This window comes from Vitis vinifera, chromosome 15 (genome assembly GCF_030704535.1).
Source record: "Vitis vinifera cultivar Pinot Noir 40024 chromosome 15, ASM3070453v1".
Classification (NCBI taxonomy): domain Eukaryota; kingdom Viridiplantae; phylum Streptophyta; class Magnoliopsida; order Vitales; family Vitaceae; genus Vitis; species Vitis vinifera.
Window position 1 is genome coordinate 22,371,258 of NC_081819.1, and position 139,876 is coordinate 22,511,133.

General features: G+C 32.2%; 14 protein-coding genes and 1 long non-coding RNA gene across 20 annotated transcripts; 6 read left to right on the top strand and 9 right to left on the bottom strand.

Annotated features, from left to right (window-relative positions):
* The first annotated feature begins 8,228 nt into the window (after window positions 1–8,228).
* LOC100256823 (uncharacterized) lies at window positions 8,229–9,690 on the top strand. The gene is made up of 3 exons (XM_002275859.4): window positions 8,229–8,717; window positions 8,878–9,006; window positions 9,210–9,690. The coding sequence occupies exons 1-3, from the start codon at window positions 8,400–8,402 to the stop codon at window positions 9,387–9,389; spliced, it is 627 nt and encodes a 208-aa protein (XP_002275895.1). The 5' UTR covers window positions 8,229–8,399; the 3' UTR covers window positions 9,390–9,690.
* Window positions 9,691–10,038: 348 nt separating this feature from the next.
* Window positions 10,039–13,607, bottom strand: LOC100260183 (uncharacterized). Its single transcript, XM_002275765.5, has 9 exons — window positions 13,320–13,607; window positions 13,059–13,139; window positions 12,550–12,639; window positions 11,610–11,776; window positions 11,147–11,216; window positions 10,880–10,959; window positions 10,702–10,764; window positions 10,466–10,542; window positions 10,039–10,360 (listed from the first exon to the last, which is right to left on the bottom strand). Exons 1-9 carry the CDS (start codon window positions 13,395–13,397, stop codon window positions 10,260–10,262), a joined length of 807 nt encoding a protein of 268 aa, XP_002275801.1. The 5' UTR covers window positions 13,398–13,607; the 3' UTR covers window positions 10,039–10,259.
* Window positions 13,608–15,212: 1,605 nt separating this feature from the next.
* LOC109124095 (uncharacterized) lies at window positions 15,213–18,826 on the bottom strand. Its single transcript, XR_002032016.2, has 2 exons — window positions 17,956–18,826; window positions 15,213–16,210 (listed from the first exon to the last, which is right to left on the bottom strand). It is a non-coding gene; the product is annotated as an uncharacterized LOC109124095 (long non-coding RNA).
* Window positions 18,827–32,963: 14,137 nt separating this feature from the next.
* Window positions 32,964–38,540, top strand: LOC100244782 (ATG8-interacting protein 1). Its single transcript, XM_002275096.5, has 3 exons — window positions 32,964–33,192; window positions 34,394–35,263; window positions 38,237–38,540. The coding sequence occupies exons 2-3, from the start codon at window positions 34,412–34,414 to the stop codon at window positions 38,342–38,344; spliced, it is 960 nt and encodes a 319-aa protein (XP_002275132.2). The 5' UTR covers window positions 32,964–33,192; window positions 34,394–34,411; the 3' UTR covers window positions 38,345–38,540.
* Window positions 38,541–38,862: 322 nt separating this feature from the next.
* On the top strand, window positions 38,863–42,832 carry LOC100249915 (cytochrome P450 86A8). Its single transcript, XM_002275079.4, has one exon. The coding sequence runs from the start codon at window positions 40,956–40,958 to the stop codon at window positions 42,630–42,632; it is 1,677 nt and encodes a 558-aa protein (XP_002275115.1). The 5' UTR covers window positions 38,863–40,955; the 3' UTR covers window positions 42,633–42,832.
* Window positions 42,833–43,236: 404 nt separating this feature from the next.
* Window positions 43,237–50,104, bottom strand: LOC100255061 (ascorbate transporter, chloroplastic). The gene is made up of 11 exons (XM_002275054.4): window positions 49,495–50,104; window positions 47,987–48,600; window positions 47,609–47,716; window positions 47,181–47,336; window positions 46,383–46,598; window positions 45,698–45,907; window positions 44,940–45,077; window positions 44,378–44,479; window positions 44,065–44,130; window positions 43,813–43,897; window positions 43,237–43,728 (listed from the first exon to the last, which is right to left on the bottom strand). Exons 1-11 carry the CDS (start codon window positions 49,547–49,549, stop codon window positions 43,631–43,633), a joined length of 1,848 nt encoding a protein of 615 aa, XP_002275090.1. The 5' UTR covers window positions 49,550–50,104; the 3' UTR covers window positions 43,237–43,630.
* A 1,505-nt stretch (window positions 50,105–51,609) lies between these two features.
* On the bottom strand, window positions 51,610–54,398 carry LOC100243093 (probable glycerol-3-phosphate acyltransferase 8). Its single transcript, XM_002275312.5, has 2 exons — window positions 53,677–54,398; window positions 51,610–52,692 (listed from the first exon to the last, which is right to left on the bottom strand). Exons 1-2 carry the CDS (start codon window positions 54,301–54,303, stop codon window positions 51,814–51,816), a joined length of 1,506 nt encoding a protein of 501 aa, XP_002275348.1. The 5' UTR covers window positions 54,304–54,398; the 3' UTR covers window positions 51,610–51,813.
* A 5,286-nt stretch (window positions 54,399–59,684) lies between these two features.
* Window positions 59,685–63,160, bottom strand: LOC100265390 (aquaporin PIP1-2). The gene is made up of 4 exons (XM_002275267.5): window positions 62,752–63,160; window positions 61,917–62,212; window positions 60,083–60,223; window positions 59,685–59,979 (listed from the first exon to the last, which is right to left on the bottom strand). Exons 1-4 carry the CDS (start codon window positions 63,077–63,079, stop codon window positions 59,884–59,886), a joined length of 861 nt encoding a protein of 286 aa, XP_002275303.1. The 5' UTR covers window positions 63,080–63,160; the 3' UTR covers window positions 59,685–59,883.
* A 3,200-nt stretch (window positions 63,161–66,360) lies between these two features.
* On the bottom strand, window positions 66,361–74,035 carry PIP1;2 (aquaporin PIP1;2). 2 transcript variants are annotated; one of them, NM_001281020.1, is made up of 4 exons: window positions 73,524–73,892; window positions 72,659–72,954; window positions 66,741–66,881; window positions 66,392–66,646 (listed from the first exon to the last, which is right to left on the bottom strand). In NM_001281020.1, the coding sequence occupies exons 1-4, from the start codon at window positions 73,849–73,851 to the stop codon at window positions 66,551–66,553; spliced, it is 861 nt and encodes a 286-aa protein (NP_001267949.1). In that variant the 5' UTR covers window positions 73,852–73,892; the 3' UTR covers window positions 66,392–66,550. The 2 variants fall into 2 exon arrangements, with proteins under 2 accessions (XP_059598920.1, NP_001267949.1); XM_059742937.1 differs by having other exon boundaries at window positions 66,361–66,881; window positions 73,524–74,035.
* A 3,641-nt stretch (window positions 74,036–77,676) lies between these two features.
* LOC100253344 (probable inactive dual specificity protein phosphatase-like At4g18593) lies at window positions 77,677–81,390 on the bottom strand. Of its 2 annotated transcripts, none has more exons than XM_002274987.4 (4): window positions 81,141–81,390; window positions 80,885–81,003; window positions 78,186–78,452; window positions 77,677–78,089 (listed from the first exon to the last, which is right to left on the bottom strand). In XM_002274987.4, the coding sequence occupies exons 3-4, from the start codon at window positions 78,442–78,444 to the stop codon at window positions 77,935–77,937; spliced, it is 414 nt and encodes a 137-aa protein (XP_002275023.1). In that variant the 5' UTR covers window positions 78,445–78,452; window positions 80,885–81,003; window positions 81,141–81,390; the 3' UTR covers window positions 77,677–77,934. The 2 variants fall into 2 exon arrangements, with proteins under 2 accessions (XP_002275023.1, XP_019081001.1); XM_019225456.2 differs by having other exon boundaries at window positions 81,115–81,198.
* A 2,442-nt stretch (window positions 81,391–83,832) lies between these two features.
* On the top strand, window positions 83,833–85,783 carry LOC100260157 (plant-specific TFIIB-related protein PTF2). Its single transcript, XM_002275019.4, has one exon. The coding sequence runs from the start codon at window positions 83,994–83,996 to the stop codon at window positions 85,599–85,601; it is 1,608 nt and encodes a 535-aa protein (XP_002275055.1). The 5' UTR covers window positions 83,833–83,993; the 3' UTR covers window positions 85,602–85,783.
* A 5,857-nt stretch (window positions 85,784–91,640) lies between these two features.
* LOC100265362 (SKP1-like protein 21) lies at window positions 91,641–99,637 on the top strand. Of its 3 annotated transcripts, XM_019225625.2 has the most exons (11): window positions 91,643–91,801; window positions 93,657–93,727; window positions 93,922–94,238; window positions 94,948–95,172; window positions 95,278–95,469; window positions 95,548–95,658; window positions 95,933–96,011; window positions 96,407–96,513; window positions 96,629–96,810; window positions 97,570–97,687; window positions 99,331–99,637. In XM_019225625.2, the coding sequence occupies exons 3-11, from the start codon at window positions 94,203–94,205 to the stop codon at window positions 99,334–99,336; spliced, it is 1,056 nt and encodes a 351-aa protein (XP_019081170.1). In that variant the 5' UTR covers window positions 91,643–91,801; window positions 93,657–93,727; window positions 93,922–94,202; the 3' UTR covers window positions 99,337–99,637. The 3 variants fall into 3 exon arrangements, with proteins under 3 accessions (XP_010661799.1, XP_019081170.1, XP_010661797.1); XM_010663497.3 differs by lacking the exon at window positions 93,657–93,727 and having other exon boundaries at window positions 91,641–91,801; window positions 96,686–96,810; XM_010663495.3 differs by lacking the exon at window positions 93,657–93,727.
* A 229-nt stretch (window positions 99,638–99,866) lies between these two features.
* Window positions 99,867–108,810, bottom strand: LOC100258476 (signal peptide peptidase-like 4). The gene is made up of 14 exons (XM_002274690.4): window positions 108,452–108,810; window positions 107,307–107,465; window positions 107,038–107,149; window positions 106,217–106,336; window positions 105,894–106,045; window positions 105,577–105,759; window positions 105,002–105,036; window positions 104,104–104,266; window positions 102,839–102,892; window positions 102,109–102,201; window positions 101,850–101,992; window positions 101,202–101,272; window positions 100,897–100,980; window positions 99,867–100,209 (listed from the first exon to the last, which is right to left on the bottom strand). The coding sequence occupies exons 1-14, from the start codon at window positions 108,584–108,586 to the stop codon at window positions 100,109–100,111; spliced, it is 1,605 nt and encodes a 534-aa protein (XP_002274726.1). The 5' UTR covers window positions 108,587–108,810; the 3' UTR covers window positions 99,867–100,108.
* Window positions 108,811–113,342: 4,532 nt separating this feature from the next.
* LOC100243070 (U-box domain-containing protein 33) lies at window positions 113,343–120,896 on the bottom strand. 2 transcript variants are annotated; one of them, XM_010663494.3, is made up of 9 exons: window positions 120,749–120,896; window positions 120,150–120,398; window positions 118,745–118,866; window positions 118,215–118,441; window positions 117,497–117,926; window positions 117,172–117,297; window positions 116,121–116,642; window positions 113,945–114,712; window positions 113,343–113,733 (listed from the first exon to the last, which is right to left on the bottom strand). In XM_010663494.3, the coding sequence occupies exons 2-9, from the start codon at window positions 120,334–120,336 to the stop codon at window positions 113,551–113,553; spliced, it is 2,565 nt and encodes an 854-aa protein (XP_010661796.1). In that variant the 5' UTR covers window positions 120,337–120,398; window positions 120,749–120,896; the 3' UTR covers window positions 113,343–113,550. The 2 variants fall into 2 exon arrangements, with proteins under 2 accessions (XP_010661796.1, XP_002274993.2); XM_002274957.4 differs by having other exon boundaries at window positions 120,150–120,813.
* A 7,269-nt stretch (window positions 120,897–128,165) lies between these two features.
* LOC100253319 (putative recombination initiation defects 3) lies at window positions 128,166–133,393 on the top strand. Its single transcript, XM_002274889.4, has 11 exons — window positions 128,166–128,420; window positions 128,866–129,013; window positions 129,577–129,730; window positions 129,905–130,039; window positions 130,545–130,597; window positions 130,702–130,896; window positions 131,111–131,176; window positions 131,280–131,329; window positions 131,742–131,895; window positions 132,230–132,311; window positions 133,120–133,393. The coding sequence occupies exons 1-11, from the start codon at window positions 128,356–128,358 to the stop codon at window positions 133,218–133,220; spliced, it is 1,203 nt and encodes a 400-aa protein (XP_002274925.2). The 5' UTR covers window positions 128,166–128,355; the 3' UTR covers window positions 133,221–133,393.
* Window positions 133,394–139,876: the final 6,483 nt, after the last annotated feature.

The following is a 139,876-nucleotide window of genomic DNA, read 5'->3' on the forward strand; positions in this document are numbered from 1 at the left end:
TTATTCAAAATGCACTTCCCGCAAATTCTACCGGGTTACTATACTCTACATGCAAGGTATGTATAAAATCATTTTATATTTTTATGCAAAAAAAAAAAATTACATTTTTAAAGTAAAAAAATCATGATTTTATATAAAAAGCTACTTATGACAAGAATTCCAAAAAATCTTTATAATTTTATATTAGCTTCCATTAATCCGTGGATATTTGCAGATGCTTACAGATTTTCTTATAAGTTTTGTTTATAGGGCTACCATACTTAGGCGGGTGCATAGAGTCGCGCACGCAAGTTGCACACGACAATTATTTCCTAAATACATGTATTTGATTAAATTTTAAATTTATTACAAAGCTTATAAGAAATTTTCGAGACATCTACACATATCTATGGTTGGTGGCTTTGTGGTAATTTTTAATTTTTTTTCTTTTGCTATATATTGGGGTTCTGTAACACCATTTTTATGTCTAAAGGCTAAGGATAAAAATTTGGAGATTTGAAATCATTTAAAAACCAAAATTGAAGGAATTATTAACAAAATGGAGTTTAGGAAAATTATTTTAAAAATCATAGGAAAATTATTTTGTTCATATAATTTACTTTCATTCATGGCTTTGTTGCTTACTTTTTATGTAGAATTTAAAAATTATTAATATTTTGTTAGCAGCTAAATATAATTAAAAATTATAACATGAATCAAACATAACAGAGTCAAACTAAGTCCAAACAATATGAAACAGAGTATGGGCTTATTATTTTCTTTCAATCTAAAACTCTCAATGAGTGACACACATATAGAATTATATGAACAAAACATGAATCAAACATAACAGAGTCAAACTAAGTCCAAACAATATCAGAGTATGGGCTTATTATTTTCTTTCAAACTAAAACTATCATCATTGGAGACATGAAAAAAGCTTATTATTTATATTCTATCTTGAAGCAGCGCCGGTCCTCAAGAATAGCAATGCTATGTAAGACATCGCAAGGCAATGCTATGCAAGACATTGCAAGTGCAGGGAAATTCCACAATTTGCATTCTTTAAATGTTTGGTTGTCAACTCCTCTAACATTATATAGGGTGCAGGTTCTGAATCTGCCCGTGATGATTCACCCATCTCAGTGTTGACCGATCTAAGAATCTGGTGAGTCCTATATAAAAGAAATTTTATGTTAAAAATATAAAAACAATTTTTTTTATATAAAATTAAAAAGAGATTTTATACCTACTTTGCCAATAAAATGTAGTAACCCTTTTGAATAATAGGGTGTTCGGGAACTGCATCCTGAATAGGTTTTAGCATATTGATTAAAAAAATGAGAAAAAAAAATTTAGAAAAAAGGAAAAATATTATCTTACCACTCTATAGCCACATTCTTCTTGACATTGGTCACATGAAACAATAGTCGATGTCACCTTAATATTGTCATTTGGAATCACACCACGATGCACTACGTATCCGTGTACGTTCAAACTGCCATTTAATTGTGATTTTACGTTTGAGACAAAAAAAAAATCTAATTAAGAGCAAGTAGATTATTATTACGCTGAGTTCACGATCCGACAATTTAATAGTGATTTTATGTTGAGACAAAAAAAAATCCCTAAAGTCGGTGCATAAGGGCCTTGTGAGGAGGTATGAAGGTCCCTTCCCCATACTTGGGAAGGTCGGCAAGGTGTCCTATAGAGTTGAGCTGCCCCCGACGTTGAAGATTCATCCTGTCTTCCATGCAAGCTACTTGAAGCCCTATCACGGAGACAAGGATGATCCAAGCCGAGGGTTGTCTAAGAGCATACAAGTATGATTTCAACGGTTGATGGCAGTATTAAGATGGAATTGACCATCGAATGTCAAATTCATTGCGACTTGAGAGTTGTAAGATAATCATTTTCCATTTTTTTCTGCAATTTTCTTTTTTCATTTTTTTTAATCAATATTCTAAACCCTATCTATACCTTATTCAAAATGCACTTCCCGCAAATTCTACCGGGTTACTATACTCTACATGCAAGGTATGTATAAAATCATTTTATATTTTTATGCAAAAAAAAAAAAAAAATTACATTTTTAAAGTAAAAAAATCATGATTTTATATAAAAAGCTACTTATGACAAGAATTCCAAAAAATCTTTATAATTTTATATTAGCTTCCATTAATCCGTGGATATTTGCAGATGCTTACAGATTTTCTTATAAGTTTTGTTTATAGGGCTACCATACTTAGGCGGGTGCATAGAGTCGCGCACGCAAGTTGCACACGACAACTATTTCCTAAATACATTTTTTCGATTAAATTTTAAATTTATTACAAAGCTTATAAGAAAGTTTCGAATAAGATATAAGCTTATATGAAATGGACAAAGGTTCTCAGGACCGGAGGGATCGAGGCTACTTATGACAAGAATTCCAAAAAATCTTTATAATTTTATATTAGCTTCTATTAATTCGTAGATATTTGCAGATGCCTATAGATTTTCTTATAAGCTTTGAAATAAATTTAGAATTTAATTGAATAATTGTACTTAGGAAATACTCACATTGTTTATAGGGCTACTGCACTTGGGCGGGTGCACAGAGTCGCGCACGCAAGTTGCACACGACAATTATTTCCTAAATACATGTATTTGATTAAATTTTAAATTTATTACAAAGCTTATAAGAAATTTTCGAGACATCTACACATATCTATGGTTGGTGGCTTTGTGGTAATTTTTAATTTTTTTTCTTTTGCTATATATCGGGGTTCTGTAACACCATTTTTATGTCTAAAGGCTAAGGATAAAAATTTGGAGATTTGAAATCATTTAAAAACCAAAATTGAAGGAATTATTAACAAAATGGAGTTTAGGAAAATTATTTTAAAAATCATAGGAAAATTATTTTGTTCATATAATTTACTTTCATTCATGGCTTTGTTGCTTACTTTTTATGTAGAATTTAAAAATTATTAATATTTTGTTAGCAGCTAAATATAATTAAAAATTATAACATGAATCAAACATAACAGAGTCAAACTAAGTCCAAACAATATGAAACAGAGTATGGGCTTATTATTTTCTTTCAATCTAAAACTCTCAATGAGTGACACACATATAGAATTATATGAACAAAACATGAATCAAACATAACAGAGTCAAACTAAGTCCAAACAATATCAGAGTATGGGCTTATTATTTTCTTTCAAACTAAAACTATCATCATTGGAGACATGAAAAAAGCTTATTATTTATATTCTATCTTGAAGCAGCGCCGGTCCTCAAGAATAGCAATGCTATGTAAGACATCGCAAGGCAATGCTATGCAAGACATTGCAAGTGCAGGGAAATTCCACAATTTGCATTCTTTAAATGTTTGGTTGTCAACTCCTCTAGCATTATATAGGGTACAAGTTCGAACGTGTACCGTTTAGAAGAAGTAGAGCATACAGGTACGATTTCAACTGTTGATGGCACTATTCAAATGGAATTGACCATCGTTCAATGTGTCGAATGTCAAATTCATTGCGGGTTGAGAGTTGTAAGATAATCATTTTCCATTTGTTCTCCAATTTTCTTTTTTCATTTTTTTAATCAATATTCTAAACCCTATCTATACCTTATTCAAAATGCACTTCCCACACATTCTACCGGGTTACTGTACTCTACATGTAAGGTATGTATAAAATCATTTAATATTTTTATCGAAAAAAAATGTTTTTACATTTTTAAAGTAAAAAAATCATGATTTTATATAAAAAACTACTTATGACAAGAATTCAAAAAAATCTTTATAATTTTATATTAGCTTCCTTTAATCCGTGGATATTTGCAGATGCCTACAAATTTTCTTATAAGCTTTATTTATAGGGTTACTATACTTGGGCGGGTACATAGAGTTGCGCACGCAAATTGTACACGACAATTATTTCCAAAATACATTTATTCGATTAAATTTTAAATTTAATACAAAGCTTATAAGAAAGTTTCGACAACTATTGCAATTCAAACGTGTATCGTTTAGAAGAAGTAGAGCATACAAGTACGATTTCAACGGTTGATGGGAGTATTAAGATGGAATTGACCATCGAATGTCAAATTCATTGCGACTTGAGAGTTGTAAGATAATCATTTTCCATTTTTTTTAATCAATATTCTAAACCCTATCTATACCTTATTCAAAATGCACTTCCCGCAAATTCTACCGGGTTACTATACTCTACATGCAAGGTATGTATAAAATCATTTTATACTTTTATGCAAAAAAAAAAAAAAATTGCATTTTTAAAGTAAAAAAATCATGATTTTATATAAAAAGCTACTTATGACAAGAATTCCAAAAAATCTTTATAATTTTATATTAGCTTCCATTAATCCGTGGATATTTGCAGATGCTTACAGATTTTCTTATAAGTTTTGTTTATAGGGCTACTATACTTAGGCGGGTGAATAGAGTCGCGCACGCAAGTTGCACACGACAACTATTTCCTTAATACATTTTTTCGATTAAATTTTAAATTTATTACAAAGCTTATAAGAATGTTTCGAATAAGGTATAAGCTTATATGAAATGGACAAAGGTTCTTAGGACCGGAGCGATCGAGGCTACTTATGACAAGAATTCCAAAAAATCTTTATAATTTTATATTAGCTTCTATTAATTCGTAGATAGTTGCAGATGCCTATAGATTTTCTTATAAGCTTTGAAACAAATTTAGAATTTAATTGAATAATTGTACTTAGGAAATACTCACATTGTTTATAGGGCTACTACACTTGGGCGGGTGCATAGAGTAGCGCACGCAAGTTGCACACAACAATTATTTCCTAAAAACATTTATTCGATTAAATTTTAAATTTATTACAAAGCTTATAAGAAATTTTCGAGACATTTACACATATCTATGGTTGGTGGCTTTGTGGTAATTTTTAATTTTTTTTCTTTTGCTATATATCGGGGTTCTGTAACACCATTTTTATGTCTAAAGGCTAAGGATAAAAATTTGGAGATTTGAAATCATTTAAAAACCAAAATTGAAGGAATTATTAACAAAATGGAGTTGAAGAAAATTATTTTAAAAATCATAGGAAAATTATTTTGTTCATATAATTTACTTTCATTCATGGCTTTGTTGCTTACTTTTTATGTAGAATTTAAAAATTATTAATATTTTGTTAGCAACTAAATATAATTAAAAATTATAACATGAATCAAACATAACAGAGTTAAACTAAGTCCAAACAATATGAAACAGAGTATGGACTTATTATTTTCTTTCAAACTAAAACTCTCAATGAGTGACACACATACAGAATTATATGAACAAAACATGAATCAAACATAATAGAGTCAAACTAAGTCCAAACAATATCATAGTATGGGCTTATTATTTTCTTTGAAACTAAAACTATCAACATTGGAGACATGAAAAAAGCTTATTATTTATATTCTATCTTGAAGTAGCGTCGGTCCTCAAGAATAGCAATGCTATGCAAGACATCGCAAGTGCAGGGAAATTCCACAATTTGCATTCTTTAAATGTTTGGTTTTCAACTCCTCTAGCATTATATAGGGTGCAGGTTCTGAATCTGCCCGTGATGATTCACCCATCTCAGTGTTCACCGATCTCAGAATCTGGTGAGTCCTATATAAAATTTTTTCAGGAAACAACGATAGAGAGCGTCAATTTTCTTCTCTGTCGTGGACATGGCCCAAACACTCTTACCTTTCCTTTTGGTATTATTATATTTGTTGAAAATGTTCCAAAAGTACTCCTATCATTCTTTAAATTGAATATCCAATCGTTTTTTAATTTTTTTTTATATTTGTATATTTTTTTTCAAATAACCTTCATCCTGATCCTAACTTGTTTATTCAACTTAAATATGTTGCTTTGATATTTTCTTAATCATATTTAATAATTTACCATGAATGTTTTGTTTTGCTGATATATTAGATTTATATACCAAAAAAAATATTTTTATAATATAGGAAAAAAGTTCTTATAATATAGGAGAAATTTTTTTTCATGGTATTTTGGTAAAAATAAACAAATTTAATACCATTCAAATATTAAATAAAATAAATAATTTAATTTTTAACCATCTGGTATATCTGTCGTGGAAACTTTTATTGATCAAAGGAAGCTTTACAAGTACTTTGGAACTCACTTGCTTGGTTAGGTAGTGATTCGGGTGGTGTCTTGGCTAAATGGGAGCCTTGCTTATTTATAGGCACCTTAGGAAGTTTTTGGAACCTTTTAACTTAAGAATAATCTAAAACATTCTTCAAAATTCTATGTATAAGAATATATAAGAGATCCCTAAAATTTTCTAGAAAGCCTTAGACTTCTCTCATACTTTCTACCATAGTGTAGAGATGTGTAGACATCTCTAGAACCTTTCACACTCTTCCTACCAATGGCTCCAAGAGTTTTCATAAGCTTCATACCCTCTATATAACCCCATGAGGAGGGTCATTTGAAACATCTTTGGGCTATTAATGAAAAAGTCTACATGTTCCGTTAAAACACTTACTTTTCCATTAATTGAGCGGCTTAAACTAAATATGCAATTCAGTGTTGAAAAATTACAAATAGGTCTCATATGTAAGATTCAAGTAACTTCAAACAACATTACAGTTTAAGACAATAATATTAAATAATATTCCCATTCACACGTTTTTCATATCAAATTGCATATGAAGTGAGATAGATATCCATAATCGAACCAAACTTAATGTGAAGGTTTGAAATCTTGTGAAATACTTACTCTAGCAAAATCCTTGGCACGTAGTGCCATTTCAAGTCCACATAGTTGTGCTCTTCGATATCCTCCGTCGTGGTTTCGTCCGTATCGTCCATCTACTTATCCTTGTTGTTCTTATTCTGCTCGTTCTCGTTCTTCATTTCGTCCGTATCCTCCATTGTTTCGTTAGTATCCTCCCTATGCTCTGACTCGGTATCAATATTCTCTTTTCTCTGATCATCATCCTTCGTCATTTCCTTCGTGTCATCCCATTGCTTTGTCGTTTTCTTGTTTTCCAGCTCCGTCGTTTTCTTGTTTTTTCGTGCTGCCATGTTACTCGATATCCTTAGGCTCTGACTCTATATTTCAATCCGAATCGAAGTTCATACTTCACTTTTTTATAGTTCCGTGCCTCAAGGTAATGAGGCAATGCGCCGTAATGAGAAAATATGAACTGGAAAAACTAACTCTTAACTTATTGAAGATTCGTTCCCAAAACCAAACAATATATTGGGTTGCATCTTTGGAATTATTTTTAAATTATTATCACTTGTCAAATTAATATAAGTGTCAAAGTCATCATTAATTAGTCAAATTAATATAAGTGTCAAAGTCATCATTAATTATAATAAAATTACAATATTATGGGAGGTACTCATTATTTTTCAGAATAGATAGCATTGCTTGTAAAATATAGAATTTTTAAAAACTTTTAAAAAGTAATCCAATAAACATATAATCAAATAGTAATTTCATTAAAAAGTCTAAAATTGCCCTTTAATTTTTTCTACTTGGATTAACCCATTTGTTTTTTATTTATTTATTTTATTTTTAAGATAAGTCAAAAGATATTTGACTAATCAATATGCCACATTATTTTTCTTTTTTCTTCATTTTACCTAAAAAATAATCAAACTTTTTTTTTAAATTTAATTTTTTTCACTCTTTCATCTTTTCATAGTTATTGATTTTAATCTAAAAACACTTTAAACATATAATAATAATAATAATAATAATAATAATAATAATAATAATATATGATAAATAATTAATAAGAAAAAATTAATGTACAAAGATGTTTAGAATATAAAATTTTATATATCATATTAAATAAAATATTTATTTATTTGATAAATCTTATTATAGATTAAATAAAATTACATTTATCATTTTCTATTTTTTTAAAAAATTTTAAATTTTCATGTGAAAATCAAAATCAATTATCATGATTTTTTTTTTAATTTTTACTTACAATTGTTAATTGAATATAGTTTTAACTTTTTTTTTTGGTTAAAATATTTAATATTTTATTTAAAAAAGATAAAAACTTAGTTGTGGTTATAACATTTTTCTATATTAAAATTTTAAAATTTTTATTCATATAAATAAAATAAATTTTTTTTCATAAAATTGTTATATTAAACCTAAAGAATTAAAAATAGAGACAGGTTTAATCTCGATAATGAATTTAATGCCAATTTCTTATGATTTCAAACTGTTCACCTTTTCCGGCTGGCGCTCTCACCATGAACTTCAAAATCCACAATGCGCTCACATTACACTTGCCTCTTCTCTAACATGTTCCACTGGTGCGCAGTTTAGAACCTTGTGCACACTGCAAAAGCTATATAAAATTCCACTACTACCCCTCCCTCTGCATTTTCCACGTTACAATGGCGAACCACGCCAACTATTCGTCTTCTCTCCTTCGCCTTCTTCTCCTAACCCTAATCGTCGCTGGAATCGAACTCGCCGCCGGCGGAAAGCGCTCGGTACAGATCCCCGATGAGCTCGACGACGTGGTCGACGACGAGGAGGACGAGGCTTGGAAGGAATGGGGCAAAAGATCTGCTCCACCCACAAAATTCGACCCTCCCCCAACCGATTTTTCGGGGATGGACTTGTCCGAGATCCAGGCCGAAATGTTAAAGCGGCATTCCGGGCCGGCCTTCGGGTTCGTTAAGCTTCGATTGGGAGTTCGTCGGTCTCCGGTAATTGAACCTTGTTCTTGGTTCTTGAATTTTAGGGTTTGATAGGTCTGGATCCTTGAATTTCAGTCTTTTGTCTATGATGGTTCCTCGATAAGGTTTCTATGCGGCAAAAGATCATCTCGGTTGTTGACATTATAACAGGATCTTGCTTTATTTTCAGGATATGGTAGCTGAGATTGCTATGAAATGGACAAAGGTTCTCAGGACCGGAGCGATCGAGGCTAATTTCATGGGCGTAGATATAAGCACAGTCATGTTCACTATGGAAAAAGGCCAAGACATAACAGAGGTAAGCTTCAGTCATCTCTAAGTGAGAACCTCAAGATCTAATCCAATCAATCTTTCGCTATCAATGCATTGCGATCAATCGTGTTCTTTGATATAAGGATTAGATTTAGTTCTGCATACAGTTGTCTTGGTTTACAATGATGATCTGTTTGTTTTAGAATTCTTAGTTCTTAATATCAGTGTTTAATCCATTTTGGCTTTCAGTTGAAAGAGTTCATATTGAATGAACCAGAAGCTTATGAGGTGAAGATAGGGGATCAAGTTTTTCGAAGACCTGGAGACCCTCCTCTAGAGGAAGTTGTTGAGATGCTCCACAAAGAGAAAAACAAGGAGAAAAGTGACAGTCCTAGGAAGGAAAATGGGCACCCGAAAGAGGAGTTATAGTTGACTGGAAATCCTACTTAGATACCCCTATGGAGCATTGTTTTTACTCTATTCCCTTTTGTCTGATCCATGGTCTAGATGCTTCAAATTTAGTAAAACAAGGAAGAAATTATAGTGTCCGAGAGAATTGAAACCTGAAAGAAGGGTTGTAGTTGACCAGAAATTGCCCTTAGATAACACGATTGAGCATTGTTTTGACTTTGCAGTATTTAAATTGTATACCCTTTGGTAGAATCCATTGTTGATATCTTTGCATTAATAGACTTATCATTTGGAAGATTGTTCTTCCACCTTTGTCTGATTCCTCTTTTGCAAATCCATGATCTAATTTTTCCAACTTGAACTCCTGCCTTAGCATGCAAAGCTTGCTTACTTCATATAGCATATCAATGTATGAACAGTTATGTATAAGGCCATAGGCTATAACCATGTGCAGTTGTGCATAATGTGTGTATGTATAGTACATACAGTAGATGATATTTCCTTCTGGTGATGGGTTTTTTGGGGGGTTTTAGGGTTTATACATCAGATTTCCTTTTGCAACAGCTCAAAGTTTTCAGGTGTTTTCTGTTTCGATTGTTAGAGACTTCACATGGACCATGACGATGTTACCAGGAATTAAGCATGCAAAACATTAAGATATAGGATATCACATGCAACTCCAGTGATCCTGGCACCCTTTATTCTGAGACCAAAGAAATCTTTTCAACAGTTCCTTTCCCTTATGAATGGGAAGGAAAAAGAAAAAATGTTGGGTTTAATCAGTCTAATTCAGACTACACCATAAGGAATAATGTAGATCAAGTGTCATTTGCATTCGTAAATGGAATTGGTACCCAATAAATGAATAGGGATCTAGTGGAGAAATGACTATTTCAACTTCTTACTAAAGTCAGAGAGCTCAAGAAGTTGGATCCTGCTAATGCCAGCTGCTTCCTCTCTTTCTTTCTGGGTGTTGTATCCCCATTTCCCTGCCCCAACAAGGCACCCCATTGAACGAAAAGAGACAAGGAAGTTGAGGAAGATAACATACATGTAATTTTAACAAAGGAAGAAGCAAAGTGAGGAAAAATTACCAAGATACAAATTCCACCCATCTAATTCAGGCTCTTTGATGACATTCTTGAGGGTTGCAAGTCTATCTTCAACAAAACTGGACAAAATTGGGTAAGCTAATATTAGTTTTCAATTTAACTTCACATTAGGATCACTGATGGGCAGGAAGATTACGAAAATGAAAAAACAGTCTGATTAAGGAGGCATTAAGATGATGATTCTGTTGCTGATATGCTAAGCACCAAAAAAATCTTACTGTAGTGTCAGGCCCTGATGTTCTGATTGCTTCTGAAGCTGCTTGAGCACTTCGACCTTAGGACTGTAGGAATTTTCAAAATAAGAAAACGAAAAATTAAACAACAGTAGATTGTTGAAGTACCAGATGCAATGGTTAGTGCTATTTCTCAACATCAACAGGTAGAAAACATACGAACCCTGTTCCCAGACCATAGATTCTTTCAGATGGTATTGTCACTCCTGCAAGCTCTCGTAGTAATGCTTCTGCAAATCGGCCCTGAAATGGAGAGGAGGAAAGGGGGGAGAGAGAGTAGATGACAAAGAAAAACAGTAAGAGATCTAAGAAGAAGAGAAATTGCACCTTTAGCAAATAAAGAATTTACTTATAGGAGATTTGATTTCAAAATCCCAATTAGAATGCTGTATTCAGTGTCTAGTTATATATACTTTGACAATAAACACACCTGTTTTGTGGTAACGATGTAGACCTTTGAGCTTGCAAACTTCAAAGCATCAGCAACACCTGGGTAAAATCTGCAATAGAAGCAACTTTTTGATCAATTGTTAAACCATCAAAACCGAATTAAGCAAAAGAAACCAAATTTTTACTCGAGCAATAACCCATTTACAGTATTACAATATTTGGAGGAGCTTCAATGATCTCCTTCAAATGTGCAAAGAATTTTGACTACATTTTGACTTGCTTTTCAGCAGACTGAGTCTTATTACATGTAGGAAACAAATATGGTGTCTATGAAATTGCTAATAGCCAAGCAAAGGAATGCAGGGATATCTCTAAACTGGAAATATACTAGCCCATATAAGAGAAACCACAGCAAATCCTATATTATGTACCCTATTCACTGGCTTTTCAGTAATATACATTATCTTTGCATGTTTGATCCCACCTTATCAAAGGAATTTTACCTATTTGCATCAATCCAAGTGGCCAAGTCATCCTCCATCCATTCATCCCTGACCTTTCCAAAAAGATCTACCAAAGGTTCCCTTTTCTCGTCCCATTCTTCCATTATGACAGGTTTGAGCTTTGACCAGTTCTCCAATATCCCCTCGATTGTAAGCCCCTCTACAACCTAGGACGTTAAGCCATGACTATCAGATGAAAACCAAACAATGGATAATGCTTGCAAACTGTCTAACTTAGAAAACATGTTGAATGAAAAACATTTTTTGTGAGAATTTATTCTAAAAGTATGTTATTTTTTTAGAAAAAAATTGAGATGATTTTCAGTTAGAAGTGGTAAAATTTGATACAATTCATCAATATGATTTGAACTCTAATTCACTTTTCATGGATTTGTGTTGAATATAATTTTGGGTTTGGTCAAATTTAATTCGATTTACATAACTTGTTTTTGGTTCAATTTGTATAGTAAGAATTTGACCCAAATTAATTCATTTTAAATTTAGTTTTAAATAAATAGGTGAATTGAATAGTAAGTATGTTTGATTAAGAAATTAATCATATAAATTTATAAAAGATTTAGCTCAACATGTTTACTAAATAGGAGGATCTTAAATATAGTAAAATGCCTGAACTCTATTAATATGAAGTGTCACCTTTATTTTCAGTTGTCTTTTATAAAGTATTTTGAGTAGCAATTGAAATTACAGAAAATATTTTAGAAATTCTTACATTTCATACAAGTGTATCGCAGAAGTTAAGAACACTTTCTCCTTTTCAAACAAAATTTTAGTTCTGAAAATAATTAAAAGATTGTTTTTAAAAAAGACCCAAACAAAGCCTAAGATTTCCACTACAGTGTCACTCGAATTGACAACAAAATAACCCATATTTTGCATCCAACTGATAATAAAAGCCAGAGTTGCATGGATATCCACTCACCGAGGACTTCCTGATGGATGGCAGTCTCATCTCCAGCAGCAACCTCACAAGCAGTAGATTTTCATACCCAGTTTCTACCACCGGTCGTATCTGCCATTTTTATAAATTCAAATATAAAATTTGCCTTTTTCTTTATGAATGAACTAAATTTAACTATGTATTCATATTTTCAATAATTTTTTTTATATATTTTAATAGTTTTTCGTGATACTTTTAATAACACTGAAAACAAATTTGAAAAAAATTGTTCTTGATAAAAAATTTATCAAACACATGTTTTTGAAAAGCTTAAAATTGTTTTTAAGAAAATTTGCTCAAATTCCAGAAGATGTATGAAACCGGGAAAGAAATTTTCCAATAAACGGCTCCAGATTCCCAAATTTTTCCAACTTCAATTCTTTATTTTCAATATCACATCCAGCCATCATTCACATAAAAAGGCTTTAGAAAAAACGATAAAGAATAGTATTCGATGACTTGAAGAACAGGGAGGAAGAAGAATAGCTTACTATGAACATCTGATCAACAATCCAATCCTCCAACTTCGAATCCACACCGTCGAACAAACCAGGCCATCTCACCTTAGCAGCCTACAAAGGAGAACAACATCAAAAACGTAATTTACTTCGTTAAGCCCTAAAACCTCTGTTTGGTTGCCAAGAAAATGAAGTAAACAGCTTCGGCAATTTTGCACAATGGCTAATTTTATCTTGCTTTTACTTTATTTTCTCGGAACCAAACATGGTGACGAAAACGGAGAAGAGCGAAACCTTGACAGCGGAGAGAGAGCTCTCTCCACAGCTATCGCAGAGAATTCCATCGAAATCCAACGCGTAAAGATCGCCCATTTCCTCTGAGATTACTCGCCGCCCAATTGCGATCTTCTCCTCTTAGTCCACCCGCCCCAAGAGACGACAATGGGTTGTCCCAGTGGAACTCTGCCACGTGTTGTCGTACTCACATTTTTTGACGGCATGGATCTATGATCGTTGGGTGACTATAGGCCACGAGTGAACGGACGGTTGAGATACGTGGGGTTTAGGAATGGTATTTCAGTAATTTTGTATAATATCAGCATTTCTCTTTAAAGAAATAAAGAGAGAAAAAAAAAACAAGATTTTATTAGAATTAGAAACAGATTTTTTTTAAAAAAAGTTTATTTATTGAATTCCTTCCCATATAATTTTTTTCCCGCCTGTATGATAATTTAAAATAAGAAATCTCTCAAATTAATTTTAAACTTTCTTTTTATTGAATATAAATTAATTGACATTATATTTAATATCTAATGTCCAGATAATAAAAGTCTGCAGTCTTATATTAAAATCAATATTAAATTAATAAATGATTAATTAAGTTGAATTTTTCTTTCATGTTAATAATTACTAAGGTGTATATTTATAAAAATAAAAATAAAAGTCTGATCATTTAAAATTCACACGAAATATTATCATAGAATTATATTGAGCTCAAGTTCATTTCAATTGGAGGGTTTGATTTAGGTCAGTTTTCAATTAATCGGAGGATCAAATTTTGCTTTTTCTTTTTTTATCTAATTGAAATTGATTGTAATAGATATAATAATTACACTAAGAGTCCATTACTTATGAAAGGAATCATTTAAACTATGGTTCCAAAAAATTTAAGAAAAAATATAAAATCAATAAATTATTTTTATATTTTGCTTCAAATTCATTTCATTTAATTTAATTTGTTTTTAATATAATGATTAAATATTTTTAAAATATATAAGTTTTTAATTAATTTTAAATATATTTAACTTTGATATTTTTCATAGATAAGAAAGTGAGAAAATTATTTGTAGTTCTTTTTTTCTTTTATCACTGTTTTTCCCAAGAATCAAATACAACTGATTTTTAATTTAGTATTAACTTGATTTAGAGTGTTTTTCATAATAATTCTACAAGACGTTTATAGTATTTTTAATACTTAAAAAATAAAAAAATTTAAATATTAAAAAGATTAAAAATGCTCATTGAAATCACTAACAAACGAACTCTTAATTTAATTTGATTAGGTTCATTTAGTGGGCTAAAAATACCTAATTTTTTTTGGAAAATGAAACCAAAAAAATTATTATCATATTATAGGACTAAATAAATACATATCATACAACTCAAAATATCATAATCAAATTTAAGATATTTTCACAATAGTTATGATTATTATTAGGTTGAAAACAGTTTTTTTATTCAGAGTATTTTGAGCAATTAGCATTTTAAGAATTTTTATATCAAACGTAAAATAATTAATAAATGATTGATCAAGTTGAATTTTTCTTTCATGTTAATAATTACTAAGGTGTATATTTATAAAAAATTTTTAAAAAAAGTCTGATCATTTAAAATTCACAATAATTTCATGAAAAATAAACTAATAATTATTTCTCATATTTGGCTTCTCAATAATTCTTAAAAAACTTTTCCAAACAAATTCTTATTATCCTCTTAGCTTAAATTAATAAATAAATAAAAAATTCATTCCAAAACCAATCAAATGTTTTAATTATTTATTTTTTTAACTCCATAAAATCAAATTGATAATTTGGATTTTTAATCAAATCAATATAAGAAATTTCAAAAACCCTAAACACCATTTCCATTTATTGAAAAAACTTTTTGTCAATAAATTATGATTAAAACAAACAAACAAACCATTTCCATTCATGATAATCAGAGCAAAAACTAATCTCTACTCTCTCTGACTGAAGCCATGCAAAAGTACTGCAGACAAAAACTACCCAATTGAAACTGTAATTAGTAACAATTAAGCCAATCAGTTAGCTTCAGTTTAATAATAGCTAAACCACCTTACCTATAACACACTGTGTCTCATTCTGTTAGAACAATCGTTTCTTCTTTTCACTTTTCATAATTTCTTTCCTTCCTGATTCTCTTATTCCTTAACATGGTATCAGAGCCTGCTCTACCCTAAGCCATGGAAACTTCATCGATAACCTCCATGGAGAACACTGCAAGAACCACTAGTCTCCTTCTAGTTTCTTTTTCTCATCCAATCTCGTCCAAATTGGACAACAAAAACTTTCTGATATGGCGAAAGCGAATACTAACAATTTTAAGAGGTCGTAAACTTCAAAATTTTCTTTCTGAATCAATAGTTCTACCCTCAAAATTCATGTCTCCAAGTGATGAATGAACATCATTGTCTCATCAATCCTAAGTTTCAAGATTGGGAGCAACAGGACCAACTCATCATGTCATGGATTCTTGCATCCATATCAGATGCCCTTCTAACACGTATGATTAATTGTGATACTTCAGCTCAGGTATGGAAGACTCTTGAACAATATTTTTCCACTCAAGTACGAGCTAAAATAACCCAGTTCAAGACTCAGTTTCACAACACAAAGAAATGTGATCTGTCTATAAGCGATTACCTTTTCAAGATTAGAAATATTATTGATCACTTGGCTTTAGTTGGCCATAATCTTTTTGATAAAGATCATATAAATGCAGTGTTTGAAGGATTACTTCAAGAATATGAAACATTCATCATCTCAATAAGCTCAAGAATCGACCCATATGCAGTTGAAGAAATTGAAGCACTTCTTCTTGCCGAAGAAACTCGCATTGAGAAAAACATCAAGATTCATGAATTCTCTGCTCCCAATTTAGCCTACCTGGTCATATTCAATGGACCCTCAAATTTCAACCAAAGACTTGACAATAGAATTTATAGCATGAACTCATCTGCATTCTCTGGAAATGGAATATCCCACGACTGTGGGAACTCATCTCAACGAGAGAGAGGAAGATCGGGTAGAGGTTCTTGAAGAAGCAACAATAAACCTCAATGTCAGCTCTATGGTAGAATGAGACATGTAGTCATGCAATGCTATTACAGATTTGATTAGTCATTTTTTGGTCTCTCACAACTTTAAGGAAACCGTGCATAAAGAAACATAGCCCACCTTTCACAACAACTCTCTGAACACATCTACCTAGGATTTCCGTCGACAACACCAGGATTTCTATCTTAACACCAGAAGTCTCACATGACACTAATTGGCACCCATATTATGGAGCAACAAACCATCTCACACCTAATATCAACAATCTTATGATCAAATCACAATTCCCTACATCAGAATAGGTGTTCGTGGGAAATGGTAAGGGTCTCCCTATACACCATATTGGACATACTTCCATTCCCATCACTAGTTATTCCATCCAAATTCTTTACCCTAAAACAACTTCTACATGTTCTAGAAATTATTAAAAACCTTCTTAGTGTTTCAAAGTTTGCTAATGATGATCATGTATTTTTTGAATTCCATCTCAATTCCTACTTTGTCAAAGATCTTGCAACCAAAACAATTCTTTTACAAGGACAACTTAAAGGAGGACTATATGTGTTTGATAACACACAACTCAATATCAGTCATCAGTGAAAGCCATCCTCCAGTTCTCAAAGCTCAAAGATTTCCTTTCTCTCATGTTTCACAACAACATCTATCTCTCCAAAGACTTCAACAGCAGCAGCTACACTTGAAAATGCTCACTCATCATTCAGTCTATGGCATGATAGATTGGGGCATCTTTCTGCAAAAATTTGTCTCTTATACTCAACAAATGTAATCTTTCACATCTCAATAAAAAGTCATCCATTATTTGCTCTGCTTGCTACATGGGAAAAATTCACAAGCTCCCGTTCCATCATTCCACAACCTCTTATATGACACCCTTGGAGCTGATCCATTCATACCTTTGGGAACCTGCCTCAATACCTTTGTCAAATGGATACAAATATTATATTCATTTTATTGACGCCTACTCTCGGTTTACCTGGATATATATGGTCAAACAAAAATCCGAAGCACTTCAAGTTTTCCTCAATTTCAAGGCACAAATGGAACTTCAACTCAGTCACAAGATTAAAGTTGTGCAAACTGACTGGGAAGGAGAATATCAGGCGTTCACACATTATTTACTCTCCAATGGAATAATTCATAGGACCTCATACCTCTACACGCATGAACAGAACAGTATTGCTGAGAGTAAACATCAACACATTGTTGAACATGGCCTCACTTTGTTAGCTCAAACATCTCTTTCCCTCAAATATTGGGATGAAGCCTTTCGTACCTGCGTATTTCTAAACAATAGATTGTCCACCTCAGTTTTGAAGAACAAATCTCCACTTGAAGTATTGTTTCATACAACACCTTCCTACTCACAACTCAAAGTATTCGGCTATGCTTGCTACCCTTTTTTCCAGTAAATCAACCAGTTGTGTCAAAATTAACTTCAATTCTTTATGTTCAATATCACATCCAGCCATCATTCACATAAAAAAAAAAAAAAAAAACCTTTAGAAAAAACGATAAAAGAATAGTTTTCGTTGAATTAAAGAAGAAGAGCTTACTATGAACATCTAATCAAAAATCCAATCCTCCAACTTCGAATCCACACCGTCGAACAAACCAGGCCATCTCACCTTAGCAGCCTACGAAGGAGAACAACATCAAAACGTAATTTACTCCGTTAAGCCCTAAAACCTCTGTTTGGTTGCCAAGAAAATGAAGGAAACAGCTTGGCAATTTTGCATAATGACTAATTTTATCTTCGTGGTTTTTCCTTTATTTTCTTGGGAACCAAACATGTGACGAAAACGGAGAAGAGCGAAACCTTGACAGCGGAGAGAGCTCTCTCCACAGCTACTCGCCACCCAATCGCGATCTCCTCTTCTTAGTTCACCCGCCGAAGAGACGACAACGGGTTTTCCGTCACCGCCAGTGGTACTGTGCCACGTGTTATCCTACTCACAAATCTCCAACATACTCTCAGCTCAGGCTATCTTCCTTTCCCAAGTTTCCTACCACCACTATCTTGTCTCCCAAGTCTCTCTAAAACCTCTCCCTCACCCTCTGTAACAACTCCAGAAAAGAAAAATATCTCCCCTCCCACACCTCTCTGCCTTGCCCCTCCAAGCCAGCCCAAAAAAAAACGCTCACCTGATGTCTTTCTCTCCAAGCCACCCCCCAAAATATCTGTGTCACCAGCCAGCCCCCAAATCCCCCCTCACTCTTAACGGCCTCACTGCAAAAAAACTCTCCTCTGCTGAATATTCCCTCATACGTGTCTCTTCCCCATTGCATCCACTAACCATTATTGTGACTCCCTGATGGCTAACCACAAGGCGACACGTGAGTCCTGGAGAGCCCTCCACCTGGTAGAAAAGCCTACAGAAATGTGATAAAAATGAGCCCAAAAATGGGTCTACACAAAGTTTGCTTTATTTTATTTTATATCTAATAATTATACTTTTAAAACGAACCCAACAAACCCTTTAAACTAGGTTTGATTAAAAAAAAAAAACAAAAGAAAAAAAGAGAAAATACAAAAAAAAAATATATATATATATATATATAAAATAAATTTAAAATCAATAAATTATTTTTATATTATACTTGTAACTCATTTCACTTAATTTAATTTATTGATATAATAATTAAATATTTTAAAAATATTTAAGTTTTTAATTAATTTTAAACATACAAAATAAAAAAAATCATTATCTTTAATTTTTTTTCTTCTATCACTATTTTTTCGTAAACCAAATATAATCTTAGTGTTTGTGTAAATAAACTAAAATAAAAAAAAGTTTCAACGATGTTGGTAATGTATTGAGTGACTAAATAAATGGTTTTTAATTTAGTACTAACTAGATCTAATTTAGTTTGTGAAGGTTCCTTTAGTTGACTACATATACCCATGTTTTCTGGATGAAATAAATATAAATCATACAACCCAAAATATCATGAATTTAAGATATTTCCACAATAGTTATGATTATTATGAGGATAAAAACAAAGACCCTAGATTTATCTTAAAATTATTATGGAAACGGTTTTCTTTTATTTTTTTAGAGTATTTTGACCAATTAGCATTTTAACAATTTTTATAACAAATCGTACAATAATTTGATGAAAAATAAATCAATAACAATTTTTTATATTTGGCTTCTCAATAATTCTTAAAAACCTTTGTTAAACAAACTCTTATAGTCTCGTTAGCTTATATTGATAAAAAAAAAAAAAAAACAAAGGTTTAATAGGATAAGCGATGGAATGGTTTAAGAAATTTTTTTTAGATTTGTTATTTTTTTTCCTTCAAAATCAAATTAGTAATTTTGATTTTTAATTAAATTAATGTAAGAAATTTAAAAAACCATAAACACCATATGCTGCTCTTCCAATCTGCAGCTTCATAATTATTGAAAAAAAAATTGTCAATAAATTGTGATTGAAAAAAAAAAAAACCATTTCCATTCACGAGAATCAGAGTAAAAAACTAAAAACTAATCTCTACTCTCTGTGACTGACAACATGCAAAAGTACTGCAGACAAAAACTACCAACTGAAACTGTATTCCCACACTTTGGACCCTACAAATTCCTCATGCCAAAACACGATTTATCTAGTGAAAAAGAACCGACCATGAACAGAAAAAAACGATGAGTTTGAATCTAAAATTGTACCCTTCATTGCTGTTTAACACCGAACTTAGTCTTCTGAGGCATATTGAATGACATGTTCTTGGCTTCTGTGTATTCTTTTTCTTGTTATGGCAGGAGGTTCGAACTGCGCAACAACAAAATCTGTACTGTAAAAATTGTCCCAAATCCGGAAATACGATTCAGGTTTTCGTACTTACAGTTGCAGGATGTACTGCCCTGCACGGATGACGGGGTGGTGTGCTTGAGCTCCGATATGAACTAATGGTTTTGAATCGATGATGATGAAAGACTCTGTAGAAATCTGTAAAATGGTATTGGCTTCAATGCCAAAAACCGGGTGGCTATTCTCATTTATATACAATTACAGAAGAAGTTTTGAAATACACAATAACAGAAATTTAAAAATAGTCAAGGGTTATCTCTTGGGTTATCTCTTAAAGTGGATAAGTGTTTATCTGGTGGATAAGATAAGTGAGAAGCCAAGGAAATCTCGGTGGTTTGAATGTTGTGGTTATCATCCCCCCTCAAGCTAATGGGGAGAGAAACCACCATTAGCTTGTCACGAAGCAGACAAAAACGAGCTAAACTTAGTCCCTTTGTAAAGATATCAGCAGGCTGATCATAAGAACCAATGAACTGAAGGGAAATATCTCGATTAGCAACTTTCTCGCGGATGAAGTGAAAATCAACTTCAATATGTTTGGTGCGGGCATGAAACACAGGATTAGAAGCAAGAGCAAGAGCGCCACTGTTATCACACCAAATAGTAGGAGCTGTGGGCAAAGAAATATGAAGTTCTTTGAGGAGCATACGAATCCAATACAGCTCAGCAGTAGTAATAGCTAATGTCCTATATTCGGCTTCAGTGCTAGAACGAGCTACCACATATTGTTTCTTGGCAGTCCATGAGATTAAGCAAGAGCCAAAGAAAACGCCATACCCAATAGTTGATCTTTGATCATCGGGATTACCAGCCCAATCTGAATCACAAAAGGCTTGAAGAGTTTGCTCGCCCTTAGTGTACCATAATCCCAGATCAATGGTGCCTTTTAAGTAACGTAAGACACATTTTGCTGCTGTCCAATGAACAGAATTAGGACAGTGCATATGTTGACATAGTTGGTTGACAGAAAATGCTATATCAGGTCTAGTCAAGGTGCAATATTGAAGAGCTCCCACAGTTTGTCGATATTCTGTAATTTGAGAAGCTGTGAGTGGCTCACCAACATGAGTGGATAATTTAAGGCCTGTGGTACAAGGAGAGGAAGCAGGTTTGGCCCCAGCCATCTTGGTACGATGAAGAAGATCCCCGATGTACTTGGATTGTCGAAGATGTAGGCCAGAAGAGTCACGACTTGCTTGGATGCCGAGAAAATAGCCTAAAGGACCAAGGTCTTTCATCTTGAACTCGGTCTGTAGCTTTTGGATTAGAGACTGAATGAGAGAAGGATATGTACCTGTAACAAGGATATCATCTATGTAGATGAGGATAAATAGATGAATATGGCCCTTATGATAGACAAATAAGGAGGCATCCACTGGTGAGGATAGGAAACCGAATTCAAGTAGAGTTTGAGATAGACGCATAAACCAAGCACGAGGTGCTTGTTTGAGGCCATAAAGTGACTTGTTCAGTTTGCAAACATAATCTGGAAAATCTGAATTAACAAACCCCTTAGGTTGCTCCATATATACATCCTTTAGCAAGATCCCATGAAGAAAAGCGTTAGATACATCAAGCTGTCTGATTTCCCAATCAAATTGAATAGAAAGTGTAAGAAGAACCCGTACAGTAGAAGGCTTAATTACTGGACTAAAAGTCTCAGTAAAGTCAATACCTTCTTCTTGAGCAAATCCCAAAGCCACTAATCTTGCTTTGAATCTGTCAACCTCACCTGTGGATGTTTGTTTAACTTTATACACCCACTTATTTCCCACCACATTATGATCAACAGGTCTAGGACATAGCTTCCATGTCTCATTAGCCAATAAAGCATCATATTCCTCTCTCATAGCAACACACCAGTCAAGTAATAAAGCAGCTTGTCGGTAAGAGGTTGGTGCAAGGGGAGTCACAGTACTGGATAATGCTTGGAGAGGATATTGGGTGGAATAGAGTTTAAAATCTGAAAATGTGCGAGGTTTGAGGTTTCCTGTTTGGGAGCGAGTTGTCATGGGGTGATGAGAGTGATTGGAAGAAGAGGAAAATTCAGGTATAGAAAGGGTAGGAGCTGGACCAGGTATGGGAGAAGGTAGAGTGGAGATATGAGGAGAAGTGGGGATAGGTAAAGATTCTAGAGGAGAATCAGGTGAATCTGAAATGATTGGAGAGGAATGCTGTAAATTAGAAGTAGATAAAGAAAATGAAGGAGAAGGTAAAGGCGTACCTTGAGAGGAGACCACTGGAAGAAGTTCAGAAGACTGCAATCCATCCTTAGCAAGAAATGTATTCTCATTAAACACAACATGTCATGAGATTAGAACTTTTTGAGTGACAGGATCCAAGCATCTATATCCATTTTGATGGGAACTATAACCTAGAAATATGCAACGTTTGGATCTGAACATTAATTTGTGAGTTGCATATGGTCGCAACAATGGAAAACAGGCACAACCAAAGGTGCGCAAGGAGGTATAATCAGGATGTTTGCCAAATAATTTAAGATTTGGTGTTTGGTTATCAAGAGTAGATGTTGGCAGTCTATTGATGAGAAAAATGGATGTTAAAAAGGCATCAACCCAGAATTTAGTGGGCAAAAGTGACTGAGCTAATAGAGACAGTCCCATTTCCACCACATGACGGTGTTTACGCTCAGCAACCCCATTTTGTTGGGGTGTATGAGGACAAGTGCGGCGATGTTGGATTCCATTAGAGGAAAGAAACAATTGAAATTGGTTGGACATGTATTCTCCACCTCCATCCGATTGTAATTGCTTAATTTTGCAAGAAAATTGGTTTTCAACTAGTGTTTTGAATTTAACAAAGCAAGCATATACATCAGATTTATTTTGGAGAGGATAAAGCCATGAGAATCGTGAAAAATCATCAATGAATATAACATAATACTTACATCCACTGAGAGATTTGGTAGAACAAGACCATACATCAGTATGAATTAATTGCAAAGGAAAGGAAGAAACACAAGTAGAAGGTTTGAAAGGAAGTTGCTTACCTTTGCCAAGTTGGCAAGGTTCACAAAAATGCATTTTATTCACTAATCCTTCAACAGGTAAGGAGTGTTTATTTAATAACTGAGACACAATGGGAAGAGATGCATGTCCTAATCTAGAATGCCAAACTGAAACTGGTGCTTTAATTCCTACAACGACTGACAAAGCATGTGATTTATTGATAGACATTGACCGCAACTGGATTGGATAGAGACCCCCTTCACTCCTGCCTTCCAGTAGTGTCGCCCCCGTTTGTATGTCCTTGACAAAATAATGAGTACCAGTTAGAATAAAGAGGCAATTATTATCAAGACGGAATTGATTTATGGAAAGCAAATTGGCAGAAGCTTGAGGACAATGGAGGACACGTTTGAGGTTTAATTTAGCTTCAGGAGTATGAAAAATAGTAGTACCAGTATGTGCAATACTTAAACCTTGGCCATTACCAACAGCTACATTTTCTTGTCCTGTGTATGGTTGTTGCAGAGTAAGATGCTCCAGATTGGCAGTAATGTGCTGATTAGCTCCACTATCAGCAAACCATGTCTCTTCCTCTTGCTCAGCATTGCTATGTGCCACCATAGCAGCTAACTAGGTTGGTGGATGACGACCCTGATATGCATAATCCATTCTATGAAAGCAATCTAATGCCTTATGACTTAGCTTTCCACAGATTTGACAAGGTGCCTTAGGAGTGGAAAATGAGTGCTGCTTCTGATTTGGCTGAGGTGAGGAAGGTAAACCAGAGGGTTGTGGTGAATATCGAGGACGAGGATTTTGTGAAAATGAAGGACGTGAATATGGTTTACTTGGGTTTTTGGGTTTGCGATTGTACTGCTGTTGGTTAGATTTGGGAATGAAGAAAGCAAAATTATTTGTCTCAGGTGGTATAGCAATATTCTGGTTTTCCAATAACAGTTCATATGACAAGAGCTCGGCTTGAAAGTCTTCAAAAGAAACATTCTTGTCTCTAGTGGCAAAGGACAGAGAGGTTATAAAGGGATTAAAGGATGGGTTGAGTCCACTCACAATATAAGACATTAAGTCATCATCCTTAAGTGGCTTACCAACTGCAGCTAATTCATCAGACACCAACTTTGCTTTTTCAAGAAAATCAGTGCACTTCATTGACCCTTGATGAAGAGTCTACAACTTTCGCTTTAGGTGGTGTACACGGGTTCTGGATTGAGAGGCAAACTTGTTTGCTAGAGAACTCCACACCTCTCGAGCAGATGTGATGCCATAAACAGAAGCTAGCACCTTGTCAGACAAAGTGGCATTGATCCAACTTAACACACACTGATCTTTCTTATTCCAGAGAATATATGCTGGATTAAGAGAACCATCAAGAGATTTTGATGGACACGGCTCAAAACCATCCACGAAGCCCATCAAGTCATGACTTTTCAGTACTAGCACAATCTGAGATGACCATATAAGGTAGTTTGTGTCACTCAGCTTGATTGACACCAGATGACCAATGTTTGGAGGAGCAAAGATAACATTGGAGGAAGCGGAAGAAGAGAAGGCCATAGTTGAGAAGGAAAGGATCGATTGAAATTAGGCGTATGCCAATTGCTCTGATACCATGAAAGACTCTGTAGAAATCTGTAAAATGGTATTGGCTTCAATGCCAAAAACCGGGTGGCTATTCTCATTTATATACAATTACAGAAGAAGTTTTGAAATACACAATAACAGAAATTTAAAAATAGTCAAGGGTTATCTCTTGGGTTATCTCTTAAAGTGGATAAGTGTTTATCTGGTGGATAAGATAAGTGAGAAGCCAAGGAAATCTCGATGGTTTGAATGTTGTGGTTATCAGAGTTGTATATAGAGAGAATTGAGAAGAAGGGGATGACAGTTTATATATATATATATATATATATATATATGAAATTCTAACAATGAGCCAGCCTAGTGGTTGGTTTTTGCAGCCAGCGCAGTAGATGTTGGCCAAGTCTACAATGGCCACCTTAGTCACAGCTTCAAGGGTTCTGGAAAATCGAATTTCACCTTCTCCAATAATGTACAAGTTAAAGCTGCATATGTAGAATATGGGCAATTCTTTAGGTGAAAGATACGCCTACAATTTTTCTCAACCAAAAATGCTCAATTCATGAAAATTATTGTAGGCTATGCTCGATTCTAGGAGATATTAAGAAAAAAAAATCTAAGTAAAATGATTTTAATTTTAATATAAAAGAAATTGTGAGAAAAAAAAAATCAAATAATCATTAAAATGAGTAAAATGAATTTTAAGTAACATTTCTTCTTTATTTTTTTATTTTTCTAGAACTAAACATAGTCCTAAATTAAGTCTATATATTTTTACATTCTTTATTTTATATATATATATATATATATATATATATATATATATATATATATATATATATATATATATATATATATATATATATATATATATATATATATATATAAGAGAAAAGAAAAAGAGAAATAAAGTTGGAAAAAATTTTCTTTTAATGCTTTCCTGTGAAAAAAATTGAAAGAAAAAATAAAAAATAAAATAAAATAAAAAAAATAGAAATCACAATCAGAATTTTTCATTTCCTAAACCAAACAGTTTAAATCTAGCCATCATTTGTTTTTCATTTTGTCTTTTTTTTTTTTTTTCATTTTTTATATTTTTGTTCAAACTTTTGGAGCCAACAAAAATTCTTAAATAACTTGCATAAAGCCAAAACAATTTCAAAAAGAGACAGGATAGTAACTCACGCGCCGTGAATCTCTAACCTTTAATTTCCTTATGTTATATAGAAGCAAACCAACACTCTGATTTCTCATTTTTCTTTACCTCGTTTTCTCGATTCTCTCTAACTTTCGTCGGTCCAGGTACTTTTCCGATCTATTTCTCTCTTTTCTTCTTTTCTTTCCAGTCCATGTCTCATTGTGATTTCTTATTTTGCATTTTCTTGTTTGCATTTTTTGCACTCTTACTTTTCATTACCTCGCTTTCTCGATTCTCTCTGACTTTCAGTTTCATGTCTCATTGTGTTCGTCGGTCCAGCAGGTACTTTTCCGATCTCTTTCTCTCTTTTCCGATCTCTTTCTCTCTTTTCTTCTTTTCTTTTCAGTCCATGTCTCATTGCAATTTCTTATTTGCATTTCTTTCACTTTCTTGGTAACCAAACAACAGTCATTTTTCACTGTTTGTTTGCATTGGGATCTGAGGTGTCCCGATCTCTCTTTTCTTTTTTTCTTTAAAATATTAATAAGTTACTTTCGTCTAAATCCATATCCTTGTTTTTTTTTTTTATGATCAGAAGTCGTATTTGTTGATGTCTTGTGTCCCAGTGATCCACGTGGCTGTCAAGTGGACGCACGCTTTTATCCAAGATTGAGTTCTGGTTCAGTCTTCCCTGCAAAAGATGTCCGGACAGGAGGTCCGGACACACCCTCCGATGGTTTTGTTAGCCATGTGTCACGGACTTAGTCGTTCACTAAGCTCGTGCGGCACTTAGACAAGCCAAGACGCTTGATCTTGCTAAGTCAGCCTTGCTCCCCAATGCTTAGCTTGCTAGGCTAAGACATTTGCGACTCAAAAGCTTAAGAAGCTTGGTAGGCAACTCTTGAAAGAATGGAAGCTTTCACTAACTCAAGGAAACCTTTACAAGTGCTTGGATGCTCACTTGCTTGGTGTCTTGGCTAAATGAGGTCCTCACCTATTTATAGGTACCAATGGAATTCTCTGGAACCTTGGAGGGTTCCTTACAATTCAAGACTATTCTAGAATGTCCTACATCATTCTAGGTACAAGCCTATATACAAGTATATACAAGAGACTTCTAGAATTCTCTAGAAAGCCCTTAACTCCTCTCATGTCTTCCACCATAATGTAGAATTGTGTGGATTCCTCCAAACTTCTCTAGAACCTTTCACACTCTTCCCACTTTAGGAGTCTCCAAAAGTTTCCTGACTCTAAAGAAAATAATTTTTTTTATTGGATTTTATTTTATTTTATTTTATTTGGAAACAAAATGATAAAGATCCCTTAAAAAAATTCATTTCTAAACTAAATGTCTAAAAATATTTTTTTTTTCAATATAAGTTAAGCAAAATTATAAAATAAAAAAAAAATTAAAAGGCTAAATTTTATTTAAGCTAAAATGATTAAAAACGGAAAATCACAATTTTTTTAATAGAGGAGGCGACCAAATACCAAAACCTAACCCTATGGCAAAAGATAGGGTAAAATAATGGTATATATACATTTGTCATAACTTCTTATCTAGTGATATAAATGGTGACAAATATAAAAATAATGTTATTACAATCACATTTGAAATTCAGAAAAGAATTTTTAAGAATACTAGGATGAATTATTTGTTTTTAAAAGAATAATATTAAAAGCAACTTGCTTTTTTACTAAATGAAAAAACACCAAAATTGACTCTTCTCAATACTAAAATTAATTTGTTGGTTTTGTTTTACTTCTTAATATTTAATAAAAATAAAATATTTTAAAAAATAACTTAATATTTAACACTATTAAACAATGTTTTGTATTAAATTTTATTTAGAATGAAAAAAAAGGCATTACTTTAATGGGTGTTTGATAAATCAACTTAATAATTTAAAATGACTTAATAACTTAATTTAACTCATAAAATAAATAAAATATGTTTGGTTAAATAACTTAATAGTATAACTTAAAATTTAAATAAAAAAACTTTAAGTAATAAATAAAAATAATTAAATTATTTTTAAGTTCATATTTTCATTTTAATTTTTTCATGCATATTTGTCATAATCACCTTCATGATGTCTTTTATTATTTCACAACCTTCGTTATTAGTCGATTTTTTTTACTACTCCATGACCTTCATGGTTACTCGAGATCCTTTATCAATTTTATAATTTATAAGGATAAATATATCAATTTGATAATTTAGATTTATCTAACAACCTTAATACTTAATTTGATGATTTAGATTTATCTAACAACATTAATACTTAAAATAAAATTTAAGTAATTTTCACAATCTGCATATTACCATTCTTCTATTTTCATGTATGAACGAGGATAAAACTCCAGCTATACTCCAATCTATTTCTATATATATATATATATATATATATATATATATATATATATATATATATATATATATATATATATATAATTCTCTATGTTCGAAAGTACTATCATGTATAATTATTATTTTTTTATTTTTTTAAATAAGAATTTTTTATGTAAAAGTAAAACATTTTATACCAAAAATATATATTTATACTTAAAAAAAAATTAAAATTTAAGATAGTAAAAATCTTTTAAAACAAATTTTAAAATTACTACTTTTTCGATGTAAATTTTTAAAAATTTTGTATCCTATATAAAAACTATTACTAAAATTATTACTATTTTTAATTTAAAAGCAAAAAATAAAAAATCTTTCTAAACTAACACTTAGGAAGTGTTTGATAAAATTTACTGTTTATTATTCAATTATTTAAATTAACTTTAAGTTAAATTATATTTAAATTACTTAAAATTTATTATTTAATTTTTATTCTAAATATTAAAGTTGTTTAATAAAATTAACTTAAAATTTATTTTAAATCATTAAATTAAAATATTTATCCTCATAAATTATAACAAGAGTAAAGGAGGTTGAGTAATAATGAATATCATTAAAGAGATTGTGGAGATAAATAGGACAAATATATATAAAAAAAGTAAAATAAAGATATGGACTTAATAATAAATTAATTATTTTTTATTTAATATTTAAATTTATTTTTAATTTTAAATAATACTATTATATTATTTTACCAAATATAATTAATTTACTTAATGATTTAAATTAAGTTATTAAGTTAATTTACCAAACACTCCAAAATTCAACTTATTTTTTTATCAATAATGTTATATATTTATCTAATTAATTACCAACATGTTATATTATGAGAAATTATAGGAAAAATCTGAAAATATAATAAATTTTATCTTATACCTAATTCTTAAAATGTCTATATAATAAATTTTCTCCGTAAATGCTGAAATAAATGAAAATAGAATATCAATTTTCAAAAATTGAAAAAAAAAAAAACAAAATTTAGTGAGTAATTGTTTCTATATAAAAACCCAACTCTCCCGCCCACTCTCTCACATTTTCTCTTTCATTCTCTGGCTTTCTAGGGAAAGTTGAAGAGGCTTCCCTCTCAGTTTCTCCTTCGTTCTTTCACTTCGATTGTTGGTCTTCTTCTTCATCAATCCTACATCTTTTTCATTTTTGTTCTTAAATCCAATATCTTTATTTACCTTTTTCTTTTGTGTGTTTGACTGTATAGGGACGTGAAGTACGAAACGTCTGAATTACAATCAGGTACCTTCTCGCTTTCTTTCATTTGATTTTTCCAAAGCTTGGTTTACGACATTTTCTCGACATCCAAACAACCCTATCTATGTATATTATATTTCTTTCTTAATCAGGAGAAGTTAATTGCTCTGAAAATGGCCAACATGCCCAACTTGGTTTTGGAGTGTCACTTCTGCTCAACACGCTTTCAATCTCTCACACAGAATCTTGGAAATGTATTTTCTTTCTTTCCTTCTTTCTTACTTACTTTCTTTTCTTCTTTCTTTTTTTCTTTCTTTCACTCTGGTCTTCATTTTTGTTTGCAGATCTTTAATCTACCTCAACCTTACGAGAATGCTTGGCTCTTCGATAGAGCGTAAGATTTTCATTCCTTTCTTCTTCTTATGGATTCTCGAGAATAATTATTATTATTTAAAAAAAAATCATGATTTAATTGATACAATTTTATGGAGAAATTATCATATTCATGCAATGTAAATTGCAGTTCCAATGTGTACTGGGAAGAAGGAGTGGAAAATCCATTTACGACATTGATTTCAGTTGCTGGTCAGGAGGGGAGCACCCAGATGACACTGACCAATGTTTCCTGTTCTGGATGTGGAACTCCATGTGGCTTGAAAATTGTGACCATTACCATCCCTTTCTCTCTCTCTTCTTTTCTTTCTTCCCACATCATTTTTACTAAAAAAAAAATTTTAATTTTGAATTATGTATAACATGATAATTGTTTTCAAAAATAGTTTCCAAAAATAGTTCTTTGTTTTTAAAAACAAAAAACAAGTATTTTCAGTTTTCTTATTATTATTTAAAAATAATAATTACATAAATAAATTAAAAATAAAATACTACATATATATTTTTAAAATTTATTTAAAAATATAAAACAATGGTTAAAAATATTATTGGTTTCCAAATGATTTTTTTTTAATAAAACATCATTAAACAATTTCCAAAAATTATTCTAAAAACTTGTTGGTTAGAAAAGCTATTTCAAATAGTCATAATATATATATATATATATATATATGAAAATCTAATTTTTTAATTTTTTACATTTACCTCAAATTTCAACCAACAAACATAGGGTTAATTGATTAATCTAAACTTGTATATGTTCTTTATTCAGGTTGCGGTTGGTCTACATCCTTTGTTTCGTCGAGGACAATATATATTATAAGCAAAGTAAGCTTTTATAATATGATCCTATAAGATTTCAATGATTAATGAACAAGTTCATTCTTCGCTTTGTTGTACATCGTGGAACTATGATGTATTAGGGTATCGAATTATGATGTGTTATGGTATCATATTAATATATTTTAAATCAATAAATTATTTTTATATTTTATTTCAAACTCATCATTTTATTTATTTTTGGATATTAAATTATTTAAAAATGTATAAATTTTGAGGTAATTTTAATTGTATTTTTCACATTTTTCATAAAGAAATTAAATAAAAATTTATTTTTTTAAATATTTTTTTCTCTTTAAAATACCATGAAAATATTTTTTCGTAAAATTTGACTTAGTATATATGTGATGGTAATTTCTTATACTCTAATTAGTGGTATATTGGGACATGAGTAAGATCCAACTCATTGATTTCTTCAAAATATTAAAAAGATAAAGAACAAAAAATATTCCTCTATTATCAATGGCATATAAATAAATCTTTTTATGTTAGAATTCAAAATAAATAAATAAATTATAAACAATATCATCCTTATTGTTCTAAGTCGAGTTTCATTTACGGTAGCAAATTTTCTTCCCTGTTTTATAAGAACTTTTTTCCTATATTATAAAAACATTTTTTCCTATATTAGGTATATCAGCAAAACAAAACAAAACATTGATGGTAAATTGTTAAATATGATTAAGCAAATATCAAAGCAACATATTTAAGTTGAATAAATAAGTTAGGATCGAGATGAAGGTTATTTGAAAATATATATATATATTTAAATATAAAAAAGTATATATATATATATTTAAATATAAAAAAGAATAAAAAACGATTGGATATTCAATTTAAAAAATGATAGGAGTCCTTTTGGAACATTTTCAACAAATATAATAATAACAAAAGGAAAGGTAAGAGTGTTTGGGCCATGTCCACGACAGAGAAGAAAATTGATGCACTCAATCGTTGTTTCCTGTAAAGAAAATTAATAATTTCTTTATAATTTTAGAGACAGATCCGGGCCCAACGAATAATGCAATTTCGGGTCCATGTCACATCGAGTTAAGATTCTTAAGAAATACTATAAATTAGAAAATCTTTTTATAATCGTGATATAATTAAAATCTTATTTATTAAACATATAATATGACATCACCTATTTAATTAAATTAATAAACATGCATTTTATTTAAAACATTTTTAATAAAAATATTTTTTCTAAAAATATTTTTGAAATCATTACTTATTCAATGCTTTTCTTAGGAATCATTATTATTAATTTTTCAAAAATTTTAAAGCATTACCTAAAGTTTTATAAGACGTTTTTTTTTTATATAAATTATTTTTTAAAATAGAAATATTTTCTAAAATACTATTAAAAATCCGTTTAATAGTGATTTTATGAAGGATTTGTAACATTTCTAATAATTAAATAATAAAAAATTTTCAAATATTAAAAATATTAAAAACATTTATTAAAATCATTGTCGAACAAACTTTAAATAAAAACATCTTTTAGATTTGAAATATTTTTTAAAACCTCAAATACAAAATAAACAAATCTCTTTACATTTACGAGAAAACACATCCATTTTATTTGTACTTTCTGAAATATAATATTAGTAATAAATAAATAAACAAATAAGATTATATCTTGTTAGAGGAAAAAAATTTGAAGAGGAAAGAAAAAGACCAACATTTAGAAAAAAAAAAAAAAAAAAACCCTTCTTATGAATTTTCTTTAATCAAACATACCAAACATAGCCTTATAACCAAACAAAACAAAATAAATTTTATCCTGACTTTTCTATGTATAACCAAACAAAATAAAATGCTTTACATGAACAAAATGTGTTACATGAATAAAATGAGCATGAAATAAAATATTTAAAATATTATCAAATTTTAAATTTTTATAGCACACAAGTTGTACCTTTTCTAATTTTTAAATTTAAAATAAAAATATATTTCAAATATTTTAAAATATATATTTATATATTTAAAATATTATCAACGCCAATTTAGTATTTTCAAATTTTTTATTTTTATTCATTTACAAAAACGTAGACCAAAAATTATTAACTCGATCCTTTGCGCGTTCACGCTACAAAACTGAGCCGCGTAACACCGTAACACCACAATAACTCACCCGTCTCGCACGCAAACCCATGAAACTCCTTTACCTTTTAACACCGGTCACCACAGCCTCCTCTGTACGGAGCCACTAGATATTATCTCATAACACGACGTGCATAACCTGCGTTACCCGGTAAAACTAACTCACTCAGTTCCATATTCACCGGCATTTCCGGTTCCTTTATCTCCTGCACGAAATCTCGGTATAAATCCATTCCTTTACATTTCTCTAGACAGTCTCGATCTCACCGGAATCGTAATCGTAACCTCCGATCATCGTTCCTCCCGGAATAGACTAGATAGTTTTGTAAGTGCTGGTTATTGATTAATCTCTTGCTTAATGGTTTGTTTGTTGTGAAATCGGAGCTGTTTGTTTTGTTTGATGATGATTGATGTTTGATTGTATTTGATTTGATTTTATACGTCTGATTTAGGCTTTTTTTGGTTGTGATTCTGATTGTTTTTCGATCTGTGCGTGTTTTCATGTATCCGGTTGGTTTTGGTTGGGGTTTGGGGATTTTGGTTTTGGTTTAATTCCTTTGTTTGGTTTCGTAGAAAGCAGTGGGAAAGAAAAGAGGATGAAAGGAAATCGAATCTAGGCTTTAGTATATTGGAGTTATGTTTTGGTTTGTTTGTTTGATTTTAATTTCTCTGTTTGGTTGATTACAAAATTGTTAATTAAAAAAGATTGACAATTTTGAATTTCATGTTTTTTGTTGTTTTGAAATTCAGGATTAGGTCGCCTCGACTGGTTCCAGTCAAAGGAAAATCTAAGATCCAGAATTTTAGTTCCTGGTTTTTTACTTTTGCTATGCGACCAAAGAAAGCATAAGTTTTTCCAATTATTAAACGTCACCTTTGTTTATATATTTTATTTGATTAGTATGATATATTCATGTTTCAGAAAATATGAAAAAAAAAAAAAAAAGCTTGTAATTTCACTGTTTTGGTTTCTAAGAAATAAATTTCTTCTTAAAAAAAATCTTTAAGTTACACGACTACTTTTTAAATTTTTTTAAGTTTTTAGTTTGTCATAATAAGCAACAAGAAATGGTAAGCTTTAAATTTCCTTTCATCAGTTTTGACAAGAGGCAAATGAAATGTAACCTGTCCTTTATCTGCAGTGTGTTTATTAATTTCAGGATTTTAGTTGTTCTTTGTGCTTTTGGCTCTTATGAAGTGATTTTTTTACTGTGGGTAACTAATTAACTAGAATCAGTATTTTCTAACAGTTTGTATTGTTTGAATAAATTTACAGCCCATTGCTTGGGATTTTATTAGTTTCAATTGCAAATATTCCTTAAAAAATTTCTTACTTTGTACTTTAACCCTGGGATTATCTTCCTTCAAAACAGACTTTTAGAGAATGGTTGTAGAATTTCTTCTCTGTAGGTCTTCATTTGTAGTTTTATGGATTAGTAATGGTTTCCAGCCTATTACTGTGAGTTATGTTACTGGATTAATATTCACAACATGTTCTTTCTTTTGTCGCTGAATGTGAAATTTAGGAGACTAACTTACTGAAGATGGCGGATAATGAGGAGGGAGAGGAAACCACTTCTCGTGGAAATGAATGGGAAGTTGTTTCACTTACAGCATCAGCATATGCTGCTGCTCCAGGTCCAAAAGGAATTGAAATGAGTGATGATGGCAAGAGTAATACCTTTAAAGGCAATGAAGCGGAAACTTCTCATGCAATGTTTTTGTCTGGTCACTTTGTCTTTCCACCTAGTCAGCATGAGAATTTGCCGTTGGAACCTGATGACACTGAGATCCATAATGAACATGGAAGTGAGGATGTGATTCCTGAATCGAATGTGGAGAAAGGTGGTCATTCTGATGGAAAAAATGAAGATAATTGGAGTGTCAAAGATCTTACTAAAGGAGATGAATTCCCTGGCATACAGTTGTTTGATGAAGGGGGAAAAAGTCTATCTGATCGTGGCAAAGGTTTTGAAGAAGGAACAGCCCTCAAAGGGCTAAATCTGGTTGACAAAGAGCCTGATATTTACAGTGCTGCTAAATTTAGTTCTTTGCACAGTGAACCAACTATTGGTGGATCTACCACATATGATGGGAATACGGTTATCCCAGATCTAGTTGAACCTCCTGAGCTAGGTGCAGACCTCCATGCAGATATCTCACAATCTCCAAAATCTACAAAAGATGATGATAGATATGATGGGTCCAATCTTCCTTGTGAAGCTTGGTGGAAGAGACGAGCAGCTTCCTTTTATGGTCATGCAAAAGAGGCAAATGCATTTTGGTCTATCTTTATTGCTGCAGCTGTGATGGGCCTTGTAATTCTTGGGCAGCGATGGCAGCATGAAAGATGGCAGGTTTTACAACTTAAATGGCAGTTTGGCGTTAATGATGAGGTATGCCTTTTGCTATTGATATGGTGGCAGAAAATATTTTTATTTTTTTTCAATATTTAGCATGTTATGAAGCTATTTGGTTACAAAAATCATGTATCTGGTGTTTGTTGATTATGATGTGATGGGGTCAGATCTCAACACTTTTCTACATATAACTGCTATGATTACTATAACTACTTGAGATTTGTCTTCAATTTTAAAACTAGCCCTTTTGTGTGTAATTTATGAGTCAAAAAGCTGCAAGAAAAATTTTGAACATGTGTTATGCAGAGAAAATGCGGTCTTGATATATTTTCAGCCATACAGGACTAGTTTTTGGTTATATTAGCATGCCATGATATCAATGTAGATTGGTTGGCTGCTGATAAGATGCTGTAAGAAATGAGATTTATGTTTTGATTGTTCTTGCTTATGAAAAGGGGCATAATACATGCTGAACTTTTGTGATTAAATGGGTCCAAGCCTTTGACATCAGAGTGTAGTTGTCAACCTCTCTGATCTCTGTAATTTCATTTCCCCCTATGGGTGTGTATATCAGGCAAAAAATATAATGAATTCATGCTTTCATGGTTCAGGCCATAGGTTGGCATCAGCACATTTAGTTCTTGTGTTTGAAGACTTAACCCAAGGCAGTAGGCAGATTTTGTTGATTGAGATCATTTAATCCTGCCATAGTTATCTGCCCTTCTCAAGGATCATTTGAGTCTTTAGCAGTTTGGATTATTGTCAATGTTGCCTTAGTTGTGATCTGCTGGATATTGCAGATTAGGACTTCTGTCATGGAGATATATATATTTTTTTGATAAGTAATGTCATGGAGTATTTGTTGTTGGGAGAGATCCATTTTTGTTCCCAGTCAATAAAAGATCTGTGGATAATGATGTCATGTTTGGGAACGTTTCCAAAAACAGTTCTCATAAATAGTTTTCAAAAATAGTTATAAAAAAACAGTTATTGAGAACAGTTTTCAAAAATAATTTTCTAATGTTTTCTATAACACAAGTCTATTTGAAGATTTGGAATATTTTCAACAAGTTTTCTGTGTTTCCAAATATTTCTTAAAAATAACTTTTATTTGTAATGTTTTATTTTCAATAATTCTTCATATTTGTATAATTATTTAAAAAAAAAAAAAAACCTCTAGAAAACAAGTGAAAACAACTTAAAACAATTAAATATGTTATTAGAAAACACCTTGTTTTTAGAACAAATTTTCAAAAAGTTGTTTTTTGTCAAAAAATTGTCAAAAGTATTTTTGAGTTTGTAAAACAATTCCCAAATAGGCTCAGTTATAAATTTTGTTATCCAATTTTACTTTCTATTTTCAAATTTTAATAATATAATTTTAAAAAATAAAGGTATTGCAATTTTTTATTTCTAAATTATTTCAGAGCATATTTTAGATTTAAGGAATTCAGAAAAGCTCACTCATGAGAGAAAATTGGGAGTGTAGAGATTATTGAAGATCAAAGCTTGCAACAATGGATTTGTCCCCTGCCTGATCATCCTCTTCCATAAGGTTATCTACCTTCACTGAGCATTGTTCATTGTCACCCCCTACCACTGATTGTTGGATCATCCTCTAGAGTGCAGATCTCTTAGATGATTTTAAGTTAGCTGAGAATTTGAATTATGGGGCACTTGATGGGCTCTTGCTCATTAGATGAATTTAAACATTTGAAAAAATTGAAGAAGAAGAAGAAGAATAAAAAGGGCCTTGATGTGCTCTTGCACATCAGCTGAAATTGAACTTTTGGTAAAAAAAAAAAAAAAATGAGGGGGAGGAGGGCACAAAGGACACCAACTGAAAGAATAATTGGAGGCGGATCAGTTGCTTCATTATGTTTATATGATCTTCCAATTTGGCTTGAATCATTTTCTGCTTTTTCATTATAGGCTTTAGGTTTAAAAGGTACTCAGTTCTGGGTTTGTTTCAATTTTTAAGATTGGAGATTCGAGATTACAGTTGACTCAAGATATATATGCATATATATTTTAGACTTTTCCAGCTTAACTTTTCTATTTTTTTAGCATTGGGTTCAGTAGCTTTATGTGATCCAACTCAGCTAATGGTGTTGAAATTTTTTTTTGAAGTTTTCAGCAAAATTATTCACTTTTTAAGTAGCAAGTGTTTGTTCTTTTGTTAGGTTCACTTGTGATCAAAGAATCTGAATGGCAATGATGATGAAATAGATTTTTGTTTTTTGTTTCATCTGATAACAAAATAAACAAGAAACATTTATGTTGATTATTTTTATCACTAGGATTGGGCTACCAAAGTGTTTTGCACATCATGTTTGGGAGCATTTGAGATTCTCATATAGTGCATCTATCTTCTTGTACATGCAGGAGTAGAAGTGCAATACAACTCGATGTATGCATTTTTATAATCAGTTGTTGTCCTTTTTTTCCCCTTTATCGGTAAATTTCTGTCTCCGCTGGGACCTGAACTTAGAACCTCCCACAAACCCTTCCCAACCCTTTACCGCTTGAGCCAGACCTCAAGTGCAGTTGTTGTCAGATTCTGATGTCTTTATGAGTTGCATTTTTATACTAATTAATGCCATCTACCTGCTATATTCTTATGCTTCTGATCCATTTTTCCATAATTAGCTGTCATTCAGCTTTTATCAGCTTCCATTCCATTGTAATGAAATGCCACCCACTAGTTGCACAATTATGCTTTTTCTCATTAAATTGTATCCTCACTGTGAGCTGGAAAAGGGTGACATAGCCTATTTCCTTCAAAGAGAACAGAATTGGTTTAGGCCTCGTCCAAACTTACAAATCACGAATCAATGTCACCTCTCGGCGAGTTAGTAGAGTTGCTTTTTGTAAATCTACTCGACACCATGCTTATGAAACTCAAATCAATAACATTTCAGATATTGATATTTTCTTTATCACCCCTTTATTTCATTCCTCTTTTTCATCTGCTAATGTCTGCATTCTGTTTACCACTGTATATTGCAGAAAATGGGCAGGATGTTGGGGCCCATAATTCGATTAAAGGATGTGATAGTGGGTGGGAACCGCCGGGGTTCTTTTATCAGAGGCAGCAGCACCTCAGGAAACCGTTAAGATGATGACGAAAAAGAGAAGGGGCGTCAGGATGATGGTATGTTAGTTTGTTATTGTGTGGATCACCTATTTTTCTTGTGACAAAGCTTTACAAAGCTACATATTTTAAGTTTGCTTATTGTTATGCTACTATTATGTTGGTGGTGGGTTGGCCTTTTTCGTCTTGAGAATGGTTAAAGATTAGGAGGTTATATAATTTACACAACTGTACATTTGGGCCTTAAATTTTGCTATTTGGTCATGGTCTGTTGGTAGGAGGGCCTCAGTTGTAATATATGTTTGTACATGGCTCATACCTGGCATGGATGAGGTTGAGGCCTGTGCAGACTCGAATCATTCTTGGCTTGGGGCCCTTCAGTCTAACCTTTGGGTATCAAATCCTACCATTCCTAGGCCTGGCATAATAAAATAATATATTGGTATATTAAAAGTTTCATTAAATATAAAAGAACATGCCATAAAAATATATGCTTTTATTTCATATATTTGATTTACATTTATGATATAATGAAGATTAGGATATTGGAGTGGCTGAGTACATAATTAATTTAGATATGGTAGATTTATTTAAAATTTTGGATTTAAAGGTATAAATTAGTGTACACACAACTTAATTTGGTTTAATTTTTTCATCATTAAGAATTTAATTTGTTTTTTAATTCAAATATAAATTGATGGTATCAATTTGAAAAAGCTTTTCTTAAAAAACTTATCAATTCACACTTTTCTACGCTTAAAGTGATATATAATTCTTTTTCCCGTTGTCTTTCTCCCTTTCTTCAACTTTTCCGAAGTACTTTTTAGGATGTAAATATGTCTTCAAATGCATAAAATAAATAAATAAATAAATATAAGAGAGTAAGAAAAGGAGAGAGAACGTATATGTTGCTCTGTTATTTTCCCTATTGTTCCACGGAAACCTCTAGAAAAATTGGGTCAAAATGTAATGCATTGACATGAAAATTTTGAAACTCTTAGCTTTGCACTTTGCACTTTGCACTTTGCATGACTAAATAACGCTCTTTTCACTTTAATTACGTCTGTTCACTTTTTAAAAAATAAATTTGTCTCAAGATTTTTTAATTTTTTTTCAAAATTCCGAATAAAAACCAATATATGTTTATATATGGTGAGATGAGATGAATGGAATTATCTTATTTATTTTATCGTTATTACTTGGTCATGATATTTTCATCTTCAATAATAGTAGTTGAATAATTGGTGAACTAATTATATATATATATTATGTTTGTCCACCTACATTACATTCCATCGTACTTTCTAATTTTGTGGGCTGGGGTTGATGCTGTGGGACACAAGAGGTATAATCTCCAGCTAAACTCAGCCTTAAGACTTCGGACCGAATTTAGAAGAAAGCATGCTATATATTAAAATTTAACAATTGAAGTTAAAAGTTCTATGACAAAAAGAAAAAAAGAAAAAGGAAAAAAGGACAACAACAACCATACTGGCTATCCAGGTGAAGAATGTTATGCTCCGTTTAGTATGCCAAACATCTGATAGTAAAATCCGAGTTGTTGAACAAGGTATAAATACATAAGGTTTAAACAAGTGAACCGAATCATTGAATTGCATACTAAAATCTGAGTTGTTGGACGAGGATGTAAATGCGTGATATCAAATAAAATACAAAGCAATTAAACTTGAGTGGATACTTATAGTGCGGTTTTATGCTCCATTGTTATTTTTCAATACAATACCCAAATTGTGGCATGGCCAAACCGTATCTGATATATGCTTACATGTAAATATATATATACATAGAAGTGGTCAAAAACTGATGATGTAGAAACAGAGAAAATTATTGACTGAGTTTGGAGTGAAAAGGATAAAGATGAATTCTCACATTAAGGCATCAGTTATAAATAGTTGGTGGGTGGCTCACCCAACCCTAACCAGTCACATGATGAACTCCATGCATTTTCATTTAACATATTATTATAAAACCACCAGCTACCGAGAAAATGCAAATAATTGAGTGAAAACTCAACTCCACTTCATCTTCCTTAGCATTGCCATCTCTTCTTTCAAAAAAATTTTGGTGGATCTCTGTGTCCTCATTTCCTCAACCAATCTCATTTATTTCTCCTCATTCAATGCCTCCTATTAAAACCCAGCTCCTTTCCCTGAAAAATTAGGTGTGAAGAGAGAGATAGACAGAGGCTTTTGCTGAGTGGGGTTTTACCTTTATATTGTCAACGACCTCCCACTGCATTAATGCTGCTTTCTCGCTCTCTCTTTCTCTTTCTATGTGTGCATGAGGCTTGAGTGTGAGATGGTGAAATTCAAGAAACAGACTGGCCTTAGTAATTGCTTGTCAACGCCGCTTCGCCTATAAATCCCTTCTTCTCCATTTCTACTACTCATACTCTCTCAGTTCTCTTCTTCTTTCTCTTGGTAATGAATTATTCAAAGCTTTGGTTTTCCCAACAATGGCGTCGTGTTGAAGTCCTGAAAAACTAGGTTTAAGCAGTGACCCACCATTGTTGATGAGAAATACCATCTGGGTTTTTTCTACTGGAGTCTTCTAAGGTACGTTTTTGGAGATTCAGGTTTTTTCTGAGGAAAGTGCGGTTTTTTTCTCGGGAAAATGGACGTGTTTTGGGCTTCGCTGTTTTTTATGGCGATCACCGCTTATCTGCTGTGGTTCACCTTCATCTCACGGTCGTTGAGGGGTCCACGTGTCTGGCCTTTATTGGGCAGCTTACCAGGCTTGATCGAGAACAGTGAACGCATGCATGAATGGATCGCTGAAAATCTACGCGCGTGTGGCGGCACGTACCAAACATGCATCTGCGCCGTCCCTTTCTTGGCGCGAAAGCAAGGGCTCGTGACGGTCACATGCGACCCGAAGAATCTGGAGCATATATTGAAGACCCGGTTCGATAATTACCCTAAGGGTCCCACGTGGCAAGGTGTATTTCATGATCTGCTCGGGGAAGGGATCTTCAATTCTGATGGCGACACGTGGCTGTTTCAGAGGAAGACCGCCGCACTGGAATTTACCACCCGGACGCTGCGTCAGGCCATGGCTCGCTGGGTCAGTCGAGCCATCAAGCACAGGTTCTGCCCCATTCTCAGGGCGGCTCAGCTAGAAGCCAAGCCAGTTGATCTTCAGGACCTTTTGCTTCGGATCACGTTCGATAACATTTGCGGCTTGACGTTTGGGATGGACCCGCAAACCCTAGCTCCAGGCCTCCCTGAAAACAGCTTCGCCTCTGCTTTTGACCGAGCCACCGAAGCCAGCCTCCAGCGATTTATTTTGCCTGAGGTTATGTGGAAGCTGAAGAAGTGGCTTGGGTTGGGCATGGAGGTCAGCTTGAGCCGAAGCATTGTACACGTGGAGAATTACCTGTCCAAAGTCATCAATACACGTAAGGTGGAGCTGCTGAGTCAGCAAAAAGACGGAAACCCCCACGACGACTTGCTCTCAAGATTTATGAAGAAAAAGGAATCCTACTCAGACTCCTTCCTCCAACACGTGGCACTCAACTTCATCCTAGCTGGACGTGACACGTCATCAGTAGCCTTAAGCTGGTTCTTCTGGTTGGTAACCCAGAACCCAACTGTCGAAAAGAAAATCCTACACGAAATCTGCACTGTTCTGATGGGGACACGTGGCAGCGACACGTCAAAGTGGGTTGATGAGCCGTTAGAGTTTGAAGAGCTGGACCGTTTGATATACCTCAAAGCCGCACTCTCCGAGACTCTCCGGCTCTACCCGTCGGTGCCGGAGGATTCAAAGCATGTTGTCGCCGACGACATATTACCGGACGGCACTTTCGTCCCGGCGGGATCATCAATCACGTACTCAGTATATTCATCGGGTAGGATGAAATCCACGTGGGGTGAAGACTGGCCCGAGTTCAGGCCTGAGAGGTGGCTATCGGCCGACTGCCAGCGATTCATATTGCACGACCAATACAAGTTTGTGGCGTTCAATGCGGGGCCGAGGATTTGTTTGGGGAAGGACTTGGCTTACTTGCAAATGAAGTCGATAGCCGCGTCGGTGTTGCTGCGCCACCGCCTCACGGTGGTTGCCGGCCACCGGGTGGAGCAGAAGATGTCGCTGACGTTGTTCATGAAGTATGGGCTCAAGGTTAACGTGCATGAAAGAGATTTAACGGCAGTTGTGGACGGCGTTAGGAACGAGAAAGCAAGTGAGGTGTGTGGCGAGGAAGCTGTTAGAGTTAAATGTAACGGTAACTGTCACGCCAGTGGTTCGGTTGTTGTTGGGGGTAGCGACGTGCGGCTCGGTGTAACTTGAGAGGTTAGTTTTGGGCTGTACTTGTGGGCTGACGGATATACTGCAGTAGCAGCCCAACAGTTTTTAAGGCCCAATTACGCTTGATTTTTAAAGAACACGAGGGGTAGTGTTCCTCGAATCCTCTCATACGTACAGCTGTTCCTTTGTAGCCAATAATTTATATTTCACAATCCTATAAAATTCTTTGTTTCTTTATTTCATTTATATTTCTAATAAAGATCTGGCAATACATTTCAAAATGTACGTAGAAATCTGAATGTTGAATCAGAAAGCCATATATAAAACCATGATACAAAGCTAAAAAACCACATATGAGGTACAAAATAATGAAACTCGGGAATAAAGTAACTAGCCCCGAACTGCACATATGGCACCTTCTGATTGGTGATGGTTTTTCAGGGCACCGAACCCAGACCCTTTCAATAATTCTGTGCAATTTCTTCCTCAACAGTAGTCTCATGCAAGCCACATGTATGATAATAAATCCCATTAGGTGAAGACTAGTTTACCAAAAATTCAACAAATCTCAACCAACCCAAAATTCAATCGGTAAAAGCAATAAGAAACTGAGAAAAGCACCAAACCAGGAGCAGAAATGCCCAAGTAGATGTAAATATCATCTATTATAGTGATGTTGAGGTTTATTTGAGGTGTTTTTAGACAGATGATACATACTTTAAAGCAGAGCAAGAGTGAAGAGAAAGGTTCAAGATTCTAGGGTGCAATTACCCTTGTCTGAAAAGAAAACATCTATTGATGTAAGTAAAAAGACAGTTAACTTGTAAGAACTTAAGAAGATGATTCTTAAAGCCAACCGGAAAAGTCACCTGCAACAACCATCTCTGAGCCCAGTTGGTAAGAGGAAGGTGAAAAGGGGTATATTAGGCTTGTTTTATTCCCACCCAGTTCAGCTCTTCAATGTGTTCCTCTACTCCCATCTTTTTGTAATTTTATCTTTTTTTGCTTTATAGACTATTTATTCCTCTTTTCTTGCATACCTAGTCCAGAATTTTCTCTCCAGTTGCAAATAAGTTCCAGACTAATGTGCCAATGATGTACAATACGACCGCCACCTTAAATACGTCGCCCCAAGAGCCTGCAAGGATAGAGTTTGGTGTTAATAGTTGAGCTGAAATCAGAAATTAAAGGAATGCTAATGAACTAGGAGGCTTGGATGAACCTCGTTGGAGTATGTAACCAGTTGCTGCAGTACCAAAAACACCTGCTAGCACTCCTGCTGTATTTGAGAGTCCCAACAGTACTCCCTGTGGAGGAATCAAAATAATAAGGTAAGGTTGATGAAAGGGACAAAGAGACATAATTCAGGGGCAAACCGATTTCAAGTAACATATAATTTCAAGTAAGATAATTGTTTCTTGAAGGACATTAACACTGGTTCATGTTACATAAGAAAACAATAGGAGCAACTCACAGCATAACGTGGCCCAATGTCTTGGTGATTGGAATAGAGTCCAGACTGTGAGAATGCGTCTGACCCCTGTCAAGAACAGAGTACCCATAGTTTAATTTCTTCAACCATTTTGTTCACTTGTAAATTCCAATTTCTGAGAAGAGAAAATCTTGCATCTGATTGTGAAATGTAAGCACCTTATATCCTGTAGGTAATTACTTGCACATAATAATTACTAGATGATATCACTTCAGTGTGAGAAAAATATACTTTCCCACCACCTATATACTATTCCTCAAGCTCAAATGGAATTGTAGTTAGAACTAGCTCAAACCTGACTGCAAGCCATGCATAGCACTGCTAAAGCGGGTGTTCTAATATTGCCCAACTGTGTCAGAAAGAAGGCTGGTCCCAGAAACCCAATCGATTGCATGATCTACAGCATTGGAAAGTGTAGGAAGAATTATATCCAAGAATTTGAAAGCATGGAAGATTTAATTGTATCAGCATTGCTCATTTGACATTGAAATAACCAAACAAAATGTGTAAATCATACAGTTTTCTAGACAACATGCAGAAGGTAGCGTTTCATGGGTGGGGTACATGTGTGTCAGGGGTGTTATTGAGAGAGATTGAACCTTGTTTACACAGGAGCCTTTCCTTCAAGACTTCTAATTTTAAGTCTAAGAATGTTATCACGAATGCAAATACAACGCATCTTTGTTCTATCAGCAACAACCTTTATGCAGCTGGGTTGCTGAAATCAATACCTATATACTGATGTAAATGGATAATATTTGGCATTACCAATATAGAGAAGCACAATTTTAAGGTCGGAATAGTCTAATAATAAGTCATGGTCAACTAATAGGAGTCGGAGCAGTATTAATCCTTGCCTTACGAACTGATGTTATGGAAAGACCTTTGCTGACAAGTGTATCTGCTATCCAACCTCCAATGTTTGCAAACACAGCCATGGTCAACCATGGCAAAACACACAACAGCCCAGATTCTGTGAGATTGAACTTCAACACCTGAGAAAACATCAAAACAAATAATAAATAAATAAATGCTTAAATTAATAAAGACTCAAGTCCAGTAACCAGATTACCTATTATATTGTATGTGTTCATTCAGTATTTTCCATATGTGATTTGAATGTTAACAATTATGGTCACATCCTAAGAAATTTGGTTAACTTGCACTTTACAAAAATTGTCAAAGTAGAACAGTTTTTTTATTGTTTAAGCCTCAACAGATTGGTAACCCCAGAGGCTAGAACACTTGAATAGTATTCCAACTCTGGTTCAACTGTGATATTGCAAGAAACGAATTGGACGTTAAATGATTTTGAGTCCAGAGGCAAAAGACTGACTCAGCCATCATAGTTGTATTTTAACTTAGATTTCTACTGAGATGTGGTCGATCAAAGCTCAGATTCATTAGTTAAATGCAGAACTGAACTATTATTTAATTAGCAACCAAAAAAATTATTTTGAAGCTAAAAAGGGAACTTGAAAACCTCATATGCATGGAGCAATAAAAACATAAAGTTTTTGGAGACAAAATACTGGTATCTATAAACTTTCCAGGAAAGAAATATGGAAATGAATATTTGACCAAAGTAGGACCAGTCCCGAAAAGTCTTAAATACCTGATTATAGTACGTAGGCATCCATGTTAGAAGAATAAAAGTTCCCCAGTTATGGCAGAAATGGGAGATTATGAGAGCCCAAACTGGTGCCTTCGACAAAATTAGTTTCCACGGAATGGATGAAACAGGTTCCTTTGATGTGCTGCCTCCTAAAATAACCCTTTTTTCCTCTTCACTAAGTTCTGGATCTTCTGCTGGTGAGCTATATGCCTGTGAAGCCAAACAAACTTTATGGTACCACTCAAACAAAGAAAAGAGTGATATATGGCTGAGAATTCATGCCTCAAATGAGAATTGTACAGATGAATTTAGTCATACTACAAACCTGATGCAGTTTTCTTAATCATGCTCAAAACTAAGATCATTTAGTTTCAAGAAGTATATGGTTGTCATGCATGAAGCAACGAAAATGCATGAGTGAAATTTTAATAAATTGCTGGGTTAGTAATTGTTTACATATGGATCGCAGAAAGAAAAGGTGTCAAGCAAAACTTATTTTGTCCTCAAATTGTATAACTTTAAATGTATGGGTGTGGGGCTGGCCTACCAGATATTGTAGCTTAAAACAGGGAAAACATAAATGTGAGTTATGGAGGGACTGTCTTCAGTTTATTCCATTCTATGGGAGTGATATATGCAACTTAAACTGTACATCAAATAGTTGCTACAAGAAGCAAAAACTTACTTTACTCAACCATAATGCAAACCAGATACTTCCAAGAGAGCCAAATGAGTAGAAAACAGAAGGCCATCCAAACTTTTGGATTAGAGCGGGAGAGACAGCTAACCCAGTGACTGAACCAAGATACATTCCACTATATACTAGTGCTAGTGATCTGCTTCTCTCTGAAACTGGAATCCACTTTGAAAGTATATTATTCATAGCAGGCATAGCAACACCCTGATAAGAAAATAGATGACTTTTAATCAATAACAGGATTCTCTGTATCAGTTTAAGAACAGTTGAAGTAGGAAACAAAATTCAATGTTACGAAAACAACATATTGGATTGAAAATGGTATAAGACAGTGAGAGTACCAAACCCTGTCAAAAGTAACTGAATTTTAAAAGTTCCCATCTCTTTGAAGTGGTATGACAGTCAGTATATGATTATTAGGTTAACTTATTTTGTCTTTTCCATTTCTTTCTGTTGTCCCTAACATCCATCTTGCAAAAGATCACTTGTTAAGCTGGCTCAACCGTTTTTCACAACAAAATGAATAAGTACTTAAAGAAAATACGAACATATATCAACAACAAGGTGTAGTTTCATCATGTGTAGACACATGTGCAAAAAGAGTGTTCAGATTGACATATTGACATTATCAAATTCACTACCAAAACTGGTTTCTATACCCAAAATAAAAGTCGCCTAGAATTATGTCTAGATCCAATACACACACCCCAAATGATTTTTATCCAAGCTATTTCCTTCCAATCTAGTAAAGCGCAACAAAACCAAAAAGAAGTAAAAGAGGCCAACCTCTCCAATCCCCATAAAAGCACGCATTGTAAGTAAGAAAGGAAGTCCAATTCTTGCAGCAATAGGTGTCAAAACTGTTGCCACTGACCACCAGATTACTCCGAAACCCAATACTAGCTTCCCACCAAGTTTATCCGCCCATATGCCTCCAAGAATCTATGTTCCAGAAAAAGATAGTGAAAGTAATGTTAGAAATAGAATGTAAAGGGAAGCAAATTTACCTCAGTTGGTTAGGTTGAAAAGATGTATTTGATTTGAAGAACAAAACTAGTGCCAGTACTAAGTCAAATAGACAAAACAACAAAATTGTGTACATCAAATGTAGGAACTTGACCAACTACATGTCAATACACTTGAGAAGGAGATCCACAATAAATAGTTAATTCACTTTCATGTAATGCATAAATATGAGGGCATTCAACTCAAACCTGAGTGAGTAGATAGCCCCAGAAAAAGGAAGACTGAATTAGACCAACTGTTGCACTGTTCCAGTTAAACTCCTGTGACATTGGAAGAATCGCAATGCTCATGTTCACCTAAAATGAAACATATAGCTTAGTCAGCAGAAAGAGATAAGTAATGTAGGTTAGTTGCATTTAAGTGACTTAGCACATTGAAAAATCTTAAGTATTCATGATCATCTACAATAAAACATTTAGTTTAGTTTTATTTTGATTATTAATTGCTCATAATTCAATATAGGATGAGGCAACTTGGAACTACTTGAAAATGAACAATTCATAATGAAAAGGTAAGCCTGCTATGATTAATTCACACAATAGGGATAAAGCCAGAAGATAACTCACACGGTCCATGTTGCATAATAGAAATGCAGCAAAACAAAGCAGGACAATAACCCAGCGCTTTGGAAACTGCTGCCACCATGGAGAAACACTCTGCAAATTTTCTTCTGCTAAAATGACTTCACCAGCCCCTTCTGAAGACTTTAATGAGTCCACATCAGCTCCCTTTATATCATACTCCTTGGATTTGTATGCTGAACGAGTTCTACCAAACCTAACATGCTCGGATGACTGGGACTGGCTGTCACTAATACCAAGCCTAGCCCGCTTACTTGGTTGAATCCAACTGCTAAGAGAGGGATTCGAAGAAAGATAGCATTTGCATATTCCTTGAATTCTTCTCCTAGGGTTGACACTCCAAAACTTGTCACTAGATTGAAGTGACATTGGAAGGCAACACACCCCTTCAACATGGAATGTTGCTATTGATGTCAGAGCTTTCCCATCTGGAGAACCGATAACACGAAGACACGGAAAATGCGAATATCTAGATATTGAGTAGTTCTCCATTTGCATAAAAAGCCTTTTGTAGTTTTCCCTCACATGTCCGGCAACAGAAAAGCTCAAACGCCCTCCTTTGTTTTGTGCAGTAGCTGGCTCTGTTTGATACCCTTTTCCTGCCAATATCAGAAATTAAAAAAATAAATTCAGCTTAGGTGTCAAAATGCAGACACAAAACTATTGTCCATTCTAATTATAGATGACAAGCATTTTAAGATACTAAAAAACCATGTTGCAATATGAGAAAATTCCCTAAATTTCTTGAATAAGTCACTGATTTTGTAGCCCTTCTACTTATTTTATCAAAACCCTGATGAAGGCATCGTTCAATACCATGTATTGATTTTCCTCTAATAATCCCAGATCAAAATTTTCTCAAGCAAAGGGTAGTTCCCAATTCCCAAGTCACCATGATATTTGGCAGGTAAGTAAACAAAATAGCTTGAAAAATAAGATTCAATGTTTTATTTTCTTTTTCCATTCAGTTTTCTCAGTAACCAAATCCAAGGCCACAAAAATAGAAATAAGAAATTAATAACAAATATAAATATTTATTATTCGAACAGATTTTTAGAAATAAATAGATAAATAAATAAAACTTAATGGAAAATTATGAAATTATGTGAACTTCAGGAATTTCAGTAGAAAACTCAAAATTCAATAATGCTGTCCATAACAGACGGATGAAATCAACTCAAAGATAACTAAAACTTTCAGCTCAATTTCACCGCTGCTTAACACTCAAAATAATATCCAATTACCAAAAAGGAAAAAATAAAAATAAAAACGCAGACACATACATGAACCGTCCCCTGGATGTGAGAAAATCAAGGAGGAAACAAAATGAACCACCCCAATAGTGCGAAATCTGGACATGCATGCATTGAATTGCCAAAAGAAAACGAAGAAATGCACAAATGCAGCAAAAAGAAATTCCTGCTCGCGCAAGAAGAAAAGGTGAAAGCAAACACATTAAAAGCAGATAGTATAGAGACAGTGAACCGATATACCAGAGCCTATAAAGGAGCCGAAATTTCGGTTCGAAATTACGCCGCCGATTGCCATTTATTTCGGTGATTTTAATTCGAACTCTGTGAACTGGAACTTCAAGCTTGAGCTATATCAGACCATTTCAGAGTTCAAAACTTCTCTCCCTCAGAGACTCTCTCTCCAGTTTTTCTCTCTCTATCGAAGAGGATAATTAGAGGTTTTTTTTCTTCATACGAATTTTCCAGGAAAATTTTTTTTTCTCGGAAAAGCGGGAAAATGCAAGTGGTCTTCATATACCCAAGAAAAGAGGGTCGAGAAGCTGACACGTGGCGGTTCATCCTCGTGATGAAAGGTTCCGCTTTTGAAACCGACAAAATAATGAAAATACCCCTCCATGCAAGGGGAAATAACTCCACTTTTAGCTGGGTTGCTTCGTAAATAATAGTAAATATTAGAGACATATCGGGAACTAAATGGACAAAATACGAACCGTTCTGTCAGAAACTCGTCTTATCCATCGTAAAAGCGACCGTACCGGAAAAGCTCACCGGAAAGTTATAAAAGCGATTTTTTTTGTTTTTTTAATCTAAAATATCCTTGCCATGGATTCGAATCATGCGTGGAATATTCTGGACCTTGCACGTGGCAAACGGCCTTTGTAACTCCTACTCTCGAAACTGCCGTGTAAGAAGTTTTCGGTATGGATTTATCAAAAAGTTTTGCAAACTAAAAGAATAATAACATGATTTAATAAATATAGCAATAAAAAAATAATTTTATACCTTTATCTTTTAAGTCATAAGTGAAAAGACAGATTTTATCTTAATCTCAAATAGGCTTTTATTTGTGGTGAAATTATAATGTATATTTTTTAAATCTCTTAAATACTTTTTAAAAAATTATGACTTTTTTTTTCACATGTAATGAAGAGTAATTCAAGATAAATTCAACCTCATATATTATGTTTATACAAAATATTATATTAAAAATATCTTTTTTCATGGACCAACCAACTCGTGAAGTAATGAATTTGTCATTGACATCTCTCGTCATCTTAATTTCTTCAACAAGTTTTTTCTATTTAAAAAGTTTTTTTGGTTTAAGATGGTATTTGTTTTTTTTATTTTTTGCTGAAAGCAATTTAGTTTTATAATTTAGGTTATTTGTTTTTCTACTTTTTCATGATTTATTATAAATTTTTTACTAAATAGAAAAAACCAAAATATGTAGTTTTTTCTAAATAGAAAAAATAACATATTGATTTTTTTTACTTTTTAATACTTAATAGAAATAAAATACTATAAAAACAAATAACCTAATATTTAACACTATTAAGCATCAAGGTTCTATTTATAATTAAGTAAAAAAACAAACACCACCTAAATCTAGCCCCAATAAAAATGTGATTAAAAAAATCAAGATAAAGAAAAAAGAAATCAATGTGTTAAGTAAAGAAAGTTAGAAACTGTTCTTAAGAACAGTACTTAGCAAATATGATAACTTTTGTTTATAAAATAGTTTTTGACAATAATATTTTTTAAATTTGAAAATAAGTTAATTTTTGAGAATAAATTTGAGGCCTATACCATATCTTTGTTTCTTGGAAAATGCAAAAATAAAAAATAATAATAAATAAATGAAAATGAAAAATAAATTTAAATTTAATATAAAAAAATTTGCATCATTTTTCAAATTTATTTCATTTATTTTTATTTTTATATTTTCATTTAATAACCTAAATTTTATCATACATTTTTTTTAACCGTCACACGAGAAAGTTTTTCTAGACCTCCCTTCAAGGTAACTCCGCAGAAACTACCTCCGCTCCCACCAATCAAACCTACAATGGCTTTTTTCTTCCCTAAAAAATTAAAATAAACAATTAAAAACTGCAATTGAAATAATTTATCCAACATCACTGCACAACCCATCTTTTCCTCTTTTAAACTTAGAGGAGACTATCAAGTTTCCATTCATGGCAATCCTGCATTGTGGTGGCCCAGTGGGAAAGAGCCTGGCTGAGATTCAAGCCCACTTAAAATTTGAACCGGCCCAAGCACAAACATCTTTGATGGTGCAAAGCCCAATTTCCATAGGGCTTTAAGACTCTTAAATTTTTTTTAAAATCAACCACAGAAATCAGAAGACACTCTTCATAACTCTAAACTTGAATGTCCAAATAATATGAATAATCCAGATGAAAAATGATCAACAATTATCAATCATACTAAGGGAATTTCCATAGAAGTTGTAATTCTACATTAACCGATATACCTCCCTCGTAATTTTTCTAAAACCCATACAATTCCAATGTGGCCTTCTTCTCCGATCCCAGCCTTTCACTTCTTGGCATTGTACATGGATTCCACCTTGCCATCATTTCCTCCCAGCAACATGTACTTATCCTTTCTAGTCAGTCCAGTGCACTCAAACCCCAGCACTCCACCCAACACCTTTTGCACGTGATTCGCCACTTCTATGGCCGACTTCCCTCCGGCCTTACACGTCATCTCCTCCGGCAACCGATCCAGAAACGTTATCTCATAGGTGGGCCGAGGGTTCATGAAGTAAAAATAGGCGTCCCAGAACTTCACCCCTCGGACGGTGGTGCCGTGGAACATGTTCTGCTTCACGTTCACCGCCACCGGCACGATGCGGTCGCTGAGTTCCGCGAACAGTGCGCTAAACCGGAGGAGGTAGGGCTCGCGGCAGGTGGTCCCCTCTGGGCAGACCACGAGGTCGCCCTTCTGGAGAATGGAGGAGATGCGGGCAGCGTCGGCGGCGCGGTCGCGGGTGAGGGCGACGGCGGGGATGGGGGAGAGGAAGCGAGAGAGGCGGCTGACGCTGTAGGTGACGCAGGAGACCTTGCGGCGGAGGGCGATGGCGATGACGATGGGGTCCAAGGCGGTGCGGTGGTTGCAGACGTAGAGGTTGCCGGGGGAACCTGGGGAGGGGGGCGGAGGAGGGTTGCCTCGGATAACAAGGTTGATGCCCAGCATCGGGTAGGTGTAGCGGACGATGCGCTCTGGGAGGGGGAGGTTGAAGTAGACTCGGAAGATAGAGAGTGCAAACCCAAATGGAAGCCAGAGGTAGATGATGAGGGCCGTGAGTGGCGTGGGGGGTTGGACGAACCGACCATCGTGGAATATTATTGGGGTTTTCAGGCGGTTGGGTGGCACCGGCGTAGCTGATTTACTCGGAAGCACCATGTATCCCTCCTGTTCAAACTCCAAGTCGCAGAACCATCAGCAAGAGCATAGGGGTAATTTGGGAATTCAACACTAAAATAACATACAAGTGGATTCTCGACACATTACTAGAATTCTTTCTCAAAACAAACCAAATTATTCTAATCATCATAAATATTTCAAATAATTTTATACAGAAAACAGAAAAAATAATATCACAAAATTTTATATAAAATTAAGAATATTTATCATCTGGAAAAAAAAAATTATTTCTAAATTTCTCGATTTCTAGCTTGTATGTAATAAAAAAGGTAGAACAAAGAGGCCGTTCCAAATATGGAAGATGAGTAAAGGAAATGGCATCGAAGGAGCAAGGCTCGAGATTAGTTTGGAAAGAGCAATAAGTTTGTTGTCCTCCATGTGCCGCCAACGATTTTGCTGCCAGGTAGTTGAGGATGGTAAATGCAGTGATTCCCTCAGGGTCAAAGCTACAGGCTACACGGAGATCGACTTTACCGACTGTCACTTTTTCTGAATCTTTTGATTTATTCTTTTGCTAAATCAATCATAAAAAAAAAAAAAACTAAATTCAAGTCTCAGTGAAATGAATTCGTCTTTGATTTTGTAAGATGAAGTAGATAAGTGTGATGTCGTTCATAAAAGTAAAATAAAAAGTGTATAAATCTTGAAAAACGACCACAAAAATTTCCAAAAATGAATATGACTTTACTACCATTTTACTAAGTTAAATTTGGCTTAGATCGATTGAATAATGTGTAGAAGCAAAGCATATCTTGCAGGAAAATTACAAATCACTTCCACAATTGTAGAACATATTTTCAAAACTATGTAAATTCTAAAAATCGTTTTGGAGAGATGTTTGCTTCCATAGAAGCCATGCAAGAAATCAGTTACTCTTTCAAAACTATTTCATCAATGTTTGAAAAATCTAGAAGAATTTGTTGTTTCTTTTTTTTTTTTGTTAAGTAAATTAGATAAATAACAAACACTAACCTTGCAAATGGACATGAAATCATGATCAGACTCGCGGTCACCAATCCCGATATCAGGCAATTCATCACCAAACTCCTTCAACAGCGCCAATCTCTTTCTGTCTCCAACCAACACCCCTGGCTTCTTCACGAAACCAGTGGCCTTCTTCGTCTTCGGATTCACCTCAATCTCCGTCCCTAACACCTTCGTTCCGCCAAGAAAATCTCTCACGAACGGCTCAACCATCAACGTCGGGTTGGCCGTCACCACCACCTTCCGTTCGCACTTCTCGAACACCTCCCAGCTCTCTCGCCTCACGTCGTTGGCGTAGAACCGCGGCAGCACCGCCTGCGACGCGAGCTCGATGTCTCGGATCTTGAGGCCGGAAAATGAAATGAAGATGAGAATCTGAATTCCGATTTCTTCTGAGATGAAGAGGTAGGCAACGATCACTATAGGAAGAGAGAGCAGAAGGAAGAGACCGCGTAGGAGGCTGCCGGCTTCGACGGCGACAAGCATGAAGTAAGGGAAGGAGGAGCGAGAGACGAGGAGAGTGCCATCGAGGTCGGCCGCAATAGAGCGATGGTCGCCGCCGGCGTAGGTAGTGATGGAGGGAAATTTTCGGGCGCGTTTCGGTGGCGGAGACATGTCTCGGCCGGTAGAACCGGATTCAGCCTTTCAGGCAGCACAGTGGACAACGAAAAGAAACGATGGTGTTTGTGTTCAGTGGTGGAGAGGGAACGTTCGGTTTAAATGTGGTAGAGGAGGGGGACGAAATTACGAAATTAATCCTAATTTTTTTTTTTTTCATTTTTACTTTATCCTATTAGATAAATGTTTCAAAACTAACTAAGAAAAACAATTGATATTATTTTTTAATAAATATAGGATTTATTAGTTTTTTGCAATTCGGAAAAAAAAAATTATTTAATACGCAATAAATTAAAGAATAGTCGGCGATAAGAAAATAATGTGAGGGATGCGTTGCAAATGGTAGGCCATTAAATTCCACACCTAATGTCGTACAAACAGCCCTTTCTCACCGGCAATTCCAGTGTGTGGCACCCCACCAAAATTGGGTGTGGATGAGATGAGCATCATGGGATGCCATGATTTCCATCTTGCTGTCAGCCATCGCATTTGTAGCTTGGATCCAACGGCTCCTATTTGGTGGGCAGATGGGTTGGCCATGCACACTACTGTACTATATTATATTCATCGAAGAAGACTGAGCTGTAATGTTCGGTGGTCCACCACACCATATCCCGGGGATCGCAGTTTCATGGTATGCCCCAAGGACTTTAATATGAGCTCCAAATTAGAGTAAAACGACTGTGTTTTGATCTGGTCACATCCCAAAATGAATTCTTTGGTAGGGAGGTTGGAAATTATTAATGAAGTGAATTATTATTATTTTTCAAAATTAATTTTATTTCATTAATAATTTATATAAATATAAATAAATTTTCAGTGTAATTTGGTAAATAATAATAATAATAATAATATATTTTTTTTCAATCTTATATTTCTCATCTTCTTTAAAATGATTGCAAAACCCTTCAATGTATAGTTAGTGGCCCACACTTTCCCCAAATGAGAGTACGGTAAAGGAGAACGAAAAGGAAAGGAAAAAAAAATGAGGCAAAGATTTAATGCATGTGAAGGGTGGAGGTTTGTTGAGTGTTGGCAGTTGATAAATCTTTTGTCTATTTTTATAGGAGATTGGTTGGAGTGGTTGAAGCCTTGAAGTGTTCAATTCATTTTCTTGCCTTTATTGGTCACCTTGCTTTCTTGCTGTCTTTGATGGACACTAGTTCAAGTTTTTGACATTCTTGCATTCATATTGCTAACTAGGTTTTGTTTGTTTGTTAAGAAAATTTTCCACCCCTCCTTTTCAATTTTCTTTGCACCCATAATAATTAGAAAAAAGTCAAATTATTTTTTTTATACCTTTACTAGAATTTGAAATGAATTTGATTGTTGATTGTTGATTGTTGATTGATCCATGCATGACCAAGTAATACTTGAAAACAATCAAAGACCGCTTATATATGCTTGCATTTTCTCAAGTTGGTAATTAGGTTTGTTTGGTTGGTTAGAAAACTTTCCACCCTTTATTCAGAATTTTCTTGGAGCTATAAAAGAAATCTAGTTGAAAAACATTTTGACCTTTATTAGCATTTGAAATGAATTTGATAGCGACAGCATCCATACAAAATCAACTAAATACAGAAACAATTATTCTATTCTAACCAAAATCTACATCATCTAAAAAATCATAAACTTTTCAAGTTTTTAATAATTAGAATAAGCTTCTACGAAATAAATAAATAAAATATAATAAATTAAAATATCGGATTTAAATGACAACATACTATATTATTTGGGATTTATTATTTAAAATTACGATTATTGATTTTTTAAATGACCAAAATACCCCTTACAAGATGGATTTCAATGGTTAGAAATGTTAAGAGGTTCTAACCCTTTATTTAGACTTGGTGTCTCCATCAAATTTCTCATCTGTCAATACAAGCAACCATTTTTTATTTAGTAGCTGCATTTTCAGTTAGAAATTTATTAAGGTAGATGGGAATAGGATAAGGTCAACAAGACTTTAGGTTAACTAACAAAAGAAAAAAAAAGCATAAAAAGAGGTCAATTCATTCAAATTTAAAGAAATATAATTTAGGTTTACAACTCGATCTTTTAAAACATACTAAAAGAAAAAGAAAATAATAAAAATAACTTCAATATCAATGAAAATATTAATGATTTAATTTTATGAAAATATCAATATTAACAAAAAAAATTATAAAAATTAAGTCACAAATATAAAATTTTGGCTTTCTTCATATAATTTATGGTAAATAGGTCAGTATCTTTTTTTTCCGATACCAATACTCTTATCAAAATAAATCGGATATTTTTATCTTTAAAATTTTCCACCAAAATTCCATTGCCATTTGATAAGCATACTATAAACATGCTAGGAACATCAAATTACATGTGGGAATTAAGAGTAACATCAAAATTCTTTTTATTTTTCATAAATGCTCCTTAAAATGAATGAGCACCGTCAGATGCTTTGACCTGGACCAGGAGATTGTTGACCGCGTGTGGAAGTTATGATGCATGAGACACACTAGACCACAATAAATTCATGGAGTATGAGTCATTACGAGCATGCATGTGGCATGGTGGGGGCAGAATTTGGATTTTCCGGTGGGTGGGGGTGTACAGCAACCTTGATGAGGACATGGTTTCATAACATTAAATTCTGGGAATTTAAGAGCCACCCACATCCACAGCTTTCAGGTAGTTGGATCAGTGGAGGCAGTGCCCAGCAACCTCACCAATATGTTTTGAATTTTGATCATATGTTATAATATTTAGGAGTAACTGAAAATTAAAAATACACAACATAGACTTGATTTGATTTGATTTTTAATATTCGTTATGGTCAATCAACTTGGTTTGAAAATTATGAAAATCGACTTAATAGTTTTCCCTTTTGATTTCTTTGTCTCATTAATAACATTTTATGTTTTTTTATTTAATTTTAAATAAAACCTTAATACTTAATAATATTAAATATTAGGTTGTTTGTTTCTGTAATATTTTATTTTTATTAAGTATCAAATATTAAATAAAAATTAATATGTTATTTTTTTATTTAGAAAAAGTTAGTAGTTTTTTTTTTTTACTTAATCCTAAATAGAACCTTATTACTTAATAGTGTTAAATATTAAGTTTTTTGTTTTTATAATATTTTATTTATATTAAGTATTAAAAAGTAAAAAAAAAAAAAACCAATATATTATTTTTTTAATTTAGAAAAAGTTACATATTTTGACTTTTTTCTATTTAGTAAAAAGTTTATAATAAGTCATGAAAAAGTAAAAAAAAACAAATAACTCTGAAAACAAATTATTTTCAGTAAAAAAACTAAAAAAACAAACATCATCTTTGATTTTTTCTATTTAGTGAAAAGTTTATAATAAGTTATGAAAAAATAGAAAAAAAACTACCTAAATTATAAAAACAAATTATTTTCAATAAAAAAAACAAAAAAAAACAAACACCACATAAGACTTATAATTTTTGCAATTTATAATTATTTGATGTTTGGTGATTTTATTTTATTTTTGTATTTATTACTATTCTGTGAACTTTCCAAAAGTAATTATTTGGCTATAAACAAATAAGTTTTAAAATTTATTCATTATATTTTGTAATATAAATTTTAAGCATCACTAATCGATTGATTTTATTTTGATTTAAATATGAACTAATAGTGCGTTTAATAATGATTTTAAGAATTATTTTTAATCTTTCAAATACTTAAAAATAAAAAAATTTAATTATTTAAAAAAATAAAAATATTTTCTAAAATTATTACTAAATACACTTGAGAGCACGTGGATTCAGTTAATATTTCCTTTAAAAATCAATCAAACATAATTTTTTTGTTTTGTTTTCTATATTCTTATCAAAATAATCATAATTTAAGGGTATCAAAAAAAATATATATACAAATATTTTACCATTATTTTCAAACAAAACAACAAAAATACCATGAAATTTTGAATCAAAATATTTTCCATAACGATAAACTCTAATACTTATATTTAGTCGTACAAACTTTATTTCATAATACATTATTTTATTGTTCAATATTACTATATCATATTTACATTATTTTATTTAAAAAATAATTTAATAATCATATTATATATAAACACACACATATTTATAATTATTTATTATAAAGTTAACGGCCACCACCGAGTATGAATATATTGATTTTTGATAGGCATAGTGACCGGAGTACTCTTCCGTCTAGAGAGACAAGAAACAAGTATTACGTTTTAGTTCATTTTAATTATTTATATGTCATTGTAGTTGAAAATGAGTGGATTCATTTGTAGGTTTGATATTGAAAATTAGGAAAGTGAGTGAGATATAGCATGATTATTTTCCATGCTCCATCATTAAATTTTTTGTTCTATCAAGACATGGTCTGTACTTCTTGGTGGGACCATTATATATATTAAAGTTTAATTTTCATTTAATTCAATCACTTGAGAATCAGAGGTACCATACCTTGCGGTATTGGATGATCCATTAAATAATATATTTCTATATATATATAGAAATATTAATTCAAAAAATTTTCATTTTTATAAGTGGCAAAAACGTCACTTGTTGTCATAGTGTGAAAAATAATCAATAAATTATTTTTAAAAAATAAAAAATAAATTTAAAACCAATAAATTATTTTATATATTATCTTAAATTCATTTCACTTTTAGGTGAAAATTAAATAATTTTAAAATAGATATTTTTTTTACTAATTTTTTATATTTGATTTTCATTTCAATTTCTTAAATTTAAAAAATAATTTTTTAATATTTTTTATTTCCTTATTACTTATCTAGAAACCAAACATAACTTAAAGTATTAAAATGATATTTATGGAATAAGAGATCTAACCGTATAATGAAATTTAGGATGTTACATAAAAGTATAAATAAATGAAATTAATACATAAAAATACAAAAAATAAAATCATGATATAAATAATGAAATAAAAAATTGTATACATGACATCATCTTATTAACGTGTCAGATATTAAAAAAAATATCATTTTGGTACTATACTGAAAGATTTGATTGGTCATAGTTGTTCGAGATTGAAAAAAATATAAAATAATAAAAACATTTGTTAAATATATGGTAATAAAACTTTGTTAGATTAGTGATATTAATGATTATTTTTAAAAAAATTACCTAATTAAAATGCATGAAACAATACAGATTTGTATAGCTCGTGTATCATAGTATGGATTGTTTCATATTTGTATTCAAATATTGTTTATATTAAATAAAATACTATTTAAAAATAATTAATTAATTTTAAATCTATTTCTTATTTTTACTTTTTACTTTTTCTTTTTTTACTTTTATTCTCAATTTTCTTTTTCTTTTTTTTTTACATTTTCCTTCAAAATTTCCACAACCAAACATACCCTTGAAATCGAAGTTATGAAGCTTCCATTCATTCAGCAGCTGCCCATTGTAATAGAAGCATCCCAGATAACTTATACACATGATATGATAAACACCACCCCACCTCAATTCTGATCTCAAGTCAGAAGAGAAGAAGAAGAAGAAGAAGATAGAAGCAGCAAATAAAAGAAGAAACAGAAACTGGGGAAGAATTTCTCAGGCTCTGGTCTTGAATGGGATAGCTCTGATGACTATCTGGTGGTACAAGGTAGCCAGAGTAGCTCCAATGAAGGGTCCAACCCAGAAAATCCACTGATGGGAACAACAAGAATGAAATCAATACAAGTCAGATTCACAGATAGATGACGAGATGAGAAGCTATTGGGTCTTCTTATAGAGCAATGTTTTCACTTACCATGTCATCCCAGGCATTCCCCCTGTTGTAGATGATGGCGGCCCCGAGACTCCTAGCAGGGTTGATGCCGGTTCCGGTGATGGGGATGGTTGCCAGATGAACCAAGAACACTGCAAACCCAATCGGGAGAGGAGCCAAAATCTGCAGTTCAATTCAGGGAAAATAAAGGGTGTGTCATTTTCAGATCCCATTCGTAATAATTCTCAGGTATGGTTGAAAAATGAGAGCGAAAGGGGACGTCCCCAGACCTAGAAACCATGCTTTACTTTGGCAATGTTTTTTAAAAACACTTCCCAAATGAGAATGTTACACTGATTTTAAAAGTACCCTTACAGTATCAACTGATTACTGAAGAGTTTTCATCAGAAAGAAAAGTTAATTTTACCACAAAAAATGAAAAAATCATGGTTTATATTTTATAAAACCCACTCATTGATAGAAGTGATGACAAGGGCCTTAATTTTTAAATCAGTGAAACCATGATGATCAATTTGCTTTAAAATTTAGAAGTGACTAACGCCAACCAATAATACTTTCATTCAATTTTTCCAAAATCCAAAATCCCTCATAGAACATGACCAAGAAAACCAAAGATAGTATTCTCACAGACAGAAGTGGTATTTGTTTTTTTATTTAATTCTAAATAAAACTTTCATACTTAATAGTATTAAGTATTAGACTGTTTGTTTTTATAATATTTTATTTTTATTAAGCATTAAAAGGTAAAGAAAAATCAACATGTTATTTTTTTCTATTCAACAAAAAATTTATAATAAGTCATAGAAAAATGGAAAAATAAACGACGTAAAATCTGAAAGCAAATTACTTTCAATAAAAAACTAAAAAAACAAACACCCTCATGATTTCTAAATGGAATTGATGTAACTAAAGTATGCATATACGAAGGATTCATGCTACCATACCAAATCACATGACCACCAATTTTTCTATCATTCCAAACACAAACAACATCATGGTTCCAATAGTTTCAAAAGAAGGCCAATGAATTAATACTGCCATCCAACCGCTTGCTTGTCACATAATCCTTCATTTTCTACCCACATCAAGAAGGTGGTAAAATAGGTGGTGGAAAAGGTGATATGAATAACATGCGTCTTCCTCCTTTTTCACTTTAGAATCAAAACAAATATGCTATTCCATGCCATTCGAGCAAGCAATGATACAATGAAATTTTTTAAAGGAATTAATAGCATGCACATTTTCATGTAATCATATTAGAGTCCATTTGGAAAAAGGGTAAAAACGCTTAATGATAATCGGATGTGTGCTTTCTTACAAAACTTAAGAGCTTGTTTGTCGTGCTTTTAAAAAAATATTTAAAATTTTTTTTTAATCATTTGACAAAATTCAAAAGGTACTAAACGATAATGTTTCTAAAGAAATACTTAATAAATAATACTTCTATTAAAAACATTTCGAATAAAAGATGGTCAAATTTTAAGACCGTCTTTAAAATATCCCGAGACACTTGTATGCGAGTCTTCCAAAACTCACTTATTTATTTTTTATTTTTTATTTTTTTGGTTTTTAGCATAATACATTGTAAAAAACACTATCAAAGTACTTTTTCTAGTTTTTATCCGAACACTAATAGATTGTCACTAAAAACGTTTGGCGTGGAAGCACTGCCATCAAAAGCATTAATTACAGATAAAAGCGCTTTAACCATTATGACTCCAGATCAGCTCTTAGCGTGACAAAGAAGAACAATCACAGCTCAATCACTTTACCAATTGACAAAGAAATATATAACTAGATATGTAAAACAAAACCCACATATTTATGTATATATACACAGAGAGAGAATACTTACTGGAACATGTGAGTCTCTGGCATTTCTCTTGGCATCAGTTGCAGAGAGAACAGTGTAGACAAGAACAAAAGTGCCAACTATCTCAGCACCAAGCCCAGCAAGCTTGGAGTAGCCAGAAGCCACAGCATTGATTCCACCACCCAGCGTCTCAAAGTCATGTCTCTGGAACCACTTCACCATACCTGCGCCACAGATGGCACCCAGGCACTGCATGATCATGTAGAACACGGCTCGGGTTAGGGACAGCTTTCTTGCCAAGAGCAGCCCAAATGTCACCGCTGGGTTTATGTGCCCTCCTGCCCAAACCCATCAACAAATGATAAGATCAACACAGAGGAAACTTTCTCTAGAAAACTGTGTGGAGGCTATGGGGAAAGAGGTAAGAAAGTAGACAGAGAAAAAAATGTGCTGCAGGGAGCCGTATTATGAAAAAAAAAAAAAAAAGTGTTTGGTTGATAAGAAACGTAGGGAAAGAATGAGAATAAAAATTTGACCAAATTGTACGTTAATTAGGACCTGAAAACACTCAAATGTTCTCTACTTTTATTTTCCTCCTCTTTCTCATCAACCAAACAAGGTCTTTCAAAATTTCAGAAAACCCCATCAAAACCATTCCATAATATCATGGAAAAAAAAAACCCAGGAATGCCAGATACCCATTTAAAATCTGAACATATCTACCGGCAAAAGCTGATGAAAACGTCAAAAGAAACTACGGATCAAACCTTCTGAGCATATCAAACCACCATGGAAAATAAAAAAGAAAACAAAGGAAAAGCAGAACTCAGCAGATCAAACAAAAGAATAGCAAGAGAGAGAGAAAGACAGAACAGACCTGAGATACCAGCAGTGCAGTAGACAAGAACGAAGATCATACCCCCACAAGCCCAAGCAATACCCTGAAAACCAACAGTAGCACACTTGTTGGGGGACTTGACAACACCGATAATAGTCGAGATGATGATGTAGAGAAAGATGAAGGTGGCCATGAACTCGGCAATCCCAGCTCTCCAAAACGACCATGAATGAAGCTCACCAGGGTCAAACAGTGGAGCTGGTGGAGGCTCCCTATAGTCCTTGTCTGTCTGTGCTGATGTCCCTATCGGTTGCCTCTCTGCAAACTTGTTGGCCCCCAACCTCACATCCTCTTCCTTCCCCTCCATTTTTCTGAGCTCAGTGATGAAGATGATGAACTTCCTGAGCAAATTGCAGTTGGGTTTGGAGTGATTTATAGAGGAAGCAAAGTAAGAGAAAATAATAGAAAACAAATTGTCAAATGGGGTCCTTCGGAGAAACGTTTGGTTCCGTTCCCATGTGAAATGACTATATTGCCCTTCTAATTCACTTTTTATCTCACTCGTACTATTAGTATTAGATCATTTTAATTAAAAGATATTTGCTTAAAAGGGGCAGCCTTGCCTTTGCCCTGACTCTAAACATAAGGAAATTCCCAGATTTTCACTCAAGCTCCTAAATCATTGAAGCTTTAAGCCGGGAATTCTTTCATAGGCTACGGGAAGAACTACATCTCGTAAGTCAGTGGGGCGGAGGAAAAGAACGTTGGATTGGGGAAGTAACGAGAAGGAAGAGTCTATAAAAGAGAGAGTATGAGTGCACCCAAAGCAAGAGGGGAAAAAGATAACCTTTGTCTTTTCAAAACAAAAATGATTCTTTTTAAGCTAAATTCCTCACGATAAAAGAATTCTCAAACTGTTTGTTTTTCGAATTTTCATCAGAAAGTTCATACATTTAATAAAGTAAGTTTTTTTTTTTTAGCTTTTATGAGAAAATGCAGAAAAAGATGAGTGGTTAATACCTTAACATTTTATTAACCATAAATTTAAGGGTTGTTGAATTTTCATCGGACCTTGTTTGCATATAAAATTTGGGTTGTCTTGTTGAAATCGATAATACTTGTTTTTTGTTTACTTATTTTTAAAATATTGTTTTTATCAACTCAACCAAAGAGCATATAATTGTCTTGTTGAAATCGACATTGCTTATTTTTTGTTTTATTTATTCTAAAAATATTGCTTTTATCTATTCAACCAAACATATCTTTTTTGTTTTTAGGACAAAAATTGCTATTTAGAATTCAATTCCCAAATGCATTTTTTTTCTTCTAAAAACACCAAAAACTGATTTTAAAAACTTTTTTCAATTGGGATTGTTTTCAAAAACATTTCCCAAACAAGCCATAAAATTAGAATTGTTTTCTTTTGAAAATCAAGAAAAATAAATAAATAATATAAAAGTAGACTTTCTATAGAATAAAAAATAAATCTATCTAAAAGGTACGTTCAAATGCCAATTTCAAACAACCAAAAAAAAAAGGGTAAAGTTTTCCTTTCTTATTGTTGGACTAAAACAACTATACATGCCTAATTTTATAAAATATTAAAATTATAAACTATTTAAAAATTATAAATTCAGTAAAATTCTTATTTAGGTTATAAAAAAGTTATTTATCATCTTAAAAATCAATTCAAATAGCATTTAAAAAATAACCAAGAAAAATAATTGAATTTTTTTTTTAAAAAAATTAGGATTTATTAGTCATAGTCTCTTGACACAAGTCTTCCTCTATACTTTAATATTATGTATTTATGTATAATAATGGAGTTTTATTCTTCAAATTTTTAATTATTTCAATATAATATTTAAAAAATATGTTAAAATACTTTAAATTAAAAAAAAAAACCATTTCAATTAATTTTTTTAGACATGCTTTTAGAATTAGAAAACCTATCATCGTTCCAAAGAACAGCATCCAAACATGTCCTAGGCTCCTAGCATTAGTTTTTTGAAATTTGGAAAGAAAAAAACAAAAGGATATTTAATGCGCAATAAATTAAAGAATGGTCGTCGATAAGAAACTAATGCGAGGGATGCGTCGCAAATGGCAGGCCAATAAATTCCACACCTAATATTGTACAAACAGCGCGTTATCACCGGGCATTCCAGTGTGTGGCACCCCCACCAAAGTTGGACGTGAATGAGATAAGAATCATCAGATGTCATGATCTTCATCTTGCGATTAGTCATCGCATTTGTAGCTCTGATTTGGTAGGCCATGGGTTTGCCATACACATTACACACTATCGTATTGTACTATATTCATTGAAGAAGACTGAGCTGTAATGTTTGGTGGGCCCACAGCATGTTCTGGATCGCATTTTCAATGCTTGTCCCAAAACTCGAAGACTTTAATATGATTTCCAAATTGGAGTAAAACGACTGTGTTTTGATTCCTTTGCTCACAACCCAAAATGAATTCTTTGGTAGCGAGGTTGGAGCCCAAAGCTCATTATTATTAAAAAGTATTTTTGAAAAAAAAAATATTTGATAAAATTTGTGAAATATTTTTAATTTTTTTAAAATTAATTATACTATTAAAAAATCATTTATAGTGTGTTTTGAAAAACACGAAAATTTTCCTAAAAATATTTTTAGATAAAATACTTTTATTAAAAACATTTAAAGTCAAACACAATCTTAAATGGAGTTATAAGTTATTTTTAAATTTTAATGGAATTTTCTAAAAGTATTTGAGTAATTTTGTCCAAATAGCTTCTTAGTTATAAAAAAAAAAGAAAAAAAAATCTTTAAATGATGTAGGGAATGTTTGATAAAATTTAATATTTATTATTTAATGACTTAAATTGACTTTAAGTTAAATTATATTTAAATTATTGATTTTAAAATTATTAATTAATTATTTAATAAAATAAATTTAAAATTTATTTTAAATTATAAAATTTTATATTTATCCTCATAAATTACACTTAATTAAAAAAAGTTAAATAACGATAAAAGTCATAAATAATAAAAATGATCATGAATAACAAATAAGTTAATTATTTTACTTATTATTTAAAGTTATTTTTTACTTTAAATTATACCATTAAATTATTTTACTAAACATACTTAATTTACTTAATAATTTAAATTAAATTATTAAATTGATTTTTCAAACAATACCGCCTAATTTAATTAAAAAACCATATTTTTTAAATATTAATATATTAACATAGTATAAGCTTTATTAAAATAAAATAACAACTTATATAAGTCAAATTTTAACTTATACAAATCAAAGATTTGTTTGACAAAACTAGTTAGACACGTATTAAAAATTCATACTAAACTTAAAAAATAATTTACAAATTAGTATGGAAATTAGAATAATATGATTTTTAGTACAAATTATTTTTTAACTTGTATGAAGAGCTATTTTATATTTAAATAATTGAACATTCTCTAATTGAAGCAATAAAAATAAATAAATAAATAATAATAAATAATAAATCATTTATAAAAAAGAAAAAGAAAAATATTTTTATCAAATATTGATTATTTTTTAAATTAAAAATTGTGGTCAATTAAGGCCCTGCAAATGATCCAAATCACCATTAAAATCAATCTGCGAGAGAAGAAGAAGACATTAAAGATGGAAGCTTCCTTTTCATTCAAAAGCTGCCCATTGTAATAGAAGCAGCCCAGATAACTTACACACATAATAACCAGCCCCACCTCTATTCTGAGCTCAACCCAGATTCAGGAGGAGGAAGATGAACAAGAAGAAGAAGATAGAAGCAGCAAATAAAAGAAGAAACAGAAAATGGAGGAATTTCTCAGGCTCTGGTCTTGAATGGGATGGCTCTGATTACTATCTGGTGGTACAAGGCAGCAAGAGCAGCTCCAATGAAGGGTCCAACCCAGAAAATCCACTGAAGGGAACAACAAAAGAATGAAATCAATACAAGGCAGATTCACAGATAAATGATGAGATGAGAAGTGATTGGGTCTGATCATGGAGCTTACCATGTCATCCCAGGCATGCTCTCTGTTGTAGATGATGGCGGCCCCCAGACTCCTAGCAGGGTTGATGCCGGTTCCGGTGATGGGGATGGTTGCCAGATGAACCAAGAACACTGCAAACCCAATGGGGAGAGGAGCCAAAATCTGCAGTTCAACGCAGGAAAAATAAAGGGCGTGTTATTTTCAGATCCCATTTGCAATAATAAATACCATCAGGAATGGTTGAAAAATGAGAGGAAAATGGGTATCGATGTTAAGGAAACATATTTTTAGTCATTGATCTCAAAAGGCATTACATGACTTTCCACCAGCTCCCAGACCCAGAAACCATATAGTTTTATAGAATTGTTTTTGAAATATGAAAAATAGTTTTCTCCTATTGCTGTCTGTGAAAGTAGTGTGCCCTACTGATATATGATGCTTTAGTTTCTAAAATGTTTTCAGAACAAATCATGAAAAAACTGTTTCCTGTCAAAAACATGTGTAGGAAGTAAATTAGAAAACTATTTTCCATCAAAACCGTTTTGAAGAACATGTAAACCAAACAAACCCATGGTTCCCCACCACCAAACTTTTCATAGAACAACCTCACTGTAGCGCCTCAAGACTGCCATGTAAAGATTTTGGGCTCAAAACAACTTAAAACTTCATATAAATTGTTCATCTTGTCGTGAGCTCACATTGAATAATGCATATTGCCCTCACCATACGATCGATCGTCATGAAAAAACATTTTAACCAAGCACATGTTGGTACCAAAATCATGTGGCAAGTCCTCACTTTAAATGTCAGGACTGAAAAGGCAACACACAAGCATACTCAGAAAATTTCTCACCTAGAAGTAAAAGTAAACCAAAAAATGATTTTAAACTTTCTGATTTGTTGTAAAGTATAAAAGAAATCTTTATCTAAAAGGTCTCAAGGTTAATCTAAATCTAAGATGTCACCAACTAATTTATCAGTAGACAAGGGAATTTCTCTTAAACAAATCAGATAGTCCAAAATCATTTTTCTATAAACTTTTACTCTAATAAACCCCAAAGATAAAGTGATGAAGTTCTCAATCAAGATGATATCCACACCTAGTCCATTTTACAAATTACAACTAGAGACAAGAAAATATTTGGCACCAATTGTACTCATGATCCAATGATAATAAATTTCGATTGAATTCTACATTTTGGTAGTTTCCAAAGAACATAAAAATTGGGCATAATTGTGCAAAAAAGTAACAAAAAATCCTTCTGTCCGAGGCTCTTGAAAACAACAAACTTTGATCTAAGTACATGATAGATTATGAATGTTTTGAACCTTCGAACTATATTTTGGACATGGTATTTGGTGCATGCACTGAACTAACCATCATTTTACGATACTCATTTAAAGCAGAACACATTTCCAACAACACAACTTTTGCAAATATGAACAAAAAAGAGATAAACCCCCACCCATGCCACCAAGATAATTTATTGTTGGATCAAAGCAAGTGTTTCAATAAGTGCACCTTTTACAAACTTTCTTATTTTCTTATTGTCGGATCACTAGTGGAATTTAAGCATATCCAACAAAGTTTGAAAATGGTGCACTTGTTTAGACACAGAGCTTGATAGATATAACATTATACTCAATAGGGTGCATTTCCACTTTATCAGTAAGGTGCCTAACACCCAAAGGGTTAATGGGGGATTACTATATTTCAATAATCCAAACACAACAGTTTATCAATATAAATCAAGTCACACAATTTAACATATAACATTATACTCAATCCCACAACATCCAATCATTAAATGAATGCATATGAATGTGTGACACACAGTCATATAATGTACTATCGTTCTCAGGCTTTCACTGAAGGATACGTGTCCGCACCCAAATATACTCCCCATTCGGAGTCTTCTCGAGGTAAACTTTTGGGTCTTTCACCCTAGAGATCTCTCTCCCTTCTTAATTCGCCTCACACGGGCTTTCACTTTTCATCCCTATTTTATTTTTTTCCATTTCATACACTTTTCACAATTTTTTTTTTTTTTTCATGCAACCATGATGCAAGTGAATGCCACAAACTCCAAAATTCCTCAATAATTTCTACAATTCCAATAATTCCAACATTCTCAATAACCCAATAAAATAAAATTTTCACATTAAAATTCCCGAAAATACACCAACAAATTTTCAGAATTTTTCAATAATTTTAATAATTCCCAATATTTGAAAATAAATACCGCAAATATTCCAATCAATTTTCAAAAATTTCAAAAATTCATAAATCACTAGGATTTGAAATCTTGCCCTAATTCCGGAATTTTCCTATATTTCTAATAATTTTTAACAACCTAAAACGATTAATTATCAATTACAAAGAATTCCAGAAATTACAAAAAAATCCCAAATCATTCCAGAAAATTCACACAACATCAAAATTATCTACTTAACTCATAATTATCAGATTTATAATTTTTTTCCAATGAAAATACATTAAATTTGAGTTTTAGGGTTAGTTTTCCCCTACCACAAATCTGAGAAGTTGACCGTTTCCTCCGAATTTGGGTTGAAACGGAGATCGTTTGGCCGTCCAAACGGCCGGTCAAAGATCCGACGAGTAACCAAATTTATGCACAGTGCCTCTCTCTCTCCCCGCGTGTTGCCAGTTTCTAATTCTCCCCTCTTTCCTTTTTTTTTTTTTTTTACTAACCCTCCAGCCACACAAGCCTGGCCCAAAGTTCAAAAGCCCAACCCATATTTTTTTTTAAAAAAAAAAAATTTCACCAGCCACTTAAGCCCAAAACCAAAAGCCCAATTCCATTTCATTTCTTTTTAATTGCCATACTACCTTTACATGGCCCAAGTTTAAATAGCCTATTGAATATTTTCATTTCTTTTCTTTCATTTTTACTTTTCTTTTGTTTATTCTATTTGTTTTATTTGATTTCCAATTCTTTCTTTTTTTTAACACACAAATTTATTTATTAACACCAATCTAAAACTATTAATAAATAAATTTGTGTGTTAAAAAAAAATGAATTGGAAATCAAATAAAACAAATAGAATAAATAAAAGAAACTATTAATAAATAAATTTGTGTGTTAAAAAAAAAAGAATTGAAAATCAAATAAAACAAATAGAATAAACAAAAGAAAAGTAAAATAAAAGAAATGAAATGAAAATATTCAATGGGCTATTAAACTTGGGCCATGTAAAGGTAGTATGGATTGTTAAAAAGAAATGAAATGGAATTGGGCCTTTGGTTTTGGGCTTAAGTGGCTAGTGAAAAAAAAAAAAATTGGTTGGCCTTTTGAACTTTGGGCCAGGCTTGTGTGGCTGGAGGGTTAGTAAAAAAAAAAAAAGGAAAAGGAAAAGGGGAGAATTAGAAACTGGCAGCACGCGAGGAGAGAGCCTTGCACTGTGCAGAAATTTGGTCACTCGCCGGATCTTTGACTGACCGTTTGGACGGCCAAACGACATTCGTTTCGGCCCAAATTCGGAGGAAGTGCTCTATTCAACTAGAGAAACAAGTCTACGGTGACTAATTTCATTTTTAACGGTCAACTTCTCATATTTGTGTAGGGGAAAACTAACCCTAAAATTCAAATTTAATGTATTTTTTATTGGAAACAAAATTATAAATCTGATAATTATGAGTTAAGTATATAATTTTGATGTTATGTGAATTTTTTGGAATGATTTGGGGTTTTTTTCTGGATTTTTTTGTAATTTTCGGAATTCTTTGTAATTGATAATTAATCGTTTTAGATTGTTAAAAATTATTAGAAATTTTATGAAATTTTATTTTGGAATGCAATGATATTTATTAAATCTTGATGTGTTTGAATAAGGTTTGAAATATTGTTAGTTGGTGAGAACCTAGTGGGACTTATATATGAAAAAAAAAAAAAAAAATTCAGAGTGTTTTAGTTGACTGCCAACGTGGAATAGGAGAAACCCTTAGGGTCAAACCTTTGACCTGGGGTCACGGGCCAAATTTTGAGTTGCCCGGACATCACATGACCATCAATTTTTCTCTTTCATTCCAAACACAAATGATGTCATGGTTTCAATAATTTCAAAAGAAGGTATATGGATTAATATCACCAGCCAAAAGCTTGCTTGTCATGAAAAGCAATGATATTCTCCAAAAATAATTTTTGGAGAATTTTGAACAAGTTCTTTTTGAACTAATGTGACAGTGGCATTTTTGAAGATAACTAGAAATGTTTTAACATTTGGACTTTGCAATTGAAGCCCATATGATTTCACTTTCTTACTGAAATAAAAGCCATATATATAAAACATTTTCATAAAAAAAATGCTACTCATACCACCTTTTCTATAACCTTTTTTATCGCTTGATGATGTGACTACATGGCAAGTAGTCACTTAATGGTAGAAGTATATTTACTTCATCTTCTACCCACATCAACAAGCTGGTAAAAGTGGTGGTGGAAAAGGTGATTTGAATGCACTTTAGAATCAATACAAATATGCACATCCATGCAATTAGAGCAAGCAACAATACTAGGGGTCTCCAATGGGTGGGCGGGGCCGTAAATAGGAGGCCTGTTGACTGGTCAACGGGCCGGGCCATGCTAAAATGCTAGGCCGGGTCGACGGGCTTTTTGAATTAAGCCAAAATGGCTTTCAAAAAAGCCAAGGGAAGGGGAAGGGGAAGGGGAGATTCCAATCCCTCTCCTCATGTTTAAACTTTAAGCTTCTAATCAGCTAAACTACATTCTTTTTATGTTTATTAATTGAGTTAATTATATATATATAAAAATAAAATATATTATTTTTTTGACCGTTGGAGACTAACTCCAGTCCATGTGACTGTTAGAGCTAAGCCTTCAACGGTCACATGGCCAATTATTTTGAATTTTTTTTTTTAACCTTCCTATAAAAATACATATAGGAAGGTTAAAAAAAAAAAAATTCAAAATTCAAAATAATTGGTCATGTGACCGTCGGAGGCTTAGCTCCAACGGTTAGACGGGCTAGAGACCATTGGAGCCTTTAATTTTTTTTTTAAAAATAATATACTTTATTTATATATATATAACTCAATTAATAAATACAAAAAGAATGTAGTTTAGCTGGTTAGAAGCTTAAAGTTTAAACATGAGGAGAGGGGTTTGAATCCCCCCCTCTCCCTTCCCTTGGCTTTTTTGAAAGCCATTTTGGCTTAATTCAAGAAGCCCACCGGCCCAGCCCGCCTGCCAGTCTGCGGGCTCATAGGCCGGGCCCGCGGCCTAGCATTTTAGCATGGCCCAGCATGGCCCGGCCCAGCCCGGCGCGCCCGTTGGAGACCCCTAGTCATTTTCATGTAATCATCTTAGAGCCCATTTGGAAAAAAGTTAAAAGAGCTTAATAATAGTTAGATGCACTTTTTTACAAAATTAAGAGTCTGTTTTGGCAGTGCCTTTTACAAGACACTTCTAATATACAAAATTCTCTGAAAAAAAGCCTGTTATTTGGCAAAACTTAAAAAGTACTTTTAACAAGTTAAAAAATCAATTGTAGTGCTTCTAAAGAAGTACTTGATAGGAGATTCTCCCACAAACACTTTGGCTAAAGATAGGGAAATTTATGGAAATCACCTTTAAGAACCCGAGACACTAGCAAGAAATTCTCCCAAAAACTACATTCAATTGTATGATACATGGTAAAAAAACACTATCAAATCACTTTTTTTCTTAGTTTTATATCCAAACATTAATAAATTACCATTAAAAGCATTTGTAATGGAAGTGCTGTTATCAGACAGATTAAAGCGATTTAATCAGAATTACCCCAAACCAGCTCTTAATCATCACAAACAAGAACAATCAGAACTCAATCGCTTTACCTATTGACAAAGTTAGATCTATAAAACAAACCACACATATGCATACATACAGAGAGATGATACAATGAGGGAAAATACTTACAGGGACATGTGAGTCTCTGGCATTTCTCTTGGCATCAGTTGCAGAGAAAACAGTGTAGACAAGAACAAAAGTGCCAACTATCTCAGCACCAAGCCCATCGCCTTTGGAATAGCCAGCAGCCACAACATTGGCTCCACCACCCAACACCTCATACTGATGTCCCTGGAACCCCTTCACCACACCTGCGCCACAGATGGCGCCCAGGCATTGCATGATCATGTAGAACACGGCTCGGGTTAGAGACAGCTTTCTGGCCAAGAGCAGGCCAAATGTCACCGCTGGGTTTATGTGTCCTCCTGCCCAAACCCATCAACAAATTATTGATAATATCAACACAGATTCAAATCAAGATGTTGCAGAAAACTCTCTCTAGAAAATTGTGTGGAGGCTTATGAGGAAAGAGCTGAGAAAGTAGACAGGGAAAAAATGCGGTGCAGAGAGCCATATTATGAAAACATAGGGAGGAATCTCAGTAAGTTTGTTTGGTTGCTAAGAAATGTAGGGAAAGAATGGGAGTAAGAATTTAACAAAATTGAACGTTAATTAGGCCACGAAAATACTCAAATATTCTCATTCTTTTATTTTCCTCCTCTTTTTCATCAACCAAACAAGGACTTTCAAAATTTCAGAAAACCCCGTCAAAATCTTCCATAATATCATGGAAAAAAAAAAGAAGGAATGCCAGATACCCATTTTCAATCTGAACATATCTACCCACAAGAGCTGATGAAAACGACAAAAGAAATCACGGATCAAAGCTTCTGAGCATATCAAACCACCATGGAAAAAACAAGAACAAAACAAAGGAAAAGCACGACTCAACAGATCAAACAAAAGAACATATATAGAGAGACAGAGAACAGACCTGAGATACCAGCAGTGCAGTAGACAAGGGCAAAGATCATACCCCCAAAAGCCCAAGCAATACCCTGAATACCAACAGTGGCACACTTGCTGGGGGACCTGACAACACCCATAACAGTCAAGACAGTGATGTAGAGGAAGAGGAAGGTGGCCATGAACTCGGCAATCCCAGCTCTCCAAAACGACCATGAATGAAGCTCACCAGGCTCAAACAGTGGAGCTGGTGGAGGCTCCCTATAGTCCTTGTCTGTCTGTGCTGATGTCCCTATCGGTTGCCTCTCTGTAAACTTGTTGGCCCCCAACCTCACATCCTCTTCCTTCCCCTCCATTTTTCTCCCTCAAATTCTCCCTCTACAGATCTGAAAACACTGAGAGTTCAGAGCTTAGTGATGAAGATGATGAACTGCGTGAGGAAACCGCGGTGGGGTTTGGAGTGATTTATAGAGTAAGCAAAGTGAAAGAGAATAAAAGAAAGAGTGGCGAACTATCAAAAAGGGATCCTCCAGGATTTTGATAATATCGTTGGCACCCCTTGGCTTGTTGGAGAAATATTGGGTTAGGTTGCCAAACATGTGAAATGGCTATATTACCCTTTTAGGTTACTTCGAGCTCACTTGAAAAGGGGTAAAATTCGGGTTCCAACAATTTTGAAGAAATAAAAATTATATATGCTTTTTCAATTGAAGGAGTAATTCATGAATTTTTCATAAAGAATCATATTACTATTTTAATATTAACTTCTATAGTTTTTGCATGCAAATGATATATTTGAAAGTGAGGAAATAAAGTAGATAATGGGCATAATGGTCTTTTCGTAGCATCAAAAGTGACCGACAATAGAACTCAATAGTGTTGAGGGGGCCCTTCTGACATTTACATGAAGAAAAGGACCTATTTGTTATTTTAATATTTTTCTATCAATTATTCTTCATTAAGGATTTCAATAATCTAATATTATTAATAATTTTTTTCAATTTTAAATCAAAAAATATTTGATTAAAAAGATGAAATAATCCCCAAAATAAAAAATCTAACCATTTCTATATTTTTTTTGAAAAAATAATCTATTTTTGATATAATGTTTTTTTCTATTTTAGATATTTATATGTAGATTTTAAAAGAAAAGGTTATTTTTATAAAAAAATAATAAAGATATTTTTATTCAAATAATATAAAAAAAAAATGTGAGGTTAAATTTAAAAAATTGGGTTTTGAAAGTCTTTTAATCAAATAACCCTTAAATCAATTGATAGAGTTTATGTGGATAAAATAGTCAGTAACGGTCAAAAATCATTAGACCTATAAAATTATAATAAATAAATAAGAGAAAAATGGTGTGGCTAGGAAAGTTTTGGAGGCATTGGGATTCTGAGAACGTTTGAGCAAGCGACAGCCTAAAAAGAAGGGAAGTGTTGGACGCATCCTCAGATAAGGCGAGTTTGCCAACGGCTACCACTCCTCACGTGCTTTTCATGAACGCTTCATTAAATTTTCATTTTCCTTAATATTTATTATTATTTTAAGCTATATGCCTCACTCTAGTCTCTATCTTAGTTTGCTTAAAAGTAGAAAAACAATCATGTTGGGACAGCCCACATTGGTGTTAGCCTTGTTTGTGGCGCAGGCTAGTCTTAGGCCCCATGTCATATATTTTTTCAAAGTTTTCCACCACCGCCACATCACATCAAACCGCCCAAGCATCACTATTTAGCCACGTGGCATCGTCCCATGTGATCCAGTTGCAACCGACCAACCCCAATGTTGGGCTGGCCTTACCATCCTTCCTCCATTGGACACGTGGCTTCCACCCTCAACGCCTTTGACCACGTGATAATTTCTTTTAATAATTTTATTTATACATTAATATCTAATATTTATTTTAGATTTAATTAAAAGAAAATTTAGAGATTAGAAGTAGTGTTGCTTATTGATTAATAATTTAATATGTGGACAGAAGTCACAGAACTAGAAACTTTTAGGGAATGACAAACAAAAAGAGATAATTACTTGGCCTTTTCCCAAACAAAAGAAAAGGGCAGACAGGCCTAGGCATCGTACCATATCATTGGTAAGACCTATATATATATATAGGCCGTAGGGTTTCTCCAGTAGCTTCGCCGACTGATATAGTGATATTCTTTCAACGGGAAAATGGTATGACTAAAAACGTTGGGTCCAAGCCGAACTTGTAATTTAGTCATTTAATTATATAGTTAAATATGAGGAAAACTCTATGGTGTTACCTGTTCGATGTACGATTTATATCTTAAAATTTTATATGTAACGTTTTTTTTTTATAAATGACATTCTCATTCTTAGATATTGGATTTTTTTTAAAGAGAAAATTTATGAGATAATTAAACAAATTTTCACAAATTAAAGAACAAAAGTATATTTCTATATGGAAATTTGATATTGTGTATAGCTTAATTTTTGTCATTTAATAATTTAAGTTGAAATTAAATCAAATTGAATATCGTGTTAAATTTAATATTTATCAATTAATAATTTAAATTATCATTAAATAAAATTAATTTTTAGTTATTAATTTAAAACTTATTATTTGATATTTTTTTTACTTTTTAATATTATTTGATAACCCTAATTTAAAATTTGATTTTATATGTTAATATTAAATAACTTTTATATGTAATTTTTATTTTTAATCATTCTCCTCATTTATATAATTATTTTTTAAAACAATACTTATAAAATAAGTAAAAATAACTTAAAATAATTAAATGATATTCTTGAAAAACAACTTATGACCTGTTTGGCACAAGGTTTAAAATATCGATAAATATATTTAGATTTTACGGATATATTAGAAATATCGATGGATATTTTGACAAAAATATCGATGGATATTTTGACAAAAATATCGATAATGCGAAAATTATTCAAAATTCACGAGAATGCTTGAAAAAACTTTAAAAAAATGATAAAATAAGTAAGTGTATATATATTAAAGTTATTTTGTAAGTGTAATTGATATAAGTACGATTAAAGATAATATTTATCAGAGTTTTATAAAAAAATTAGCATAAATTTCTTTAATATATTTATATTCATTTATTTTAAAAATTAAAATTCTTTTATTAAAACATATTTATTACATTTTAAATAAAAAAATTAAATTGATTTATATAAAATATTTTATTTGAGATTTGATTTCTAAAAATTTATTACAAGTGACAATTATTCTATTAACATTAATGTATTTAAATAATTAAAATTATAAATAATTTATCTTATCAAATTAATTTTAATTTATAGAATATTAGGACTTTATTAAATTTTTTTATACTGTAGCAATTTTTGAGTAAAATTATATTTTTAATATTTTAAAATAAAACATTTAAAATTAAATGGATAAAAAAATGAAGTGATAGTAATGTTTTAAAATAGCATTAATAAGATAAATATAAAAAGTAGTTAAATAAAAGGATAATATAGATTTTAAATAAATAAAAAAATTTAAATGAATAATTAAAAAAAAAAAAAAAGAACTTTAAAAAAAATCTCCATATTTCCCATTGCAAATATATCAGTTATCCACTGGTGTATATATATATATATATATATATATCGCGGATATTTTGATCACCAATATTTGGATAGGTTTGCCAATATTTTATCGAAATTCCCACCATTCAATATATTGGCAATATTAAAAAATCCAAAATTTTAATCTTTGGTTTGGCGTTCAAGAATAGTTTTATGTTTTCTAGAGAAAAAAAATTAAAAAATATGTTTGACAGTCAGAAACTATTATTTTTTATTCTCGAAATACAAAAAACAAAAAACAAGAAGTTTTCAGATAACATCTTTTAATTGTTTTCACTTGTTTTTATAAAGTTGTCTTAAAAAATAATTATACAAACATATATAATAATTAAAACTAAAATTGTAGACAAAAAAATTATTTTTAAAAATATTAAAAATGGGTTAAATACAATATAGGCTTCCAAAACTTTTGTTCTATAGAACATCAAAAAACTATTTTTAAAAACAATTACCAAACATTTCTTATCTTCTCTTTTTTAGGAACAAAAAAATGTTTTCTAGCTCTTGTTTTCTAATTGCCAAACATATTTTATTATTTTTTTGTTCTGAACAATAGAAATACATTTGTCAAATCCAACCCAAGAGTGTTTTAGAACTGCTTTCTAGACTCATATTTTCTGATGGAATAGCAAGTAAAATTATATAAGTACATTCTGTAGCATATTTCCAAGAAATAACATTTTGCCATCAATCCTTGTATTAGAATTTCCATCAGTCTTCCATACAAGCTGCTTAACTTTTGGTATAATAATCTGAATTTATTTACTAACTAGAAACCAAGAAAACTTGTGGTTTTACCGCTGACTGGAGTCTCTCAATCCACACCAGTGCAGAAATGGCTTGGCTCATGTCTGGCACTCGTCCAATCGGTTCTTGTGCAGCTGAAATGCTGGATTAACCCAAGCTCCACAGCTGCACTGCATGCCTGCCCAGTTGAAGGAACCCAATCGAGCTTTGCAGCCCATGCATTGCAGCTTCTCTTCTACATGACCTTCATGTACTGCATATAATTCACAATCCAAAGGTTAGTCTGCTAGTTTAGAAGAACAAATTTATGGGTTTTTAAATAAAATATGACTTGGGTTTAGACGCTGACCTGCTTGCATCCATTTCATGGGCTCTACAAATATGGAGGAGCACTCAGATGGTTCCTTTTCTGTCAGGTCACCACTTCTCTTTCTCCATTTGAAGCATTTTTCTCCCTGGCCACGCTCATGTGGGACTATGTTCTCTTGTGCAGCAACAATTCGTCGACATCTCTTACAGCGGTATATGACTTGAGGTTTTGGCTTGGTTTCTAAATCAGAGTTAGTAGTTGTGGCCAATTGCACACAAGGACCGGATGTTCCTTCCATCTCAGTCACTGCCAAAGTTCAAAAGGTAGATATGATTAGCTAAACCATTCCTAGGAATCGAGTGAAAAAAATATTCAGGATATTAATAGGGCAATAAAGAAACCTCGACACAACAGTGGAAAAACAACAATAATTGACAAATTGAATTGAAGTAAAAGGCCATATGCTTTATTTTTGCTCCTGGTAAAAACAGAACTTACCATTTTTGTTTGGTTTTTAGGATTGGGCCTTTTTAGAAGTGTGTAAACAAGGACCAAAATACAAAAAAACACCCAATCGTAAAGGTCAAAGGAAAAGGTAAAAAAGGATCAAGAGAAGGCTAGAAGGCAACCCATAAGATGACATTTTGAAGTCCAGGATGAAGGGCATTGTGCTCAGGAATCTCAAGGAAATTTGAGTGGTACTAGAGCATTAAGACCTCAAGAGCAATATGATTTCATCAGCAAGAATAAACATATGCATACAAATATTCAAACAATCAAAGGACAAGTGCAATTTAATAAATAACTCTTTTGACAAATGAGAAAATAAATGAACACTAGAAAGGTTTGTAACCAGAGACCCAAGTGGCACTTATAGTTCTATAACTTCATACAAATAGATTTTCTCAGTATTAAGTTGAATTCTTCATTCATCAACCTGAACTTGTTTTTCCTTTTTGTTTGGTTCAGATGTGAGAAAAACAGTCATTCCCATAAAAAGGACAATGCCTCAAGTTATGAAGAGGCAATTCATAATCATTATTGCCATCTCTAGATAGAGACAGAAGCTGGTGATTTTTCTGCAACAAGAAGCTAAGGAATACAGCATTGCAATTACTCAAGTGAAGTCTATAAAGCAAACTGTGAAGTTATAGACTTCAAGGCTTTGAGACAACAAGGCTATAAAGGTGGTCTATGAGATTTGAGTTTGCTGCCGCCAAAAACAGTGGATGACAAGCAAGACCGGTCATGATCCACTGGCAAGACAAAGGTGCAACTAATGAAATAGAGGAAGCCTACAAAGAACAACAGTAAAACAAGAGCTGCAATATGGACAGCAACTGATACGGGTGCAACCTTTGAGAAAAAAAAGATGAATATTTCGTCCTCGTAGAAGGGAATGCTGAAGAAAAGGTTCCATCAGGCTAATATGGCAAAGAATTATGTGAAGAAGAAAAGTTGTTATGAGGAGAAAGCAGTATGTCCCTGGGTTTTGATTCATGATCAGCAATAATTATGACCTTATTTCTATATAATACAATACAAAGGGTGCAGAAGATACATCAAAAGATTGGGTTGTTACTTGTAAAAACAATTCTTAGAAAAACGAGTTTGTGAATACAAAGTAATTACAATTAGTGATCTCTCTGCAATTTAAAAAAATTTAAAAATAGTTCTATAGTATTCATTTTCTTCTATTCTCAAAAGGAATTCATACATTATATTCAAATAGAAGATACATGATTCCAAAATGAACTCATCCCGGTACCAAATATGTATAAGAACTAACAACAACAACAATAATAGTAGAACTTTTTCTAATATAGACCCCTTTTCACTTACCCTTTTCTTTTTTCCCCCCCTATTCAAACCCTTTTTGATAGACAAGCAAAACGTATTGTAAACAAAGACTAGAAAAAAGGGCATATTGAAGTGAGCAAGGACATACAAAGATGCCAAATGGCAATGCGCAAGAAGAGAAAAACAAGAACAACTTCCTTCCCCCCTAACATGTAAACCAACCAGTCTCCAAAATTTACTATAGGCATGGATGCCTTATCTAAGAACTTCCTAGCCAATGCAAAAAAACATATAAAAATGAGGTTATGAGTGCTTGATCCATTTGTTCAACACTTTCAAATGATTCACGGTTTCTTTCCTTCAATCTGCTCAAAAAGACCAAAGAAGCAGCCCTCCAAGCCTTCCAACCTTTGAAAATTTTATATTGCTATTTAATTCTAAAATTTTGTAATGGGAGTGTGTTTGAGTTTCTTTCCCCTTAATTCTGAAGGACCCGTTAGGGAATGATTTTCAGATTTTGAGAAAGGCTAAAAAACGCCTCCTAATGTCGAAAACACTACGCTATAAAAATTAGGTGTTTGACAAATTTATGAAAATGGCTTTTACAAAATCTAAAGAAGCACGTTAAGTGATTCTCGGCCAATAACTTGGCAGATGATTCTTTCAAAAACAATTGTTTTATATAATACATTACCAAAAACATTATCAAAGCAATTTTTTTAAGTTTATATCCAAAGACCAAACCATTCTCTTTACAAATGCTAGCATTTGTAATGGAAGCCCTACCAACAATAGCGCTACGGATAAAACTTTAAGTAGAATCACTCCCAACGAACCCTAAATCTTTGTGTTTATGATCAAGGAATAAAATTACAAATTCGATAATATTATTAAGCAACAAAGGGGTGGGTCTATGGCATCTCCTGAGAAAAGCTTACCCTCTGTTTGGTTGCTGCGAAAACCAAGGAACACGATACTGAAGCGAGGCAATTGTACAATTGATTCAGTGACCGTCAGTTGAATGTGCGATTTTGCTTTGAATTTTTTCTTTTCCTGTCTTTTCTCGGAGACCGAACAGAGGGTTAGGGTTTACAAAAGGCAAATATAGATTGCAGAGACTATATATTTACATTAAAAAAAAATTATAACAAAAGAAATAGAGTATAACCAAAAGGAAATCAGAGGAACGCCTACTTGAAGATTCTTCTGTGTGACCAAACCAAGTGAGGAGTTGGCTCATGAGCGGATTTCCTGATCCTTGGCCTTTTTTTGGAACTTGAAAGTTGGAGGGATAAAACGACGCCGCTTTGTATTGTTGGCTGACGAACGGTGTCGTTTTAAAGAAAGTAGCCTTATGCAACGGAAAAACTGAACAGGTTTGAGATAAATTACAAAAAGGAATTAACATATGACACTTTTTTCTAAGGAAAAATTTGAATAAGATGTATAAGATTAGAAATATTTGTAAACACAAGGATAACCTTGTAGTTTTTTAATATAATTAGACTTGTTATACGAGCAAGGAGTTAGTTAATAAATTTAATATTATATATATATTTTAATTATTTAATAAAATTATTAAAAAATCAATAAAAAATTAAACTAAATTTTAAAATTTTTTAAATATATGCGATTAAAAATATATTATAACATTATGAAAATTTTATTCATATTGTTAGTCTAAGAGTTATTTTAAGTATATTTTGATGATAACAAATCATGATTAAGTGTGTTAATGGTTGTAAATCATAATAAGTTTTAAGTGATATACGAGAAAATTTAAAAAAAAAATGGCAAGTTATCTTAAAATATGGAAAATAAAGTCAAGATTACATGAAAACTGAATTCAGTGTAAGATAAATCATTTGGGTGCACTTAAAATGTAAACTTGTTCATACATTTCATCATACATGATTTTTCTATTAATTTACATAAACAATCATGTTTTTATTTGAATCTGAATATATAAATCCAAAAACCCCGTAGGCAAAACTCTTTAAGATTGAGTTATATAGGTTCCTAAAGATTATGTCTAAGTGTTAAAAAAGTTTTTTGTAGGAAAAAAAATGGTTTTTAAGCCTAAAACGGTCTAATTGGTCAACGAGAGACCTAAAGTGGCTCAACTAGTTGGGAATTAGTCAAATAGATTACTCTTTCCCATTCGATAACCGATCAAAGGTGCACAAAAATTTCTCTTTCTTTCAAAAAGTTTGCATTCCTGATTTAGCCTACCTTTTTCCTGATCAAACCTAAAAAAAAGACAAACGTTCACTTGTTATCATTTGTTGTCCAACGACTATTGAATTGGTCGAACTAGAGCTTGACCAATCAATATTAGTTTATGCCTTTTCTGATGTCTAAGGTTAGAAACCTATAAATATAAATATAAATCTCCTATGCATTTATCGACAAGAGAATACTTACATTGAATTTCTCATCTACTATTTTCTTTTATTCAAAACTCTCATTATTTTGTGCATTAATCAGTCACCTATAAATCATTCTTAGGGCATCATTTCTATCAATCCTTATTATTTATTCTTTTATACATTTATTAATAAGAGAACACTTGCATTGAATTTCTCATATACTATTTTCTTTTATTCAAAGCCGTCATTTTTTTGTGCATTAATCATTCACTTGCAAATCATTCTTAGGCATCATTTGTATTAATCCTTACCTTATTTGTATTTATTCATTTATTGAGTTAGGATTGAGTGAGGTTCAACATTCAATATACCAAGAAATATTGAGTATTGAAGTTTCAAGTGGAGATTGAACTTAAAGAAAGGTTGTAAGAACCTATTGGAGCATTGAATCCAATTGTATCTCTTGGAAGTTTGGGCTAAGAGCTTTAGTTTAGTGAAAGCCTCCTTCAAAAGAAGTTTAAGAAGAGTTGACGTATGTGAAATTTACTGAACCATTAAAAAAATTGAGTTTACACATTTCGATCTTTCTCTTTAATTTTATTGTGCTACTAATTATTTAATATTTTTTTATTTTCATCTTACTTCTCTTTCCTATTATTTTCTCCATATATTTTACCTCAAATTTTTTAACTATATATATATATATATATATATATATTGTGATAGTTACCTCAAAGGAACATTCACACGTGAAGAGGCAGTACCATTTAAAGTCTTCTCATGCATATTTTAATTATCAAAAACCCTTTTCTATTTTTTAAAAATGAATCACAACTTGGTAAATATTTGAATAAATAAGGATAAAGAAAACCAATTGCACCCTTATTTATTGTTGTAGAGATGTATTATCGTACCTTCTTTACGCCTTTATTTATAGCTGTAGAAATTTACTATCAGATATACCTGTGGGATAAGTCGTAGAGAAATAAAGAAGAGAAGACGAGGAGAAAAGGAAAATGGATGAAGGGAAGTGGGGGTTAGGAATTGGGAAGTGGGTGTGTGTCCACATGTTGTAGTGCATGATTTGTGTGTGTGTGATGTTAGTACCCAGGAATTAGCGGAAATTTCAAATTAAAGTTTGAATTTTATGATTTTATTTAAAAAGTGTTTTAAAAAAACAGTTTTGAAAAATAATTTCAAGAACTATTTTTAAAAATTGTTTTATGATTTTTTTAGAACAAAAGTCATGTGGTGACTTGAAATGTTATTAACTTATTTTGTATGTTTTTAAAAAAGTATATGAGAATTGTTTTAAAAAATGTTGCATAAAAATCTCCCTGCTGCCTCATTCTGCCTGAACCCTCGTCAACCAAAACCAAAACCGTCATCACCTTGACCTCCCAAAACCCTCCCTTAAGACCGAGAGAACGGGCCTAATGGGCCTACAGAAACCCTTCCCTTGCAGGCCCAGGGATGAAAAAGTCATTTGGGCCTTCAAAAACAGAGACAGCCTCCCCACGGCGTCAGGCCTGCTCCCTCTACTGAAAGGCAGGGCCGCAGGGGGCGACGGTCCCTCAAGCGACACGCCATCGGCACTCTACTCCCGGCGCGTGGGTTCCTCCCTGCAACTACATCCGCCTGCAAAAACTAATTTTCTAGGCAAACAAACGGCCTCCAGATGGAGGCCTCAGGCTCCTGCAAAGGTTGTAAAAAGAATTCTTTGATTCGGGACGATGTAACGGGCTCGTTGGTGTGTTCATCCTGCGGCCTCATCCAACCTTTCGACAACTACGATCCCCAATTGGGTGGCCTCAATGGTCCACAGGGCACATTCGTCCGCGTCGGCACCGCCGGAACCGGAAGCTCCTTGAACTACAAGGACAAGAAAATCTTCGAAGCCCAGAAACTCATCGATGACTTGATGTTCAAGTTAGGGTTTTCGAGTGAGAAGTCAAATGAGGTCAGGACAATGGTTTCCACCATTACAGAAGGAGAGTTCGGTCAAGGCGATTGGTTCCCTGTCCTCGTCGGCGCTTGTTCGTATGTTGTAAGGCGGCGGAGCAATCGAGCACTACCGATTGCCGAAGTGGGGGCGGTGATTGGTTGCGATGTTTATGAGCTAGGGCGAATGATCGGCCGCGTTGTTGAATTTTTGAATCTGAAATTGCCGGAGCTTGACATTGTGAATTCCTTGGAATTAGCGTTTCGAAAATGTGGGAGTTTGAATAGGGTTTCCAAGGATAAGGTGGATCAAATGCTTAAACAAGGCAAATTTTTGGTGCAATGGGCAGTGAAATGGTTTTTGACGACGGGGCGGAGGCCACTGCCGATGATTGCAGCTGTGTTAATGTTTGTTGCAGAATTGAATCAAGTGGATGTTCGGATCGAGAATATTGCAAATGAAATTCATGCCGGAGTGGCTACGAGTAGGTTAAGGTATAAAGAGCTTTCAGAGGCTCTTGTCAAAGTAGCCCAATCATTGCCATGGGGGAGTGATGTTTCCACTAAAAATATAGTCAAGAATGCACCTTTTGTGATTCAATATATGGAGATGAAGTTGAGGTCGCAATTATCCGGAAAACCCAGAAAAGGGAAGAAGAATTTGGAGAGGATTGGTTTTGATTTGGACAGTGTTGTTAGTGAATGTTTGAAGAAAGAATTTGACTATGTATCCGAAGGTTATAGCATTGAGAATGGTGCTGCAGCAGATGATAGAAATGGGTTATTGTTAGACATTGATGACTCCGACAAGCTCAAGCTTTCGCAAGAATCCTTGTCTTTGATGTACTTTAAGTTTGTGAATGAGGGTTCTCGGGTTAACCCTATGGGAGATGATGGAGGGGATAACAGAAGAAGAAAAAGGAGGAGAGAGTATGATCCTCCTGTAATTAAGAATTGGTGGAATGGAAAATCGGATAAGAGTAAAAAGCTTTTGCTTAAGCAAATACTGGAGAAAGATGTAGGATTGAATGCTTTGCCTCCATCTTTTGTTTCCGGATGCTTAGCCTATGAACGGAGGAGGGAAAAAATAAATGCTGCTAAGTTGCGCATCAAGAAGGTTATGTATCCATCAAATACTAGCTCAGATGACACAGATGATTTTTCGGCCAAGGAACAGGAACATTTACATGCGGAGAAGAAACGAAGGAGAGCAAAAGCTGATATTGATTGGGAAGATTTTGCCATTGAAACCCTCCTCCTTCATCATGTTAAAGAAGATGAAATTGAGAAGGGGCACTACAATACCTTATTGGATCTTCATGTTTTCAACTCAGGGAATTTGTGAGTGGTTAAGACATTCTTGACTCAGCAATGATATGTCTGGAGGGACAATTTCAGCATTTTTCTAATTGTTCAGCAACAAGAGAGATATGGTTTTGATTTTTGTTGAGAAAAAAATTATCCAACTCCTACAAATTTTGTTACAAAAAATTGTGATTATGTAGTGATTCCACCATTTGGCTTGAATAGATGTCTTCTCTGCATGAATCTACTACTTTTCTTTTAGGCCATGTTTGGTTCAGAAAATTTGAAGGAAAATGTAAGGGAAAAAAAATATTAAAGAAAAGTAGAAGGAAATAAAAAGTGAGGGAAAATAAAAAAATAGATTAAAAGTTGATAAATTATTTTTTTTGTTATTTTAAATTCATTTTATTTATTTTAACTCATCAATATAAATATTAAATAATTTAAAAATACGTAAATTTTTAATTAGTTTTAATTATATTTGATTTTCTTTGATATTTTTCATAGGACAACTAAATATGAAAAAATAATTTTCCTTTCCATTCTTTTTCTCTCCTTAGTATTTTCTGGGAACCAAACATAACCTTATTAGAGTTTTCCCTTGATAAATTGATATGTTCTGCTTCTTTTTAATAGCTACACCATTTATTTGGTTGTTGATACAACAAGAGGGAATGAAGAAAACAATAAAAAAGAGAAAAAAAAAAATTTGGATTTTATATTTCCCATTATTTTGGCTTCAAAAAATCTATAGATATGTAATTGTATCAAGGTCAATTCAATGAAGACTTCTATTCTAACTTTCATGTTTTAATTTCTTTTCTTTCCCCTCCTTAAACTTTTTTTTTTTTTAATAATAGAATTAGGAAGAATTTTTTCACTTGAGATTCTTCTTAAAATTCATTTTATTTAAGTGTTGAATTACTAATTTTCAAAAGTTTAAACTCGCAGGGCCATAGCCACGAGTGAAGAGATATATAAAACTATAAATGAGGGGAAAGATACCAAATTAGAAAGAAAAATACTAAATGGAGAAACAAATATGTAAATTGCAAAAAGATGGCTTGAACCACGACCCCCACCAAATCTAGCTCAAATACCATTTTGAACTATCAATTTTTTCAAAAACTTTAATAGGAGGTCTTCAACTCCTATAATTTACATTTCTCCTGTTTGTTTGTCATATATAAATTCAAATTCTATATCTCTCTCTACGTGCAGATATGAGGTTGCATACGAGGGAGGGTGTGTGGGTGTTAAGAAGCATGAAATATATATTAAACTTAGATTATGCAAATTTTACTTAAAAATTTAAAAATAAAACTAAAATATTTTTATAAATTTAAAATAATAGTCGACATGATGAGTGTTGCATACTAATTAGCATTTTTTTTAAATAAAGACTAAAATACTTTTACTTAAGCTTTTTTATAAATTTTAAAAACTATTCGACATATACATTTAAAAAAAATAATTAGCATGAATGGTATTGCGTACATCAATTTCACTTACTCCCAATTGTTTAGGCGGCATTTTGTCTTATCCTAATTTTATATATTTTTTTATCATCATTTGTCTTACGTTAAATAAAATATATTTTAATATTTTATCAATGAAAAATAAAAAGTTGTTAATTTTTTTTTTATCTCCTTTTCTTTTTGGTTTATATTTTACTTTTCAATTTATTTTTTGGGTATGAGATGAGTCTTGCACTCCTATTAATCATAATGAAATTCCTAAAACTATCGAACATTTCAAAATAGAGAAAAATGGATATTTTTTGTGAAAATTAATTCAAAATAATATTTTGGATAAGAAAGAAATCAATTTTTTTTTAAATTTCATAATTATCCTTATTTTGAATAAAAATATTTTCAAAATGAAATTCCAAGATATAAAACTGAATTCCCCATTATTTATTTTAAGCTTTGGGTTTTGTGTTCTTCAGTTCTTTTTCCTTCTCTTTATTTTGTTCTTTGATTATTCCTTCCATGAATTCCTTCAATAAAATTTGTTTTGTTTTTTTTTATCGTTCCTTTCATGTGGGATAGAATGAAGCAAAATAATAAATTGAGAGGTCCAATGTACGTTATCCCTCAGAACCAGCCCACCCCGCCCACCCCTGTTAGGAGAGGTGTTAAAATTTGTGTACAAAATTCTGAGTTGAGGTGTTACTGCTCCTACGAGAATACTGGTTGGGTCCATTATCACCACCATCTAGAATTATAGCTTGTCTCCATTGTCAGCACCATTTTGCATTCAGAGCCAGCTTAACCTGCTCAAAATAATCCCTCACTTATCCTTTTATATAGGATAAGGAAGTTTTTAGAAGAATATGAAGACCAAAATATAAGGAAATAGTGTGGAGAATTCTAAAGAATTGAAGAAGCTTTCAGAGATGCCCATAACATCTTCATGACTGAGTGAAAGATAAGGGAATAATGTGGAGAGTTCTAAATAATTTGGAGAATTCCAAATAATTATAACAAAGAAAGGGGAAAAAACTAGTTTATTGGAAGGTTAGATACGATAACAGCCCTTTAGCTATCTCACATAATATGTTATATGTTTAGCACTATAAAGACAAAATGCAATTGGAGAAGCTCACCTAACCCCTATTATCTGTATGGACCGCTGTTATGGATTTCTTACTTACTAAGTAGTAGGCCACCTCTTAAGTATTTGTGCAATACATTTTTCTTTTGTTCCAAAACTATCAAGTCCCTCCAACAATTTTTTAATGATATATAGAGATGTCTAGATTGGAAAATACATTAATTTATAAAATTAAATCAATTTGATATATAACCACATTAAGACAATAACACAAATAAATTATTTAATAACGTCCCAAAAAATATTAATTTAATTCACTTTCTTAAAGTTTTTTTTACTAAATACAATTGGTTTTTAGTAGTTTGAAATTTTATTAAATATCTCTTCTATGTTTTTCATTTATTATTTTCACTTACCTTACTTTCAACTTAAGGAAAATATTAGATGAAATTTTAAATCCATGTGATTAAGCATATTTGACTAAGTGAGAGGTATTCGATGAAATTTCAAATCCTATTTAAGAGAGCTATTTGATGAAATTTTGAATCAATTAAATTAAATGTATTTAACCAAATACAAGGTGAAATTAACCTATAAAAAAAATTAAATAACTTAACCACGTGATGAATTGAGATATAAATTAAATTCAGATTTATTTAAATTAAAAATGAAAAATAAAAGAACAAACACCATTTTCCTATCAAATCAACTTAGTATTAAACCTTAATCCTAATTTACACCTTACTAATTTATAATAATACATATAATATCATAAATTAATAAACCCTATCAAACAAATTTAGCCTAAAGGGTTATTATTATTTTAGTTTTAGTTTGTCCTATACTAAAGCAACCCGGTTTAGGCTCGTGATTCTAAAAAGACTTTTCGTATACTTTTAAAATGTGACAAAAGGAATGTAATTGACATTGACCAATTAACTCCACTTCCCAAAAGAAACCATACCTAACCCACATTGCCTTTTGCACATGCATTGCGCTATGATTTTAAGTATGTGAGTGTAGTTTGACATTTGATGAATATGTCTGAACAAGGTTGTTCATGACCAAATTGCAATATCAATCATACCTTCAAGCAAAAATTAATTATTTGTCCAAACTCACCATAGATAATAAATTTAGTCATCATATGTTAGAAAAAGAGTAATATATGTTATGTTTATCCTCCAATGATATCAATCATAATAGAATCGGTGTGTATTAATTTGAGAAGTCATTAGAGCTATTTGAAAGGATTAAAGTATTTTTAAAAGCTTGAAAATATTTTCTTATAAAAATTAACTTTTCAATTGAGAGTGTTTTTGGTTAGAATGCTTTGGTGTATAACATTTTTATTAGTAACATAATAGATATGAGTATATGGACGAAAAGGAAAAAATTATGGGGTCATATTTATTTTCTTATAAATTTCAAAGCTTTTCTAGTAATTGATTAAGGATAAAATTTTATTTTTTTCGTATGAAAAAAAAAAGTATTTATTAATGTTATAGTAAAATAAAATAAAGAAATTTAGGTTGTTGTAGTATGTAGTTCATATCGGGTGAAAGACATATAGAGATAAAATGACAAATGTCGGAGTGTAACGATCGCAGTATGGTTCAGGGGTATTTTTTGAATTTTATTACCTAATAGTTAGTATAAATATCATTTTATGTAACTCTAATTGAGATATAGTGAAAATTTTCTTCACTGTTCCTATAAACATAGACAATTTGTCAAACCACGTTAAATCTATATATTTTCTTTTCATTTTTCTCTAATTTTTCATCAGAAATCGTTTCACAAAAATCAACATAGGCAGAGATATGTAAATACAAATTTATGGTTGTTTGATACAAGTTCAACTTAAGTTTATTATCCTTGAATTCTAAACACGAGGGTTCTACTAAACTTTTAAGGCTTTGATCAAACCTGAATCTTCTTTACATTTTGATGTTGAGATTTAATACGGAAATTAACACACAATATTTCAGATCATTGAATTCAAACTATCTCTGATAATAAAATAATAATAATAAAAAAAATCATTAATTAAAAATAGATTACATACCGTTTGAAGAACACGCAACCATGAGAGATTTCCCTTCAATTTATGGATCTTAAATCCTTGATATCTTCTTCTCCTTATCAAACCTTGATACACATAATTGTTTTCTGTAATTGATGGAAGAGAGTCCTCACCGCACATGAAGGGGTTTCTATAAATATATCTTATTGATAGGAGAAGAGGGTCAAGAATACACGTTCAAAAACCATTCTGAACGTGTTATTCAACTGTTTTTATTCCAAATAATAATATTATAATTATTATAATTTACCCACTCCATCAAGGGTAAATATCTTCATAACAGTTTAAAGATATTGGGTATTCTTTTAATTGGCTAAATACTAGGTTAGTGGGCCATCCACTTAATTTTAATGTGGAAATAACATTTGATTTTTGACTCCATTAGACTTTCTATTATTTTCACTAAAGAGATGTCTCATTTTTTACTTATTCAATTGTTTTAAATTTTAAGGAATAAATTTATAAGTTCATAGCAGAGTTTTAGATTCAATTAAGCATAAAAATAAGTTAGGATTGAAAAATGCATTAATGATATATAAGTTTTGATTTAATGCACTCAAAGAACAAAGTATGACACTTAAGATCGGTAAACAATATATTCAAAGTGTTTTTTTAGCATTAAATGAAATTTGAAGTACTTGTTTATAAGATGCATTAGAAAACTATTCCATTAAATACGTCCCTTGATAATAGATTGATATATCAACCATTAACAGCAAGAAATACAATAACTAACCATAGGAGGTTAAGGAACTCGAACCAAGTGATCTATGTGGCCCACTAGTGGCTATTGCCAAAAATATAAAATTATCAATTTTAATATAAAAAAAGATTATAGCAATTAGGGAACGAAGTTTTTCAATTATTAAGAATATGTTTGATTGTGATTTTAGTAAACATTTTTAATATTTATAATATTTGAATTTTTTTTTTACTCAAGTATTAAAAATATTATAAACATTTTGTATGATCACTCTCAGCAATTTAAATTTACTATAAAATATAATATATAAAAAATTATTAATAACATTTGATAAATCTGTCTTCATTATGAGCCCAAGGAGCCAGAGGATTTTTTTTTTTTAGATGCCACACTTGGGTAGAAAAATAGATATAGACTATAGTAGGCTTGATCTTTCACGACAATGACGTGGCGCTTCCACACCTCAAAACCACTATCTCCAAATCCGAAACACATGAAAAAAGGACATACAAAACATTTATAAATTTTAAAAAAATATTATTATTTTTTCATATCGTTTTCCAAAATACATTAAACAATAAATAAAATACTATACGCTCTTTCCTTTTAAGTTAAAATGTTCTAATCTTTTAGAAAAATTTTCTAAAAGAATTATTAAATAAATTAGGTTATTTTCAATGATAAATTTTATTTAAAAGCTCAAATATAAAAAAAGAAATGTATATATATATACAAAGAAATATATATTTCTATATTTCTCTCTCAAGATTTTCATTATTTCTGGAACTTTCTCTCTCATTTTTTCCATTTTCCTTGTGGTTCGCCGACACCCGCCAAATTTCTGCAATTCAAAGCTCTCCGATTTCTACAATTCCAATCTCGCCTCTTCGCACAGGTAATAATTGTGTATGAAATCATGCTTTGATATTTCGTCAATCTGTTAATTGCTTTTTGTAATTGAATCAGTCTTTCTGGAAAATGTGGATCATTATCCTTATTCAGGATTCTTCACATTTGCTTTCATCATAGCCTGTGTTCTCAGCATTAGTTCCTGTTTGTTTTAATGGATATATGTTTTTTTGGAAGTTCTTTTTGTTTGCGTATTTCCTTTTATTTATTGTTTGTTCGTAATTTGAGTTTGCATTGGAAGCGCTGCTTAGGGTTAAGAATTTTTTTTTTTTGGAAATTATTTGAGAGTTCTTTTGTTGTTTGGTAATGGTAATTTTCTTAAGCCTTTTGTTTGGTTACCGAGAAAACGGAGAGGACAAGCGAAGGGAGTGAGTGAAGAATTCAATTAAGATGTTAGGTTTTCTTTTTGTCCTCCGGTATTGCATTTTCTCAGCAACCAGACTGATTGTAAGAGCAGTAATGTTTTCTTCTCATTAATTATTGCCAGTTTCGCAATCTCTCTGGAGGAGTTGTTCGTACAAAGTGTTTGTTGGAAAAGGATGTCCTTATTGTTAACTTGGTTTAAGTGATACATGTTTGTTAATTGTATAGGTTTAATTCAGCGAAAAGTTACAAGTGTTAAGTAAAGTTGGGAAAGTGGCTCTAAGACTCAGAATATGGAAAGTTTTTTTTGCAAACAGTCATTAAATTGAGAAAAACTTAAGGTTGGTGACCTAGATATACCCAACAGTTGCCTTTTTTTGTCATCACTGTCCATAATCCATAAGGGGAGAGAGAATAAGAAGGATGTTTTCTATAGAATCAGGGCAGGATGGTATCTGAAAAAAAGACTGGGAGAAGTATAGATGAAGTAGAGGGGTGCTTCTAGGTTCTGTGTAATCAGCTTGTATCAGACAAATTGAAGGTAAGGTTTTAAGTTTGAAATATAGGTTCAGGCCAGGTGCTTTATGATATAAAATGTAGGTAGTCAAGTAATTTGTTATTAAAATGAGCTTGAGGTTGAATGCAGATGTTAGGAAGGCTGAATGCATTCAGATGAGCCATGAAAGAATTTGGATGAATAAATGAATGACTAGTGTGTGTGTGTTGGGTGGGGGTGGTGTTTATCACCAGCTGACAACAATATCATAGAAATTCATTAGGGTGGTTTGACCATGTGTGCTAATGACTCAACATTCAGAAGTGGCATGCTTCAAGTTTACCAAGTTGGGGAAAACTAACATTTGAGGACGGTGGTTGAGGCAGAGAGAATGAGAACATCTAGGATTTAGTGTAAACTAGGAAGGCATGCAGCCTCCAGGCTATTGTAGTTGATCTGAAAGAAAAAGAACTATAAATGCTTTTAATAAATGTTTAGTGCTTTGAAGAATGCATGAACTGGTAACCAGTAATTTATCACATTCATCAGTTCAACCACAACGAAACTCCATGGTCTCCTTCCCAGGTTTTCATTTCTGATTCCTGACAAAGGGACATGGTTCTGTTGTCCTTTTAGTCTTCAAAAAGGAAATTCTATCCTTAAATGAAGATGAAATTGAATTAGGAACCATGAAAGGTGGTTCCAGTCTGAAAGAGTGTCAGATTTTACTGTTATATACTTATATTATGGCAGTTGATAATGAGGTTCAAAATCTTCTGTTATTTATGATTTTTGAGTTTCAATTACCTAAAACATTTTATTTCTCTTACTATCATGGTTCAAGCTGCACTTCTGAATCTTCATACATAAGTCTTAGGCAAAAGGCCTGTTTATCTTCATGTATATTTTTAAGAAAGTAGCATGAGTGTTAAGTAGATAAGTTTTTAATTATTAAACTGGTAGTTCCCTGTTTCTTATGTAGATTTGGATTGCAGAACTTTAGCTTCAATCTGTCAATGTTGGAAGAATTCACATTTAACAACACCTTGTATGGTGGGTTTCAATGACTAAGTTGTGATTTCTAAGTTATCAGTCAGATGGTTGTGTGTTTTTACCTTTTTCGTCTTCTGCTTCATTCATGTTATTCTTGGCTTCAAATTAGTTGCATTTGAACTCTTGTTCTTTAAAGGCCTGGAACCTTGTTAAGAGATTAATTTATTTTCTTTTCCTCATTTGCTTATGTACAGTTGGGAGTTTACTTTTGATGATTCTGTGCCTCAGCAACGTTGGATGCCAAATTTTTCTTTGCCAGTTGGATGATGCAATTGGAAGAAGAGTTACAAAAAGAAATGTTGATATCTATGTTTCATGAGTTTGGGAAATATGTCATTTTGTTGTAGCCTCATGGAAGGCCTAGTAAACATTTAAGCTTTCATTTGTTGTGCTTCTGCTTAGTCTGCGAATCTCAGCTTGCTAAAAAAAGGCTTCCGAGACATACAATTACATAAGAACTCAAAATTATTGTCAAATGGCAGAAGTTGATACGGCAGTCATCAAACCTGAGGTAAGTTAGTTATGCTCTTTTATGAAGCATTTCACCCATATTTGATTGGCCAGTGCAATGTTTTTTATGAATGTAGATTTAAAGTTAATATTTGATTACCTTGTTTTTAAACTTGCCCTTTTTTTTTGTTACTCTTATGTTGTGAATTTCTTCTTATGTTTGGGTACTCTCTTTGAGTTTATGTGCACTTAGGTTAGCTCTCATCAAAAACCTCAATGAATGTACTTACATCCATAAAGCTGATCCCAAATAGTTGGGATGGGGCTTGTGTTGATAATATGGTCTGGCAAGACTTCTATCATGTTGCCTTCGATGTATATCTATCTTAATTGGTGGTCTTGACCCTAAACTACATTGTTACTTTTTTTCCATTTACCTACTTGATGTGTGCATTAATATTATGATCTTGTAGTACTTGAAACCACCACCATTGCATCGATCTATATTTTACTCAGTTGATGGATGCACCAATATATATTTGCTTCAGTTCATGTGTTTTTCCTGATAATATGGTCTGGTAGGATCCTAATCCACCATTTTACCTTGATATATGTTTCTTTGATGTATGGTATCTAGGACCTTACCCTAATATGTTGCCTCAATTGCTTCTTGGTTTGATATAAAGATAAATTTCCCTATTTAATTTTTGTGGTCTTTTAAGAGTGATTGATGATTCTGAAGCTACAATGGCACTGCTATACATTCTCAGATGATGAAGTCCTACATTTGGCTCCAGACTGCTGATGGTTCAATCCAAGAAGTAGAACAAGAAGTGGCCATGTTTTGCCCCTTGATATGTGATGAAATAATACAAAGAGGTATGGGTTCTTCGAAGAACAATGCTATAACTCTTCCACAGAGAGTTAATCCCGTCATGTTGAGCTTAGTTCTTGATTACTGCCGTTTTCATCAAGTAATAGGACGCTCGAACAAGGTTTGCACATATCTAACTTATCATTTTCTTTTTCTGATTAGATGTTCTTTTGCTAGTTTGAATAGCAAAGCTATGTTTGACCTTTTGGCCATTTTTTGGGCATAGGAGCGGAAATCTTTTGATGAGAAGTTCATTAGAATGGATACAAAGAGGCTATGTGAGTTGACATCTGCTGCTGACAGCCTCCAATTGAAGCCTTTGGTTGATCTTACCAGCCGTGCACTTGCACGAATGATTGAAGGGAAAACCCCAGAGGAGATACGTGAAACATTTCATTTACCTGATGATCTTACAGAGGTGAGAAGCGTTTATGGCTTTCTTCTTAGCTTGTTTTTTTTCTCTTTTATTATATTAATACAGTCGTGATTGATACAGGAAGAGAAGTTGGAGCCTTTGAAAAACATAACTGATGATCCACGGATCCGACTTCTGAATCGGCTGTATGCGAGGAAGAGGAAAGAATTAAAAGAGAGAGAAAGACTAAAGGTAATTATGAAGTTTTCTGTATATTTTTCTCTTTTCAATAGGCAATTAAGAAATATATAAAAAGCCACCTAGCAATAGAGGAGGCACAATCCAAGTACAACGAAAGTACAAGGAGAACCAAAAGCTAAAGAAACAGAAAACCCATTGCATTGTAGTGTTCCATGTGCCTCTTATCAAGAAAAAATAAAAAAAGTAATGTTCCATGTGCCTTATGTTACTCATCCTGTACATATATTCAAAGCTGGCTGACAATTGGGCCTTCTGTATGTTTCAGAATGTTGAAGTTGAAGAAGAGTGTGTGGATTATCGTTCAGTTGATGATCTTTTGTCATTTATTAATGGAGGAAATGAAGGTATTATCAAGTCTTGTCTCTACTCATCCTAGTCTTCTTCATTAAAGTTTCATTTTCCTTCAAAAAGAAAAACCTGAAGTTGAAGAAGAGCTTAAGTTTGGGCTGCTCAATCCTAACTTATATGGTTCTCTTTTTTGTTTGAAAAAGAAGAAAACAAAAAAAATTGAAGATTGTGATGCCAATGGATGTTTCAATCAATAGATTAATGTCTATAAATATTGTAATTTTTAGTAGTATTTCTTCCCTGGGTTTCATACTTTACTTTCTACTGCTTGCTAAAGCTTCTTTGATTCTTTTGAGAAACATGGTTGTAAAACATATCCTCTTAAGTTTTTTGTTTCCTTTTCACTTCCTTTTGAAGGCCTCATTGGAGGTAAGGGAATTTTTTTTCACAGATTCCAAGGGGGTTGGGACTTCTAAGAATAAAAAGAAAAACCGGAGAAGAAAAGATCAACAAAAGAACACTTCATCAAACCATGCCATCGAAACAACCCACAAGAAGGTCAGTACTGCCATTTTGCTATTCCCTTTTTTTTGTCTTTTCAGGAGTCAATGAAACTCGACGCATGCATTATATTAAATTTGTTAAGAGCTACTACAACTTTCTTCTTTCTTAGGAGTCAAATTGTTTGAAGTCTGTACATCATGATGTGGAAATCAACAATAATTTGCAGTCCAGTCCCAGTGAGAGGTCAAAACTACAAGATATTCAGGATGACATGTTTTCACCTCAAGCCAATTTTGAAGATGGTGATATTGATGATGAATTTGATCCTGCGATTCAGGAAAAAATTGATAGGTGAGCCTGATAATATTAGAGTATATTCATACAATGAATATTGCTGCAAAATTGTAGTTTTTACTTTATGTGGAGAGTTCAAGTCATTACCATAAGTAAACAAGCATCTAAAGAAGCTATTGGCTTTGGAGAACCAAACTTGTGGAGAGTAAATCATTGGAAAATTTGAGTATATGTCATCTAGAGAGTTAGAAATATTCGATGAGGTTTAGAAGAATCCTATACTTCCTGTTTCTCGCTAGTACTTTTCCATTCAAACTTTGTCAATTTTACCAGTAAAGAGTGTTTTGAGTCGCTAGTGAAGAAAACAAATCTACACACATACTGCCCTCCATTTGAGTGCCTTCCAAACTTTGGCATGTTGGTAAGGATGATGAATGGTGTCATGGGGTTCAAAGCCCTTGAGGTGGGTGTCATGGTCAGGTGTTAGCAAGCCAGTATATTTGGTGGTTGGGAATCATGGGATCTGTTCAATGATTGTTCTTAAAAATAGTTCTCTCTAAACTTAGAAAAACAAACTTTTAACAAAAAAAACAGTTTTTGTTTAGAATTTTTATGAAAATGGGTTGTTTTTTGAGAAAATAATTAATTAATTTTTTTTTTTTTAAGAATGGTTCTCTAAAACTATTTTCTAAAAACTGTTTTTGAAAACATTGCCAAATAGACCCACGGTAATGAGTTCATAGTTATACTTTCGTTCCTTGAAAAAAGATCCTGTGTGTATTGCTTATTTTTGTGCATATGCTTTTATCGAAGCAGGGAGGTGGAGGATTTTGAACGCATATTGAATTCAGACTGGCCAGAAAGAATGCAAGAGATTCTATCTTTGGGGCGAGAAAGGAAGCCCATAAATGGGAATGGCTCCTTAAGTAGAGATGTAAGTTGCTTTACTGTTCCCTTGCTTACTTACAATTGCTTCAGGTTTCATTGTGATACTCATTATTGCTGTGCTTAGTCCAGGAAAATACTAAGAAAAAACAATGGCTATGTTTAGTTCCAAGGAAATAAAAAGTAAAGAAAAATAAAAAAATAGAAGTCAAGAAATTTCTCATTTGGTTTATCATAAAAAGTATGAAAAAAAAATCAAATATAATTAAAATTAGTTAAAAACTTATATAATTTCAAATTATTTAATTTTTATATAAAAGAGTATAAATATGTTAAATGAGTTTTAAAAAGTATGAAAAATAATTTATTAACTTTTAAATTTATTTTTTATTTCCCCTGTAAATTTTGTAAAAACCAAATATAGGGTGAAAGTGCATCCATATTTTATTTTTATTTTTTTTCCCTTTAATCAACTGCTTCATTTTATACATTTTTCTTTTCCCCAATATGCCATTTTTATGATTTTATCCTCAAATGTGAGGGCTTTTATTTTGGAATTGGAGTAATGTTATCAAACTGTAGGTTTTGGAATGTTTAAATCAGGTTTGATGAGTCTCTCAATTGTTCATGATAATTATGATAAATATTATCTGAAATTAAAAAGGAAATCCTGCAGATTAGTTGTTGCCTTTGTGGGTAATGAGTTGTGAATGATTCACTAATATCAAGACTAGTAAAACTTCTGAATAAAATTCCCGAATGGTTCTTTTGCCCCAACTTCCATCTCTTGCCCCGCCCAAATTTGTTACCTATGTTTTAAGGTTAAGTTTGCTTCATGAAAAGTATTGAAGGAAATTTAAGAAAAGAAAATATATATATATATATATATTAAAAAAAAATTGTTTTTTTTTATTTTAATGTTTGGATGTCATGAAGAAAAAAAAAGGTGAAGAAAAAATATTGAGGGAAAGATGAGGGAAAATGCTAAGAAATTTTCCTTAGATAAAGGTGAGAAAAATTTAGGAAAAATGTACTTCCCAATTATTTAATTTCCTTTCTCTCAACTTTTCAGTGGAGTATACAAGAAAAAAAATTATATATTTTTCTTAGGAAAATGAAGGACAACTAAAAATAAATTTAAAATTAATAAGTTATTTTTATGTACTTATTTAAATTCATTCTACTAATTTTGTTTTCATTTATATAAAGATTAGAATAATATTTGATATTTTAAAATAATTTTCATAATATTTTTTTCCCTTTTTTAGTATTTTTCTAAGAACTAAACATTGAAAACTTTTTAAAAACCAGCCTAATTGTATTCATTGGGTCAGGCTCCAAGTGGAAAGTTATTCTATCAAATGGGATACTATTATAGCCTACAAGACTAATATTACATGTCATTAAACACTCTCATCATAGCTCATTAAATAATGAAATATTTGATTAAAGGGCATGACATAATATCCATACTAGTAAAAACTACTAAAATGTATTAAAAATTAGGTGTATAATCTCGTTTTGAAATTTTCATCCTTGGAACTTTTTATTCAGTTAGTGTTTGACATGATATTAGGATTAAATTTTTTTGTCCAAATGAAGTTGTATTTTATGTTTTTAAAAGATGAGGTTCATTCTTTCGAATGCCCCTTTTAATCAAATAACCTATCAATGATTTATCGGTGTGAACAGGGATAAAAGATCGGGGGCATGAAATGATCTGTGAATTATGTGGGTCATAGAATGCAAGTTTCAGGGCGGGCAGCAGCTGGAGCAATTGTTTCGCTAGTTATAAAAACATGTGGGTTTTTTATGGCAATCAGAGCTGGCAATGGTCATATTGATGTGAATCATCATATATGTAAGTTTCAGATATTGTCTTTTCCATTTTGACCAAATTTTTTTTTGCTGTGCTCAGCTATGAATGCTTTCTTTCGGCTTCAGCTTCTTTTTGTAGTTTGTAAGTATTAAATGAAAGAGAGTGAACTATTTTGATTCATGGTTCTATCCATTTATCATTGGAAGTGAGAATGATACTAGTTTTTGATAGCCTTCGTCTTCTCTGAAAGTTGTTAGTTTATAATTTTCCCTAGAAATTTAGATCTTCAGAATCCCAGAATGTCCAGGTATATCCATCCAACCCAGCTATGGCCATGCCATGGCTTATAGTCTGTAATTTACCAACATTAAATGCCGGCCATTCCTGTCCTCGTATAGAAAAATATTGCTGGTAGGGAAACCTATGAATGGTTACTCTTTTTATTGATTTTTTCAGATGGGGCACCCTGTGTTCGAGTTTGATATCCAACAAGTGGGGCTATTTTTAGAAGGGTGTATAGTCACAATAAGGAGCTTTGCACCGATATTACATCTCCTAGAGAACTTGTACAAGTAGTTTTCCTACAACGGGGTTTTTTACTAACAACTAATTTAGCTACTGTTACAGTAGAGAGTGGGTGAGGTAGGTACTCTATTGAGAAGGTTGGATGTGCGGGCATGGCCTTTCGGGTTCTCCTTTTGTCCATAGAGTCTTGAGATCGCCTCTCTTCTTTCCCAATGCCAGAAAGGTGCCTGAATTTAGAACCAAAGATTAAGTTAACAAAAAATGAAAAAACTCAAGGTGACAACCCCTTGTCAATAAATTCCTCAAAAACTCGGATAAGAACATGACACTTCCTTCCGCATCCCCTAGAAAGCACAAGATACCTAGTTCTCATATTTGAATTAATTCAAGTATTTCTCAAAGCCTATGTTGGTTTCTTAAAAAGTACTAAGAAAAGAAAAAAAAATGTTAAAAAAAATAATTTAAATATAATTAAAATTAGTAAGAAACTTATATATTTTAAAATTATTTAATCTTTATAAAAAAAAGTTAAATGTAAAATAAGTTTGAAATAATATATATAAAAAAATTTTTTTTTTTTTCTTTCACCTTTTCTTCTCCTCTACTTTTCCTCCTTATTTTCTTTCTCTCGTATTTTCCTTCAAACTTTCCATGAACCAAATTTAGCTTAAAAGTATTTTCTAAGTATTTTTGGAAGGATCACCATTCAAGTGATTCTTTAGGAAGTAGTACAAACTTTTTAGTATTTTAAGTGTTTCTTAAATTTTATCAAATGCTTTATTTTTCTTTTTAAGGACATTTTTTTGTGCTAAAAGTGCTATCCAAAAGCAGTGCCAAACAAACTCTCATAGACTTAGCTTTGAAAAGCATTAAGAATGAAAATGATTCATTAGCGTATTATTATCACTACATACCGAGTGTGAATGGAACAATGTAGAGTAGAGCTGGTTGGCCATGCCCATCCATCAAGTTCAAGGCCACATATGTGATGAGGAGTCCTGCACAAGAATGAAAAACACAACTTAAAAAGATATTAAAAATAAATAAAAAATTGTAGCATTTATGGAATAGAAACAGTTGTATAAAAATGCAAAATCCATATATCAATCCACATGTTTAGCCGGTTTCAATATAGCAATAGATACTTGAAAACAATGGCAATAGTAAACTCGAGAACTGTTTAATGTCCAGAGAGAACAGTTTTTTTTTTCCTCCATACCTAGACCATAAGCAGTCATGGCCCACACAAAGTATCCTGCTCGGAGACTCTTCTTTGCCAACCAATCATACCTGAACCAATGATCCATCCAAATGAGTTGATTAGAACTTTCTTCCCTTCCAATTTCTTTTTAATATAAATCTTTTCATTAAAGCTAAAAGCACGTCCCAAAAATTGAAGCATTAAATTAAACAATAGAAAACAGAAGAAAATTACAGCAGAAACCCTCTAAACCAAATCATTGGTTAGATTCCTCACCCAAGCATTCTAGCCTAAAATGCCATGCATTTCACTTATTTTTCACAGAATAAACACCCTAACCTTTTGAATAGGTATTTTGTTTGCCCACAATTACTGTTTGTATAGCTTAAAATTTGTGTCAATTGGGCATTTAATCTGGTCAAACTTCTGTTTTTTTACACCTAGTTAGGAGGCCTATCACATGATTTGACTCTTTCTTTTCTGCAGACTCTGGCGAGGTAGTGTGCCCAAACTCAGTCTTTGATTAAAGCTTGTTTGGGTTCAATCCTAAACGTTCATATTAAACTCCAAAATGGGCTCTAGATAATTTGGGGGAAAAAAAGCAATGTTAAGTTCACAAAATTGACGATACTTCTTTGAAAATAAAGATTATTACAGTGATCAAACCTTAGTGAGAATGCCACAAGCAGTCCCGGTAAGATAATATCACCAAATCCAATGATGCTGTAGCCACCCCAAGGATCAAACATTCGCGGGATCTTCAGTAGCATCGGAATACCATCCTCCCCACTCCTATCACCACGAGCTACCTATACAGAAAACACAATTACATAATTCTGTAATTGGGCAGCAGAGATCTCAAGTACCAAACATCAGCCGTTTCAAATGTATTGGTGGGCTAACAAGTTTTGGAGAAACTACTTACCACAATCATCACACTCTCATTGAACCACCATTTAGAAACAAAAACCCAAAAGATGTCGTACAAGAACGCACAACTGAGAAGAACAGTTCCAACCTGTTTATATCAACAAGAATGAGAGATCTTGTCAAGTATTCACCAAGGGCATGTTTGAATAATCCATCAAACCTGAATAGCTGCATTTATATCTTTCTATACATGTGCAACTTGTTTTTTCAAAGGTACAAATCCATTGATTGGATTACATATTAATGGAAATATAAGTAATTAACACAATGATAGATTAGAAATGAAGTCGATTCCTAAAAACTCATAAAACCAGACTTTGGGGGTAGTGTATGGGATGGCTTCCATTTGCACCAATAATCGCATCTTGTAAGGAGGACTCGTAACAATCCCATGTAAAGCCATTCAATCTCTATTGGATATTCAACTGTTTAATTGGAATACTTAAAGGATGAGGGCATGCCTAAAATTTGTAAACTAGAACCAATGAGGCATACATAATTTGCTTGGCTCTTAACCCTAACAAAAACAAGGACTAATAATAATAGTTTTTTTAACCAACGACAGATGGAGTTTTAAAGGTTTTAGAATGCAGAATATCTACATACAGAGATTGAAGACAATTACAAAACCAACAAATAGAAGTGTTATCTTTGATGAGATTGTCAAGAATAGACATGGATAATTGTCCATTAACAGCAATTTAGGATAAAATTCATGCAATCACCTTGAGATTAGGAACACGAACGATCTGAAGAACTGTGATGATGAGTGCAATACCCTGGAAAAACAATAATTAAAATTATTAGTTCAACTCTTCTATCTAGTAAACCATTTCCACTTGCAGTGAGGGGAAGAATTTATAAAGAGCACTAACCGGTCAAAATAATCCCCATTTTGGAAAAATGATCATCACTTTTTCAAAACAAAAAGAATGATCTTTTCTGGACAAAAATCTCCATCAAACTTTTTTATACCCATTTCACTTCGAAGCAGTTTTTATGAAATAAGGGGTATTTTTGTCTGCTTAAGGCTATATTTACAATTTGATAAATATGAAGGTTACTTCTACAAATTGAAGAATATTTTGATCGTTTAGCTCAAATATTCATAAAATAAATGTTTTCCACTACATAGGTAACCATGTTCCATCCTTATGATAGAAATTCCATTTTGATCAATTTAGCAACATAATAAAGAGTACACAACTTCCATATCTGGAAAAACATGACTAAATACACAAGCAAAAACTACAAAAATAAAATGGAAAATAAATTCAATCATCTAGATTATTGTCTCCTGTAAGGGAACCGACAAAGAGTGATGGTATTATAATTTCAAAAGGAGCTGAAATTTCTAGCTGTGCATTATGAGGCAAATTACCCATGTCCCTATGCTGTCATCGCAAGCTTCAATGGTCTCAGATAGACAAACCATGTTAAAAGGCACCATTTTTTTAAAATTGAGTCCATCCCTGGCTTTGGAGCATCATAGTTCTATCTTAACAAAGCAGGGATTGGGTTTTGTTTTTACTATGATTGACATTATGTCAAAACTAGTCAGAAAGATAAAGCAGACAATTTATTGTAAACCTTTCTTTTTTGGCAAGTACTTAAAAAACCTTACTTGAAACAAATATTTCAATTTGATATGTGTCCTACCAAAATTCAATAAATTTTAAACTTTGAAATACACGGTTCTCAAATGTTAATATTCTTGATCGCCATCCTAAATGAACAAGATTTTCACTTTCAAAGAACTAATGCAGTTCCAATGCATTTATTTTCAAAGCAGTGCTTTGAGGAGGTTTATATTCACCTTACCTATCCTACTCTTAGGAAAAGAAACTTTTGGTTCTTTCTTGATATCATTATAAAAAGACTGCCAGTCTGACACTAGCACTGTCAAAAACCAAAAGTTAAATGGACCAAATAGGCATGGATAAGCAATCAGAAATTCATGCATTTAGGATATGGATATATTTGTGCTTACAAGGATATCTTGTCCAATCCAAGCAAAGTTGATGCGGCGAAAAACTGCCCAAACAACAGCAAATGCTATGCAGAATGGAGACACAGCCAAAGTCAGATATGAGACGGCTCCAAAGAATGGCACCTTAACAAATGATTCTGCAGCTTGTTCAAACCATCTGAAACTATATTTGTTTACTTGTCAGTCTCATAACTTCCAAAACCTCTCAAAAGGCATAAACAAATCATTCACCAAGGTAACACTAGCAAAAGGAGAATGAATATGATACCAAAAACAATGAACCACTCTAGAAAACAGATAACTGTTCAATCAAAACACTGTTTTTCTCAAGCCACGCTGAAACTCCTTGAGAAACTTCAGAACCCTTGGACCAAATTCATAGAATGTTAAGTATCCGTTTCTTTTAGAAAGTGAAACTCCCAGAGGATTTTGATCAAAATGACACAAAATTCAGTTCCTTGGAGATAAATTAAATTCGAGAAGGGAATTTTGGTTCAAAGGCTAAGACCCATGCATAGGAGCAAAATAGCTCACATATTCAAGGAACGATACCACATAACCTGTGGATGAATGTGATTCAATGAAGGTTTCCACCTTTCCCTTCTTAAAGAGATTGTTTGTTCACAGAATAATAGAATGATGATGCGAGGACCTAACTAAAGGAAAAGCTGGAGACAGTAAGCCTTATTCCAACCATTTGCAATTCTAAACACGATAGAAGACCCAAGCCTGAGACCATTTTAAGAACCAGTATAATGCCAAATTCTTGGAAAGCCAATTGGTGGCAAAACAGGAAGTTGAGATGAACCCTGACCAAAATCAATTTAGTAGGGACAACCAACCTTATAATTCAGGAGTTTCCTGAAAAGCATAACTGAACGAAAGAAGAATTTCTTACCAAGATAACAAAGCCACCAAGCAAGTCTGAAGGCCCTGTGAACACAAAGAGACTACATGGATTGGCATTCATTGCAAAAGAGAGTTTAAAGAAATAGAAAGAACAATTCAGAAACCAAACTATCTCAAAATTATACTTAAGAATTCAACAAAGGAACGGAAACAGCATTTTTCAAGTTGCAGTTAATAAAAAATGGTGCAGGAACGGAAGCCTATGGTGACAAAAATCATGGTAATTTGAAAAATGAAATTCAAGAAGAGAGATGTTAAAAATGGGGAACATATTCTCAATCTGACCTTGATTGGAAGGATCCTGGAATATTCTTGAAATTTTCAAAACAATTAGGGATTATAATATCATGTTGCCTAAACTTAATTATAGAGTTTCCACTTATCATCAAGTTGCTTCAAAATATGCTGGAAATTTTTATTAGAGTTTTTCACCGTTTCTTTTTCCTTTTTCCCCCTTTTTGAAAGATGAATTAGCTAGAAAACTTTGTCTCAGTAACTTGAGCATGGGTAACATGAAGGAATTGGACCCCAAAGGAAAAAAATAAATAAATTAGATAGACGTACCTCTACCCCACCAATGCAAAACAGAACCACCAGAACCTCAACAAACCAGAACGACATAAGTTTATAAAGCATAACCAAGAAACATGAAGCGATCACAACAAAAAGAACTGCTGATGTCGTGTTGATATCCACCATACCACTAGAACCAGTGCCCTCTGTACTTAGAAACTCATCTGAAGCATCCTACAAGATAAAAAAAACAGTCCATACATTCAATGGAAGAACAAATGGATCATTCAGAAAGGATTCTTAACCCATGAGTAAGGAGTTCCCTCCTCAAAAGAGATGGAAATAACAGTAACTAAGGAGAAGTTTACCTTTAATAGCTTGTCCTGCTCATTAGCTGCTTCTCTGGCACTCCATGCAGACCAGTAAGATGCAGATAAAATGGTACCAACGGCCATGAGCCACAAAAACACCTCAGCTATGTCAACAAGTGGACGCTTTGGAGAGTATAGCTGAACAGCAACTGAAGAATAGGGAACCATATAATTAACAGTTTACAGAAAATAGTTTGCATGCTAGATCAGGTATTTACCAATCAAGGAAACTATTTGAACAACAAAGCAATGGTGAATTAAAGAAAATATTTGAAATATTTTTGAAACCTTGAAAGCATGCAGAATAAGGGAAAGCATACCTGAAGAGTTGTTCTTTAAACTTTTTTCCAAGCTGGCACCAGCATCTTGTGGAAGCATGACAACCGGAATGCTTATATTTATAGCAGTTTCATTAGCTTCACAAACCATTTTGAAAAGTTCTGCAGAATGAGAACCAAAGAGTTTTAATTGACAAAATTAACATGGTTTAGGTCTATTGTTACTACCATTCATTATCATTACAGACAGCCATTACAACAAGTTGTCCTTTTCACATAACCATGGACATACTTACCAGCACCCTAAAATAACGAAACAGCCAATAATATATAAAATAACTATGAACATTATTTTTTTAGGCATTATCCACAAAAAATAAATTCCACTGTTAAGTGCTTCCACAGGTATTGACAAACTTAAAGTCACGACAAGATGGAAGGATAAATTTTGTAATCAGACAACAGGGGAATCTGGATCAGTATCCATTCAATATAATATTGTCCACTATTTTTCATAGCAGAAAAACTCATTTCTGATAAACTACCATCCCCAAGTTGAAAAAGAAGTTAATCTTCCAGCATTTTATAAAAGTGTAGAATTCTAATAAACAAAGTACCAATACTATTTTTTCCTGCAAAAACAAAGGCAATTCAGGCTTTTGGAATATAATTCACTTGATCAACTTGTTTCAAATGCAAAATGGAGCTTTAAGGATAATCATTCCAAGACTGGTCATCAGCAGTAATATAAGTGAAATCCATACTGACTTAAGAAAAACCCGCAGATGGCTGAGGAATGGAAAGAGATGTGGGTATGGAACGTGTTTGACTACATCAGAGAAAATACACATACACCTACATACCTGTCTGGTTGTTTACAATGAGAACTGCAGAAGCACCAGCATTTTCTGCAACCTTTGCCTTGTTTGTGAAACTGCAGTTACCTCGGTATACCAAGATGACTTCACCTGTTAGCTAACAAATGGCAAGATAATCCAAATCATAACCCTGAGGAATAAATGAACAAATCCATAGCTTTCAATCTTTGCATCATATGCTTCACAAGGTGAGCATGTAAGTTAGACACTAGAAATTCAACTAGTCAATGCAGAAAAATATAAACAAAGAAAACCTTGTTTTTGGGTGTACTGCAACAATCAGGAGGATCTGCAAGAGTGAGTGTTGTTTGGTTAGCATGTTTCTCTTTTGATTCCAAGGTAGGACCGAATCGAGCACCAACACCAACATATTCATTCCCTTCTTCATGATCAACCCAAGTTGGTACTTTTACCTATGAAATCAAAGCGGATTATGAGTACAATTACAGATTCTCCTTGTGGAATAAAACAAAGGGTTAATAAAACAAGAAATGGCTCAACATATTCATGCCTCCTCCACAAGAATCATCTTAGTATGGCTAGAGCTTTATCTAAACCCATTTTCTTCTTTTAAAAAAAAGTCTGGCACATACAATTGGCTTTGAAAGGCTCTTACATTTCAAATCTTGCAGCAACTCAGATAGCATCAAAAAGGGAAAATAACCATCAAAAAGGGAAAATAACCACCAAAAAAATATTACCTAGGAAGTCTGTTTCTGAAATTAAAACATTTGAAAAATCATCATCCATCACAAGACCTGAAGGATTAACAACTAAACCACAAATATATATATATATATAAACAAAGCCATGCTTTCTAAATTAATTTTCCAGGGAAAACAAAAACAGAATTCAGTACGCTGCACCAAAAATAGAAAACAACTGAGTATTTAAACAAACCAAAAAGTTGAGTCCAAGTAGTGAGGAATATTGATGATAATCAACAAACCGCAAATCATACTTCAACCCAAAAAGGGAAAAGATGAAGAACACACGCTTCAATTAAAGTCCAAAATCAAAAGCCAAAAAATATTTGCGCAAAATTACGTTCCACTCACACCAGCTTAAACAACAAATAATCAAACAGAAGAACAAGGCCTCGTTTGGTTAATGCAAGTATAAGAAGAGGAATCAAGCCTAGGAATCTGAATTTTTTTCGTCACTCATAAACACTGTTTTGGCCACTCGAAAAGCACCAGAAAGCAAAATTAGCTCATCGTGTCAAATTCTCTCAACCTTTTAAAAATCAGAACAACAAAAATAAAAATAAAAATTACAAAATTCACTTTCCTCCACTTTCCCTCTCTGTTTTCTCAGCAACCAAACCGAGACCTAAGAAAGCACAAGAAAGCTGAAAAAGAAAGACGAGAATGAAGTGGATCGAAGTAGGACGTCTTACCAGAACGAAGTTGTTCTCGCAGCCAGGCTTCTTCGGAGCGATGTCATCCTGGTGAACTATGTCTCCGGCGAAGGCCACAGTAAGAGTGCAGACAAGAAGAACAAACAGAAGGAGCAAATTTCTGGGAGAATCCATAGAAACGAAGCGATTTTCTGGGGAAACAAGCGGAGAAGGTTAGGGTTTGGTTTTGTTTGGTTCCAACAGAGGGTGAAAGAGAAAAAGCAGAAGAGAAGACTGGGAAATCGACGAAAAAAATATCATCTACACCCTCTCTGCTTTGCCTTTTTCTTCCCCTTCTTCTAGTACATGAGAAAAATGCCGTGTTTTTTTAACCGTTTGGACCTTTTGACAACCAATCGCACCCACCGCGTGTTTATCACCGACTAAACAATCTCAGTTGATAAGAACTGCAACCACCTTGTACTACAATCTACATCATTGTACGGCCTTGTTTGGGCCGTATAAATGTTTTGGCCTTTAACAAAAATTGGAGGAACTTGAGAAAAAATACATAAAAACAAAATATTATATATATATATATATTAAAATTTATTTTCATATAAAATTTATAAAAAAAATTTAATAATTTCTAACTTTTTTATTTTTAAATATTTTCTGAAAAAAATAATGTAATGGTAAAATTAATAAAATAATTTATAAGTTTTTCTCATTATTATTCAATTTTAATTTTTTTTGATATATTTTTCCTTAGTATTCACTTTTTTCTTTATATATGTTTGGTCAATCATTTGGTTCAGGGAATGTTTATTCAAAAGTCATAATTTAATATTTTTGAATAAAGTTTTATTTAAGAATTATCTTCAAATAGCCTTTTTTTTTTTTTTTTACTAGTGGAGAAACACCTTATTTTTATTACCATTTGACTAGGGTTTTATATAAATAAAGAAAGAGAAAGCGCGTGGGGACAAGGTCTTTATTTCATTAACAGTAACTGGCTACCGTCTGGTGAAGTTAGGGCCTCCGTATAGACCGTACAGAGAAGACGGCGGAATAATAATTACCAGGAATTCTGGTACCAAGTGGTGAATCCTAGGCCAGTTCCATACGTTTCGAGACACGATTGGTGGGCATGAGGAGTCAAAGACCGCCCCGAATTTCTTTGACTTTTTGTTGGGTTTAGCAAATTCAATGATGACACGTGTCATATCGGTATGGGTGAGTAGCATGGGATAATGGAACAGGCAATTCAGAGGGTGGAAATATGTTGGGGTTTTGGTGGGGTGTTATCTCACACATACCATACCCGATGGTGGAATCACACGTGGGGGCTCACATGTCTGGGCCCCACACTGCTTTCTACTATTTTGTCTTTTGCCTCTCTCAAAAGTAAGCGGGCCCAGGCCCACTGGGCCTCCCCATGATTCTTGATGAGTATATCCACTATACATTATTTTAAATTTTTTAAGAAGTTAGGAAAAAACTAGAAAAAAGAAATATTTTATTATATTTGGTTTAAATTAGTTCATCTTTATATAAAAGAAGAAAAATATAACATGTAAAAATAATTTATCATCTTTAATTTTTTTTTTACTTTTTTTTCTCTTGATTTTATTTTATTTTTTCTCAAATTTTCTAGAACCAAAATAACCTAAAAAAAATTAAAAAATAATGATTTTCCCATGTTTAATTATCATAAAAAAAATATAAAAGAAAATTAAATATAATTAAAATTATTTAAAAATTTATACATTTTAAATTTATTTAACCTTTATATAAAAATAAATAAATAAATAAATGAAGAGTTTAAAGAAATATGTAAGAATAATTTTTAAAATATACCCCTATTTTATATATAAATTTTCGTAACAAAAAATTATTATTTTAAAAAATATATTTAATGTATAAGTTAATAAAATATTACATTTTTTTTTTAAAATGTTATTTTCTATTTTGTGAAATTGAATGACTTGATTTTGCTAAAGTTTAAAAACCAAAAATTTAATGACTTGATTTTGACGAAAATGTAGTGAGCCACGTCCTCAAAGCAAGATGTGGGCATGATTTAGAATTAAACTTGGTTTTAAAAAATAATTAAAACCATAGTGGTGTCCAAAGATTTTGCTCCAAGTTACTAATTTTAAATCTCTAAGAGCATCCTTGATGTTGGTCAAAAGGTGATTAACAGGGCTAAGATTTGGTGGAATGCCCTTTAATACCACTTTCACCTTAAAAGAAAAAAATATTTCTATTAAAAATAAAGTGGATAGAAAGCAAGCATAATTTACTTATGGCTGGATAATATGAATCATTTGACTTTTGAATATTCTTAGTAAATTATTTAAATAATCCAAAAGTTCATTAGAATGAAAGGTCTTCCAATGATACCTGTCAATCATGGGTGCCACATCCGTATCCCAATACCACTACAATTCAATAACTTTGTAGCTAACACCTTATTACTTTATATCTTATGTATTGTCTCGGTAAACTCTAATCTATTTCGGATCATGTTCTCTTTTTTTAAATTAAAAAAAAAAAAAAAAACTTTAATCCCATTTGTTTATATTTTCTCTCATCCAGTGTCTAGATTTGACCCGGCCTAGATTCAAGAATTAATTTCTGTTTCAAAAATTAATTGAAATGATTATTTGTATTCTTATTTGTTAAACTATGTAAGATGTTTTTAAAAATATTATTTTGGATAATGACATCCTCGTGACTTTAAAACGTTTTTATATAATTGTCAAGAGCATATATATATATATATATATATATATATATATATATATATATATATATATAATAGTAAGAATATTTTCTCCTATGCAAAGCAAAGGTACACTTTGTAAGACTGGACCAATCGAACTTGATGTTTATCTGGACTTGATTTTTAATATTTGGGTCAGGCTAGAGTTGGGTTTTTTGAACTTTAATCTAATTTGAGTTAGGTTCAAAGTAAGGTTGGAACAAGACGAGCTATCTGATTTAATATTTTTATAACATTTATAATGTCTATGGTCATATATAATAATATTTATTTATTTTTTAGATTTTTGTAAATATCAAATTATAATTATATCATATACTTTTTTACTTTTTAAAAAGATGTATAATTTTGTTTTTACTTTTTTATTACTATTTTTAAATTTTGTCTCATTTACTATTTAATTTTTGGTTTAAATATATAGATTTTTTTTTTAAAATATTGTGAATTGATTTTGAATCATACAAACTAACTAATATGAGTCTAGTATCATCAACCCAACTAAAACGTTTTTACCTTTACTAATCCAAACTCAACTCGAGCTGAAAAAACTGAAATTGAGTTAAATTTAGGATAGTGTTCAAACTGGGTTTGGCTCAAATTAGTCACCACCCCGCTCATGTTTCAACCCTAATTTAATATGAAATATCACATGACACCCCTTATATCATTTGTAACAACTCACTCCCTCTCATTATTGATATTATCAATTTTATGATATATATATATATTTTATTTGATGTAAAATATCATAATCATTTTTCATACCGACATAATATATTTATCATGTCTTACAAAATTTTAGGGTTAAATAAATTGACACTTCTTGCAAGACTCAACAAAATAGAGTTCAATATTAGGATTAAGGATTAACTCTAATATTATATAAAATAATTCACTTTCAACTATGTGTTTGAAATGGGTCGTCATGAATTTAAAACTCGTTTACATAGTTGAAAAGAGATCATACGTGTCATGAACTTGTTCGATTCTACAAAGAATATAGTGAAGAATGCACCTTTTGTGATTCAATATATGGAGATGAAGTTGAGGTCGCAACTATTGAAATTCAACATACGGGATAATAGAATGGGCAATTCGTGTAGTGGAAATGTGTTGCGGCAATGGTGGGGTGTTATCTCACACGTACCATGCCTCATGGTGGAATCACACGTGGATGTGGGCCCCACGCTCCTTCCCATTTGCCTCTCTCAAAGGTAAGTCGGCTCAGGTCCATTGGGACGCCCATGATCCTTGATGAGTATATTCCCATATACACTATTTAAAATTTTTAAGAAATTAGGGATTTTTTTAATGTAGTGTTTGGTTTCAGCATTCAGGAAAGCGTGTCATGCTTGGCTCCAAGAAAAATCCTAAGCAAAAAATATTTTATCATATTTGATTTAAATCACTTCATCTTTATATAAAAGAAGAAAAATAAGGAAAAGAAGCTTATCAAAGCATATAAGCTTCAATATTTTTATTTTTTTTCATTTTTATTTTCTTTTATTTTTGTTCTTAATTTTATTTTCTTTATATTTTTTCTTAATTTTTTCTAAAACCAAAATAACATAAGGAAAAAAATTAAAAGGAATGATTTTTCATGAAGTTTTGCGAAAATTTATTTCTCTAAAGGATTAATTTGTGGTTCTTACGAGGAACAAGAAGACAAGTTATTGGTGTCTAGGTTGTTCAAGCATCTTTATCTCACACCTATTTTAAGTGTTAAGTTTTTGAATTTTAGAAATAAAATAAGAGTACAAAATCTTTTTACCTCATGTTTGGGGAATGTTGGAGAATGATTAACTAATTAGTTGAAATTAATCTAGCTTTGTTAAATCCTATTGTCTTTTAGTTTCAAACATTCCTAATGTCGTGTTTGAAGACTTTTGAGAAGTCAAAAACCATTTTTTAAGTTCAATAAGAACTTTTATGTCTGTTTGACTAATTTATTTAAAGAGGTTATGACTTAAAAAAAAGTTTAATATAAAAGTCTAAAAAATATTACTTATCGTAGAAGCTCTATTTTAACCAATGCAATAAGTTTTTTCATGTTTAATAAAATTTTACAACACCGATATTACCCACTAGTGACTCTAGCTTCAGTTTTATCTTTCCTCCAAAGGAAACTATCCCAAACAAGACCTAAGTCTAATAAGCCTACACTTTATATAAAAATATAATTATATAAATACATGAACATGCTGCTTTTCTGTACAATGTAATTAGAATATAATGCTTATACATACTCCAGAATCTCATAAGGAAACAAAATGGTGAAAGACGAGAAGAGAAAAAAAGGAAAAGAAAAAAATAAGTTTAGTATAGACATTATGAAGAATACAAAATGGTGTATGTAGATATATATAAATGTTCAGGGCTGCTGCAACCACTCCTGAATTGCAGAGCGAAGAGCCCGGTTGGGGACAAGATTCAGGTGACCAAGCTTCAGGTTTGTCATGGGTGAAGTGCTGTGGCCGCCATCAAGCCATCCTCGCAGAGCCTCGGCCTCATAGGTGAACCCATCAGCTGCCACACAAGGGTCTTGCATGATTTCCTGCAAGTTTGAGACAATGAGAGGAATGTGTAAAGTACAGAAGGGATTCTCAGTAAGGCTTGTTTTTGAAGCATGAAGGGTTCTGGATATAAGGAAGAATTCAGAGTTGGTTTGCTGACACAACTGGGTAAAGAAGGTGTGAAGTTACACTGATTATGGAGAAAGTAATGGAAAAGACAGTAGAGAGTGAATATGAGTGTAATGAAGTTACCTGGAAAATGGGACAAATGAAGTAGGGTGGAATCTGGCCACGCTCTTCAGAACCGACCCGAAATGATGATGATGAAGCTCCACATGAAACCTTCATGGGTTCAAGCACCCTCCATACTTCTGAGACAAGGTCTGGCCTGCTCTTCCTGTTCATCTCACAGCACCTCAGTGCCATGAGAGCCAACTGCTTAGCCTGCACAAAGGGCCAGTCCCCAGCCAAGGGATCCAACAGGGTGTTCAAATTTCCCTGATCTAATGCATGTTGCACTTCTTTTGTGATCCCAATTGCTGGTTTCCCAGTTAACAACCGTAATAATATAATTCCGAATGAGTATACATCTGACTTTACAGTGAGCTCCCCTGAAGAGAGGAACTCAGGATCCATATAGGCAAAAGTTCCCTTTGGGCCAGTTCTGCAACACATGGTTGCACTGTTGCTCGAATTTCCATCATGAGAGATCACACGACAGATTCCAAAGTCGCTAAGCTTGCTCCCAAAGTTGGCATCCAGAAGAATATTGCTAGGCTTCAAATCTCCATGCACTATACTGTCAGGATTATTGGAATGAAGGAAGATGAGCACGGAGCATAGCTCTGCTGCAATGCGAATACGAGCTTGCCATGACAGTGGGGGAGTGTTGTCCCTGCAGTTGAGTCGGTCTTCCAGGCTTCCATTTGGAAGATACTCATAGATGAGTGCCCAGGCTTCTGGGCAAGCACCTATGAGAGTTACCAAATTTGGATGCCTCAACTTACTCAAAATGTCGACCTGCAGTACCAATTTTGTAAGTAAATTTACTTTCATTTTTCTACCCCAGGTTCTGATATGTTTGTTTAATTTTTCCCCCAATTGCAAAAGATGAACTACTATATTAAAATGCAGATATGGAGAAAAAGAAAAAAACTAGGGCTACAAGTTGGATAGGTTGGTTGAGTTGATGGCTAACTTGAGCCCAATCAAATTTAAAAACAATTAGTCCCTCAACCCAAACTTTAGTCCGAGGTACTGAACCCAAACCTAACCCATTCTCATTTTTCTAAGTTCGGATTGAATTTGGGTTTCTCACGTTAAACTCATATTCATCGGGTTAAACTCGAGTTAATCAGGTTAGACTTGGGTTGGTCTGTTGATTAGGCAACATGATTCAAAATTCATCTATAGTGTTTTTTTTTTAAAAAAAAAAAAAAAAAAATCTATATATTACTACCAAAATTTAAATAGTAAACAAAACAAAGTTTCAAGATAGCAACAAAAAAAGTAAAAATAAACTAATATATCATTCTAAAAAAAAATGAAAAAAATATATGATATAATTATAATTTGACATTTTTTCTTGAAAATATATATATAAAAAAAAGAATATTATTATACAGCATAATAGACATTATAAAAATCAAGTTTGGGAAAGGCTCAAGTTGTCTAAACCTTATCCTGAAATGAACTCAAATTAAGTTTGAGCTGAAAAAACTCAACCCAAGATCAATCTAAGTGTTGAAAATGTTTAACCAAGCTTGCCCAAACATTGGGTTGGGTTCGGACCAACCCGCCCAAATTGCACCCTTAACTAAAACTTATATAATATATTAAAAAAAGAAAGGTCCCCTTGAAGCAGGAAATCTTTTTATAATTTTCATAACAATTTTCTTTATAATCAACTACTCACTGCATTGACAAAATTGAGCCAAACAATTAATTCTAGAGTGAATCACATTTCCAGAAGATATCAAAATAACACTTTCAAGCATATAAAAGAAAGTTGTATGCAAGATATGCCATGTATGATTGTGTGATTTGACAAGATATTTTGGCTAACTAAGACAGTGAGTGAGTAAAGACACAAGCATGAATTCAACGGACATAACATGCAATATCAAATAATATGCACTGCATATATTCAATTGGAACATATGCCAATTGAATGGGAGTAAACAAACAGCAAGACATCCTCAAAAATGCATCTACATTTGCCTAAATGATTAATTGATTCAAATATAAAATGATAAGACAATGCATTGAGGGTACTTGACATATAATTTACCTGCAGATGAGAACAAGATTCATGATATAGGATTTGAATTCCAGATTAAATGATTGATTAGGGCCATCAGCCTGAAATTGGATGCTGAAGACAAATGATTCCAATGATTTTTGAGTGAATATATAGCATGCATCTTACCTCCTGTTGAAATTCTGTTGGGCCTTGGAAGCTATCAGAATGCAGCATCTTTATTGCCACTTGGGTATGGCGCAGGCAACCTTTGTAAATGCTTCCATACCCCCCTTCCCCAATTTTCACTGATGGATCAAAGTTCTGAGTTGCTTTCTCAATTTCTGCAAAAGAGAACTCAGCAAAGTACTGAGGCGTATGTGAAGTTGATGCTCCCTTTTTCTTGAGTTCCTCAGCTGTTTTGATTGCATTGTCACGCTCAATCTGCAACTCATCCCGTTCTTTCTTGTAATTCTGTAACAGCTCCACGGCAGCGATAATCTTCTCCTCCAACTCCTTTACCACCTGCTCAGAATCTGCAATTTGATTCTCCAGAAGCGACTTATGATTCAAAGAAATCTTCAGTTCTTCCATGATTTCTTGTTGCTTGTTCCTCAGGCTTTCAAGTTCTTTTCCTTGGGCTTGTAATGCCTCCTCAATGTCTCTCCGCAGTTTCAACTCCTCACTAAATGATCTTTCGGCTTCTTTAGCCTGTAAATTGGGGGGGGGGGGGGGGCGCATGATTAGCCGCACACATTACATTCATTAGTAGTCTTCATGTTTATGCTTTGAATGTAAGCAAATATTACTCAAAACGATATCTGCCCAGCATACTGGCCATCTAGATCATGCATGATAAATGTCTCTACCCCCTAGATATTACACAAGCATGAAGAGAGAATCTTTAAGGCTATGTGTGGTTCCAGGGAAGTACTAACGAAAGTATAAAAAATTGTTAAGGAGAATGATTTTCTCATATTTGGTATATCATAGACAATATGAAAGAAAATAAAATCTAATTAAAATTAATTAAAGACTTGTGCATTTTCAAATTATTTATTTTTTATATGAAAGAGGAAAAATAAGTGAAAAGAGTTTGAAGAAGCAAGTAAAAATAATTTATTAACTTCAAATCTATTTTCTTGGTTTTTCCTTCACTCTCTTTCCCTTTTTGTGCTTGACAGCCGAAAGAAAAGCATCACCATAAAAGAAAAAATGAGCATTAAATATTAAGTCTTACCCTGCGAATAGCCTCAATAGCATCTTTTTCAGCTTTGCTGCGCCTAAGAGACTCTTGAAAAGCTTCCCGCCTGGAATTTTCAGCTTCCACCATTGCTTGCTCAAGTTGATCATAAATATTTTCTTCCTGAAAAAAATTTATGAACCGTGTTTGCAACTCTTCAGATGGTGTAGATTTGAGAGGCTTGTGTCACTGAATCAACTTAGTTCATTATGCTAAAGAGAGAACATTTCTTATAATCCCAAAATATGAACATAAACTTGGAAATGTACACATGGTCCATCACATAAATATATATCTTTCCTTGTGACAGTTTTGCACATACCAGTACACTGGGAGGAGATGAATGGTGAAGAGCCTGCTTGGCTACAGGAGACGCACGTGACTCTAATCCATCTTCATTTACCTCACCAGCCATGTCACCTGAGGAGCACGTAGAAAAACCTGAAGCCTGAGAAGGACTTCTCTTTGATATCCCATCCCAATAGTCGGAACTCCCTTCCCTACCCATCCTGCTCCATGGTGCAGACACCCCTCCAGTACCATCAGGGGAAGAAAGCACTGTAATTCTCACGGGGACTGACATTGTTCTGGGTAAGTCTTGACCTGGATTGACAAGTTTTGATGGATGATTCTGCCCCAGAGATACGGACATTGATCTGAAGGTATTTGATTGCCCTGTTTCATTGTTTGGACTCGCTTGCTGTGATGGAGGTGTTCTGAGCTCTATATCAGCCCCATTCAAGCTACCTTCCCTATTTAGATATAGTCCTTTCATTAGAGATCATGAGAGTAACAATCAAGCGATAGTTCAAAAATTATGAGGTTATTGATGAAGGAAGCAATTTTACTAGTTACAAGTGCACAACCTACCCTATAAATCAACCAATCGGATATTTTGTAATCATAATTACAAGGTCCATATAGACACAATTGTCGACAAAGCATAGAAAGCCATCTCCATTGAGTAAAAATTTTACCAAATAAATATTTAATTAATAAATTACTGATATACAATAAATTTACAAAAATGTCAAGCATACCTTGTGTAGATGAGGTGCCCCCTGCATACGAACCAAATATGACAGAATAAAGGAGCCTTATCCCGCACATATGCTGCCTTCTTTGACTTCGGCTCTAACATTCTCCTTGAGTAGTGCTTATCCGCTGCTGCACCCACGACCAGTTTCTTGATCCCATGTTCAGAAATGAGTTCCAAAATACCCTTCTCCACATTCTCTGACTCGATATACAGTTTCTCCGCTCTCACCTAGAAAAAGAAGTCAGAAAGGGCAAAGCATGTCAGGGAATTTAAAAACATGATTATTCAGTAATAAAAAAGAACTCCAAGGATTTCAGAATCGTGTAACAGAAATTAGTGCTTTTGTACAATTTTATGATATACCCTCCTTTTACACTCATTGTAAATGGGTGTAATACTGAAGACTTAGCTTTATTAACAGAAGTAAAAACTAGCTCAGCTATGCAGTATAAAGTAACTCACAGGAAAAATACAATTCCACAACAACAAAATTACTAAATGTACATGAGGAGACAAAAGAAGAAACAATACCCCTGCTTTCCTACAAATGAGAAGGTAGTCATTTAGAATCTTGTGCATATCTTGCCTCTCAAGATCTCGGTAGGCTTTGACCTCCTGCTCCTTCAGTTTGCTGGCAGGAAATTTCCCACCCACTGTAGACCAAGAAAGAAGGAAGCAAATGAAAACTCCAATCAGCGTTTAAAAGACTGTAATATTATTACTTCAATTCTTCTCCTCTACAGTAAATCGTAGCATGGATTGGAGCTGGAGGAGACCTCAACTCAAGATCCACGGTTTGTCTGCTTTAGACATCAAAGAACTTGGAAATCTTTTCAATTAAATTTATCCCAAATTCATAAAAGAATGCTTTTGTAAGTCACAGCCATGAAATGATGATTAACCTAATTGTTGACTTGATACATTATATTAAGAAAGCTTTTAAAGCGACTTAAACTTTTCCTAAGTTGTGAACTTAACAGCAAAGTAGATAGAAAAGGCAATTTAGTCGTAAAAAGTAATTACACAATAACTGGAGTAGACTGTTTGGCTAGATAGTAGAGAAGATAAATCAATCATTTTCAACCAAAGACACTTCTCAATTTAGCAAATGGCAGGTCATATAGCTCCATTTCTTGTTTGATTCTGGAACCAAAAAATTGACCCAAAGTTAAATTGAACCGGAGTCTTTTTCAGCTGGAAAACATTCAGCTGCAAAGTCATAAAGTTCACGTTCCAAACTTAGAAGAAAAAAAAAATCATTTTCTTGTAAACCATTAATCATTCAAGTGAACATTAACACAATGGTCAAATCCTTTAAAAAAAATAAATAATCAAGCACAAACTTGGAATTACAGAAAAATCGAGATCCAGGGCCAGAGAAAAACTCGGGGCAGCAACTGATGAAGTAAAGACCATTTCTGCAAAATGTTCTCAAGACCAGTGCTTCGAGCTGAACAAAACTGAGTCAATTGAATTTACCACTTCTAGCAATTAGGATCAGATTAGAAGAGATAATCTCAGAATATAAAAAATGCATCCCCATTAGAATATCATAAAATTCATCAGTTTCAAAACAATGATCATCAAACGACAAAAAATATTGAGCTGGGCACTTGTAGTTCAACAAAACTGAGTCAACCCAGCTGGAAATTCAAACAAATCAACCATCATTTCACGATCAAATCTCAAGAGAAATGATGAAAATAACAATAATTCAATACCCATCAAAATTTTAAGCCAAAAAAATGCAAATATAGAGAGAATTACTAGAAGGGACCATCTGGGCTAGCCGATGAACATGAATTACAAAATTCAAACAAATTATCCATCATTTCACATTCAAATCACAAGAGAAACCATCAAAACAACAATAATTCAATACCCATTAAGATTTCATCAAGAAAAATGGAAAACATATATATAGAGAGAGAATTACTTATAGGGATCATCTGGGCCGGCTGATGAACATGAACTATACTAATTCTTTTGCCTCCAGAGTTCTGTAACGCCCACACCAGAATCGATTTACTCTCCTTCACTTCTTTGCCAACTGCCACAAATATCTTATCTTCGACCACAAGAGCCAGCGGCTGTTCCTCCACGATTTCTCCAGTGCTTGACATCACCGCAGAGACCCCAATTTCATGTAACCGTACGTGATCAAGCTGCTGTGAAATTGCCGGAACTGGACTCACCACGGCCATTGAAACATGCAATAATGGAGAAGATGAACATCAAACGCTCATGGCTATTCAATTCAATTCTCTCTCTCTCTTTAAAGAAAAAAAAGAAAGGGAAAAGGGGTTTTTCTATCTCTAGATTTTGAATTGGAACCCTAATTCATCATTGGGTGGAAAGGGGTTGCTTGTCTTCTGCTCTCAGAACTGGTGAACTACAAAACAAAGAACATTGATGATTTTGGGATTTTTTAGTTGGATAAATTAATAGATGGGGGTCTCCATCTCCAATTTTCTTCCAAAATTCTCTCCCCAAAAACCCCAACACTCTCTCTCTCTCTCTCCAAGTTTCTCTTACCACGACCCTGTCTGCTTGCTTGTGGGCTTTCTTCACCTTGAAGAAGCTTCTCTGAATTGCCTACTGACTTAAATAAATCAAGATTTTAAAATAAATAAATAAATAGATGAAGCTTCCACGAGAGCACCCTCCCTTATTTGCTTACCATGAGGTTTTTTTTTCTCTCTCTTCTAAATATAAAGCATAATTACTTGAAAATTGATTAATTAAAATAATTCAGGAAGTATTTTCAATAAATTTAAGGTATAATGAAAGAACCTATAATAAATAATTAATTCATGTATAAATAAATTTGCTAAAAAAAGAGAAAATTAAGATGGATTGGGAGAATAAAATGATCCATGATTTTCAATTTCTTTCCAAAATAAATCCATTTTAATTAAAAATGAAAGCTCATAAATTTAAATTAATCAACTTCTGAAAATTGTTATATTTCTTTTTAATTTAAAAAACATTATTTGAAATTTTTATATTGGATTTGATAATATTTTTATCCAAAATGTTATTAATGAAAATGTTTTATCTAAAAATATTTTTAAAAAATTACATATCAAATATTTTTATAGAAAACACTATAAATAATTTTTTGATACTATAGGTGTGAAAGTGATTCCTAAATCTTATCAAACATCTATTTTTTATTTTTAAAAATATTTTTTAAATTAAAATCGTTTCCTAAAATCATTGTCAAATGAACTCCTAATTATACTTAAGTAAATAGTATAAGAAAATATGTGATTAAAAATATAAGTATATGTTTTGAAAACTCTAATAAAAAATAGTTTTTAAACTTGAAAATATGCATGGTAAATACTCCCAATAACAAGTATATTTAAATATATATATATATATATAAGATAGGTTATTTTATAATGAATTTATGAATTTTTTGTGATATTCTTTATGTAGTATTTTGAAGAATAATTCAAAATATAGAAAATACTATATGAACTTAAAGCATCATATAAAAGTGGTTGCTCCTTTTGAGATAATAAGTTGAGATTTTTTTTATTTTATTTAAGCTTCCAAAAATATATTTTTTTGAAAAATAATTAAAATTTATTTTCAAGAAATATTTGATGATAAATTTTTGAAATTTACTTTTCAAAATATATATATATATATATATAAAAAAGTCACTTGAATTAATTTTGAATATTCATAGTGATTGGTACATTATTTTATATGTATATATAATAAATTTTAATTTCTTTCATCAAGTTTTGAAATATATTATTTAAAAAAAATAAGTTTTAAAGGGTTGGCAAACGAATATTTTTATTTATAAAATAAAAATAAAAATGGTGTCCAAACCCCACCTCAGTAGAATAAGTTATGAATTAAAAAATTAATAGCTTCCTAAGATTTATTCTAATTTATTTAAAAAATAAATAAAACAGTAATAAATATCTTTCGTCTTTGGTTTTCTGTGTCATAATTCAACCTCAACCGTGAGCTATTTCCCTGCCGACCGAGGAGAAAATAATTCGTGTGCCGCCTCTACAGCAAGACTCGGTGGTATGCATCCACCAATGCCGCGTGAGAGACACGAGCCCACGAAGTCGAATGACAGTTATTACAGTTGACCTAAAGACACAGAACAGGAAACTTGCCGGTGGAAACGAGGCCACGTGGAGCAATGCGGCGGTAAAAAGGGTTACACCTGGGTGGTTTTATCGCCGTGGACAAATGCCAAGCGACGGTTTTGCAGAGAGTATCAAAGTCGGGGCATCCGAATATTCCTTAACCCATGGCCCCACAGTCGTCCGTACATGCTGACTTTACTATTTTTTATTTTATTTTTTAGTTGTAAAATGAAACAGGCTCTTGTCTCCCTTATTCAATGAATTTGGGAAATTATTGAAACATTTCCCTCAAACTTGAGATTTGAAAACTTGACTTTTCTAAAGGGAAAAAATCAGAAAAAAAATCAAATCAATTATATTAGATTGTAGCAAGCAAAAAGGGAAAAAAATTATTTATTTATCATAGATTATAAAAAATAGAATATAACCAAACTTTTATATCTTAAATTCTTCATTAGGAAATAGGATTAAAAAAAATGATTTAATAAAAAATTTATTAAGTTAGTGTTTGGTAAATAAAAGTGATTTATAATTTAATTTGAGTCATTAAGTAAATTAAATACATTTAATAATATAATTTAAAGTAAAAAATAACTTTAAGTAATAAATAAAAATAATTAATTTATTTTTTAAATTTACATATTCATTTTTCTTTTCTATTTATATTTATCCTAATTATTTTAATGGATCTTTTGCTACTCTATAACTTTTATTATTATTTGATATCTTTTATTATAATTAAAATTTGTAAAAATAAATATGTCAATGATTTAGAATAAATATATTTAAAATAAAAATCAAATAATAAATTATAAATAAATAATTTAAATATAATTTAACTTAAAATCAATTTAAATTATTAAATAATAAATATTAAATTTTATCAAATACCCTCTTAATTAATTAACTATCAAACTTTAATTAAGATTAGACTATTAGTTTTGAGACAAATTTATGACTTTTAAATATGTGTTTATTATTTTCCGATGAGGTGGAACCCCTATCCCATAAAATTTGATACCGTATCTTTGATGAATCTTTTCAACAATACATGGACCACCTAAGCATAAAAATAAATAAATTAATTTAAAAGCTCTGAAAAATAATAAACTATGATGAAATAAAATCTAACACAAGCATTAATAATATGTCACTATTGATGAGTTGTACAAAAACAACTAGAGTAGGCTGTGTGGGTCCAATTGAAGTTTTGACTATGTGAGTTCTTAGCCAATCACTATTTATGAGTTGTACAAGGCCAAAAACAACTGGAGTAGGCAGTGTGGGTCTAATTGAAGTTTTGACCATGTGAGAGTACTTAGCCAAGGGATTTTTTGTCTCTAATTTCTTGGTGAACAAGTATTTATTAATTCAACTACCTACAAGTCACACTCAAATGGTCTAAGCTTAATATCAATAAGTTGTACCAATTTGAACATTAAATCTTAGTAGTTTTAGCAAAACAATGCTATTTTCTTGGTAAATATCGGAGAAATATCGTATGCATGAATACGCGTTTTGAAAATATCAACAAGTTGTATGTTTTGATTGATTGAATCGGACAAAATTTATAATATGATTTTTAACTATATATTTTGATATTTTATCTCGTAAAAATGATATTATAAGACATTAGTCTCTTAAATGTTTAGTTTGTAAAATAATTTAAAAACAAAATAATATATATAAAGATATATATATATTTTAAAAAAAAGCATTAATAAGTGGATAGAGTGCAAGATTTGGATTTATTTTAAAAAGATGATAACTTTTAAAAAAATTTAATACCTCAGAATTTTAAAAATAATTTTTAAGAGGGTAAGGTAAATCCATACATAAAAATTAATACTATTTTTTATTTTTCAAAATATAAAACAAACAAATGTAAGCCTATTAATAATATTTATAATTAAAATATTTAAAATTCATAAATAAAAATTTATTTTACTACAATAATACCACTTTTATGTCACACCACCTCCTAAAATATGATGAGTTAGCATATTCCGATAAAACATAAAAAAATACGTACATTTATCTCTTATCTTATATTTATATTATATTTGATCAACTAAATATGGTCTAAAAATATTTTTTTTATTAACAATAATAACTATAATATAAAAAAACATTGTTCTACTTGCTATTAGAATAAGAATGAGTTGAATTGACCAGCTTGATTTATACTTGAATTAAAATGGTAAAAGGCCGGGGACGAGCTATCCTATCCCTAGTAAAACACGTCACAGTCAATAGTGTAAGATTCAAGTCAATTTGGAGAATAGATCTTCATGGTATCAGCCAAACATCCATTCGATTTCTCGATAAATATCGAGAATGTATTTCACGCGTTTTCAGAATGGAATAAAATCTTAAGTCACGGGAAAGTTCCTTTCGTTAACGGTGATAGAGATGTTTAGTCTTTGATTTTGAATGTATCTTTTTGTATTTGAAAGTTCATCATAATCTGTGTGGCGTCGTTCACGTTGCCAACCATCTATGCCAACGTGGTTTTTTTTTTTAAATTTATTTATTTTCTTTTTGATATATCTTTCAAATAAAAGTCAAGACGACTCTTTATTGCTTCTAATATAAGGCTTGTTATATTTTTCAAAATAAAATTTAAGGACCCACTTAAAAACGTTTGGAAAATAATTATCTAAGAAGGTTTTTAAAAACGGTTTTAAATTATTTTTAGTAATAAAATTCAATTTACGAACTTAAATATGAAAAAAAATACACTTATTTTAAATATTAAAAAATAAAAATAATTGAAAACATCTCGTTGGATAATTTTTTTCTTTGTAATAATAAAAGTCATCAAAATCTCGAAAAATGCTTCATAAAAACTGATGTCATCTAAAACTTTATTAAGAAACTATCCAAACTATTTTAGGTACAAATTAAGGAGACCATTTTAGATATATGAATAAAATGTTTTTTAAAACAATATCTAACACATGCCTTTTCCACACAATGACTTCCGTATGGGCTATCTAAAACGATATAATATGATTTAGGGGTGATGCATGCTTGACAAAAAGGAATAAAAAGCATCTCTCTGAATCAAATAGTTTTTAAATTGATGGTGGAGGTAGACTAACAATAGTTCTTGTCTTCACTTCACTTCACTATCATTTAATATTAAACATATAAATATTAAAAGAAGTGAAGTGACTTGTAGACGCGCTTTTCCCTTTTATAATAAGAAAATTTTTGTATCTTTCAATAATCATGAAAGAATTATACAACAACTTTAATTGAGGTGGCTATGATTACTTTCCACTTAAGCAATGTTCCGGAAAGTTAATGAAGTGAAGATTTATCAGAAAAGAAACAGGTGAGAAAATTATACATATCTTAATGTCCATTCAAAAGTTAGGAGAAAAAAAAATTAAATTATTATGAAATATTTTCTTTTTGAAAAAATTCCTTAAATGGGCAAAGATGAGTATTTTCATTTTATTTTGTTCGGTAAAATTTAATACTTATTATTTAGGAAGAATTACCTAATAGGGTGGACTGAGCAGAACAATTACTAAAAAGGGTGGTTTCTTCTAATAATTATTGGGGAGGACTTTAATAGGCTTAATATACCAAAACTGTCATTTAACTAAAACTTTTAAAATTCAAAGCATTTAAAGTACTTCACTTGATTTGTCCATATATTTATGGTACATGGGTCCCACGTTTATTGTAATTATTGATATTCAAAATTTAAATCAAAATTTTGGGTTTAACCCTTACAATTATATATAATTTGTTATTTAAATTTACTATTTAAAAAAAATTCAAAATTTTTTTTCGAAATATCAATTATTGTTTTTTTTTACATTTTTTTATTTTTATTCTAATTTTTAATTTTGTTAGGAAAAAAATGAGTTTTATAATTATATCATAAAAATGATGATTTTTTCATATATATATATATATATATATATATATATATATATATATATATTATAAATTTAAATTGATAAATTATGTTTTTGTATTAAATTTAAGAGATATGTAATATTTAATTTTCCATTCAGATTTTCTAAACAAATAAGAAAATGATAGAAAATGTTTAATCATATTTTATTTTTATAATAAAATAATTAAAAAAAATTATATGATTTTTTTTCCTTTACATGGTGTTTTGTTTTTTTTTTAAATTTCATATAATTTTTTTTTCAGAGTGGATGATGTTAATATATTTGATATGTTGAATATTAATAAGGTATAAAAGGTGATTTTCAATATTATTACTTTTATTATAAAATACAGGTATAACAAAAATATGTTATAATTACAATATAAATATACTTACATTACAATAAAACATAATTATTAAATTTTTTAATTTTTTTTTAATAAAAATGATAATTTTGTATGATCATACCATATTTCACAACATACCTATATCATAAATAATTTATGAAACCGAATAAAATACTTAAAACTTATTTTAAATTATCAAATTAATATAGTTATTCTTATAAATTATAATTAGGGTAAACGACGTTTGAGGTAACTAGGAAAAATAATGATAAAAATGTAAAATCAATATGTGAACTTAAAAATAAGTTAATTGTTTTTATTTAATATTTAAAATTATTTTTTATTTTAAATCATACCATTAAATTATTTTATCAAATATATTTAATTTATTTAATGAATTAAAATATATTATTAATACACTTTAAGTTATTAAGTTGATTTACAAATATTTGTTTAATATTTTTTAATAATAAAATATAATATATTATGACATGTATGAAACAGGTAGGAATGAAAGTAGAATAAGAATAAAGTTTGAATTACAATAACATGTAAAAAGGAATAATTAAAATTTCAATAAGATCGAAAATTGATTTCTTTGGTAATAAATGATCTAAATAAGTTAACAAATAGAAAATATAACTGATTTCTCATTTTTATTATTTGTTCCAATATTTCAAATATAATTTATGATTATCGCTAATAATTTGAGCTCAAGTGCAATTCACCAAGCAAGCTAACAATATCATCGTCTACTTGTCCGTGACCATGTCAACTATTAATGTCGAAGATAGCTTTTATTTTTGAATCAAAGTCATGGGAATTTTGATCCATTTCTATATTAATTTAAATAGATGATGGGCCCGTAATATTCTATTGGCTGCCGTTAGGTAATGTGGATGAATAACTGCCAAAAATTGGTCTCCAAATATTATACACATTTGTAATGTGGTTGGACTAACCAAAAGCATCATGCCTTGGGGAATTATTTTATGGGGATAATAATATAATATAACATTATAATAATTTCGATTTTGTTTACCAAAAATATGATGCATTCTATGTGGCTGACAAAGTTTCATGCCCAAATTGTTTTATTGGTAAATTTAGTTTGCATTTGATAATAATTTTAAAAAGTGTTTTTATATTTTTTAGTATTTGAAAAATAAAATTTTTCAAGTGTTAAAAAAAAAGTTTAAAAATAATTTATAAAATTATTATCAAACACATTTTTATACAACTATAAATAAAAAAATAAAGAAAAAGAAATTATAAATTTAAAGTTAAAGAAATATTTCTTTAAATATTTGACTTATTTTTCATTTTTTTATATTAAAATTAAATAATTTGAAAAATATATAAATTGTTGATCAATTTAATTATATTTAATTTTATTTCGTATTTCAATAATGGACCAATAATTTTCTCTTAATACTTTTCCATGCTTGTTTGAGAATGTTAAAAACATTTTTCAAAAAATAACTCTTTAAGAATAATTTTTGAAAATAGTTTTAATTGATTTCAGGGTTAAAACAGTCTTCCCAGATCTCTAATAAGGACGACGGCGTTCATCCCAAGTCTGTCTGTAAGACGACGTCGTTTTAGCACAATCACATTTCCCGCCTAGTTGTGTTAGTCCTGTACTCCTGTGTGTACAAGACTCGTTGCTCTTTACTCTCGTTCGGTTCAGTCAGCGGATCGGTCTCCACGATCACGCATTGTCCAAATCTCCACGATCTCAGCCGTTAATTTGATGAAATGAAGATGAAGATAAACAAAGCCTGCGATCTGAGTTCGATTTCAGTTCTTCCTCCTCATACCAGGTTCGTTTCCATCCAAAATCATCAGTTTGGTTTCTAAGAAAATGTAGGTTTCCGAGAAAACGTGGAAAATGACAAGAAGTCAATTTTGGAGATTGAAAATTTCGTTATTTCCATAACTATTTAGCTTGTTTGAGTTCATTTTCGCCACTCTCATAATGAAAAGAAGACAGGTGAAAAAACTGGAAAATAAGAGATATAGTGAATTTTAAATTTTAAAATTGTCATTATTCGTGATGTAACTCAGCGTAATTCACGTCAATTTGGTTTAGTTCAGTTTGGTTTTTTACTTTCGAGAAACAGAATCAGAAAATAGAAGATTTAGAGGTTGTTGTTGCTTTCATTTTCTTATCGACCGAACGGAATGAAGAACATTCCAAATCTAAATTCATTTTGATTATTCTTGTTGTTACTTATTCTTTTTGTTTGCTCTGGCGATGATTTAAAGGAGATCAAGCACCGTGCCAACTGGACCACAAGTATCACAGCAGCTCCGATCACAGCAGCAGTCACAGCAATCTTTCTCGCAGTCGCAGCATGGAATGTTTTCTCAGTTTTCACAGAACTCTCTTGATGAAATTGTGGCAAATGATCAGGTCAATTTCAGTTTCAATTTGAACATTTTGGTTTGAGACGTTTTGAAATGCAATTCTACACGAAATCTACTCTCTTCTGCATTTCAGAAGTCTTTCACTTGCTTTCAGAGCTAATGATAGTATGTAAAATCTGTATTCTAAGACATTTCAATTTTCAGCTAGGTAATGAAAGGAAATCAAATTGATTTGAACATTTATTTGGATGTCAAGAAAGATTATGGAAACATGAGGTCTTAGCATTATCCTTTTTTTTGTTGCTGTTTAATTCCTAAAGAAAGGAAAAACTCAACTCAAATGATTGCAAAATACTTAGTTTACTAGGGTGACAAAACTATGGGAATTTTTCCACATATTTTCATCCAGATTTATCAGCATATGAATGACTTTGCAACAGAAACATGATTTTGTAGGATGGTATTTCATTTAATGTTTATGATTTGCAATATCATCACTCTTAACTTTTGTGAAACTGTTTTTTGTTTCCATCTTTCCTGAGTTGCTGATTTTTTTTTTCCATACATAAATAAACTGTATTTGTTATTTCTCTCTTTGTGTCTTTGCAGAGATTTGGTTCTCAAGAAAGAGAGAATTCGATGAAAAGGATTTCTTGCTTAGCCCCAGTTAGTTTTACAAGGGAAGAGAGTCAAATTCCAATTTCAAGGTCTTCCACCAGCCTAGCTCGCAAATGGAGTTCTGCCTCCGCTCCTGATTATAGATGTAAGCCTTCTTTGTCGTGATAAAACACTATTGTTCATTCACCTGAACAAGATTCAAAAGGGATTCAAGTATGTTTAGTTCACCATCCAAATTTAGCATGTCAAATAGACTTGTCCCCTTGTACCTGTGGTCATGTGCTAGCACAGAATATTAAATTGTGATTTGCCTGTGCAGGTCAGATTGGTGAAGACCTGGAGCACAGGATTGGGATGATGGAAACTTCATTAACCAGGTTTGGAATGATCTTGGATTCTATTCAGAGTGATGTCATGCAAGTGAATAAAGGAATGAAGGAATTCCTAATGGAGAGTAAGTGTCAAAATTCCTCAATGCCAGAAATAGAAAACATCCATTTAGTTTTCTGTTGTAGTACTTCAGTTTACATACAATTAAGTGCACAACTGACAAATGAAGAAAGTCCTGAAAAAGACATTTGGGTCATTAATTACTTTAGACAAGAGGGCTTAGTTTCCAACGTACTGAGAACAAAACTCTAGGAGGATGTGCCATTTGATGTGGCTCTACAGATTCAGGTGAATACAAGACAAGGGAACACCATTTCTTCAGTGTATATGTAATGATGCATTTTCACTTACCGATGGCTAAATATTAATGGTAGATCTTCTTGGGGTGACTTTGTAAAAAAGAATATGGTTCCATTGGATTGACATGCATATGAAATCTGAATATGTGATGAGCAGTGAACTCACAGGAATGAGGAACAGAGTTTTGTTGAAATTGAGATACAATTTTAATCTTCTTTACAGCTGCAAAAGTTTATTTTTATAGGCTCATGATTCTCAATTTCGTTCAGTGGAAGGCCTTCGGCAGAAGTTAACTGTTCATGATAGCTCACTTCTGCTAATGGTGAGAACATTGTTATCTGGCCTGGTTACTTTCTCTCTTGTACTCCCTACTTGTATGAATCAATGGATGAAGACTTCCTGACATAACTGAGACATGATAACCAGAACAAGGGACATGAAGATATCAAAGATAGGCTTGATGCTGCCTTGAAGTCTATTTCTGATCAAATGAACAAGGATTTATATCAAGACAACTTACAGCAGAGCTTCTTAATGCTTTCAGCTTTACCAGAGCAGATTGAAATGTGTTTACAAAAATTACAAAATGAACTCTGCAAGACCATCACCAAAGAAATGCAGGCATGTATAATACTCTAATGGAAAACGCTTCAATACGTGAAGATTTTGAACACTGCAAGATAAGTCCTGTTTATTTGAGACAATGTGGAGAAGTGCTGAATTGAATTATATTTCTTTCTCAAGGCAATATTTCAATTGAAATTTCTGCTTTATATATCTCTGTGCTTCCCAGCATTGAAATTTACTTATCTGTGCATCATTCAATTGTTTGCAGGAAACCGCACACAGCCTGAAGACCCCCAACCAAAAATATGCAATACAGACTTTTTTTCCACCAAATGTACACTGCTATTCTCAGACAATGATCTACTTCTTACCTCTTTCCATGCAAACAAGTATTCTGATATCTGTTCTCACAAAACCTCTACATTGCATAACTGTAGAGTTCCAGTTACTGTGCCTCTCCAAAGGAAAAGCCACAGCCTCTCAAGAAGTATGTATAATTCTTATTCCTTTGTCACTACTCTGCTCAATTAAACCATTTATGGCATGAGCTTGAAAATGATGTGATCTCCTCAAAGATAAATGCCATCAAGCAATTTGCAGCTTGGGGACTGGCTTTTTTTCTGTTCCTGTTGATGAGGTGTAAATTTTAGCAATGGAGAAAAAATTGAATCACAACATCCTGGAGTTCAAGCTGCTTGATGTGAAATAGAAATAGAGTCCTGAACATTAATATCTGCTTTAGCATGATATGTAGGATGGTTAAAAGTGTTTTCTGACAGACTTAGGATGCAATCCACTTCTCTTTCAGAGTGTACACATTAGTTAATTCTGAATCTTTATTCAATATCATTGCTCCTTTTAACCTTGGGAGAGACTAAAAAGATTCTTCATGATCCCAGGCCAGTTTTGCCCACAAAAGTTTGTATGCAAGCAACTCTACCTCCAAAGATAGAAATGGGAAGCTGGAACTCAGTACAACGAGAACGAGCCACTTTCCCAGATAGGAACTCCAACAGGCAGCCCAAACAGAATGGAGTTTCTCCTCTTGAACGGGTAACTCAGTCTTTACTGTTCCTCTTGTCCTTTTTTTGGATAGAACAGTAGAATATCTTCTAATTGGGAGATGCATAGTACTGACTTCTATTTTATGAAATACATGGGCCAAGAATTTTACATTTCCTTATGTAGAAAGAAGTACAAATATCAACTTATACCAAATGCTAGTTAATGACTACCGCATGTTCAGAATTGTAGCCTACCATGGCATAGCTATGGTTAACCTTTTTCCCTTATATGTGAAAAAAATATTGCAGTTACTCTTTTGATGAACTGTGTAAATCCTTTTTTCTTTTTTGCGGGTCACCTGAGATGAAGGTCAATGATGCAGGAAAGAGAATGCAGGGTTATCATTGACTCTGATGAGGAAATTGATGGAGGCTTTTCCTGCTTGCTTCAGGAAAAAGAATCAGGTAAGTGATTAAATGCAAAACTGTAGGTTGTGATTTTTCTTGGTGACTATTACTCATATCTTTTCCTTGCTAAACAATTTTCGAAGTCAAATATTCCTTGAACCAGAAGTGCTAGCTGGTGTCCTAGACATGGGGAGATAAATCTGAACTCTAGCATAAGTTTAAGAAAATTAATGCTATGTTTGGTTCAAGAAAAGTACCAAGAAAAGAAAAAGAAAATGCTAAATAAGATGATTTTCTTATATTTGGTTTAATATGAAAAGTATAAAAGAAAATAAAATATAATTAAAATTAGTTAGAAACTTATGTATATTCAAATTATTTAATCTTTATATAGAAAAAAACAAATGAAATAAATTTGAAAAACATGTAAAAATATATTATTAATTTAAAATTTTTTTTATCATTCTTTCTTTCATTCTATTTTTTTTTCCTTTCATTTCCCCTCAAAATTTTGAATAGCCAAACATAGGGTAAAGCTGTCCTGAATGGATTCTTAATTGTTCTATGAAGAGATGCTTTTAGCAGAGATTGATCATTCTCATATGCTGGATAGAGTTTTAAGATTCAATGCTGAAAAAATTCTACTGGAAAACAACCGTCTGTCTAAACACAAAATGAATCAAAGCAAGAAATAGACAAAAGAAAAGAAAATTCCATTCCTAAGGTCCTTCCATTTTTCCTTCACCCGAACACTCCTTCAAAATGGGTTTGCATGTGTAATGTTGGTCAGACATTTTACTTGCTTAGACTGCCTTTTGGCATACATAGTTTGTTTCATGTATGTTTTTTCTTTTGGCTAACACAGGAAACCATTTGGTAGAGGAAGTGAAGGAAGAGACTGAACGAATCCTGAGGAAAGCAAGAAGGAGAAAGAGAAAATATTCTAACACTATTATTTTGAATTGAGGTACGATGACATTTTATAGCTGTGAGACTTTCCATTTTCTACTGTACTTGTGGTATTGCAGATATAAATTTTTTTTCATTAGCTTAGTTCAATGAGTGGTTGAAAACTAGAGTCTTAAAGGTGCTTTTGGATCTACAATGGAATGAAATTATTCCTTTGTATTTCACCTATCAGTTGAAATTAGTCAAATCTGTTTTTGATGTGTTTTAAGTGTTGGTTCTTTTGTAAATATCATCTCTAGGGGCCTATTCATGGAAGAAACCCATAGTAACGCCCTAAAAAAACCCAAATTTCTGGTAACTTTTTATGTTAACATTGCGTTTGGAATGATAGGACTTTGGAAAAAAAAAATGATTTGAAATTTGAATCTAAGATAATTTAAGTAATTAAGAGCGGTTTATCATTGTATTTTTTTTCAAAATTTAGTTCCATACATAGAATAAGGTTTGGCTCGGATGAGATAAAATTAAGAGTGCGTTTGAGAGTGATTTTAGAAAATGTTTTTAGCTTTTTTAATCCTTGAATTACAAAAAATTTCAAGTATTAGAAATGTTAAAAGCATTTTGTAGAATCACTACCAAGCGGGGGCTAAGTTTGAGCTCAACAATTTATTTTATTTTATTTTTCTCTACTGGGGTTTTTGTTTTTATTTATTTATTTTGACATTAGAAATATCAAACATGTACTGTTTTCAACATCACTCAACGAAAATTTGGGAGAAAACTTTTAGGTCGTTAATTCTTCAGAGCCCGAGCCCAAGCCCAAGCCCAAATTTGGCCCAATTTAGTCTTAACCTTCAATTGGGATCTTAAAGCCCAAAACGCAGACGTCACACGGCTAAAGCCCACGATTCCCAGCTGCGTTTTCAGGGTATAAAGAGGCCTTATAATTGAAAATTGAGACAAGATTAAACGATAGGAAAAATTTCAGCTTGACATGCTGGCAAGAAAAGATGATTAAGTTAGACCTAAATTTCATGATTAGGAAAAATCTGATGGAGGTTATTTAATGTAAGAACCTTATCTTCACCAGAAAAATTTACCATTTTTGATAAAAGATAAAAAAATAAAAATAATAAAATTATAAGATTAAAAAACATATATTTAAAAAAAAAAAAAAACCAAATATAACAATTTTAAATTTTAAATCTTGCCCTGTCAAATTGAGCTCAAACTATTATTCATCAACCATTCTAAGATAGGAGTGTAACTTGTGTAAATTGGGCTGAGTTAAATTTAATTCAAACCTAACTCATGAATAAATTATATTTGGTTAAAGCTCAATTCAATTTGGTTTATAACTTGAGTTGCTTAACCCAACCTCAACTTGAACATTTTTTTTCCCAAACTCGAATTAAAATAGGGCATGACTCGAGTTAGGCAAAAAATATATGGATGGCTAGGGTTCAATGTGTTATGGGGGTTAATCGAGTCAAAACTTGAACTAGTTTGGGTGATATTATCTTGGGTTGGGTTGGATTGCTCGAAAATAGAAAAAGAAAAGAAAAAGAAAACTCACTTGTTATATTCATCCATGTAATGTAATGATTTGTTAAAAGATAAATTATTTAATTTTAATAAATAAAAGTTAATCCATCCATTTTCATATAATTTGAATATTAATTAAAATCGTTAAAGTTAATTAAAATTTAAATATCATTAGTTAAATAACATAATATAAACTATAATTATTTATTATATATATATAATATCTATTTAACTAAAATTATTATATAATTTAGATTTGAGTTACCCTACATGCCAATCCAAATGCAACCCAAATTATTATTATTATTATTTTCGCCCAAATCTAAGCTAAATTGTAAAAGGGGTTGTCCAAATATGCTCAAAATGGGATTAAATTCGGATGGGTTAGGTTACACCCTGTCATACCACAATCATGGACTTAAAATTCAATGGTCCTATGTTCTTCAGTCCCACCTCTATTAAACCCACATGTGCCTCCTAACCTCCAATTCCCTCTACATTCCTTTTTCTTCGTTGTCCTCCCAAATTCACCTTACACCATTTGGTCCCTTCACAGCCCTTTTTCATTAACCATCTTCTCTTATCCTCTTAACATTCTTTCCTCAACTCTCAAGATTCCCATTATGCTTCAAACCAATGATTATATCAATAGATTGCAAGATTATGGAATAATGCCTTTGTTTACTCCTCCCCTTTGTCTTATTAAGACTCCCCTAATTAGCTTCAATCCAATGATGGAGAATGGCACACGTGTCAACCAAGTGGGCCCTTGATTTGTGATGGTGAAACCCATTATAGTACTGTGGAATGAGTCATGATTCCACTCTCCAAAATGGATCATCATTTGGGACATGTTTAAAAGTAGGGTTCATCCCATAATCTTTGATTGCTTTATTGAGTGTAATGCAACTTATCAAACTTTTACTTTTTATTTCTCAGATTGGGTGTGGGTTGGTGCTCTGCCTTTTACACCCACGGGTGTGCCCAAAAGGAGGGGAGGCATCCAATGCTGCAGGGGAGAAAGAAAGAGAGAGAGTCGTTGGAATAGGTATGTCCTTATTCTTTTATGTGATGGATAAATAAGGCCACCCAACCCACCATCAACCCTATCCCAATTTTCAAGGAGGTTGAGTTCCCCATTGTTGGATGAAGTTTGAAGGAAGTTTGGTTTGATTCCTTCACAAGTTTCTTTGTTTCTTTTTAACTCACTTAACAAACAAGTAGACCATTTGCCACTCTTCCTTCTTTTAAGACAACTTAAAATATAAATAAATAAATAAATAAATAGTGGCCAGTCATCATCTAGGTAAACATCAGCCAGTCTCCCCCAAACCATAATCTGAAGTTAGGAAATAAAAAATAAAAAATAAAATAAAGTTCGTTAACATATAGAATAGAACATGTAAGGTCAGAGTAGTGACATCATTTGGTGCAGAACCCTTACATGGTAACAACCAAACATATTCCCTTCACAACATAAGAACCAAACTACTCCATAGTCCATTCGGAATCACCTAATTTGATGATCTTATCTCAACCATATGTGTCCAAAAAATATTCCCATTTCACCCTTAGAGCAAGTCAATAATGACAAATTGGAACATTTTTGGTAGATTTAAACCCCACCAAACCCACAATTATTGCATCTTATGATTTATAACAAACCCTCTAACAAACTATATCCTTCTATAGATAATTCTCAAATAGAAAAGCCCACATGTATACTAAGACATTCTAACGAACCCATGGATTTGTACCTATCATCTATTTTTGTTGTTTAGCTATTTTAAGATATAAAAATATATGTACATATTTAAAAGTAATTTTTTATTATTTAAAATAGAAATAGTCCTCTAACTTAAAAGGAATATTTTTAGGGGTTCTATAAAGTATTTTGACAAATAATTAAAAATATAAATGATATTTTAAAAACTTGAACATCATACGTAAATATATCATATTTTTATATAGAATTGACCGAGAAAGTTATCTTAAAATATATTCTAAAAACCGGTGTTTAAGAACTACTTAAATAATGTTGCCAACCTAACTAAAAAGTTTTGCTTTATCTTCATGAGATGTAGCCAAGACTTGGGACTTAAAATCACTAATCAATATGCTTTTTTTTTTTCCTTTTTTTTTTTTATGGCTAAAATAATTTATTTATTTATTTTATTTAAAGGTTTGAATATCATTGCTTTGCATCCAAGGGTAGAGAGGAGTAAATAGGTAATGGAATCCATTGGAAAAGCTAGTGTAGAATGATTAAATTGTGGAATGAATGCTTGCAGTGTGGCCCTCTCTTTGTGTATTCCATTCCTCCTCCTCCACCACCTTTCCTCTCTTTAATTTACGATTGAATACTCTTTCAGAGCAAGCAAAGCAAAAGCTGACTTATACTCTGTGGGATGCAGGCTCTCACACACATATATTTCTTAAATAAAAACTATATATATATATATATAGAGAGAGAGAGAGAGAGAGAGAGATGAGAAAACAAACAATATATTCACCCATCTCCTTCTCAATCACTATCCCATAAAGTTGTTCAATAAATAGAGTTAAAAATTGGGTTGTTTTTGTATTTCATATTAGGGTTTCTTGTTTGGTAGCAATCAAACTTTTGGCCACTTGAGAACAAGAAGTGTATATATTGATGATTACAATGGAATATCAAACTTGTATACGCACTCGATAATGTGGTTTATGGTAATTATAATAATTATTTGTGGGGCCTGTCGTCTTTATTTATCAAATAAAAATTTTAAACTATGATTAAAGTGTGAGAAAATATCACCTAAATCATGAAAAATGTGATCACAACATGAAAAGTAAGATTTGATAACGACAAAAAAAAAATAAAAAAATACTAAAGATGCAAATAACGTGATTTATAAAAATTTAATTTCTAATATTAAAACTTTAATAATGATTGATATTAAAATTTTGATACGATATTTCGTAAATGATTGATATTAAAACTTTGTTAATATTATTAAATAGTGTCTACAGGTGAAGAAAAAAAATCGATATGATGTTTTCCTATATAATCAAATGTATAAAATAATGGATATTTTTATTCATTTTCTTTCTCCTTTTAGTAACACTTTACAAACTTTAAATTTTCCATAAATATTTGTTTTAATTGTTATTAGAAAGTCAAATAATTTTGTTGAGAATCCGCTCTTTTAAGTACTTATCGGACAGAGAAGAGTGAGGTGGGAGGGGTGTTATCTGTAATGGGCCTTCTCCATAGAAAAATGAGGCCAGCATGGGAGTCGGTAAAATGTGGGCCCAACATCTCTTTCAATGTGTTGGGGCCCAACTGAACTGCCTTTTGGGCCAACAACTCCTGACATTAGAAGACCAACAGGCATCGGTGAACCCAAAATGGCATCTCTGCATTCCTCTGCCTTTTATTTTCTCAGCACGCACGTGCCCTTTTCTTTTTTGGCCTTTTACCATCCGTCAAGATGCCATTCCAATGAGCAATGAATCTAGGGTTTTAGTCATACCTATCTTTGAAAATTCCATAATGCTTGTTTGGTAACATACATACCAAACATTCAATTTGGATTCTTCATATACGAAATCTAGGCCAAGGTACCACCATAAACCTTTGATGAGTTTTAATATCTTTTATAAAATTTGATATTATATCTAACAAAAATATTTCAAAAGTCATTAATCAAGTGATTTATCATCTGATTTAATAAGAATATTATTACACCCAACAATTCTCGGTAGGAGTTGATACTCAGTCTCTAATACCAATTTTTAGATTGAAATTTGACAATTTCATTTAAAAACTAATTGGTGTCCAATACGAATATATCAAACATTTTATAACATTCAACATCAAATTTCGATATATTTGTTTTAGAAATTATTATTTAAGTGATTTATCATTTGATTTAAAACCGTTACACCCTAATAATATATGACCAATATATAAACATATAAGTACAAATAAAAGGTATTACAATACAAATTAATGAGATTAAAGTACAAAATAAAAAGATTACATATCAATAAATCACTAAGTAATGAAGCGTCAATCACAAAAAAATAAGATCAAGATCGTAGTACATAATACCTTTTCGGTGTCAATGTCAAGTTTAAAGTTAGATTAGCGATATTCATTCATATCCTTTTTCATAATATTATTTAATGAGAATTAAAAATATTTTATATTTAATACACGCTAACAACATTTTAACACGTCGAATCACTATTTTTTATATAAGTAAATAATAAAATAATATCATAAAATAATCATCACTCAACTCAACGCATAAACAAAATAATAAGAAAAACCTGAACGAGTGGAGAAGAGTAGTGTTGCTCTTATATGATAAGCTCCGTTCCTATCCTTAGGTTGGAATCTACTTATTATTTTATACATAAAAATTTTGTCACGTGGAAACACTTCTATGGTCAAGAGTTTCTAATCTTAGGGTCATGTCATCCATAAATATTATTATAAAATCTCTTTAAAAAAACTAACACTCTTAGTCGTATTCCATTCTCATTAGCCAAAAATATCAATAACCAAAAAATGGTCCCAACTCATAAAGGGGTTGTAACCCATATAATTTTTTATCCATAAATTCCTTTTCATTGGAGAATAGCAAGGTCGTATGATCCCTTGCCCACCTTAATTGTGGTTTTGTTTTTCTTAATTGTACCGACAAAAACATAAAAAGTACCATTCATTAACAAGAATATGAAAGGAGACAAGGTTTCCAATTTGATAAATTAATAGAATAATGTAATAAAATATTTTATGAATTAAGAGTCATTTGAGGGTGATTTTAGGAGGGATGGAAGTATTTCTAATGGTTGGAAAAATTAATTTAAAAAATGTCAATAATCACTTTTTTGAATATAAATCCGTTTGATAATGATTTTAAAAAGTATTTTTAACTTTTTTAATATTTGAAAAGTTTTATCATTCCAATATTATAAATATTAAAAATATTTTTCTAGAATCACTATCAAATACACTTTAATTATTTCATAAGTGCTTTTTTAAATATTATTATTTTTCTTTTATAATAGTATATTAAAAACACTTTTTAAGTAAAATCACTTTAAAAGAGTGTTTGATAATAATTTTAAAAAGTATTTATAATATTTAAATATTAAAAATTATAAAAATATTTTTT

What these genes read in the sequence shown, in the direction of transcription:
- LOC100243070 (XM_002274957.4), bottom strand. Translation starts at nt 120,417, where the DNA reads ATGGCCGTGGTGAGTCCAGTTCCGGCAATTTCACAGCAGCTTGATCAC. An exon ending in CATCTCCTCCCAGTGTACTG is followed by an intron (nt 117,298 to 117,496) that starts GTATGTGCAAAA and finishes AATTTTTTTCAG; the next exon opens with GAAGAAAATATTTATGATCA. An exon ending in CAACAGAATTTCAACAGGAG is followed by an intron (nt 114,713 to 116,120) that starts GTAAGATGCATG and finishes TTGGTACTGCAG; the next exon opens with GTCGACATTTTGAGTAAGTT.
- LOC100243093 (XM_002275312.5), bottom strand. Translation starts at nt 54,303, where the DNA reads ATGTCTCCGCCACCGAAACGCGCCCGAAAATTTCCCTCCATCACTACC. An exon ending in ATTTCATGTCCATTTGCAAG is followed by an intron (nt 52,693 to 53,676) that starts GTTAGTGTTTGT and finishes GAGTTTGAACAG; the next exon opens with GAGGGATACATGGTGCTTCC.
- LOC100260183 (XM_002275765.5), bottom strand. Translation starts at nt 13,397, where the DNA reads ATGGGCGATCTTTACGCGTTGGATTTCGATGGAATTCTCTGCGATAGC. An exon ending in GCTCTCTCTCCGCTGTCAAG is followed by an intron (nt 13,140 to 13,319) that starts GTTTCGCTCTTC and finishes TCTCCTTTGTAG; the next exon opens with GCTGCTAAGGTGAGATGGCC. An exon ending in ACTTGGATTGATGCAAATAG is followed by an intron (nt 11,217 to 11,609) that starts GTAAAATTCCTT and finishes CTTCTATTGCAG; the next exon opens with ATTTTACCCAGGTGTTGCTG.
- LOC100265362 (XM_019225625.2), top strand. Translation starts at nt 94,203, where the DNA reads ATGGCAGAAGTTGATACGGCAGTCATCAAACCTGAG. An exon ending in AAGAGAGAGAAAGACTAAAG is followed by an intron (nt 95,659 to 95,932) that starts GTAATTATGAAG and finishes TGTATGTTTCAG; the next exon opens with AATGTTGAAGTTGAAGAAGA. An exon ending in ATTCAGGAAAAAATTGATAG is followed by an intron (nt 96,811 to 97,569) that starts GTGAGCCTGATA and finishes TTATCGAAGCAG; the next exon opens with GGAGGTGGAGGATTTTGAAC.
- LOC100258476 (XM_002274690.4), bottom strand. Translation starts at nt 108,586, where the DNA reads ATGGATTCTCCCAGAAATTTGCTCCTTCTGTTTGTTCTTCTTGTCTGC. An exon ending in TTTGCATTGGTGGGGTAGAG is followed by an intron (nt 105,037 to 105,576) that starts GTACGTCTATCT and finishes TTGTGTTCACAG; the next exon opens with GGCCTTCAGACTTGCTTGGT. An exon ending in TTCGTGTTCCTAATCTCAAG is followed by an intron (nt 102,202 to 102,838) that starts GTGATTGCATGA and finishes TGATATAAACAG; the next exon opens with GTTGGAACTGTTCTTCTCAG.
- LOC100244782 (XM_002275096.5), top strand. Translation starts at nt 34,412, where the DNA reads ATGGCGGATAATGAGGAGGGAGAGGAAACCACTTCTCGTGGAAATGAA. An exon ending in AGTTTGGCGTTAATGATGAG is followed by an intron (nt 35,264 to 38,236) that starts GTATGCCTTTTG and finishes TGTATATTGCAG; the next exon opens with AAAATGGGCAGGATGTTGGG.
- LOC100260157 (XM_002275019.4), top strand. Translation starts at nt 83,994, where the DNA reads ATGGAGGCCTCAGGCTCCTGCAAAGGTTGTAAAAAGAATTCTTTGATT.
- LOC100253319 (XM_002274889.4), top strand. Translation starts at nt 128,356, where the DNA reads ATGAAGATGAAGATAAACAAAGCCTGCGATCTGAGTTCGATTTCAGTT. An exon ending in GAAGGAATTCCTAATGGAGA is followed by an intron (nt 130,040 to 130,544) that starts GTAAGTGTCAAA and finishes AATTTCGTTCAG; the next exon opens with TGGAAGGCCTTCGGCAGAAG. An exon ending in CCATCACCAAAGAAATGCAG is followed by an intron (nt 130,897 to 131,110) that starts GCATGTATAATA and finishes AATTGTTTGCAG; the next exon opens with GAAACCGCACACAGCCTGAA.
- LOC100249915 (XM_002275079.4), top strand. Translation starts at nt 40,956, where the DNA reads ATGGACGTGTTTTGGGCTTCGCTGTTTTTTATGGCGATCACCGCTTAT.
- LOC100265390 (XM_002275267.5), bottom strand. Translation starts at nt 63,079, where the DNA reads ATGGAGGGGAAGGAAGAGGATGTGAGGTTGGGGGCCAACAAGTTTGCA. An exon ending in CTGCACTGCTGGTATCTCAG is followed by an intron (nt 62,213 to 62,751) that starts GTCTGTTCTGTC and finishes GGGTTTGGGCAG; the next exon opens with GAGGGCACATAAACCCAGCG. An exon ending in CCAGAGACTCACATGTTCCA is followed by an intron (nt 60,224 to 61,916) that starts GTAAGTATTCTC and finishes ATTGAACTGCAG; the next exon opens with ATTTTGGCTCCTCTCCCGAT.
- LOC100253344 (XM_002274987.4), bottom strand. Translation starts at nt 78,444, where the DNA reads ATGGAAGGAACATCCGGTCCTTGTGTGCAATTGGCCACAACTACTAAC. An exon ending in CATGAAATGGATGCAAGCAG is followed by an intron (nt 78,090 to 78,185) that starts GTCAGCGTCTAA and finishes AATTATATGCAG; the next exon opens with TACATGAAGGTCATGTAGAA.
- LOC100255061 (XM_002275054.4), bottom strand. Translation starts at nt 49,549, where the DNA reads ATGGCAATCGGCGGCGTAATTTCGAACCGAAATTTCGGCTCCTTTATA. An exon ending in TTGCATTATGGTTGAGTAAA is followed by an intron (nt 45,908 to 46,382) that starts GTAAGTTTTTGC and finishes TTGGCTTCACAG; the next exon opens with GCATATAGCTCACCAGCAGA. An exon ending in TATGCATGGCTTGCAGTCAG is followed by an intron (nt 44,131 to 44,377) that starts GTTTGAGCTAGT and finishes TGTTCTTGACAG; the next exon opens with GGGTCAGACGCATTCTCACA.
- LOC100256823 (XM_002275859.4), top strand. Translation starts at nt 8,400, where the DNA reads ATGGCGAACCACGCCAACTATTCGTCTTCTCTCCTTCGCCTTCTTCTC. An exon ending in TGGGAGTTCGTCGGTCTCCG is followed by an intron (nt 8,718 to 8,877) that starts GTAATTGAACCT and finishes CTTTATTTTCAG; the next exon opens with GATATGGTAGCTGAGATTGC. An exon ending in AAGGCCAAGACATAACAGAG is followed by an intron (nt 9,007 to 9,209) that starts GTAAGCTTCAGT and finishes TTTGGCTTTCAG; the next exon opens with TTGAAAGAGTTCATATTGAA.